The sequence below is a fragment of the Emys orbicularis genome, chromosome 2 (assembly GCF_028017835.1).
Source record: "Emys orbicularis isolate rEmyOrb1 chromosome 2, rEmyOrb1.hap1, whole genome shotgun sequence".
NCBI classification, from domain to species: Eukaryota; Metazoa; Chordata; order Testudines; family Emydidae; genus Emys; species Emys orbicularis.
In genome coordinates, this window is record NC_088684.1 from 37,085,511 (window position 1) to 37,205,861 (window position 120,351).

General features: G+C 43.3%; 1 protein-coding gene across 3 annotated transcripts; it reads left to right on the forward strand.

Moving 5' to 3' along the window:
- The first annotated feature begins 34,109 nt into the window (after nucleotides 1-34,109).
- AZIN1 (antizyme inhibitor 1) lies at nucleotides 34,110-89,818 on the forward strand. 3 transcript variants are annotated; one of them, XM_065399854.1, is made up of 12 exons: nucleotides 34,110-34,237; nucleotides 41,123-41,260; nucleotides 64,521-64,718; nucleotides 67,911-68,084; nucleotides 68,605-68,777; nucleotides 73,251-73,385; nucleotides 77,139-77,220; nucleotides 78,780-78,854; nucleotides 80,439-80,604; nucleotides 81,602-81,720; nucleotides 86,586-86,800; nucleotides 87,442-89,818. In XM_065399854.1, exons 3-12 carry the CDS (start codon nucleotides 64,617-64,619, stop codon nucleotides 87,551-87,553), a joined length of 1,353 nt encoding a protein of 450 aa, XP_065255926.1. In that variant the 5' UTR covers nucleotides 34,110-34,237; nucleotides 41,123-41,260; nucleotides 64,521-64,616; the 3' UTR covers nucleotides 87,554-89,818. The 3 variants fall into 3 exon arrangements, with proteins under 3 accessions (XP_065255926.1, XP_065255928.1, XP_065255929.1); XM_065399856.1 differs by lacking the exons at nucleotides 34,110-34,237; nucleotides 41,123-41,260; nucleotides 64,521-64,718; nucleotides 67,911-68,084 and adding an exon at nucleotides 72,302-72,447 and having other exon boundaries at nucleotides 68,692-68,777; XM_065399857.1 differs by lacking the exons at nucleotides 34,110-34,237; nucleotides 41,123-41,260; nucleotides 64,521-64,718; nucleotides 67,911-68,084; nucleotides 68,605-68,777 and adding an exon at nucleotides 72,366-72,447 and having other exon boundaries at nucleotides 73,101-73,385.
- Nucleotides 89,819-120,351: the final 30,533 nt, after the last annotated feature.

The following is a 120,351-nucleotide window of genomic DNA, read 5'->3' on the forward strand; positions in this document are numbered from 1 at the left end:
CTCAGGGTCTGGGAGCACGCCTTGGGTGAGTTCGGGGGTTACTGGTTCCAGGTCCAGGGTGATAAACATATCCTGGCTGTTGGGGAAACCGGTTTCTCCGCTTCCTTGCTGCTGTGAACTATCTACATTATCTCCATCCTCATCTTCCTCGTACCCCGAACCCGCTTCCCTGTGTGTTTCTCCAGTGAGGGAGTCATAGCACACGGTTGGGGTAGTGGTGGCTGCACCCCCTAGAATGGCATGCAGCTCCGCGTAGAAGCGGCATGTTTGCGGCTCTGCCCCAGACCTTCCGTTTGCTTCTCTGGCTTTGTGGTAGGCTTGCCGTAGCTCCTTAATTTTCACGCGGCACTGCTGTGCGTCCCTATTATGGCCTCTGTCCTTCATGGCCTTGGAGACCTTTTCTAATATTTTGCCATTTCGTTTACTGCTACGGAGTTCAGCTAGCACTGATTCATCTCCCCATATGGCGAGCAGATCCCGTACCTCCCGTTCGATCCATGCTGGAGCTCTTTTGCGATCCTGGGACTCCATCATGGTTACCTGTGCAGATGAGCTCTGCGTGGTCACCTGTGCTCTCCACGCTGAGCAAACAGGAAATGAAATTCAAACGTTCGTGGGGCTTTTTCTGTCTACCTGGTCAGTGCATCTGAGTTGAGACTGCTGTCCAGAGCGGTCACAATGAAGCACTGTGGGATAGCTCCCGGAGGCCAATAACGTCGAATTCCGTCCACACTACCCCAATTCCGACCCCCTAAGGCCGATTTTATCGCTAATCCCCTCGTCGGAGGTGGAGTAAAGAAACCGGTTTAAAGGGCCCTTTAAGTCGAAAGAAAGGGCTTCGTCGTGTGAACGTGTCCAGGCTTAATTCGATTTAACGCTGCTAAAGTCGACCTAAACTCGTAGTGTAGACCAGGCCATAGTGCCACTCCTCCCCCCCACCTGCATGACCTGTGCTGTCCTTCCGATATATTTTGTATCCCAGAATGATTGTGTCCCATTGATTGTCCCCACTCCACCAGGTTTCTGTGATGCCTATTATATCAATATCCTCCTTTATCATGAGGCACTCTAGTTCACCCATCTTATTATTTAGACTTCTAGCATTTATGTACAGGCACTTTAAAAACTTGTCACTGTTTATTTGTCTGCCCTTTTCTGATGTGTCCAATTCTTTTTTATGTGAATGTTTCTCGTCTGATCTGGCCCCTACTTTATCCTCCTCCATCCTCTGCTCCTGACTATAACCTAGAGAATCTCTATCAATAGACTCTCCTCTAAGAGAAGTCTCTGTCCGATCCACATGCTCCTCTGCAGCAGTCAGCTTTCCCCCATCTCCTAGTTTAAAAACCGCTCTGCAACCTTTTTAATGTTTAGGGCCAGCAGTCTGGTTCCACTTTGGTTTAGGTGGAGCCCATCCTTCCTGTATAGGCTCCCCCATCCCAAAAGTTTCCCCAGTTCCTAATGAATCAAAACCCCTCCTCTCTACACCATCGTCTCATCCACGCATTGAGACTCTGAAGCTCTGCTTGCCTACCTGGCCCTGCGCGTGGAACTGGGAGCATTTCTGAGAATGCCACCATAGAGGTCCTGGATTTCAGTCTCTTCCCTAGCAGCCTAAATTTGGCCTCCAGGATGTCTCTCCTACCCTTCCCTATGTCATTGGTACCTACATGTACCACGACCACCAGCTCCTCCCCAGCACTACACATAAATCTATCTAGATGCCTCGAGAGATCCGCAACCTTCGCACCAGGCAGGCAAGTCACCATACTGTTCTCCCAATCATCACAAACCCAGCTATCTATGTTTCTAATGATCGAATCTCCCATTACTAACACCTGTCTTTTCCTAGTGACTGGAGTTCCCTCCCCCGGAGAGGTAACCTCAGTGCGAGAGGATACCCTAACACCATCTGGAAAGAGGGTCCCAACTATGGGAAGGTTTCCCTCTGCTCCCGTTGACTGCTCTACTTCCCTGGGCCTTTCATCCTCCTCAACAGCGCAGGTGCTGTCTGACCGGAGGTGGGACAATTCTACAGTGTCCCGGAAAGCCTTATCAACATACCTCTCTGCCTCCCTTAGCTCCTCCAGTTCCGCCACCCTGGCCTCCAAAGCCCATACGCGGTCTCTGAGGGCCATGAGCTCCTTGCACCAAATGCACACATATGCCACCCGCCCACAGGGCAGGTAATCATACATGCTGCACTCAGCGCAATAAACTGGATAGCCCCCACTCTGCTGCTGGGCTTCTGCCTGCATTCTCTCCTACAGCTACCTAAGTTAATTAAAGGGTTTTGTTTAAATCAAGAAGTTTTGAATATAGTTTAGTTTACAGGTTTTAAAGAACAGCAAGTGAACCTTGCCCCCTTCCCACTCCCCTTCCAAACTCCCTTTCGAAACTCCGTTAGCAGCCCTGTTCGCAAAGTGTTAATTTGAATAGTGTCCTGGCATGTCAAATTCAAGGCAAGCCCATAGCAACGAGTATATATAGCTCATGGTTCCTCCTGTTGCAGTCTGGTTGCTACTCCAATACTATGCCTGCCTTATTAATTAGTGGCAACATCATGGTGATATGCTAGGTTTTCAGTACTCTCAGAAGAAAGATGAAAGCAGGAAGAGCCTACTGAAAATACTAAGTAACATATGTTATCTTGCTAGAAAAGGACTTGCATTGCAAGGCCACTATACTGAAAATATGCTTGTCACAGGGTGTTCTACTCACCACTGGAGTGCCTCTTTTGGCTGCATCGGGGCATTAGCTCTGTCATATGATTCCCCTTTCTGTAGTTGTTAATTCCACCTGTCTCTCAGTCTCGTTCTCCCAGGATTTGACTGCTCCTGCATCATGGCTTGGCCCTCTGGCCAGGTCACAGTATTTTTCCCCTTCCGGGGTGTGTGTATCAAAGTCTCAGAAACGCCGTCCTAGGCATTCTTCCCATTCACTGTCCCTTAACAATACCACTTCCTCAGTGGCTGGTGGGGGAACCCAGGCCCACCCTCTACACTAGGTTCCAGCCATGGAACCCAAGAACAAGAAGTCAGAGTCTGCACAGTCCTAAACCTAAACCTTACTATTACTGCTGTATCCCTGGGTACTTCCTACTTTGTCTTCTCTCATCCTGCGTGACTTCAGCCTCACTCTCTGGAGCCCCTTATACTCTCAGCTAGCAGGCTTTCTACAGGCCCCTCCTGTTCCTCTCCAGCTGAGCTTCATCTCTACTTAGTCCTCCTTGCTCCATGGCTTCTCCTCCAGGTGCCGCCTGGGTGGTTCATTGGCCCACCTAGTCACCTGAAGCCCTTCAGGTATGGTGTGGGGTGGACACGATCACAAAGCCCTTAAGTAGAGAGGTTGACTGCAACTTTATTCAACTGCTTTTTTTTTTGCAGGCAGAAGAGGATCCTTATGTATCAGCTGAAAAAGTCAAGACAAATTTGCTGAAGAAGACTGCTGTTTCATCTACCATACCTGAATGCCACTTTCCAGAATTTTTCTCAGAAATATTTTTCACTATTTTAAGAGCCATGATTTCCTTTATCTCATTTTGAACCCCCAGGTTGAGAACCAGTGCTTAAGCAGAAAGTGTTCATGATATACAAGAGCTACAAGTTCATCCTGGCCTTCATTTTGAGTTAATAACTAGGAAATGGTGCCAGTACTTGGTGATTCATGTTCATGTTGAGGATATGGGGGGTTTGACCTCTTCTCTCACAATTCCCCTAGACTCCCAGAAGACCTCAAAATCTCCTAACAGCTTCTGCTTTAGAGAGATGTACTAGGAACTGTGGGACAGCTACCCACAGGGCATTGCAGCTACAATGGTATAGAAGAGCACTAATGTGAAAGTGGGTGTGACATTCTGGGGTTCTACCCAGACCCAGATAGTTGAGTGGTTACCTCCTCCCCTTCTTAGTTTGTCTTTTATGTAAATGCATTTCCAATGTCTCTTGATTTATCTTCAAGGAGATGGAACCACATTCCTTTGTCTAAGGTGGGGTACCTTATGTCCTGCCAGGCACACATTTTAAGAACATAATTTCAGCACATATTTATAACTCTGTACACATTCCATACATACATCATGCAAGAATATTAGTGATCAGTGATGTATTAATTTTCCAGTGATATATTATTATGTGCTACCTTTTGGGTATATATCATGACATCAGTGTGTTGGGTGTAGTGAGTGTGTCAGACTTGACAAAAGTGCTGACACAGAGTAGCGAACCACTAATGGGCCTCTGTATAAAACTAAACTGAAACCACAGGTTTCAGTGGTAGCCGTGTTAGTCTGTATCAGCAAAAAAAAAAAAAAAAGAGGAGTCCTTGTGGCACCTTAGAGACTAACAAATTTATTTGGGCATAAGCTTTCGTGGACTAGAACCCGCTTCATCAGATGTATGAAGTAAAAGATGTAGGAGCAGGTATAAATACATGAAAGGATGGGGGTTGCTTTACCAAGTGTTAGATCAGTCTAACGAGATAAAACAATTAACAGCAGGATACCAAGGGAGAAAAAATAACTTTTGAAGTGGTAAGAGAGTGGCCCATTACAGACAGTTGACAAGAAGGTGTGAGTAACAGTAGGGTGAAATTAGTATTGGGGAAATTAAGTTTAGGTTTTGTAATGACCCAACTACTCCCAGTCTTTATTCAGGCCTAATCTGATGGTATCTAGTTTGCAAATTAATTCCAGTTCTGCAGCTTCACGTTGGAGTCTGTTTTTGAAGATTTTTTGTTGAAGAATTGCCACTTTTAGGTCTGTTATTGAGTGAGCAGAGAGATTGAAGTGTTCCCCTACTGGTTTTTGAATGTTATGATTCCTGATATCAGATTTGTGTCCATTTATTCTTTTGCGTAGAGACTGTCCGGTTTGGCCAATGTACATGGCAGAGGGGCATTGCTGGCACATGATGGCATATATCACATTGGTAGATGTGCAGGTGAACGAGCCCCAGATGGTGTGGCTGATGTGGTTAGGTCCTGTGATGTGTCCCTTGAATAGATATGTGGACAGAGTTGGCACCAGGGTTTGTAGCAGGGTTTGGTTCCTGGGTTGGTTTTTTTGTTGTGTGGTATGTAGTTGCTGGTGAGTATTTGCTTCAGGTTGGGGGGCTGTCTGTAAGCAAGGACTGGCCTGTCTCCCAAGGTCTGTGAGAGTGAGGGATCGTCCTTCAGGATAGCTTGTAGATCCTTGATGATGCGCTGGAGAGGTTTTAGTTGGGGGCTGTAGGTGACAGCTAGTGGCGTAATGTTACTTTCTTTGTTGGGCCTGTCTTGTAGTAGGTGACTTCTCGGTACCCTTCTGGCTCTGTCAATCTGTTTCTTCACTTCACCAGGTGGGTATTGCAGTTTTAAGAATGCTTGATAGAGATTCTGTAGGTGTTTGTCTCTGTCTGAGGGATCGGAGCAAATGCGGTTGTATCTTAGAGCTTGGCTGTAGACAATGGATCATGTGATGTGGTCTGGATGAAAGCTGGAGGCATGTAGGTAAGTATAGCGGTCAGTAGGTTTCCGGTATAGGGTGGTGTTTATGTGACCATCGCTTATTAGCACTGAAGTGTCTAGGAAGTGGACCTCTTGTGTGGACTGGTCCAGGCTGAGGTTGATGGTAGGGTGGAAATTGTTGAAATCTTGGTGGAATTCCTCAAGGGCCTCCTTCCCATGGGTCCAGATGATGAAGATGTCATCAGTGTAGCGCAAGTAGAGTAGGGATGTTAGGGGACGAGAGCTGAGGAAGCGTTGTTCTAAGTCAGCCATAAAAATGTTGGCATATTGAGGGGCCATGCGAGTACCCATAGCAGTCCCATTGACTTGAAGGTATAAATTGTCCCCAAATCTCAAATAGTTGAGGGTGAGGACAAAGTCACAAAGTTCAGCCACCAGGTTTGCCGTGATGGTATTGGGGATGCTGTTTCTGATGGCTTGTAGTCCATCTTTGTGTGGAATGTTGGTGTAGAGAGCTTCTACATCCATTGTGGTAGGATGGTGTTTTCTGGAAGATCATCAAAGGGTTGTAGTTTCCTCAGGAAGTCAGTGGTGTCTAGAAGATAGCTGGGAGTGTTGATAGCGAAGGGTCTGAGGAGAGAGCCTACATAGCCAGATAATCCTGCTGTCAGGGTGCCAATGCCTGAGATGATGGGGCATCCAGGATTCCCAGGTTTATGGATTTTGGGTAGCAGGTAGAATACCCCTGGTTGGGGCTTGAGGGGTGTGTCAGTGTAGATCTGTTCCTGTGCTTCTTTAGGGAGTTTCTTGAGCAGATGGTGTAGTTTCTTTTGGTAATCCTCAGTGGGGTCAGAGGGTAATGGCCTGTAGAATGTGGTGTCAGAGAGTTGTCTAGCAGCCTCTTGTTCATATTCCGACCTATTAATGATGACTACAGCACCTCCTTTGTCAGCCTTTTTTATTATGATGTCAGAGTTGTTTCTGAGGCTGTGGATGGCGTTGTGTTCTGCACGGCTGAGGTTATGGGGCAAGTGATGCACTCTATGTAGAAGTCCAGTCTGTTGTTTCGACCTTCAGGAGGAGTCCACGCAGAATCCTTCTTTTTGTAGCATTGGTAGGAAGCTTCCTGTGTGTTAGTGTGCTGTTCAGTGGTGTGTTGGAAATATTCCTTGAGTCGGAGACATTGAAAGAATTGTAGTACAGGTCATGAGCATAATACTCTATATAGATAAATGCATAGTCATAACCACAGTCTGTATACATATCTCATAATGATCATCAAGTTCAGAAGATCACAAGCTTTCATAAAAGACCTTACTCTATATTTTTATACACAACATTGTATACAACCACTTGGTCCAATTGCTTACTCTTTGGAGTTCAGACCCCCTGTCGGGATGTGTGGATCCTGACTGTCACAGTCAGTTCCTCCATCCAAGTGTCTTAAATGGATCATTATTCACATCTATTCATATATTATGGAGTTCTATAGCTAAGTCCCACATGTTTAACTCTTATGGAGAGTTTCATATCAAGTATTCATTTCAATAGTGCACTTCTTCACCACCTTAGCCATAACATATCAGTCCCTTTTTCTGAGACTTCTGAGCATAAGTGCAGTTTCAAAGCATGCGCTGCTAGTATAAAGATGGAAAAATGTATGATCATTTTTAAAAAATTATATAACAAAAATAAGGGGAGAACAGGGGAAAAAAAACCAAAATGTAAAGAAATGGGAAGGGAGGGAAAGGAAAGGAGGGCAGGAAGGGAAAAGGAGAGCAATATCCCAGTTTCCATCCACTAGGAATTAATCAAAAGTTTTTAAAAAGTCCAACTAAAATCTCTTCAAATTTGTCTGAGGGCCCTCTTCTCCAAAACGTTACCCACTCTATAGCTGCCAGGTCAGCCAAGTTCCTGTGCCAAGTTTCTATCCCTGGAGGCAGTCTTCTTCTCTAAACAATATGACTCATTTGGCTACAAGCACTGCTCTAGAGAACTAGTTTTTCTGTGAATTGAAGAGTTTCCAAGTTGATGGGAAATGTCACAAAACACAGTTCCTTGTGAGGTAATTTTAAGGAGATAGCAATTATCATTTTAATCTCATCTACTTCTAGCCAAAAAGATTGTATCCTGGGACAGTTCCAGACATGTGAACCAGTGTGGCTCCACCAGCGCTCTGTTTTGGCAAGACCTATGAGGAGACCAATGTGAACAAAGTATAATTTTCTGGTGGATCAGCTTTAATTATAGATCAGTAGTAGATTTTTTAATGTTTTGCAAGGCACTTCCCCATTGGCTAGGGCTCAAGGATATACACAAATCCTTGTTCCAGACCTGGCCCAGGCAATCTAACTTAGGGAGGGTCTGCTGGGCCAGGAGTTTTTAACAGGCTAAAGCTGGTAGGGTGAACCTATGGAGCTCTCTCCACATCAACAACAATTCTGCTGTTTCTGGTGATCCCAGAACCAAATATGTCCTTCAAAAGATGCCTACACTGTAGCATGCAGTTGGATCAAGTAGGTTGTATTGTATTTGGAGTGCTTGGAATAGCAGAAGCTGATCCTCTGAGATCAATAGAGAGCAACTTGATCATTGTTGATCTTCCCAAGATGACATTTTCCAATATTCTACATCAGTGCCAGAAATATTCCATTGTGAGAGTGGTGGCAAGGTGACATTTAACTTGGGGGAGAATCAAAAACATAGCTCTTCTGATGCACTCTGAATCATCACATCACTGCTGGATGAGTTAGAACTCTTTGTCTCCTCATCCCAGTGGTATCTCTCCACCTTTTCCCTTATACCTGGAACATCATCCCTGATACAGGCCACAACACCTTCAAATCTCTCCTAAAGAACTCAGGATCTGATTTTTTGCTTTCATTAAGACACCTTTTCCACTATTCTCGCAGTATAAAGGGGCCATAAAGTGGGTATAAATGCCATCTCCATTTTAGAAGATCTGTGTTTTCCTTGGAATATTGAATGCAATTTACACCCACTTTCAGACCCCTTTACAATTCCAGAGTGGTGTAAAAGAATCTTAATTTGAATGAGAATCAGGCCCTCAGTTCCTTCAGCTCACCTCCCAACATTAGCCATCTCCACACACACTCATAGCCCAAAATTATCATCAAATCATTGTCATTATCTATATATCTATATCTATATATATATATACACACACACACAATACCTAGTCAACCTAACCAGTTAATAAAAATTACACAAATTTATGATACATCCCTTTCTCCTATTTCCTTCCTGATGTTCTTGTCTAATTTAGACTGTTTGTTCCTCAGCACAAAAATGTCTTCCATATTATGTCTGGTGAGAGCAATGTACATATCTGGTGCTATAAAAATTTAAAACATTAACTCTCTGTATGACAACCTTTGTATGTCAGGAACTGCTGTCAGAGCAAAAAATGTACATGTGGGATTTGATAATGCAGTTCTAGTGCCCTGAGTAGTTGGATAAACTCCTCATCCATTGCAATAGCACCAGGTTGCACATCTAGGGGAAGCATCTCACGCAGAAGGCTAGGTTTTTGAGTCTCCAGGGCCTGCACTCTCCAAGTAGTGCCACATTAATCTATAATTAACTGGACATTAAAGAATGATATTTTAAAAAACAGGGTGCCCCCATTAAACCTTTCAGTGATTTCTCTGTACTCCTTGCTGTGCTTGACTTCTACACATTTCATCATGGCTGCTGTAGTGTAACCTAAGTTAGTTTTTCATGAGATACTATGGCTTTGTTCAGTTTGTACTAAGCTTTTGCTGGATGGAATTGATTCATACAGTAGAGAACTCCCATATATGCCATGGGAAAGATCATCACTATGATGCTCAGTGCTCTGCAAAAAATGCCATGACCTCAGTGTTTCAATTCAAATACATTGTGTTTAAAAGTGTAAGTTCATAAATGAATTGAATGTAAATCAAGATCACCACTAAGAACCAGCTTAATAAAGGTTTTGAATACATTTGTCACAAAGAAATGTAAAGGTCTAACATTTTTAAACTTGCTTGTGCATGAGATCACTTGGACAGCTGATCAATTTCACAGAGATGTTTTAGGTTTTATTGAACAAAATCTACTACAAAATACAAACTTTGTAACCCAATTTGAAACAATTATAAATTTATCTTGACTTATAACACATTAGACTAACGACTAAAAATAACGAAAAAGACTAAAAATAACTGTTAGCTTTGTACAATGAATGGCCCTGATGTGGGAAATAAATTAGCATGTTATACAAGTAAATAGTAGAACTAATCATGTTTAATTTACCCTTGGCCATGTCTAACCCAATGTGGTATTTAAAAAAAAAATGAAAATTCAAAAGAAGTCACTGAAGCTGATGAATAAAAGATACTGTGCACACATGATGATATCTCAGCAACTGATGCAATCTAGGAATGATTACATGCCATTTTACGAGTATAGGGTTTTCCTAAGGATACTGAATGCTTTCCACAGAAAAATCTGTTACACTTTGAAGTCTTCACACAGAGTCCTGATGCTGCTCCCACTTGAGCAAATGATAAAACTCCTGCTGACTTGGTGGAGCTAGACTGGGCCCAAAGCAATGTGTCTAATCAGTGGTATGGGGTGGGAGATCCAGGGCAAAGGAGAGGAAGAGTGCAGGGGGGAAAATGCATGACCCCAGATTCACCCCACCTGGTACTTCCCATTCCAGTGATGGATGGCTCCTTGACAGTAACTCACCTTCCCTATCTGTTCCAGTGGTATTACAGATGAAGCTAGACATGGTATCAGCTTCTGTACAGAGGAACAGATTCAGACAACAGCTCATCCAATCTTCTCTTCCCCTCTGGCACTCAGTTCAGCTACAAGAAAATGTACCCAGTCCTATAGACCCAGCAATGGGTCACCCCCATGAGTAGCATGTAACCTTCTGGGGAGTGGGGTAATGAAGAGGAGTGAGAAATAATTTAAAAATATAAAGAAAAAATACATAGTGAGGAAGAAAAAAGCATGCAGAGAGAAAGTGGATACATAAAAGGAGAGATGCTGGCAACTTGGCCCAAGGCAACATGAGGGAGATATAGAGAAACAGCAGGGGTTATCTACTAAACAAGATGGAGGGTGAAATTTTCCAAAACACCTAGGTGGCCTAGGGCTTGTTTACACTTAACTTAGGCAGTCGTGCATGGCTGATAGTAGCTGAATGATCCTGGCTATGTGTCTTGCATCAGCACAGGCCATCTTGCAATTGCAGGGCAGTCTGTATAGGGGGGAACTTTTGCAACACTCTTATTGGCACTGTTTACTGTTCCTTGAGCAAGAATACACTGCACCTCAGCTAGTGCTTGCTGCTAACAGATACACTTTGGCTGGTTGGGAGAGTGGATGTATCCCCACAGATCATATTTCCTTGTGGATGTGGTGTGTATGCTGGTGTGTTAGTTGGGTGTATTTCTCAGTACATTCCGGAGCTCTGTGAAGGCACACTATCTTGCTGCTTGCAATAGGTGGAAAAAGAAGATCAGCTCCCAAACAAGCATTATTACCTCAGCCTTGTCTGGTTAAGACTCAACCCCTTGGCTCTTATCTGTACCCCCAAACTCACTCAGAAGTTGAGGTCATTGATCGTTTTGGCTGGGTCTGATGAAAAGGAGCATACTGAAAACACCACAGCCCATGTCCATCTACTAACCATCCTAATACAAAATACAAATTGAACAGGAGCCTTTGACGTCAGTGACTGCTGGTAGTGAGACATAGTGGTAACAGTTGAACTTGCAGTATTTCATTTAAATTGATTTTCTTTTTTAGTATGGAACACCCTTACAACAATGTTTTCTTTTCTTTAAGCAAAATTAGCTATCTAGTTCTATTTTACTTGTTTATATCTTAACATAGTATCTTTAGTTTGTGACATTTATATTTAATGTTTCATTGTCCTCTTATTTTTCTTATTTGATCAACAATGTTGCTTCACGCAATCTTGGATAAACTGGAACTTAAGTAACTAATCAAGATCTGTTTGGGTGGCTCTCTGGACTCAGAGAATTAAGTAATAGGAATTTCCTTTGACACTCATCTCCGAGGACCACTAACACAATTAATCTATGAAAAGAAAATATGAACTATACACTATAGAACTAAGCGCCTGATCCTGGAAAGTGCTTAGTGCAGTGTTTCTCAAACTGGGGTCACCACTTGTGTAGGGAAAGCCCCGGCGGCCGGTTCGCCGCTGCAGGCCAATCGGAGCTGCTGGAAGTGGCAGCCAGTACATCCCTCGGCCCGCGCCGCTTCCAGCAGCTCCCATTGGCCCGAAGCAGCGAACCGCGGCCAGTGGGAGCCGCGATCGGCCGGATCTGCGGACGGAGCAGGTAAACAAACCGGCCCGGCCCGCCAGGGGCTTTCCGTACACAGGCGGCGACCCCAGTTTGAGAAACACTGGCTTAGTGCATGGGAGAGGAGGGTGCTCATTCCCTTGAAGAGGCACTCTGGCCAAAATTTTCAAATGGTGACTAAAGTTAGGCACCAAAGCCTATTTTTAGGCACCTAAAAATAAGTGGCCTGTGGTTTGGTATTCAAAGGTGCTGAGAATAAGAAGCTTCCATTGGGAGCTGCAGGCACTCAGCACATTTGAAAATAAGGCCACTTACATGCATAAATACGGGCTTAGGTGCCTGTTTTTAGGCACTCAGGTTTGAAAATGTTGGCATCATCACCTTGCAAGGTCAGGTTCTGACTTGCCATGCAATTCAGCTGGCTCTAATATCCTAAACAGTAATTGTACAGTTATCTCAGCAAAATGCAGACCTACAGAATCTCCACAATTATGTATGATGTTGTATATGTGACATAGGTGCCAGTTCTGTAAACCCTTATATGTATGCTTAATTTTACTCAAGCAAATATTACTTACTATCAGGCCCAAGTGCTGGCCTATCATCATTTTAATATTTTATTTGTGAAAATGTGTTAGAAAACCCACAAAGGTTATATAATGTTTCTTGATCTTTTTCAGATGTTCTGTCATCAGTGGTTTCAGGGAAAAAATGCATGCAATGAAGGAATTTCAAATATAGAGAAAATATTTTCAAGTATATTACATTAATGTGAGTCTAATTATTATGCATGTCCATATGGTTTTTACTACTGTTGTGCCAAATCCTGCTCACCTAACATTAGTGAGTCTACTCATGCAAGTAGAGAAAATAGGTCTTGTTGTCTTAGGGTACGTCTATACCCAGCCGCTAGTTCGGCGGCTGGCAATCGAAGTTCTGGGTTCGACTTATCGCGTCTTGTCTGGACGCGATAAGTCGAACCAGGAAGTGCTCGCCGTCGACTGCGGTACTCCAGCTAGACGAGAGGAGTACCGCGGAGTCGACGGGGGAGCCTGCCTGCCGCGTGTGGACCGAGGTAAGATCGAACTAAGGTACTTCGAACTTCAGCTACGTTATTCACATAGCTGAAGTTGCATACCTTAGTTCGATTTGGGGGTTAGTGTAGACCAAGCCTGAAACAGGTTCAACTATTTCTGCAAATGTTGTGCAATTTATTTTTAAAAACTGAAACAGTTTGGTGTTTTTTGTCTGTCTGTAGAGTCCTGCCCTTTTCATCCTTATGGGAAGAGACCTCAGCCTTGATTTGTGGTTCTGCATGAGGCAATGCTGTTGATCAAACAAAATGCAGATGCATGTCCATTGACATCTAAGGATGTACTGAAGTGGAATCACAAGAGAGAGCACTTTCTTTATCCTCTTTTATCTCTCACCTTCCAGTCACAAGAGGGAAATCACTGCTACCTATCAGAGGTGGAAAAACAAGAAGAGAGAAATTGACAGGTGTAAAGCACTCCTGCAAGATTCAGCTGGAAAACTTCCTCTTTTAAGATGGTGAACTAATTAGTTTGATGCCATATTAATGCCCTCTCAGCTGGAGGAAGCTCAACTGAAACCATCATGGACTCTGGAAGATTCTGTAAGTGTAGTCTTAGAAAGCACAAGTAGTACGTGTCTCTGTGTGGGTGGGAGGCAGGAGGAAAGGTAACTGATGAAGATTATTAGGCAGCAAAGCAGCTTGAAAACACTTTTAATCAATGCCTGGAACTAGTCCCAAGTAGTCATAGGACCAAATTCCAGGTGGACTTTCTACAGAAAAACCACAGAACTATTAATGAAAATCTGGGCTATGTAACAAAAATAAAATAATCATAACTGATTATTTATGAAAAGAGTGTTGATATTACCAAGATACTCTGTAATAAAATACTATTGCATTATTCTTCAGTAAGCACTAACAACAGTCAATAATTTGCATGTGCTGTCTTTTTAATTTTTAAAACCATTTGTCATGAGTCCCGATTTAGCTCTTAAAGATGAACCAATTTATCTAATTTTAGTATTTTTTTAAAATAGTGAATTTAGTGGTTATTAGTGGTGCTCAGCTGACTGCTCTGGAAACTGATTTCTTCAAGTTAGCCATCAAAGGTGCTCCGCACATCACCAGAATATTATGTCTCTTCTCTGATCTGGGTGTAGTATTTGTCGTGGGAAAGGATAAACTCTACTACAGCAATTCCTAGCCTCTTGGCTGATGCTCCTGATTTTGGTGATTTGTGTTACTTGCCTACTAGGAACTGGAATGAGACCATCAACTATTTCCCCATAGGCTGCTGGGCAACAATCAGATGGTAATAGCTTTAGGTCATTTCTGACCTGGGCTGAATTTGTGCCGTGGTAGATTACAGAAACCCTAAGCCATTCAGTCCTCCAGTTCTTACTAGTTAATATCAGTGTTGTTGAGTGTGTAACTTGACTCTGACCAAACAAAATACTGTATATTTGAATACACTCATCAATTGTCCTTACTCTGCAGGCCAAATCCTCAGGATGATTAAGGTGAATCACTCAAGTTGTAAACATCTCCAGAGAGATACCTCCCCTGGGGAAGCTCACATATACTAGTTCAAACTGGGTTTTCCAGAGGCCAACAGACAAAGGCCTGGTCTACACTACGAGTTTAGGTCGACTTTAGCAGCGTTAAATCAAATTAAGCCTGGACACGTCCACACGACGAAGCCCTTTCTTTCGACTTAGGCTTTGTCTTCACTACCCGCCGATCCGGCGGGTAGCAATCGGTTTTTCGGGGATCGACTTACCGCGTCTAGTGAAGACGCGGTAAAATCGATCCCTGATCACTCTGCCGTCGACTCCGGAAATCCACCTCGGCAGGAGGCGGCAGCGGAGTCGGCGGCAGCAGTCGACTTTCCCGCGTCCTCACCGCTAGGTAAGCCGACCTAAAATACGCAACTTCAGCTACGGTATTCACGTAGCTGAAGTTGCGTATCTTAGGTCGGACCCCCGCTGCAGTGTAGACCTAGCCTTAAAGGGCCCTTTAAACCGGTTTCTTTACTCCACCTCCGACGAGGGGATTAGCACTAAAATCGGCCTTTGCGGCTCGGATTTGGGGTAGTGTGGATGGAATTCGACATTATTGGCCTCCGGGAGCTATCCCACAGTGCTTCATTGTGACCGCTCTGGACAGCACTCTCAACTCAGATGCACTGACCAGGTAGACAGGAAAAGCCCCGCGAACTTTTGAATTTCATTTCCTGTTTGCCCAGCGTGGAGAGCACAGGTGACGACTCAGAGCTCATCAGCACAGGTAACCATGATGGAGTCCCAGGATCGCAAAAGAGCTCCAGCATGGACCGAACGGGAGGTACGGGATCTGCTCGCCATATGGGGAGATGAATCAGTGCTAGCTGAACTCCATAGCAGTAAACGAAATGGCAAAATATTAGAAAATGTCTCAAAGGCCATGAAGGACAGAGGCCATAATAGGGACGCACAGCAGTGCTGCGTGAAAATTAAGGAGCTAAGGCAAGCCTACCACAAAGACAGAGAAGCAAACGGAAGGTCTGGGGCAGAGCCGCAAACATGCCGCTTCTACGCGGAGCTGCATGCCATTCTAGGGGGTGCAGCCACCACTACCCCAACCGTGTGCTATGACTCCCTCACTGGAGAAACACACAGGGAAGCGGGTTCGGGGTACGAGGAAGATGAGGATGGAGATAATGTAGATAGTTCACAGCAGCAAGGAAGTGGAGAAACCGGTTTCCCCAACAGCCAGGATATGTTTATCACCCTGGACCTGGAACCAGTAACCCCCGAACTCACCCAAGGCGTGCTCCCAGACCCTGAGGGCACACAGGGGACCTCTGGTGAGTGTACCTTTGTAAATATTACACATAGTTTAAAAGCAAGCGTGTTTAATGATTAATGATTAATTTGCCCTGGCAATCGCGGCCAGTACAGCTACTGGAAAAGTCTGTTAACGTGTATGGGATGGAGCGGAAATCCTCCAGGGACATCTCCAGAAAGCTCTCCTTCATGTACTCCCAAAGCCTTTGCAAAAGGTTTCTGGGGAGGGCTGCCTTATCCCGTCCGCCATGGTAGGACACTTTACCACGCCAGGCCAGTAGCACGTAGTCTGGAATCATTGCATAACAAAGCATGGCAGCGTATGGTCCCGGTGTTTGCTGGCATGCAGACAACATCCATTCCTTATCTCTCTTTGTTATCCTCAGGAGAGTGATATCATTCACGGTCACCTGGTTGAAATGGGGTGATTTTATTAAAGGGACATTCAGAGGTGCCCGTTCCTGCTCGGCTGAACAGAAATGTTCCCCGCTGTTAGCCCCGCGGTGGGGGGGGGAGGGGTGAAGTTATCATCCCAGAGAATTGGGTGTGTGTGTGGGGGGGGGTAGTTGGGTTTGTGCTGCATGTTAACCCGGAAACCCCAGCCCCTCCTTTTACATTGCAAACCCATTTTAAATGGCCAACCCAATGGGTCCTTGGTATGGGAAATGAGGGCGCTGCTGTTTGAAACCATTCCCACATGTAATGAAGGTTAAAAAAGCCAAAAGACTGTGGCTTACCATGGCTGCCTGCAAGCCGAATTCTGTTGCCTGGCACTGTGTGAGTGATCTCTCACACCAAACCAGCAGGCCCTCAATATAAGAGGAAAAATGCGACCTTGTAACGAAAGCACATGTGCTGTGTAATGTGAACAGCAAAATTTAACGTGAAAGAGTGTACCCATTGTTCTCTAAAATGTGTCTTTTTTAACCACCTCTCCCTTCTCCTCCACCAGCTGCAAATGTTTCTCCTTCACAGAGGCTAGCAAAGATTAGAAGGAGAAAACGGCGGACTCGGGATGATATGTTCACGGAGCTCCAGATGTCCTCCCACGCTGAAAGAGCACAGCAGAATGCGTGGAGGCAGTCAATGTCAGAGTGCAGAAAAGCACAATATGAATGAGAGGAGAGGTGGCGGGATGAATCGCGGGCTGAACAGAGCAAGTGGCGGGCTGAAGATGATGGGTGGCGTCAGCTTGCAGACAGAAGGCAAGAGTCGATGCTCCGGCTGCTGGAGCATCAAACTGATATGCTCCAGCGTATGGTTGAGCTGCAGGAAAGGCAGCAGGAGCAGAGACCGCCGCTACAGCCCCTGTGTAACCAACAGCCCTCCTCCCCAAGTCCCATTGCCTCCTCACCCAGACGGTGAGGTGGGGGGGGCCTCCGGCCACCCAGTCACTCCACCCCAGATGATTGCCCGAGCATCGGAAGGTTGGCCTTCAATAAGTGTTAAAGTTTTAAAGTTTTAAACTGCAGTGTGTCCTTTTCCTTCCCTCCTCCCCCACCCATCCCGGGCTACCTTGGCAATTATCCCCCTAGTTGTGTGATGAATTAATAAAGAATGCATGAATGAGAAGTAACAATGACTTTATTGCCTCTGCAAGCAGTGCTCGAAGGGGCGAGGGGAGGGTGGGGTGGTTGGTTTACAGGGAAGTAGAGTGAACCGGGGGCAGGGCGGGGGGGCGGAGGGTTCATCAATGAGAAACAAACAGAAGTTTCACACCGTAGCCTGGCCAGTCACAAAACTCGTTTTCAAAGCTTCTCTGATGCACCGCGCCCTGCTGTACTCTTCTAACCGCCCTGGTGTCTGGCTGCGCGTAATCAGCGGCCAGGCGATTTGCCTCAACCTCCCACCCCGCCATAAATGTCTCCCCCTTACTCTCACAGATATTGTGGAGCGCACAGCAAGCAGCAATAACAATCGGGATATTGGTTTCGCTGAGGTCTATCTGAGTCAGTAAGCTGCGCCAGCGTGCTTTTAAACATCCAAATGCACATTCCGCCACCATTCGGCACTTGCTCAGCCTATAGTTGAACAGGTCCTGACTACTGTCCAGGCTGCCTGTGTACGGCTTCATGAGCCATGGCATTAAGGGGTAGGCTGGGTCCCGAAGGATAACGATAGGCATTTCAACATCCCCAATGGTTATTTTCTGGTCCGGGAAGAAAATCCCTCCCTCCAGCTTTCGAAACAGACCAGAGTGCCTGAAGACGCGAGCATCATGTACCTTTCCCAGCCATCCCACGTTGATGTTGGTGAAACGTCCCTTGTGATCCACCAGGGCTTGCAGCAGCATTGAAAAGTACCCCTTGCGGTTTATGTACTCGGTGGCTTGGTGCTCCGGTGCCAAGATAGGGATATGGGTTCCGTCTATGGCCCCACCACAGTTTGGGAATCCCATTGCAGCAAAGCCATCCACTATGACCTGCACGTTTCCCAGAGTCACTACCCTTGATATCACCAGGTCTTTGATTGCCCTGGCAACTTTGATCACAGCAACCCCCACAGTAGATTTGCCCACTCCAAATTGATTCCCGACTGACTGGTAGCTGTCTGGCGTTGCAAGCTTCCACAGGGCTATCGCCACTCGCTTCTCAACTTTGAGGGCTGCTCTCATCCTGGTATTCTGGCGCTTCAGGGCAGGGGAAAGCAAGTCACAAAGTTCCATGAAAGTGCCCTTACGCATGCGAAAGTTTCGCAGCCACTGGGAATTGTCCCACACCTGCAACACGATGCGGTCCCACCAGTCTGTGCTTGTTTCCCGGGCCCAGAATCGGTGTTCCACGCCATGAACCTGCCCCAGTAACACCATGATTTCCACATTGCTGGGGCCCGTACTTTGTGAGAGGTCTAGGTCCATGTCAATTTCCTCATCACTCTCGTCGCCGCGCTGCAATCGTCTCCTCGGCTGGCCCTGGTTTTGCTTTGGCATGTCCTGGCTCTGCATATACTCCAGGACAATGCGCGTGGTGTTCATAGTGCTCATAATTGCCACGGTGATCTGAGCGGGCTCCATGATCCCAGTGCTATGGCGTCTGGTCTGAAAAAAGGCGCGAAACTGACGGAGGGAGGGGCGAGTGACGACATGGCGTACAGGTACAGGGAATTAAAATCAACAAAGGTGGCTGTGCATCAGGGAGAAACACAAACAACTGTCACACAGAATGGCCCCCCCAAAGATTGAACTCAAAACCCTGGGTTTAGCAGGCCGTTGATTTCACAGAGGGAGGGGGAAGCAAATAAATACAGAACAAATCTGGTCCATCTTTTTTTACATCTTAAGCTGGCAGCAGATGGTGCAGCATCACTGATAGCCATCGGCATCTTCTGGGTGCTTGGCAGAAAATGATGTACTATGACTGCTAGCCATCATCGTCAAGACGGTTCAATAGGCCAGGAGACAAAACATGTCTGCCCAGGTGCCTCTGATTGAACTCACTGAGGAATACGACGATGACGGATACCAGTCGTAATACACCATCCACTGCCAAAAGGCAAGGGGCTGCTGCTCTGTAGCAATGCAGTACCACGTCTGCCGGCACCCAGATAGCCGATGACGGCTACCAGTCATACTGCACCGTCTACTGCCAAAAGGCAATTAGCTGCTGCTGTGTAGCAATGCAGTACCATGTCTGCCGGCACCCAGATGACATATGGTGACGGTGAGCTGAGCTGAGTGGGCTCCATGCTTGCCGTGGTATGTTGTCTGCACAGGTAACCCAGGTAAGAAGGCGTGAATCGATTGTCTGCCATTGCTCTGACGGAGGGGGAGGGGCCTGATGACATGTACCCAGAACCCCCCGCGACACTGTTTTGCATCATCAGGCATTGGGATCTCAACCCAGAATTCCAATGGGCGGCGGAGACTGCGGGAACTGTGGGATAGCTATCCACAGTGCAACGCTCCGGAAGTCGACGCTAGCCTCGGTACTGTGGACACGGTCCGCTGACTTAATGCACTTAGAGCATTTTATGTGGGGACACACACAATCGACTGTATAAAACCGATATTTATAAAACCAGCTTCTATAAATTCGACCTAATTTCGTAGTGTAGACATACCCAAGGAAAAGGCTTCTGGCATAAAAATGCTGCTTTTAAAGTGACTTGGAGTTGGGGCCTTCTTTCTGATACAGCAAATGGATAGGACCTCTGTTCAAAGAGGGGTGTGTGTGTGTGTGTGTGTGTGTGTGTGCGCGCAACCCTTGCCGTAGGGTTGAAAATACTTTGACCTACTGTTGTCAGATGCTACCGTCACGTCACGTCGGGGTCACCAGTGTTGTCAGATGCTACCGGTGTGGTGCTCTGCTTTCTCCTATGTTGGTATCACTCGGCTGCGTGCGTGTGTTCCCTCTGTGTGCTGCCCCAGCTCTGCACAGATAGCTGACCCAGCAGACCCGAAGAGAACCCCCAATAACCACAGAGTCTAGTAAGATGCAAAGTCACGTCGACTAGGTTTATTGCGACCTTGGACACAATTGCAGTTCCCCGTAGATTACTTCGTCTACCGGGCATACTACTAATAGATGCCTCTTGGCAATGGACCCGGCTCAGTGGTGGGACTTTCCACTGCCCCCGTGGCTGGACAAAGACACCACCCCAGGGATACATTCTTATACACAGGTACAAACAAGTTACACATCACTCCTGACGTATTGAGGTGCAACCCCTCTACGTAGCAAGGTGCCACCTCTCACCTTGTACAGATTGGTTCGATCAAAACAACTCTATCCATCATTTTACCCTTTTGCCCCTGTCATTGGGATGGGTCGGCCTGTTCCATGTTATCTGTGGAATGTTCCAGTATAGTGTATGTTCTGATATCTGGTGTCCAGTACCTTTTAGGTATGTCTCTTTTTGCAGCATCAGCCCTTTCCTTGCCCGCTTCTGTGAGCAGGGCCTGCCTCTGGCTCACAGCTTAACTTTGCTTTATGTTAGCAAAGTCTTGACCATTTCTTTAGTTCAGGCCTCAGGCATCATACTGGGCCTTTATTAGGGCCTTCACTTACTACACCTACTAGGGCCCCATAAGACTGATGGTTGACTTCTGGTGTGTTTGCTTATGTCACAGCCACCTATGAAATATACATATACAGAGCCTTACAATGTAAATGTTGGGAGATGTTTAGTTTTGATATCAGGAGAGATTAAAATGAGGAAGGAGAGAAGTCTCATTGTTTCAGCTGTCTTGTATCACAGCTTGCTATGGAGAAAGTAACATCATTGTTATGCACGATAACATTAAAAATAATAATATTTGAGTTGTGACATCAGTTTTATATCACTGCTGAAGGGAATACTAGTAATATCATTAATGATGGAAAAATTGTATAAATTGCTGGAAATGATAGAAATTTTGCTATTTTCTTTCTCAAATACATATACAATACCTGAAAATGTCATAGTCATAGAAATGTAGGGCTGGAAGGGGCCTCAAGAAGCCAGCAAGTCCAGTCTCCTGCACTGAGGCAGAACTGAGTAAACCTAGACCATCACCAACAGGTGTTTGTTCAACCTGTTCTTAAAAACCTCCAATTATGGGGTTTCCACAACCTCCCTTGGAAGCCTAATCCAGACCTTAACTACCTGATAGTTAGAAAGTTCTTCGTGTTGTAAGCAGGGTCTGAATGAATTCTCCCCTGACAGCTAGCTGGGAGGGAGCAAGACTTCAGGAGCAAACTGTATTTACATGAACACACCTAATCTACTTAGATATCCAGCAGATAAAGTGGTGTTCCTCAAAATGATCAACTTTGGCACATGTTGGGTTACAAATAATTTCAGTACTGAATGCAGGGGTACTGAAATGCTGTTATCCATGTTGTCTTTATTGTATGAATAAAGGGGAGCAGAACTGTGCTTAACCTGTCCCCAATGAGGAGGTCACCCTCAGCTGAAAGGACCTCGTTAAGTCAGGGGCTCAAATACCAGACCCCAGTGAAAGTGAGAGGGGTGGGGGTAGATGTTCTAGCCAGGAGATAGGGAACAACCCTTAGGGAGAATCCACAGGTCTGGTTTAACCTGTTCCTCCCCACTGTTGAAAGACAGAGCTAAATAGGCTTAATTATAAGCCTTTTGTTACATTAAGTACTCAGTGATGTACTTAGTACTTGTGAGGTAGTGTTTCTGCCCAGCCTACTGAGAGCTAAAAATCACTAAGGGTACGTCTTCACTACCCGCCGGATTGGCGGGTAGCAATCGATCTATCGGGGATCGATTTATCGCATCTCATCCTAGGGATGGGGGTTCCACGACCACCACTCCCAAGAGGAGGAGGAGGGTGGTGGTGGTCGGGGACTCCCTCCTCAGGGGGACTGAGTCATCTATCTGCCGCCCCGACCGGGAAAACCGAGAGGTCTGCTGCTTGCCAGGAGCTAGGATACACGATGTGACAGAGAGACTGCCGAGACTCATCAAGCCCTCGGATCGCTACCCCTTCCTGCTTCTCCATGTGGGCACCAATGATACTGCCAAGAATGACCTTGAGCGGATCACTGCAGACTACGTGGCTCTGGGAAGAAGGATAAAGGAGTTTGAGGCGCAAGTGGTGTTCTCGTCCATCCTCCCTGTGCAAGGAAAAGGCCTGGGTAGAGACCGTCGAATCGTGGAAGTCAATGAATGGCTACGCAGGTGGTGTCGGAGAGAAGGCTTTGGATTCTTCGACCATGGGATGGTGTTCCAAGAAGGAGGAGTGCTGGGCAGAGACGGGCTCCACCTAACGAAGAGAGGGAAGAGCATCTTCGCCAGCAGGCTGGCTAACCTAGTGAGGAGGGCTTTAAACTAGGTTCACCGGGGGAAGGAGACCAAAGCCCTGAGGTAAGTGGGGAAATGGGATCCTGGGAGGAAGCACAAGCAGGAGAGCGCAAGAGGGGAGGACTCCTGTCTCATGCTGAGAAAGAGGGACGATCGATGAGTTATCTTAAGTGCCTATACACAAATGCAAGAAGCCTGGGAAACAAGCAGGGAGAACTGGAAGTCCTGGCACAATCAGGGAACTATGATGCGATTGGAATAACAGAGACTTGGTGGGATAACTCACATGACTGGAGTACTGTCATGGATGGATATAAACTGTTCAGGAAGGACAGGCAGGGCAGAAAAGGTGGGGGAGTTGCGTTGTATGTAAGAGAGGAGTATGACTGCTCAGAGCTCCGATATGAAACTGCAGAAAAACCTGAGAGTCTCTGGATAAAGTTGAGAAGTGTGAGCAACAAGGGTGATGTCGTGGTTGGAGTCTGCTATAGACCACCAGACCAGGGGGATGAGGTGGATGAGGCTTTCTTCTGGCAACTAGCAGAAGTTGCTAGATCGCAGGCCCTGGTTCTCATGGGAGACTTTAATCACCCTGATATCTGCTGGGAGAGCAATACAGCGGTGCACAGACAATCCAGGAAGTTTTTGGAAAGTGTAGGGGACAATTTCCTGGTGCAAGTCCTGGAGGAACCAACTAGGGGCAGAGCTTTTCTTGACCTGCTGCTCACAAACAGGGAAGAATTAGTAGGGGAAGCAAAAGTGGATGGGAACCTGGGAGGCAGTGACCATGAGATGGTCGAGTTCAGGATCCTGACACAAGGAAGAAAGGAGAGCAGCAGAATACGGACCCTGGACTTCAGAAAAGCAGACTTTGACTCCCTCAGGGAACAGATGGGCAGGATCCCCTGGGAGAATAACATGAAGGGCAAAGGGGTCCAGGAGAGCTGGCTGTATTTTAAAGAATCCTTATTGCGGTTGCAGGAAAAAAACATCCCGATGTGTAGAAAGAATAGTAAATATGGCAGGCGACCAGCTTGGCTAAACAGTGAAATCCTTGCTGAACTTAAACGCAAAAAAGAAGCTTACAAGAAGTGGAAGATTGGACAAATGACCAGGGAGGAGTATAAAACTATTGCTCAGGCATGCAGGAATGAAATCAGGAAGGCCAAATCACACTTGGAGTTGCAGCTAGCAAGAGATGTTAAGAGTAACAAGAAAGGTTTCTTCAGGTATGTTAGCAACAAGAAGAAAGTCAAGGAAAGTGTGGGCCCCTTACTGAATGTGGGAGGCAACCTAGTGACCGAGGATGTGGAAAAAGCTAATGTACTCAATGATTTTTTTGCCTCTGTCTTCACAAACAAGGTCAGCTCCCAGACTGCTGCACTGGGCAGCACAATATGGGGAGAAGGTGACCAGCCCTATGTGGAGAAAGAAGTGGTTCGGGACTATTTAGAAAAACTGGATGTGCACAAGTCCATGGGGCCGGATGCGCTGCATCCGAGGGTGCTAAAGGAGTTGGCGGATGAGATTGCAGAGCCATTAGCCATTATTTTTGAAAACTCATGGCGATCGGGGGAGGTCCCGGATGACTGGAAAAAGGCTAATGTAGTGCCCATCTTTAAAAAAGGGAAGAAGGAGGATCCGGGGAACTACAGGCCAGTCAGCCTCACCTCAGTCCCTGGAAAAATCATGGAACAGGTCCTCAAGGAATCAATTATGAAACACTTAGAGGAGAGGAAAGTGATCAGGAACAGTCAGCATGGATTCACCAAAGGGAAGTCGTGCCTGACTAACCTAATTGCCTTCTATGATGAGATAACTGGCTCTGTGGATGAGGGGAAAGCAGTGGATGTGTTATTCCTTGACTTTAGCAAAGCTTTTGACACAGTCTCCCACAGTATTCTTGCCGCCAAGTTAAAGAAATATGGGCTGGATGAATGGACTGTAAGGTGGATAGAAAGCTGGCTAGATCGTCGGGCTCAACGGGTAGTGATCAATGGCTCCATGTCTAGTTGGCAGCCGGTTTCAAGCGGAGTGCCCCAAGGGTCGATCCTGGGGCCGGTTTTGTTTAATATCTTTATTAATGATCTGGAGGATGGTGTGGACTGCACTCTCAGCAAGTTTGCAGATGACACTAAACTAGGAGGCGTGGTAGATACACTAGAGGGTAGGGATCGGATACAGAGGGACCTAGACAAATTAGAGGATTGGGCCAAAAAAAACCTGATGAGGTTCAACAAGGATAAGTGCAGAGTCCTGCACTTAGGACGGAAGAATCCCATGCACTGCTACAGACTAGGGACCGAATGGCTAGGTAGCAGTTCTGCAGAAAAGGACCTAGGGGTCACAGTGGACGAGAAGCTGGATATGAGTCAACAGTGTGCTCTTGTTGCCAAGAAGGCTAACGGCATTTTGGGCTGTATAAGTAGGGGCATTGCCAGCAGATCGAGGAACGTGATCGTTCCCCTTTATTCGACATTGGTGAGGCCTCATCTGGAATACTGTGTCCAATTTTGGGCCCCACACTACAAGAAGGATGTGGAAAAATTGGAAAGAGTCCAGCGGAGGGCAACAAAAATGATTAGGGGTCTGGAGCACATGACTTATGAGGAGAGGCTGAGGGAACTGGGATTGTTTAGTCTCCAGAAGAGAAGAATGAGGGGGGATTTGATAGCAGCCTTCAACTACCTGAAGGGAGGTTCCAAAGAGGATGGAGTTCGGCTGTTCTCAGTGGTGGCAGATGACAGAACAAGGAGCAATGGTCTCAAGTTGCAGTGGGGGAGGTCCAGGTTGGATATTAGGAAACACTATTTCACTAGGAGGGTGGTGAAGCACTGGAATGCGTTACCTAGGGAGGTGGTGGAGTCTCCTTCCTTGGAGGTTTTTAAGGCCCGGCTTGACAAAGCCCTGGCTGGGATGATTTAGTTGGGAATTGGTCCTGCTTTGAGCAGGGGGTTGGACTAGATGACCTCTTGAGGTCCCTTCCAACCCTGATATTCTATGATTCTATGATTCTATGATTCTAATCCCCGAACGCGCTCCCCATCGACTCCAGAACTCCACCAGGGCGAGAGGCGGAAGCGGAGTTGACGGGGGAGCCACGGCCATCGATCCTGCGCCATGAGGACAGGAGGTAAGTCGATCTAAGATACCTCAACTTTAGCTACGCTATTCTCGTAGCTGAAGTTGGGTATCTTTGATTGATTCCCCCTCCCCCCCAGTGTAGACCAGCCCTAAGAGACTGACCTACAGAGGTCACAGCAGAGAGGTAGGTGACACAAAAAGTGGCAAGGAGGCAGCAAGGAACAGAGGATGGCAGGGCAGCCAGGCAGTAAGGAACAGCAGCTGGCAGGGTGGCCAGCCAGAACAGGTGCTCACATGGCAGTACAAGTCAGGTGTCTTCTTCCCTGGGTGGGAGGTGAACTCACACAGATGCACTTCTGAACCCTGGGTCCTCACTGACCAAGGACAACCACTCTGAGTGGGGGAACAGAGAGGGGCACAGTAAAGGAACTTTTGGTTGTAGAACTCAAGAACAAGAGGCAGAAAACTCTGCCCCATGCACTCAGGGGTGGGTGTCCTGCTCGCAGTTTTATGTTTATGTTATTCTGATGCTCTCACTCCTTCTTTTCCTTAGACTAATGAAATCTCTCATTCTATGATCACTTTCACACAAATTGCCCTCCACCTTCAAATCCACAACCAATTCCTCCCTGTTGGTCAGAATCAAATCTAAAATGGCCGTCCTTGACTTTTTGAAACAAACAGTTGTCCCCAATACCTTCCAATATTGGAAATTTTGCATTTTGCTATATTACTTTTCCAACAGATGGCTGGGTAGTTAAAGTCTCCCATTACTACCAGGTCTTGTTTTGGATATTTTTGTTATTTCATAGAATCATAGAATATCAGGGTTGGAAGGGACCTCAGGAGGTCATCTAGTCCAACCCCCTGCTCAAAGCAGGACCAATTCCCAACTAAATCATCCCAGCCAGGGCTTTGTCAAGCCGGGCCTTAAAAACCTCCAAGGAAGGAGACTCCACCACCTCCCTAGATAACGCATTCCAGTGCTTCACCACCCTCCTAGTGAAATAGTGTTTCCTAATATCCAACCTAGACCTCCCCCACTGCAACTTGAGACCATTGCTCCTTGTTCTGCCATCTGCCACCATTGAGAACAGCCGAGTTCCATCCTCTTTGGAACCCCCCATCAGGTAGTTGAAGGCTGCTATCAAATCCCCCCTCATTCTTCTCTTCTGGAGACTAAACAATCCCAGTTCCCTCAGCCTCTCCTCATAAGTCATGCGCTCCAGACCCCTAATCATTTTTGTTGCCCTCCGCTGGACTCTTTCCAATTTTTCCACATCCTTCTTGTAGTGTGGGGCCCAAAACTGGACACAGTACTCCAGATGAGGCCTCACCAATGTCGAATAAAGGGGAACGATCACGTCCCTCGATCTGCTGGCAATGCCCCTACTTATACAGCCCAAAATGCCGTTAGCCTTCTTGGCAACAAGAGCACACAGTTGACTCATATCCAGCTTCTTGTCCACTGTGACCCCTAGGTCCTTTTCTGCAGAACTGCTACCTAGCCATTCGGTCACTAGTCTGTAGCTGTGCATGGGATTCTTCCGTCCTAAGTGCAGGACTCTGCACTTGTCCTTGTTGAACCTCATCAGGTTTCTTTTGGCCCAATCCTCTAATTTGTCTAGGTCCCTCTGTATCCGATCCCTACCCTCTAGTGTATCTACCACGCCTCCTAGTTTAGTGTCATCGGCAAACTTGCTGAGAGTGCAGTCCACACCATCCTCCAGATCATTTGTTCTAGAAATGCCTCTTTCACCTCCTCTTCCTGATTTGGTGGTCTGTGGTAGACCCCCTACCATGATGTCACCCCTATTTTTCCTTTTATTTTTACTCAGAGACTTTCAACTGGCCTGCCGCTCATCACTTTTCACCAGTTGGTTTCACAGTTAATAATAAATGTGTATTTTATTTGCTTTTCATACAATCTCAAAAATTGAATTCTGACTGTGGTTTCCCCCATGGCTTTCAAAATGTAGTATCTACTTGGTTGCTTCCCCCATCTCTCCGCAGGGTTTTTTCTTTCCATCTTCCCTGCTGCTTGTACACCCTGGGGACGGAGCTCCCAATAGCAGGTTGTAAGCCTGCCTCGGTGGAAAATGAGAAGCATGTGCATAGGGGTGTAGCACTACAGGGATTTTAAATTTTTGTGCCCAGATGCAGAATACCTTGCAAAATACCTGCTTTCTGCCTGCTGATCCTGGTCCTGTTGACTTATCCACATGGAACCACCTATGCCTACAGGAGACGAAGAGACGCTGTAATGAACCCAGAATTACTTGCCAGTTTACCTTGTCCTCACTGAAGTGATTGACAAAAGGGAAAGCTGAACTGGTGGAAGAGTCAGAAGCAAAGACGAAGACACCCAGACCTACCATGCTTGGATGCTGTATACTTTAAAAAAAAAAAAAAATTCTGAAAAGTTGACAGGTCTGTACTTTTTGCTTAAGACTATCAACTCGCTCTGTATATTATTATAAAAATACCGCTATACATAGTCTTGCATTGAAGGAAAACAAGTAGTTTCCCTCCACAGTGGTAATTTAATATTTTTCTAGTGTTGGGTGCATTTTCAGCTCAGCCATAGGTTTGAAAGCCAGAAGCACCCATCCTCATGTGGCTTTTTGGTGGGTGTAAGTGAGCTGGACAATTCATTCTATACTTGTGTGTGTATAATAGAATTGTGATAGTTTGAACCAGGTGAGTTTTTAAAATATCCTAAACATGTGTCATTGTGGTTGAACTACTGGATCAGGACTGTGGATCTGGGTTCAATTCTCAGATCTACCACTTCTTTTGTAACCTTAGGCAGGTTAGTTAATCGCTCTATGCCTCAGTTGTAAAACTAGGATAATACTTCCTTTCCTCAGGGGGTTTTGTGAGGACAAATTGTTTGTGATGTGCAAAGATACTAGTGTTGGAGACCATAAGTGCCCAGATAAACTCTATGGAATATACAGGGCTACCTAAGTTTTTTAGTCCACATATTTGCTTATGCAATAGTCTTGAGGGCCTGAGAAATCCATAAAAAGCCTGAGTTTGCCAGGTACATGAACATGATTAAAGCCTTCTTCAGTGAGAGTTAATAACAGCCTATTAATGCTTAGTGAAGTCAGTCAGTTAATAGGCTGTCATTAGCTCACTGAATGAGGCTGCTGATGGACTTTAAAGACCTAGTTTCTGCCATGACATCTGCTTCCAAATGGATAGAGCGACATTATTTTTGTGGGGGCCTCCAATCAAAAGCAGGGCTCCAAGCTGCCATAAGGAAGTGATGCATGGCTGCCCACCTGTTCTGTATTTTGAGAGATGCCTTTTATTTGATGCCTAATGGTCCATGACCCATTTCCAATAAGGAACTACCACAAAACATTGAATCAGATAAAATGTGTTTTCAAGCAATAATTATGCCAACAATCAGACCCTTTGACATAAATTAATTATTTTGTACTGTGTAAACTTTTGTTCCATGAATAAAAATATTGTGGCCTGGTGTCCTTTAACAATTACTTTTGCCTGATATTTTTCATGGAGCAGTCCTTTATTTTCTTAACACACAGGTACCACCCCACTCCTTGTGAGTGACAATCAGACTTCATGCTTCCTTTCCCCCCTGCTCCTGTTGCAAAGTAGAGGTGAATAGGATGCTCTAGTAATATGTTGCTTCTTCCATTTTCAGTGCCTTTGCTGAAGTGGGTTGGAGGTTGGGAAGATACGATGGTAAGTTGTTTCCTTATCCTTGGTCCCTTTACGGGGCTGCCATGGGCAGATGCAGTGCTCAGTTGTTTCCTTCTCCTTGGCCCCATGGCTGGCTGGGGGTTGGAGTGGGCAAACACCTAGAAGATAATAAGGTGATAAATAACAGTCAGCATGGATTTGTCAAGAACAAATCGTGTCAAACCAACCTGATAGCTTTCTTTGACAGGGTAACAAGTCTTGTGGATAGGGGGGAAGCAGTAGATGTGGTATATCTTGACTTTAGTAAGGCTTTTGATACTGTCTCACATGACCTTCTCATAAACAAACTAGGGAAATACAACCTAGATGGAGCTACTATAAGGTGGGTGCATAACTGGTTGGAAAATCGTTCCCAGAGAGTAGTTATCAATGGTTCACATTCGTGCTGGAAGGGCATAATGAGTGGGGTCCCGCAGGGATTGGTTCTGGGTCCAGTTCTGTTCAATACCTTCATCAGTGATTTAGATAATGGCATAGAGAGTACACTTCTAAAGTTTGTGGATGATACTAAGCTGGGAGGGGTTGCAAGTGCTTTGGAGGATAGGATTAAAATTCAAAATGATCTGGACAAACTGGAGAAATGGTCTGAAGTAAATAGGATGAAATTCAATAAGGACAAATACAAAGTACTCATTATGGAGATATCCTATCTCCTAGAACTGGAAGGGACCTTGAAAGGTCATCGAGTCCAGCCCCCTGCCTTCATTAGCATTTATTATTCTAAATACAAAGTACTGCACTTAAGAAGGAACAATCAGTTGCACACATACAAAATGGGAAATGACTACCTAGGAAGGAGTACTGCGGAAAGGGATCTGGGTGTCATAGTGGATCACAAGCTAAATATGAGTCAATAGTTTTCAAGTATATAGAAGACTGTTACAAGGAGGAGGGAGAAAAATTGTTCTTAACCTCTGAGGATAGGACAAGACGCAATGGGCTTAAACTGCAGCAAGGGCGGTTTAGGTTGGACATTAGGAAAAATTTCCTAACTGTTAGGGTGGTTAAGCACTGGAATAAATTGCCTAGGGGGGTTGTGGAATCTCCATCATTGGGGATTTTTAAGAGCAGGTTGGACAAACACCTGTCAGGGGTGGTCTAGAGAATACTTAGTCCTGCCTTGAGTGCAAGGGACTGGACTAGATGACTTCTCGAGGTCCCTTCCAGTTCTATGATATCCTAGTGAGTTGTTTCCTCCTTTGCCCCCTCACAGGGTGGGTGTGTCAGTAGCCAGCCTGTCCTCCCCCACACCCCGGGATACCCTGCTGGTCCAGAGGGTGAGCCCGGGAGTTGCTGAGGCGCTTTGAGGCCCCAAGTAGATACTGGCTATGGCCCTATTTTCCTCTACCCCGCCCCCATCACACTGCGGTCCTCAGCCTCCTCCATGCCTCTGAAGTCTGAGCCGCAACAGGGCTGGGGCCTCCCCATGCTGCCTGAGGCCCCGGGTCACGTTACTGCAGCCCCTCAGGGAACGGAGCAAATCCCTCTCGGCCGCTGCTGGGGGGAGGCTGCCCGGCAAGGATTTCCTTAGACACCCCCCCGAATTTCCCCAACACCCCCCAGTTACATGCAGTGTTGCCAATTTAGTCATTGGTTGGAAATTTGAATTGAAATTGAAACATTAATACACACTTTAAAAGCATATGCAGTATATGAGAAAATACTTGTACCTGAGAAAGCATAATGGGTTTGAAAAGTATGAACAAAGACTAGCTTCCTCATACAGCTGTTATTTATGACAATGTCGGCACATTTGTTTTGGCTATATTGGCCTACCTAATAATTTCAAATTATTATTTATAAGCAAGGTCTGAATGAGCTCTCCCCTGACAGCTAATGATGAGCCAGTGGTGGGTGGAAAGGCTTCAGGACCAGACTGTGTTTACATGAACACACCTACTCTGCCTAGGTATCCAGCAGACAGAGCTATGCTGCCCAAGTGATCAATTTTGGCTGGGGTTGGGTTACAAATCACTTAAGTATTAAATGTGTGAATCATGAAATGTTGTTATCCTTATTGTATGAGTAAAGGGCAGCAAACTGTACTTAGCCTGACTGAATGAGGGGGTCTCCCTCAGTGCTTAATTTGTGCTAGGGCTTGCCAGGGCAGAGCCTCAGCACCTCTAGGCTTGGCAGTTCATAGTTCTGGGACCTCTGGGCTTGTCACATCAGTTATGAATGTAACAAACTTGCTTGAGCCCCAGCACCTCTTTCATTACAAATTAAGCACTGGTCATCCTCAACTGAACTGCACTTGCTAAGCAGGAGAGTTGGATGCCATATCCTAGTGAAGAGAGAGAGGGTAGGGCACAGGTGTTTTGCTTGGTGGTGTGGGCTCTGCCAAAGAGTCACAGGCACTATTTGACCTGCCCCTCTCTCCTGTTTAGAGAGAGAGATGATTAGGCTCCATAGAGTCTTTTGGTTTGTTAAGTGACCACCAGAGCTGAAATTACTGATAATCAGGTCTAAGTGCTTAGACCTGCTGTGGGACAGTGTTTCTGTGGAAGAGACAGCCCAGCCTGAACTAGCAGTGAGGTTCCCCCAATGAGAGCTGAAATCACTGAGAGCTGGATGGAACCGCGAGAGACCGACTCACAGAGGTCACAGTGGCAGGTGGCAGCAGAAGGTGACAGTGCAGGGACATTGGGGACAGAGCGGTAGAGTGAACAGTGGCACGACAAATAACAGCGGTCAGAGCATTGGACTATGTTTTAGTGACTTCGCTCCAGAATGCTAGATTTGTGACTGGTAAACTTATATAAATATACATTTCCTAGTAGGCCAAGATTTTTAAAATGCATTATTTGCCAAGGTCATTATCTCACATCATTGCTATCTCAAGAGGTCATTATCTTGGGGAGTTTCTGTACTAAACTTTATTAATTATTATTATTATTATTTTTATGTAAGAATGGCCATATTGGGTCAGACCAATGGTCCATCTATCCCAGTATCCTGTCTTCCAACAGTGACTATTCCAGGTGCTTCAGAGGGAATGAACAGAATAGGGAATCATCGAGTGATACATCCCCTAAAAGACTGAAGTCTTGGAAACAAATAGAAGATACACTGGGACTGAAGTTCAAACCTTGGAAAACCTGCCGGCTTTCTCGTGAGCAATTCTTGGCTGTTGTCTTAAAATTACTGCAATCATTATTACTGGCTTTGGAAAGTATCCACCAAGATAGGACAGATCTAAGTAATGAGAATGATGGACTACTTTTTTTTACTAAGTTCAGAGAAGACTATCACCATTCTCTCTCTTGTAAGTCTATTGTTGAAACCACTTGGGTCATTAAACAAGGTCATCCAGGCATCTGCTACAACAGTAGTAGATCTTTGTCAAGCAATAGAAACTACCCTTGGATCAATCAGAGATATCCATTGAAAATGTACTAGAAGAAGCAAAGATTTCAGTCCAGAAGTAAACTAATGAAGGTCCTTAAGCGAAGAGGACAAGAAGTGTTTGTTAAGCCAGCTGAAAAAGTACACAGACTTGATTCTTACAAATCTACAATAGCTATTTCTGGATTCTACTCAACCTCTACATAGCTTTTACAGATGCCTGTCTTATAAAACACCTACAGTTGAGTGGAGTGAGGCACTACCAGCCATGAGGCTATGATGTGATCTGGACAGAATAGAAAATTTTGAACACAGAGTGGAATATCATATGACAAACAAATGAAGATTTAACTTCAACTTCTTTATCATCACTAGTGGTTCAACCTAATTTTTGTGCTATTTTTCCTGGGATGAAAGAAGTAGAAATTCATCTCTTGCTGCTCCCAGTCACAACAGCTACAGTTGAGCGTTCTTTTTCCTCATTGAATAGAATTTTGTGTTCTGAAAGAAGTTGCCTTCTGCCTGATCATGAACATATCAGGCAGGACTGGAAGTGACGGGCACACAAGAAGACACCAAAGAGTTGTGCAAAATTCCAACAAGAAACCAAGATGGATGTAGATGTCGTGCTTCATAGTAGGCTTGAGTAGCCAACTTTAATTTTTGTGATGATTTTAAAACATGAGTTAAATCTAATAAAATGGTCGTGAAACATTTTTCAAGTATCAGAGGGGTAGCCGTGTTAGTCTGAATCTGTAAAAAGCAACAGAGGGTCCTGTGGCACCTTTAAGACTAACAGAAGTATTGGGAGCATAAGCTTTCGTGGGTAAGAACCTCACTTCTTCAGATGCAGACTTGCATCTGAAGAAGTGAGGTTCTTACCCACGAAAGCTTATGCTCCCAATACTTCTGTCAAACATTTTTCAGTTTTTACAATAGTGCCATACAGCCCACCTTCACCCTCACGGTCTCAACCCTCCTCGGCCCTGACCCTCCCCCCCCAATATTCCATCCCCCCTTCCCATTACAATTCCTGGGGGAAACACTGCTGCCCGGGCTGTAGGGGCCAGGCCCGGCTGCAGCTCCGGGGCTGGGTTACCTCAAGTTTCCCACCTGTTGGCTGGGCGCTCTCGTGGCCTCGCCGGGCAAAGGGAAGCCCAGCCGGCAGCTGAGGGGCAAAGGGCAGAGGCAGGGGCCGGCTCTCCTCCGCGCTCTCGCTCTCTACCGGCGCATGCGCCCCAGGCCCGCCCAGAGCGCTGTGCCTTGGGTAGTGGAGGCGGGAGGATGCGGGTTACCGGCTTGGCCCGCGGCAGACACCGCCCTCTCCGCCATGCGTGGCGCCGCCTCCCGCTCCTCCTATAAGTGCCGGGCTGCGGCGCCCCCTCCTCTTCTTTCCTGCCTGCTCGGCGTTGTTGCGCGTGTCTCTGCCCGGCTGGCCGCCACCACCCCGCTCTGCCCGGCTCGCTCCCTTCGCGCTCCCGGCCTGCCCGTCTCTCCGCGTCCGTGCCCCGCCGTCCCAGCGCTGCCCTGCGCTCCCCCCGCCGGCCGCCCCCGCAGCCTATGGCCCTGGAGGGCGCCGCTGCCGCCGCCTGTATTTCTGCTGTAGGTTCCCACATCCCTCTTTAAAAATTCCGCCTAAAAAGCGAAGACGATTTACCAAATCCTTCGGGCCGTTGTCGCACGTGAGTACCCGGGCTGGGGGCAGGGCGGAGGGAGACCCCCCACCCCCGGGGACACGGCGTGGGGTGTGTGCAGGCCGACCTCCGGCACTGCGCATTGCCGCGCAGGGGCCGGTGGGGGAGACACCCCCAAATGCTGGTACATCCCTTTTTAGTATGGCCACGGGGTGGGGGTGGAAAGCGAGAGCCCCAAGCCCCCGGGGACTGTGCGAGCAGAGACCCCCACGCCTCCAACACTGGCAGCTGCGAAGCAGACGCCCTCCCAAGCCTGGGACTTGTGGGGGGTAGGACGGGCCCAGCCGGGCTCTGCGGGCTTTTGGTTCCAGACCTCCCGGCTGGTGGAGGGCAAGTTCCTAGGGCTTCGCAGGCTCCAGCCCCCCAGAAACAGCGGAGGCTGTTTGTCCCCTTCCCCGCATGAGGAGCAGCGGCTGTGGGAGGCGTGAGCTGCAGGTTCTCGGCAGCAGTGGCGGGCGCTGGGGGAGCCGTGGGCAGCACCCCTTCCCAGCAGCGGTAGTCGGGAAGAAGGGGATGAGTCAGATTTGTCCCCCTCCCCCGGTACGCATTGCTGCGGCTCTCTGCCGCTGAATGCGGGGCTGGCGTGTCCTCACAGAGCGGGACAGGAGTGAGGTGCTGTTGCACATTTAGCAAGGGAATGTGTGTTTGTGTGTGTGTGTGGAGGGTGCTCAGCAGCTGCTCCTCGAACATGGCGGACACCCGTGTGTGTGTGGGAGAGAGCGGGGATCTAGGGGCTGCTGTACGGTGGCTGATGTATCTGTTCGGGGGCGGGGGGAGGAAGAGGAGACTAGCCACAGACCCAAATGTGACTATGTAAGGGGGCTCAGCAGCTGCTCTAACATGGCGGATTCCTGTGGATGGGGTTGGGTGGCTGTGTGTGATGTGTCTGTCTGAAGTGGGTCAGTTAGCAGTAATAGCGGACTCCTCCTCCTCCAGCTGCTTCTGCGTTGCTCGATGCCCTTTTTTTGGGGATGGGGGAGGAGAGGGGAGTCTCTTGACCTGGCTACTTAAGAACAGTGAAGAGACCCCTCCCCATCTCCCCCCAGGAATAGTCCTTGTAGCAGGAGCTGTTTCATCATCACTTCCCCTTGTCAGAGCTGCCCTGGCTCAGTAGTGTTGTTTCCCTCCCATGTGGGTTTTCACTGATTCTCTTTAGCGTTAGTAAACTGACACTCAGAATGCCATTTTGGGGGGCATAGGGAAATAGGTTTGTAACTAGATGCTTTGATCAGTAAAGAAGGCCTGACTAGACAGGAGAGGAGGGCAAGGGAGCAGAAGAGGGTGTTTGTAGCATGGCAAAGACTCTCCTCTCGTTTCTCAGAGGCCATGTTGTATGTCTGTGTAACTGTGACTATCCATCCGGGTTCTGTTGTGGTGTCACATCTCTTTTCCTATCCCCACCACTTGAGCCATGTTGTGGGTGCTGGCAGTTGGTAACCCCCAATGAGATCTTTATGCTCTGCCTTTGTTAATGGGGTTCGTGACAGGGGCATGTGTGAAGCTCGTGTGGCAGCAGTGGGAGGAGTAGGGGTTGAGGATATTGCACAAGTGGCCTACTCTAGTCCTCACCTGGGGGTCTTAATGTCTTGGGCACATTGACTTAATGCTGATATGCCAGTGGGTAAAGAATGCTCTTCCGTACCCCCTCTATCCTGCTTAGCAATCATGCTCAACCTCAGACACAATCTCTCCTTCCCTTGTTGCCTCAAGGACGCACACACACACACATTCTCCTCTCCCCTCCCCTCCACCAGTCTGTCAGGCTAACAGTAACTGGGTTGCTGCTGCCCACCAGTTCTTTTGGAAGTGTCTCGGTTAAGCCCATTTTTCGCTGTTTTGGCTGCCTTGGGAGTCCTTTTGGTCTGATTGGTTATGTCCTTCTAGGTCACAGTGGTGGCCTGTGGAAAGTGTATGAAGGAGGACTGAGTCACTACTCAGCGGCTGTTAGAATGTGTACAAAGGGGGTCTGGCTGTCAGTGTATTCTCAGAGTGGTGTCAGCTGGGTGTGTTTGTGTCATGATCCCAACACCTGCTTCATTGGAAGGGGGTGCTAGCAGAGAGAAGAGCCAGATTGTGAAGTGGGGGGTGAGCATGCAAAGGGGAAATGGTGAGGGAACTGTAGGGCTTTTTATACACACATGTAGAGGCAACATGGTGGGGACTGTATTATGCTTGCAAGTGTGCGCACACGTGTATGAGGTGATTGGGTTTGGAAAACTCATGTTCTCACTGTGAGCACACTGCCATCCATACAAAATATAAGCTTGGCTGACTCAGTAGTCAGAACAAATGTGTAACTGCAATAAGGGTGGATCCAAATTGTGGGTATCAGAGGAAAGCAAGTCTAAACCTCTTTCAATCCTTTTTGATGTGTATCTTCTGCTGTGCAACATCCTGTGCAACCAAGAAGTGACAGTACACAGGAGCAAAAGTACTGTTACAGCGATTTCCCACTTGCTGCAATTCAGACCCTGTCTGCAGCAGTCTCTGGTGGCTCAGCATAGCTTGTGTGGGTAGCCCCAGTGGAATACAGCTGCATTGTGTCAGTAGCTGTGGGAAGTGGCTGTATAACAATTATGAAATGGATTAGCTCTGGCTTTCCTTTCTCTGGGCCCCTACTCAGAGCTCTGACTTGTTCTTTCACTGCATGCTTATATGTGAGTGGGCTGAAGTGTTGCCCCAATTCTTCTCCCCTCCCCCGAGTTTGAGGGTTGCCAGCTCTAGAGATAATGCACTTGCTTGCTGTTCTTCCCTTTGTGAATGTGAGACACAACAGCATTTCAGCCGGTTTTTGTCGTGAATAATGGTGGTGGAAGGGGAGGAGGGGTTTGTTCCAGTCTGGACTGGTCCAGTCTGGTTCTTTCCTTCCTGTCACCATGCGAACAATGCTGCTGCCGTCGCGGCTGCTTGCGACATTGCATCCCCCCCCATGTGTCTCAGACTGCAGTGAGTGCAAGAGTGAATGCCCCCTCCCTGCTCTGCCTCATATACACAGAACAGCAATTCTCCCCAAAGCAGCTCCAGCAGGCGCGCTCTTCTGCCCGCCATCTCTCTCTTTCCCAGCGGGGTGTCAGACAGGCAGCACTGAACTCCAAGTCTGTGGGGAGGAGGAGGGAATTGTGGCTGCTTCTGAGTCTAGGACAGGATTTGGTAGTAACATAGTAATGTAAATGTTTCTCCTCCGGGGGAATCCTTCTGTATTGGAGAAACTGAGCTACAATAAGCTGTACCTCTGGCTGCCCCAGCCTACACTGTAAAATTAAAAGGGGACTGCATACCTTGGCTAGTTTTGAGTCTCAAATATTTTCCTTAGTGGGCTTGATGCTGATGTGAATATTCTGTGTAATAAATTGCACCATTCTTACCATAGAGGGGGATTAGGAGTGTCACCTTGGGGGGGGGGGGGAAATTAGGGACATTACATTATTTTCATTAAGTATTTATGTAAATAAATGAGCTAATTTACATAAGCCATAAGCTTCAGTTTAAAAGTAATTGTAGATTTAGTGTTGGTGAAAGGGGTCAGATGGATAGCTCTGGCAACAGAAGCCACCCTGATCTGCAGGGCAGCAAGGAAGGCAAGCTTCCCACACGCTGTCCTACCAGCATGCCTCAACACTGATCTTGAAAGGATCTAGGGACAACAGGGATAGTTCTATTTCCATGACCCATGCACTTCATGCTGCCTCTGCTAAGTGTGCCAACTAGTGCTGTGAGTCATATGATTCTGGATTGTAGGGGTTTGGGCCCTGGATATTTTAGTTCAGTGCCTTTAGTTTTTCCTGTTCGTAAGATGATGTGGACAATGGATGATTTTATAAGTGTTATAAGGCAAAGTACAGCTACTAGGCATTTAGTTGCAAAAAAATTCCTCGACTGAAAACTTGTTCTTTTGGTAAAGAACAATTTTTTTTATTGCCACTTTTGAGACTTTCAGTAAAAATAGGGAAGAATCAAGCATTTCAGTCTGGACACGAGGCAATTCCTTTAATTCATCTATGCTGCCCAGAACAATTAGGGACATGGCAACCCTGCTTGAAATGTTAGCATGTAGTACTTGACATTTTAGCACTGTCCTATTTTGATCTGGAAAACTGAACATTTTCATTAAATTCTTTACCTCTTAGAATAAAATTCTTTCAAAAGTCAGACTTCATTAATGCTGTTTTATCCTTTATGGATATTTGATACAGTTAAATACTCGTGCATGAGAAGTGAAATTGTACTTTCTATACATTAGTTGAGATCACTGACAAGGTGTGTGTGGGGGAAATCCTGAGTTTAGGACTTAAAATGCTAAAGTAAAATTCCAGTTCATTCCTCTAAAACACAACACAAAGTTATCGCTAGGGAATATTGTCAATTTTTATTCTAGCTCCAAGGAAACTGGCTCTCCTGCTCTCCCCCCGCTCCTTGTGGCATGTGGCAAAATTCATTTTGACTGTACTGCAGATCATATTTGCTTGTATTGTGGCCTTTTATGTACTGCAGTAAAGGTCATCTTTTCTGCTTGCAACACCTGTTTTTAAGAGACTTGTTGTGCTGTAAGTGTTCTCAGTTTGAAAGCAGCATACAGATGTTCACATTTTTGAACAGCATCCAAAAATAGTGTAGATATTTAAACATTTTGCTTTTGTGAAATTAACACTTGATTTTAAAACAAATATTTCTTATGCCAATAGTTTGAGAGCTAATTTTATTGGCTTAACTTTAATTTTTCCATTGCAATTCTTTAAATTAAAGCTAACTGAACATGAAAAGTAACTTTCAGTCAGTCAGCTAGAAGTAAGGAATCCCAATTCATTTTTAACAAGTGTAGTTCAGTTTTAATATTCATAACTGTATTAGTAAATGTTCTATAGTTTGTATTGTAAAAGTAATGACATTTTATTAATGAGATTCCACTACAGCACTGCTGTTATGCCTTTGCTGGGATGTAAAGAAAGATGATATGTTTGGAGTGCAAATTATGTAATGTGAACTAGCATAATTCTCCTGTGTTTGCTCATTTATCCTGGCCAATACATATATAAGCAACTGCTATGGTTGAAAAGACCATTATGTGATAAAGGATAGCCATTTTTGGTAGCCCATATGTATTCAAATTTTTCAGTTTAATATAGATTTACTTTTATTAAATATCAGTAGTACTCTGTATTTTATACCATGGATTACCACACACTTTTTAATCTCTGCATGTCCCAGGTTTCCAGATGACCTGTTTGCTTACATTGGTTATTTCAATTATTTTAAAATGTGACAGCCACTTTTAGTTTGTACCTGTGAAGAATTCAGTTTGTGTAAGCAGGGCTGGTTTAAACTCCACTGTTACCCATTACAGCACTTTTTGAAATGACTATTGTAATTGAACTCAGGTATATAAACCCCATATTTTAACACCTAAGGGGATGTCTACATAGGGACAGCTAAGAAAATTAAAGGTGTGAATTTGAAGTGTATTAGTAAAACTGCATTAAATACCTGTGTGGATGCTGTTCCTCAGAATGGAAGAGGCCTTAGTTTGGTTTATTTCAATTCACTTTGGAAGTGAATTAAACTAAACAGGATTAAATTCACTTTCAAGGTGAATTGAAATAAACCAAACTAAGGCCACTTTAATTAAGAATGAATGTGTTCATGCAGTGGTTTAATGCAGTTTAACTATGCCACTTTCACACCTTTAATTTGAATTTTCTTTGCTGTCCCTCTGTAGACAAGACTTTAGTTTGACTTTTGGATCTGTATTTAATAGTTTTGCCCTCTAAGGGCCAATTAAATTGCCAGTTTCTTGATGCACAGACTTTGGCCTCCCCATAGCTCAAGGCCCCCAACTTTGCCCCCAGAATACATCCCCAACCACTCTGTTATGCGGGTGGGTGGGGAGGAAGTGAGAGCACTGTATGAGGGCCTAGAAGATATGTACCCACTTGGGGGTGGGGACTGATTAGAGCTAGGTAGGAATTGGGGAAATATGTTTTTGACTCTATGGGGACTTGTGGTGCATTCAGCATCTCTACTTAGATTAATTAAATGTGGTTTTTGAGAGAGGGACTGCAGGCCCATGAACTATGGGAAGTTCTTCAAAGAGTATCTGTTCTAACAAACCTGTAGTTCATCATAGGTGGGCCATCAGAACAGTGGTGCTCTTTGCACCACTTCTGACTCTGCTAATCCCCTCAAAAATGACTATTAAATTCCATGTGTACCACCTTATGACCATTACAGTCCCATACCCCCTTATGTCACTCCATACTAAAGCTTAATTCTCCTGTGTACTTCCCACCATCTCCCTCACCCATGGATTGTTATGTTTTGTCCTTGTATCCACTGCCTGTAGTCCCAATTTCAGTCATCACACATCGCTTTGACCTCCTGTGCTTCTCAGAGCCCCTTTGGGAGGGGATTGAGGCTCTCCTGAGGAATATGGGAGATGACCACTACTGTAGTGAGACTAGGGTGACCAGATGTCCCGATTTTATAGGGATAATCCTGATATTTGGGGCTTTTTCTTTTATAGGCAACTATTAACCCCACCCACTGTCCCAATTTTTCATCCTTGCTATCTTGTCACCCTAAGTGAAACAGTAAGGGGAGGAGGCTCTAGGGAGGCATAAATGTGAAGAGGCCATAAGGTGGATAACATCTATTGATAGTTAAACATGTCACTGATGACAATTTGACTTCCTTATGCTCATTTGTGTGTGTACTCAGCTTTGAAAAACAGGCTCTGTAAATTATTGTTGTAGATTACTATAACAGGAGACAGCAGTCCATATTAAAAGTGCAGTTAAGAACAGAAGTTCCATGTTTGACGGTAAAGTGTTGTTTACTCCTAAGTTATCAATTTTATTTATCTATGTATTTTTCCTACAGGGCAAACTCTCTGATCAGGTTTACAACTATCCAGAAGGCCTAGGAGAAGTGCTTTATAGAGAACAGTTCGACTTCAACGCCGAGCCACCTTGGGAACCTAGCTGATGATAGTAGGGTTCCATCTCCTAACTTGTCCATGTAAGTCTTTTTTTACAGTTATGTAAGCAAGGAAACAACTTAGAGAAATGTGTAGGACACATCTATTCTCTTTTATAGATCCAGATACCTTGATAAATATTTAATTTACTTTGTTACAAGAGTTTTTAATGGGTGGAGAAATGTATGGAATCTTGGGCTTTGAATCAGGAAAGCACTTAAATTTGTGCTGAAGTCTCTCCCTATTCAGGAAGAATGCTTAAGCATGTGTTTAAGTCCCACTGAAGTCAGATGCTTAAATGCTTTCCTGAATCACAGCTACATGCTACGGAAATTTTTAAAATAAAATGCTATGTTCATTTCCAATCTGTTTGACAATTGTAGTTCCATTGTGCTAAGTTGGAGATCATAGCTATTTAGAATGTTAAATTATAATGTTTAGCACAGCACTATGTTTTTAATGTTTTGTATCTAAATAGTTAAATCTGCTATTGTAAACAGTCAGTATGAATACTGCTCTAGAAGGGTGTGCCTCCCCAAAAAGTCTGTCTGCATTATTTGCTAATTACCTTGCTACTTCCACAAATAGTTATAGTTCAATTAGAGTAGAATCTTGAATTCTGTGCTGGACAGACATTATGTACAAATTATAAACAGACTTAAAATTACAGTGGCAGGCTATGAAAGAAAGCAAAGACTTTGCTCTCCAATAATGAATGTCCATACCAGATCTTCCAATTCCATTACACTTTAATCTTAAGTCATCAGAAGTGCATTAGTGACGAAATGTTCAGGTTTTAGTTATTGTAATTTTCTTAAAGTTGAAAAACCTAATTTCTTGGAAATTTAGAACTTATGCCAGTCATTTTTGAATCAACTTGTTGTTTTTTCCCCCCCAATGGCGGCCTTTAACTTGCAAGATCTTGCTCTGTATTTTGCACTTGTGTAGTCCCCTTTTGTATAATATTGTAAAACAATTGCTTAAGACGGCTTTCATAAGTCTTACTGTTTGTATAAGTGTAACCCTAAAAGTTAAGATGGTTTGATATTCTATACATGGTACCTTTATTTTTTTTTTTCTCAATTTGGCTCAAAGCAATATGCTGTATTGGTTTATTTGCTAATTGCTGTATAACTCTTAAGGGTGAGATTTCCAAAAGCACCCAAGCGAGTTAGGAACACTCAAGTGCTTTTGAAATCACCCCTTAGAGTTAAATGAGATACCAAAGTGACTGGTATTTATAATACAAATGGAATCCTATATTAAAAAACACTTTGGTGGGAGAGGTTGGGGGAATGACTTGGCTGATCTTGACTCATAGCTTCATTTTGTTGGGGTTATTTTTCTTCAAGCTTATAAGAAAATTGTTTTTGAATGAATCTAAATATGCTTACTTTTATGCTCCCCTTCTGAGAGAATGCTTCTCAAATTGAAAACTGCCTGGAAATCTCTTGCTTGCTGTTTTGCAGATAACACCTATGATTACTGTAATGAAAGAGAGGTTTCTTTTCAGGGTTTTTTCCCCACTTTGAGTTTGACTGCACTTTGTACACGGTCAGTTCTCCTTGACAGATGGGCCTTTCACAGAAATAGGGGATAAAGGAAGTACATTTAAAATGATAGGAAAATGTCACTGCAGAATCAGAAGATTTGTCAGAGAGACTTGGGGGCGGGTGTAGTATACAATTTTAAATTCATTTTGAAAACTGGATAGATACATATCCCTTTAAGTTGATCAGTTACAAAAGCTACTAGCCAAAATGTTTTAATGTTTAAGCCTCCTAATTCTTTTTTTACTGGTGAATTAGCAGACATGGCATAGGGAATAGTGAAAATTGGTTTATCATAGAGCTTAAGAGGAACAAACTAGGTGTGTCCCTGGATGTATTGTTTATAGCGATGTCTGTTTTGTGGTAGGAGCTGTTACTCTTCAAGTAGTATGATTATACGAGTTTAAGGAGATAAAAGCTTAATTTACTAGTGATGCAAGCAACAGCACACAAGTGTTAATCAGCCAATATACGCACATCTTGGGTGTGCTGAAGCACAGCAGTCCCTCAAACACAGCCAAGATGTGCTTAAATTAGCTGATTAATGTGCACCTTGGGAGTTTGTTCCACTTATAAAATGGTTTATTGAGGAAAAAGTCAATTAAGCATTTAAGCATAATTATTAATCTGTGTCATACAGACACTCATAAAAATCTGCTTATGTCTGAGGGTGTGTTTATGTTCCCATTAAACCTGCTTCGCTCCCGTTTTTCTTCCTTCTCTCCCAGCTGATGGTGGCAAAGGAGGACCTGCTTGAGCTGTTTTCCTTTGAAACTACTATGATCCCATTCTCTTGCTTAGCTTTGCCTTGGTCTTTCAAGCCATGCTCCTGCTGAACAGCATATCTGGGCTAGCAAATGTGGTTTGATCTACTTTAGAAAATCTGCGTTGTTTGCTGCCAGATCCAGCTGAATGGAGAGATGAAGGGAATTAGTAGGCAGTGGGGAAGCCATTTAACTTTTAGCCAGACCCACCTCTGTCAGGTGAAAGAAGCAGTGGTTCAAAGCTGTCTGAATTTTACAGCTCTTGCCTTCTCCGATCCCATCAACCACTTTTAATAAGATAATTTAAAATTAAAGATTATTCAATTTAAATCTTACATTTTCATATGAATAATTTTTAAAAGTGCTTGGCTATTACAGCGATCTTGTTGAAGAAACTTTGTAGTCCTGATGTGAATTGAAACATGTAATTTTCTCCCAATGAAGTCTCTTCTCCCACTCAGACTGCAGCTTTCATCCAAGCCATTTTTATAATCTTTTAAAAATGCAACCTTAGAATTGATTTTAAACCCTAGACTAAAGGCTTTCAATGGATACTACTTAAGTTAAATAACACATGTAATAATGCATAATGACTGAGTGCACTTGGTTAAATTTATAAGGTCTATCTCATGTACTTATATGGTTCCCATTACTGTAGTATCTGAGCACCTCTCAATCTTTAGTAAATTTTAGTGGCCAAAGAATTATGGGAGAAACTTGGGCAAAACGTAAACAATTGATTTAACCTAAGCTTTGGATATTTGAAAGTCTTGGGTTCTTCAGTTACTGTTCAGAAATCCCTATGCAGGTATTGACTTTAAATCCTGATTGTAGTTTTGCCCAGTGAGCAGAGCTGAAACCACTTAACGAGTTTATTCCTTTAAGTTCTTGCAGTCAGATTTTTTTCTTATAATGATGCATAATGGATGTAGTCACTTACGATTTATTAGATAGTCGAGTGTAAGTTTTACTATATGTATGGTCCATAAGAACTGATCTGTAGTAAGGTTATTTTTGGCTTCACTCCTCACATGCCCAGTTGTAGAGCTACAGTTCTACTGCAAAACCAGAAAACGAACTGAGCTAAACATAAACACATCAGCTCAGCGTTTCCACTGATTAGACTACTGAAGAAAGGGTAATCCGGGAGTAACTTTGCCAGCAGATGTTGTGAGAAGGGGGCCGGGGGGGGGGGGGGGGGGGCGAAGAGGAGGAATCAGACTTTTATAACTTTCCAGAAACCTGTGGGACCAGTGGTTTCTATTAACCTCAGATTTTTTGATATTGGTGACATCCCAGAGTGAAGTATTCCTATAGACTTTAAGGCCAGAAGTGACCTTGTCTAACCTGACCTCCTGCTCATCGCAGGCCACAGAACCTCACCCACCCACTCCAGTAACTCATCCAGAGGTTATGGGGCTTTATAGAAATTGTCACATCTTGATTTAAAGATTTCAAGTTAGAGAATCAACCATTTAATCTAGTTCAAACCAAGAAGTGACCTGTGCCCCATGCTGCAGAGGAAGTTGAACCCCCCCAATCACACATACCCAATCCCCAGGTCTCTGCTAGTCTGACTAGGGATGGGGGGGGATTCCTTCCTGTCCCTGAATATGGTGATCATAAGACCCTGAGCATATGTGAGACCCACTAGCCAGATACCTGGGAAAGAATATTCTCTCGTAATTCAGAGCCGTTGCCATCTAATGTCCCATCTCCGGCCAATGGAGATATTTACTACTAGCAGTCTTGGATGGGCCAAGTGCCATTGCAGGCAACTTCATCTTGCCATTCCCTTCATAAACTTAGCAAGCTTAGTATTGAAATAAGTTAGGTTTTTTTGCTCCTGCTGCTCCCCTTGGAAAGCTGTTCTAGAGCTGCACTCCTCTGCTCATTAGAAACCTTTGTCTAATTTCAGTCCTAAACTTGTTGATGGCCAGTTTATATCTATTTGTTCTTATGCCAACATTGGCCCTTAACTTAAATAACTCTTCTCCCTTGCTGATGTTTATCCCTCTGATGTATTTATAGAAAGCAATCATATCTCCTCTCAGTCTTCATTTTGTTAAGGACCATAACTTGTTTAGCCTAAGTCTCCTCTTGTGAAGTAGGTTCTTCATTCCCATGGTCATCCTAGTAGCCCTTTTCTGCACCTGTTCCAATTTGAATTAATCTTTCTTAAACATGGGAGACCAGAATTGCACACAGTATTCCGGATTAGGTCTCATCAGTGCCTTGTATAATGATAACACTTTCCTGTCTCCTCTGGAAATACCGCTCCTGATGCATCCTAGGAGCATATTAGTTTTTTTCACAACTGCATCACATTGGTGGCTCGTAGTCATTCTGTGATTGACGAATACACCCAGGTCTTTCTCCTTCTCTTCCTCCTCCTCCTGTCTCTTCGGACTAATATGTCCCCAGCTTATAGAAAAATTCTTGTTAGCCATAAGTGCATGACCTTTCACTTTGCACTATTAAATATCACCCCATTTCTATTACTCCAGTTTTCAAGATTATCCAAACCATCCTGTATGATATTCCAGTTTTCCTCTATATTGGCAATACCTCCCAACTGTCTCATCCGCAAATTTTATTAGCACACTCCCAATTTTTGTTGCAAGGACATGAATTAAAATGTTTATAGGATTTGGTCCCAAGATAGTTCCTTGAGGAATTCCACTAGTAACCTCCCTCCAGCTTGACATTTCACCTTTCTGCATGATCCATTGTAGTCTCCCCTTTAACCATTCCTTAGCCACCTTTTGATTCTCGTATTAATCTCCATCTTCTTCAATATAACTAATTTCCCAGGTCGAACTGGATCAAATCCTTTACTGAAATCTAGGTAGATAAGATCTACTGCATTTCCTTTGTCTAGGAAATCTTATTTTAAAGAGAGAGCAAGTTTGTCTGGCATGATTTACCTTTTTAAACACGTATTTCATCCCAATTACTGTTTGTTTCTGTCTTTAATTACTCTTTCAAAATTTGTTCTAAGACCTTACAGGCTTATTACTTTGACCCCAACTGTATGCAGTTTCCCAGATCACTTTTTTCCCTTTCTTAAATGCAGGCATTGTATTTGCAGTTCCTCCAGTCATAGGTACAAGTTTATGGATTCATTAAAAATCCTTGCTATTAGGCTTGCAATTTCATGTGCTGCCACTTCTAATAGCATTGGATGGAGATTATCTGGCCTGCCCAGTTTGGTCCCATTAAACTGTTTGTGTTTGGCTTCCGTCTGTGGTAATTTCTACTTCTATATCCTCATTCCCATTAGCCACCCTGCCACTGTCCCCAAGTGCCACATTATTCTTATTAAAAACTGAGGCAAAATATTTAAGTGGTAGACCATACCTACATTACCTTTAATCTCCACCCCATCCTTCAGTGTTTAGTGGTCCTACTTTTTTCATTGTTTTCTTTATATGGCTAAAATAACCTTTTACTATTGGTTTTAATTCCTTTTGCAAAGTCCAACTTTGCTTGGCTTTTGGCAGTTCTCACTTTTTCTCTACACTTTCTGACCTCCAAGAAGTAGCTTTCCTTGCTGATCCATCCCTCCTTCCATTCCTTGTAGGTTTCTTGCTTTCTCTCAATAATCTGGTGCTTGTTCATCCAGTTTGTTCTGCAACCCTACCTTATGAATTTTTCCCCTTGCTTGGGATGCAGGCTCCAGATACTATCTTCAACTTTGACTAAGTAATTCGAAGCCTCTTTCACATTCAGATCCTTGATTTCTTCAGTCCAGTCCACTTCCCTAACTAATTGCCTTCATTTTTTTTTTTTTAAGTTTTGAAATCAAGGGCCCTAGTTGCAGACCTGTTGTTGTTTATCCTTCCTTTTAGTTTAAACTGAATTAACTCAGGAATCACTCAAACCAAGGTTGTCCTCTACAACCGGCTCTTCTATGAGGTCCTTGCTGCTTACTAAATCTAAAATAGCATCACCTTTTCTTAGTTCAGTGACTATTTAGTGGGAAAAAATCTGTCCGCTATCACATCCAGGAATATCAGTTAAAAATATTAGAGGTCTCTAGCCATATCCAAATCAGATCATGGGGTCTGTAGCAAACCTCAAGTTTATCCCAGTGGAACCTCTTATCTTTCTTCCCCAAAGTGACTTTGACCTGAACAGATTTTTCTGTTCCATCACTTCTAATTTCTTTATAATCTACCTTGTCATTAATATGCCATGCTACTCCACCACCTTTACTTTTCTTTCCTGAACAGTGCCTATGCTTGATACCTGTAATCGAGTCTTGACTATTATTCCACCATGTTTCTATTATCCCTATAATAGCTACATAATAACTTCCTCATCAGTAGTTCTAGCTCCTCCATTTTGTTACCCAGGCTCCTTGCATTGGTGTACAGACATCGTAATTGTTTCTGTTTGGCTTAACCCATATTTCTAACCTGATTTAGTACTCATTTTACTTCCAGTATCTCCTACCTCACTGTTACTGTCATTGGTACTGGCACTATCTTTTTATTTTGTTGTCCATTCTCCTACCCTCTGCTCCTTTCTCAATTGTTGTATTTTTACCTGATTTTCCTCACTCAGTGTTTTAATCAGATGTAGTGATTACATCACCATCTCCAATTGTCTCCTCTGAGTTCCTAGTTTAAAGCTCTTTTAATCAGTTGTCAACCTCCATCCCAGAAGTCTATTTCCTGCCCTACTCCGGTGGAGTGCATCCCATGCGAACAGTCTTCTGTCCATGAATGCCTCTCAGTGGTCTAACATCCACAATCCCTCCTTATAGCACCATTTCCTGAGCCACTGTTGATCTTCATAATCTTCTCTCCCTTTCTGTCCTCCTCTAGCAACATGTAGAATCCCAATGAAGATCACCTGAGACTCTGTTTCTTTAAGCATCTTCCCCAGCCTGGCATAGTCTCCCTTGATGTGTACCAACAAGAATCTTGCTCTCACATTCCTTCCCATGGGAAGGACAATCAGTGGATTCTTTCCTGCTCCCACTAGGACCCTCTTCAGCCTCAGTCCACATCCCATATCTTAACCCCTGAGGATGGAGTGGAGGTTAAGGATAATCTAGGCATGGCCCAATATCTAAACACATACTTTGCCTCAGTCTTTAATGAGGAGCTTAGGGATAATGGCAGGATGACAAATGAGAATGAGGATATGGAGGTAGATATTACCACATCCGCGGTAGAAGCCAAACTCTAACAGCTTAATGGGACTAAATCGGGAGCCCGAGATAATCTTCATCCGAGAACATTAAAGGAACTGGTACATGAAATTGCAAGCCCATTAGCAAGAATTTTTAATCAATCTGTAAACTCGGGGGTTGTACTGTATGACTGGAGAATTGTTAACATAGTTCCTATTTTTAAGAAAGGGAAAAGAAAAGTGATCCGGGTAACTACAGGCCTGTTAATTTGACATCTGTAGTATGCAAGGTCTTGGGAAAATTTTTGAAGGAGAAAGTAGTTAAGGACATTGAGGTCAACGGTAATTGGGACAAAATACAACATGGTTTTACAAAAGGTAGATCATGCCAAACCAACCTGATCTCCTTCTTTGAGAAGGTAACAGATTTTTTTTTTTTTTTTTTGACAAAAGAAATGCAGTGGATCTAATTTACCTTGATTTCAGTAAGGCATTTGATACGGTTCCACATGGGGAATTATTAGTTAAATTGGAAAAGATGGGGCTCAATATGAAAATTTGAAAGGTGGATAAGGAACTGGATAAAGGGGAGACTACAACGGGTCATACTGAAAGGTGAACTGTCAGGCTGGAGGGAGGTTACTAGTGGAGTTCTTCGGGGATCGGTTTTGGGACCAATCTTATTTAAACTTTTTATTACTGACCTTGGCACAAAAAGTGGGAGTGCGCTAATAAAGTTTGCGGATGACACAAAGCTGGGAGGTATTGCCAATACAGAGAAGGACCGGGATATCATACAGGAAGAGCTGGATGACCTTGTAAACTGGACTAATAGTAATAGGATGAAATTTAATAGTGAAAAGTGCAAGGTCACCCATTTAGGGATTAATAACAAGAATTTTTTGTTACAAGCTAGGGACTCATCAGTTCGAAGTAACAGACGAGGAGAAGGACCTTGGAGTACTGGTCGATCACAGGATGACTATGAGCCGCCAGTGTGATATGGCCCTGAAAAAAGCTAATGCGGTCTTGGGATGCATCAGGCGAGGTATTTCCAGTAGAGATAAGAAGGTGTTAGTACCATTATACAAGGCACTGGTGAGGCCTCATCTGGAATATTGTGTGCAGTTCTGGTCTCCCATATTTAAGAAGGATGAATTCAAACGGGAACAGGTACAGAGAAGGGCTACTAGGATGATCCGAGGAATGGAAAACCTGTCTTGTGAAAGGAGACCCAAAGAGCTCGGCTTGTTTAGCCTAACCAAAAGAAGGCTGACGGGAGATAAGATTGCCCTCTATAAATATATCAGGGATAAATACCAGGGAGGGAGAGGAATTATTTAAGCTCAATACCAATGTGGACATAAGAACAAATGAATGTAAACTGGCCATTAGGAAGTTTAGACTTGAAATTAGACAAAGGTGTCTGACAATCAGAGGAGTGAAGTTCTGGAACAGCCTTCCAAGGGGAACAGTGGGGGCAAAAGACATATCTGGCTTCAAGACTAAGCTCGATAACTTTATGGAGGGGATGGTATGATGGGATAGCCTAATTTTGGCAATTAATTGATCTTTGACTATTAGCGGTAAATATGCCCAATGGCCTGTGATGGGATGTGATCTTCTCTTCCATCAGATCATTCAGGTGCTACTTCATACATACAAACAAAGCATCTTTCAGGTATTCTCTCTGCAGCTTCCACATCCACTCATCTTTGAGTCACTACCTCTGCTGCTTCTGTAGCTGTCATAGCCTTCCCTCCTAAGCTACTATTAAGAGGGAGAAGGAAAAAATAACTCACACGCCCTTCCTCAAACTCATGTTTTCAGGTCTGTTTGCTGCCTCCTGTGATAGACTCCTGTAGCAAGATGAACTGGCAAACTTGAGGGAAGTGGAAAGGATTTTTTTAAAGTTATTTAAAACTGAAATACCTTAGGTAAAAATTTCGGCACTTCTCTGTAAGAGGAAATCTTCCCTAGCACCACCAGTCTTCATGTGGGAAAGGGTTTAGTTCTGAGTTTGTCTTCTCTTCTCCCTTTCCCTACTTCCTTCATCCTCAAAAATTACTCCACTGCTGTTGTACCATAGAAACCCAGGAGTGAAAACTCATCCAAGCATGGCTAGTTTAGCACTGTTTATGGATTGCTTTTGTGAGAATAGTAGCGTGAAACTGATATAAGCCAGATATTCTGGGGCTGCTGGGGAATTGGGTGTGTTCTGGCGCATAAGCACACTCACTATCTCCTCTGTGGCATTGTATACCACAAGGCAACTAGGAAAATGCAAGAATTCCACTTAGTCTAAGTTTTATCTACATGGGGATGTTAAATCAGAATAACTACTTTGCCTTAAAGTGCATTGCATCCACACGACTGATTTCTAAACCAAATTTGGTGATTAAGTTGCAGTAAGTAATTCTCCTTAAAACAAGTGTAACTTCACCATGAGTTAGTTTGCTTGAAGTTTCTTGTGGACTCAGTCCTAACTATTCCAACTACTATCCCAGAGTGGATTGCTTCACTTATAGATTGAGCTGTCTTTTATTTGTACCTGTGTGCTTTCCATTGCTTTGTCATCTTGACTGGATGTCACTTCTTTGTTTAAATGCTACTGGACAGCTAGGAGTGTGTACCCCTTTTTGATACAAGATAGTAGTGAGTTTACATACCTATTATAGTAGACATACTGCCACCATACTTCCATGTGGACCCCTTCAGAGATCTTGGATTTGACTGCCATAGGAGAGCTTCATGTTCAGTTCCTGCTGGAGAAGAGTCACCAGAATGCAGACATGTACAAGATAATGTCAGAGCAAGTGAAGGCAAGGGAGTGCTCCTTGAACTGGTACCAGTAACAGGTCAAAGCAAAGATCAAAGTACTTGAAGACAAGGAATAAGACCATGGATCATGCTCCCAGAGCCTGGCTATACTATGAAGAACTGGACTGCATGTTTTTCAAGCGAGATTACCACCAAACCAGAGAATATGGTATGCAGTTCCACAAATAGCCCCCCCGACAATAGAGCAAACAGCCATTGAAACATGGCAAAATAAAGCAGATTTCTTGGGACTGCATATCTAGCTAATGTCTTCTCCCTCCCCCCCCCCCCCACCTCTTCTTTTGTACCAGTGGAGTGGAAGGGTGGTATTGTCCTGGCAATTAGCAGTGCTACATCCATTCAGAGTTTTCCCTATTGCCTTTTTGAATAAGATCCTTCTATGTCTCTTTTGACTTGCCTCTGAGTAACCTCCTCCAACAGAGGACGGCCTGCATGTGCAATTACTAATCTGTCCCCTACTCACCAGAAAGCGTACAGCCTCTCATACCCATCTTACAGCCCAGCAGCCATCCCAATACCAGCTTTTGCACTGAATGCCCTTTCTATGCGGCAATAACTTGGAAAACTCAAAAGGCACTTCCAAGGGGGAAGAGAAGGGAATGCCATTTCCAAAGTGTGGGGAAAAAACATTTTTAGGGGTGGAGATTAGGTGTGGAATAATAAGTACTTGTGTGTGTTTGTCTGTCTGATCGAGATCATCCCATCATCCTACCAGAGAGCCCTGAAGGCAGAGTGGAAAATGCTCCGAAAGCAACCCCTCCACCAAAGATCAAAATGGAACATATAGCCCTGGAAAGGGACATGATGTAGAGACAAACAGCTGCTCAAGTCCCTTTTCTTACAGAGGTCAAATACTGCACCCTACCCTTCCAATAGTCCTGCAAAATAGAGAACTCCTTACTGGACCTACCCTTTCACTTACAGGACATTTGCACACTGTTCTTCCCTAGCGAGTGAATCCCCTACAGGAGTGTTTGAGCACACCTTAGGTTGGCCTTTCCCCGAGGCCATTTGTCTTAAGTTTGTATTACAGTCTTGATTAATTGTTTTTGGTTTCATTAAAGAAGCAATGTAGGAGTGATGGCTTTAATTTAGTACATTCATTTTGGTACAGCTTGGCTGAAAAATTTCAGTGAGGCACAGCACAATCCATAAATGGCATAATATTCCTCCCCATCACCTCTTAATAAAATGAAACACACCTTGGTTTGTTTCTTGGTTACAGTATACTCCTTACCCCTAACAACTTCTGGCCTCAAAGTAAGAGCACAGTGCGTGCCTCACCTTGTTTCCTTGACCACTTGGGGCATGTTCAGCAGCACCCTTTCTGCCTGGTTTGAAAGTCTCGCCACATCCTGCTCCCACCCATCCTCCAGGCTCTCCTTTGTTCTTACAGATGTACAAAATATAGCAGGTGCTTATGATGAGGCACTTAATGATAAACATCCAGCCTTTTCATAAGGCACCACCCTCCTATCCTTCCTTCCAGACACACTCCACTGGCATTCTATACCTACTCCTGCTAAAATCAAACTACTCCTTTTTCATGTCCAAGTGTACAGTAAAAGACTTTCTGCCACAGAAGCAGAGGACAAGCTTGGTCTCTCAGAATGACAGGAGGAACCATAACTCCGTGAATGTCTGTAGTAGTTGTGGAGCAAACATTGCATCGCCTATTCCTGCAAGGAGGCCTGAATTTCTAAATATCCTGGCATTATGGACCTCCAGCCCCTGCACATGAATACAGATGGTTCTTCCATGGTTATCAACCAGGTCCTGCAGCAGCATGGAGAAATGCCCCTTCCTGTTGATAATCTTTGTTTTGGTGTGGGAGGGGCAAAAAATAAGCAGGTGGATCCCACTGATAGCCCATATGCAATGCAGGAGCCCCATCTATGCAAAGTCATCAAACTCCTGTGCCTTGCCAAGATTCATTACATGGCACAGCAGCACCCTCATGGCATTGGAAACTTCATCAGAACAGCCCCAACAGTTGAACTGCCAACATCAAACTGGTTAACTACTGACCTGTTCGCAATCAGGGAGGGTTAGCTTCCAGAAGGTGATGGCCGCATGCTTCTCCACAGTGAGGGGAGCTCTTAATATTGGTGTTCTGCTGCTCCAGCAGCTCTGGGGCAAGCTCTGTACAGATCTTTAGGAAAGTGGCCTTTCTCACTGTGAAGTTCTGCAGCCACTGCTGGTCATCTCAGTTCTGCATCAATATCCCATCCCACCAGTAGTCACTGGGAGTTGGCTGAAATGAGAAGCAGCACTCCACCAAGTAAAGCTACTCTATATAAATGCTGTGCAGAACTAACTGCTTAATTTTAATCCTCCTTCTCTCTTCGCTGTATTGCTGCATCATCAAAAGCCCTATGAAACTGCCGACCCGAATCCATCTGTCGGCACAGCTCCAAGTGCATGTGTATCATCCTGTTTGTATTGATGACTGTCATGGCACAGGGATTCATCTGTGCTGCCTGACAAATTGGAAAATGGCACTGGCAAAATTAATGGATGGTGGGATGGCGCCCTGGTCTAATGGCACTTACTGACTCAACAGAATAGCTCCTCGGATATATTTGGTCATATGTGCTGCCTTTAGTGACAATATTTTAACTGTTTTTTACTTGTTAGCCCTGCAGAACGAACACAGCTAGTGATGTAAGATGAATTCTCTTCCTCTTAGTGCATCAGAAGACTTGTTTGCTAAATTTGCAAACTTTTACCCTTGTAATTCCCCTGAAGACAATGGAGTTGAAAGTTTTTACTGAGAACCTAGCTCAGCCTGCAAAGCCCCTGATACTGATTACAGTGCATCAGAAAACTTACATCAGAATGATTTTCTGACCAAAAAAAGTCCTGTTGGCCAAACTGAAACTTTCTGTGGGAAGTTTTAGCTTTGCTGAAAACTTTTGGTTTTTCTGTTAGGAAAATCAAAATGACAGTTCCCTGGCTTTAGGCCTCAAAGGCTTTTGCCAATTTAAATTTGTGAGTGAAATTGATAAAAGCTTTCCAGGACAGGTGCCAAGGCTGAGCACCCTGACTTGGTCTCTCAAACTCCCCCCTCTCTCCCAGCTATGGCAGAGACTATCATTTTGCCTCTCTGCCCCTGGAGCTAGAGGGGAGGCTCTGTGCCCTGGCTTTCTGCCTCTCTGGCAGCCCAGCTGTAAGGCTTGTCAATTTCATTTGTAAGGAAGCTGAAGACAGGAAACTGAAAAATTCCAGTTTGGGTCTCCCAAACTGGATTTTTTTTTTCCCCTTGAAACTTCTTCCTGTGAATTTTTTTTGCGTTTTTGACCATTTTGTTATGGTTCAGGATGATTTCTCGTCCCCCCCCTTCCAGAAAAAACATTGGGGGGAGGGGATTTCTATTTTCCAGCTAGCTTTTATGGTGATGTATATCAAAGAAGGAAACTACCTTAGCTTTTTTTAGAGCATAGGCTGCATATCCAGTGCTGTCAGTTTAAAAAATACACTGTAAATGAAGGCATTCGTTATGGACACTCAGATACACTAAACCAATAGTTGGTTTGAATTGCTTTTCAAAGCAAAACTGAATTTTAACTTTTTTGGCTTTCAGATATTTGTATTTTAACAGCAGTATTTAAGTATTTTAAATTAAGATATATTTTTAATTGAAAGTTTTTAATCTAGGGATCCACTGTTACATCCCCAGGCTCTTCATGGTTTAACACGTACATCAAAGGTAGCAATTACATGGCTATGTGGCTGTCTTTCATAGTGCTCAGTTGATGGTAGTTGGGTCTGCCTTAAAAGATATTGCCTGGAGCTTGATGAAGAGTGACACTTGTGGGGCAAGGAGGGTATTGTTACTACCAGCACATTACATTTGTGTGACTTATGGTAATTTAACATTCCAAGCAAAACTTTCACTTCATAGTTTGGAATGGTGGTTTCTGCCCAAGTTGTTCAGTGAGGTGCAGAAAAAGATTAAAATTAAGTACTAAACCCATTTCCTCCCTCTTTGTCATTTTGCCCCCCCTCCAGCTATCTTGTCATCTTTGATTCCATTGAATTGAGTTGTGGGGCAGAAGGAGAAGGGATCTGAAGAAATCTCTCCACTGAGCTTAGTCTGTAATAAAAGGGGAAAGATTTAGGTTTATACTAAACATCATCACCAACACCTTGATTAAATTTGAAAATCCCAGCCTGTATTGTCGAAGTATGAAACAGTTGGCCGAACTCTGCTCTCACTGAAGTCAATGGTTGACTTTAATGGGAGCAGAGTTAGACCAAGGCTGAGACCTTTAGAAAATGCATATGTACAGTAACTCTTGACAAAATCAGATTTTTTTTTTTTCTAAATCCTAAAATGAAGAGCCAGCTTGAGTGTTGGACAGATGTGTACCTCCAAGGCTACTGAAACCCAACAGCTGACGCTGTGTTCTCTCTAATCGTCCTCCATAGAAGGATCAGTGCAGCAGAGAATCCACTTGCCTGCCCGCTGTGTAGGGCTGCTGCAAAGCTATGTGCCACATGAGGAGTGAGCAGCTCCTGGAACCTTGCCCCTTTTCCAAACAAATCGACATCCGTTCTACTGCCTGAGGAGCCTCTGCACCTGTGAAAAAGGGATGGATTTGCTGTATTTAATTTTTTCTTTAAATACACTTTAAAGGTTTAATATCTAATTGTATATAAAATGTTAATTAACTGCTCATTCCTAAAAGTCCCTTTATTTTTGCCTTCTGCCTTTACAGTAATTAGTGAGTTTTCATTTTCAGAATTCAGTGGTTTTTACTCAAGCTTAACTCAAAGCAGAGATGATACACTATAACCTTCAGCAGACCAGATGTTCTTAATTGATAAAAAAAAAAATACATAGTGTATCTTCTAAAACCTGGCCTGATTTTAAAAAACTAGCCCATTTTGTAGTACTAGACAGATAATTTAGAAAAACTTTGGGAAATTTGAGCAATTTAAAAATTTATGTACTAAACTGAGAATGAATAAAAGCCTTCTTGCTCCTATTTGTGCTGAATTTCATCAGTTGTCTAAACATGCAGCTTCTTTTTCAAGTAGTGTCCTTGTGGGTGCTCCGCTATAGGTGTATGTGCACCTCTAATCGGAAATTTTAGGTTGCAGTGTCAGTTCAGCCCCCACATGCGCTCTCCCTCCCTCATGGTCTGCCTCGAGTCTCCCTAGCACTGCTCAGATGAACACCCCCTCCCCCCCAGTTCCTTCTTGCCTGCCTTTGGCCTCAGCGAACAGTTGTCCCTTTCTTATCTGTTAGCATAAGTAGTAGTTGTTTTTGTTTTCCTTAACAGTTAATGTTTCCTTTTTACCCGTTGGGATTTAAAAAAAAAGAAGGAAAAAAAACTTCAGTTTCCCTGCCCTGTCTGGGGGTATTTCTCTCTTCTCTTCGCCCCCCCCTCCCCCCGGGGCATTTAGAAGACACTCTAAGTTTTTTCAGTTTAAAAAAAAGAGAGAGAGAGATAAAAGAAAGGAAAAGAACTTTCTTCTGCATTTCTTACTGCTAGAGTATGATCGCTCCCCTCCCCTGCCATCCCCAGCTTCAAGAGGCAGGGGCTGAAGTTAAAACTCCTCCTTATGGAGAAGGCACTTCACCCTCCAGAGGGCTCTGGTGCTGACCCCGGATCACCTCCAGAGCCTTCAACTTCAAAGGGGGTAGAATTGTGGAAAAACAGATTTCCCCCCCATAAAAGCTTGTGGAAAAAGGGGCTCCAAACCCCCAAACTGAGTTGGCCAGCCAGAGGGGTTCCGTAGTGTGATCGACCATCTTGGTACCAGCGGCTCCGAAGCACAGTACCCAAAAACATCAGGGTGCCTGTGCTATGAGCTCTGCCGCACCATCTAGAGACGCCAGTCCTTTAAACTCTTCCTTTCACTTGCGGAAAGATCCAAAGGCTCCACAATACCATAAGAACATAAGAGCGGCCATACTGGGTCAGACCAAAGGTCCATCTAGCCCAGGATCCTGTCTTTGACAGTGGCCAATGCCAGGTGCCCCAGAGGGAATGAACAGAACAGGTAATCAAGTGATCCATCCCCTGTTGCTCATTCCTAGCTTCTGGCAAACAGAGGCTAGGGGAACCATCCCTGCCCATCCTAATAGCCATTGATGGATCTATCCTCCATGAACGTATCTAGTTCTTTTTTTGAACACTGTTCTAGTCTTGGACTTCACAACATCCTCTGGCAAGGAGTTCCACAGGTTGACTGCATTGTATGAAAAAATACTTCCTTTTGTTTGTTTTAAACCTGATGCCTATTAATTTCATTTGGTGACCCCAGTTCTTCTGTTATGAGTAAATAAAACTTCCTTATGTACTTCTCTACACCAATCCTAATTTTATAGACTTCAATCATATCTCTTCTCTCCCCCCCCCCTCCCCGGTCGTCTCTTTTCCAAGCTGAAAAGTCCCAGTTCCATACCCCTAGTTGTTGTTGTTTGCCATTTTTGGAACCTTTCCCAATTCCAATACATCTCTTTGAGATGAGGCGACCACATCTGCATGCAGTATTTCAAGATGTGAGCATATCATAGAAATCATAGAAGTGGAAGGGACCTTGAGAGGTCATCTAGTCCAGTCCCCTGCACTCAAGGCAGGACTAAGTATTGTCTAGACCATCCCTGACAGGTGTTTGTCCAACCTGCTCTTAAAAATCCCCAATGATTGAGATTCCACCACCTTCATAGGCAATTTATTCCAGTGCTTAACCATTCTGATAGGAAGTTTTTCCTAATGTCCAACCTAAACCACCCTTGCTGCAATTTAAGCCCATTGCTTCTTGTCCTATCCTCAGAGATTAAGAACAACAATTTTTCTCCCTCTTCTTTGTAACAACCTATTTATGTACTTGAAAACTATCATGTCCCCCCTCAGTCTTCTCTTCTCCAGACTATCTTCCCTCATAGGTCATGTATTCTAGACCTTTAATCATTTTTGTTGCGCTTCTCTGGACTTTCTCCAATTTGTCCACATCTTTCCTGAAATGTGTGCCCAGAACTGGACAAAATACTGAGGCCTAATGAGTGCGGATTAGAGCAGAAGAATTACTTCTCGTGCCTTGCTTACAATACTCCTGTTAATACATCCCAGAATTATTTTTTCTCCCTCCTCCTTGTAACAGTCTTCTATATACTTGAAAACTATTGACTCATATTTAGCTTGTGATCCACTATGACACCCAGATCACTTTCTGCAGTACTCCTTCCTAGGCAGTCATTTCCCATTTTGTATGTGTGCAACTGATTGTTCCTTCCTAAATGGAGTACTTTGCATTTGTCCTTATTGAATTTCATCCTGTTTACTTCAGACCATTTCTCCAGTTTGTCCAGATCATTTTGAATTTTAATCCTATCCTCCAAAGCACTTGCAACCCCTCCCAGCTTGGTATTGTCCACAAACTTTAGAAGTGTACTCTCTATGCCATTATCTAAATCATTGATGAAGATATTGAACAGAACCGATCTCTACGGGACCCCACTCATTATGCCCTTCCAGCATGACTGTAAACCACTGATAACTACTCTCTGGGAATGATTTTCCAACCAGTTATGCACCCACCTTTACAAAGGCTCCATCTAGGTTGTATTTCCCAATTTTGTTTATGAGAAGGTCATGCGAGACATATCTTGACTTTAGTAAGGCTTTTGATACTACCACATCTACCGATTTCCCCCTCTATCCACAAGGCTTGTTACACTGGCAAAGAAAGCTATCAGGTTGGTTTGACACGGTTCTTGACAAATCCATGCTGTTACTTATCACCTTATTGTCTTCTAGGTGTTTGCAAATTGATTTAATTATTTGCTCCATTGTTTTTCTGAGTACAGAAGTTAAGATGACTGGTCTGTAATTCCCTAGGTTGTCCTTATTTCCCTTTTTGTAGATGGGCAAATATAGGGCCCTTTTCCAGTCTTCTGGAATGTTTCCCATCTTCCGTGACTCTTGAAAGATGATTGCTAATGGCTCAGATATCTCCTCCATCAGCTCCTTGAGTATTCTAGGATGCATATCATCAGGCCCTGGTGATTTTGAAGACCTCTAACTTGTCGAAGTAATTTTTAATTTGTTCTTTCCCTATTTTAGACTCTGATCACATTCACTATTTTAATGTCCAATCGCCACCAACCTTCTTGGATTTGTATAGAGGCAATATGATATTTTCTGTCTTATTATCTATCCCTTTCTTAATGATTCCCAACACTGTTCACTTTTTTGACAGCTGCTGTACATTGAGTGGATGTTTTCAGAGAACTATCCACAATGACTCCAAGATCTTTCCTGAGTGGTAACAGCTAATTTAGACCCCATCCTTTTATGTGTATAGTTGGGATTGTCTTCCAATGTGCATATTAGCTCAGACTATCCAAATGGGTTTCGGGTTGCATTAATCACTGTTATCAGTGGCACAAACTGTTGCCTGTGTCCGGAATCCCTATGCACTCCACAATTTCTATTGTGGTGGCATTCCTTAAAAATGTCCCTATTTTGGAAATCTGCAGAAGTGCGACTTGGGCCTCTGTCCACACTTTCACAGAACAGTATGTAATCACTGGAGATTTGGCCTTTGATGCCATCTTGGACTCCACAGTACTCTGTAGTAACAGACTCCACTCCAAAGTCCCAGCCCTCCATCGGGGATACTGCTGTGAAGTCACCTACAGTGGAACACACATAGAGGGACACCTCTTGAACAGTCAAACACTAGTTTTGCCTTAAATTGTAGTACACCTCTACCTCGATATAACGCTACCCGATATAACACGAATTCAGATATAATGCAGTAAAGCAGCGCTCCGGGGGGGGGTGATGCTACGCATTCTGGCGGATCAAAGAAAGTTCGATATAACGTGGTTTCACCTACAACACAGTAAGATTTTTTTTTTTTCTTTTGGTTTGGCACAGGGTTATATCGAGGTAGAGGTATATTAAGAAATGACAGCAACGGAAGTGAGCCTATTTTCCATCTTTTTAACTCCTGTTATAACTTGTCCTCTCTTTTGTCCATCAGTCCCTGACTAGATTCCAGAACTACACCAAATTTAATAAAATGAAGATTTGAGCTAGAGTCTTCCTAGTGTTGTTTTGTTGTAACTGCTGCCTGCGGTCTGAAAATTGGGTTCATGGGCTCCTCCCTAGGACGCCGGCTAGCTGTCAAGTCCAGGATATTGCTGGAGTGTTTAAAATGTTATTGCATAGTAGCTATGTAAACAGTACTCTTGTGTTCCATATTGGTGTCACTGATTCCAAACCAAATGTGCTGAGGTTAAAAGTAAATTTTTAATTGCCAAACATACAAACTCAACCTGATTTGATAGACATCTCCACTGTCTTTCTGGTTCACATCACTTGTAGTGAGGTTTCTACAGCTAAGAACTTTGTAAATAATTCTGTTGATGCTAATCAGGGGATCCATCTCCCTCTGCTGTAGTTGTTTTGGCCCTGCAGGCCTCTCGAAAGTACAATTCTCAGATAAGCTAGATGTACAAGGGCAGGTATGCCAGATAAGAAGGTACAGTTTTTTTTAAGGCACTTTTCTGACCATATAGTTTTAAAATGAGTCAGGGCCCCAGGATTTGTTTCCATACACCAGATTAAAGTGCTAAGAAGTAGAATTGTATATTAGTTGTCCATCTCAAAGATGGCCTGAGATACCAGCAGTATTGTTTTTCATAACCTTACTAAACAGGATTAACTAAATTAGTTTTACATTTCATTTCAGAGTATCCTTTTTGGGGAAAGGGTGAAGGGGTTAGTACAGTGTACTCCTGAGAGAATTCTGTGCCAAAAAAATAAAAATTCTGCACACAGTATTTTAAAATTCTGTAAATTTTATTTGTCAATAAATAAATGTGATGGCTCCAATATGGCATTGGGGAGCACAGGCTACTGACAGCACGGAGATGGGAGATCACCTTGCAGCCCTGTCCCCTCCTCACTAGGACATGGACTTGGTGGTGAGGCTGCACCACCCCGACACAGCACAAGGGCCAGGCCTGCCCCAGAAACACCCCGGGTCCCTGCCCCTCCATGCCAGGTGCGCTTAGGGGTAGGCAGGAAGACTCAGCCCAGCTGGATGCAAGTGTGAGGGGATCCAGGTGTGGGGAACTCTGGGTGCAGGTGTCTTGGTGGGGGTTCTAGGTGTCGGGGGATCTGGATGCAGATCTGGGGTGGAGTTTGTCAGAGTGGGGCTTTGAGTGTAGGAGCAGTTTGGATGCAGGGGTGAGGGTCCAGATGCTGAGTGAGCATAGGCTTGGGTGCAGGGGGGCTCTAGCTGCAGAATGTGAGGCTCATTAGGGTGGGGGTTTGGGTGCAGGGGGCTCTGTGGGGGGATATGGATTGGGGGGGGTGTCCTGGATGCATGGGGGTTGGGCGGATGGGGGAGCAGCTCCCTATACAGTGACGCTTCCCCTCTTGGACTGGGGAGCGGGGAGGTGTGGGGGTGGGTCTGACCCAGCCCTGGCTGCTCCTTGCAGGGGAAGAGGAAGTCCCATCCTCCCAAGCCAAGCCAGGATTAACAGCTGAGCCTGGCATAGGGTAGAAGCCACTGGCTGGAGCATCCCCATCCCGCCCCCAGATTTACCTCTCAGCTGGCTGCTCTGGGCACCCAGAACAACACCCCCACGCTGCTGGGAAGTGGAACATGACGACTTTTGCGGATTCCTGTTGCTTCCACATCAGAGAGTCATTTTTCATCAGGGAAGCAAAGAAATCTGCGGGGATGTGAATTCTGCGCATGTGCGGTGGTGCAGAATTCCCCCAGGAATAGTACAGTGGTCTTCAAGCCATCTGAAGTCCTAGTTACCTTACTAACTTTTGGAAACTCAGCCATGTTTTGTGGTGGTTTGGGTTATTTTTAACCCCTTGATAGAAATACAGCTTTTTGTGCTTTACTTAGGACCCCAAATATAGGAAAATGCTGATCTTTGAAACAATGGGTTCTTTTCATTTGGTTATTGCAGCTTCTGTACAATTGTTCCCAGAACTGTTGTTAAAATCTACAAAGCTTTTATTTCAAAGCAAAGTAGCACATCTTTCTAGTAAGCTCACAGCTTTTTCCTAATCAGTGTGACATCTTCAACCAGAGATTTTGGGGAATATCCACCATGTTTATGTAAAAATGGTAGCTAGACAATTTTTATAAGCTCCAGTCTGGGATCTGGACAGTTAATCTTTAAAATCTCAAAGGGTTCCAACAGAACTTGTTTTAAGCAGGATTAAACGAGTTCAGCCTATTAAGCAAGTAAAACTGATGGAATAATCCAGTCAGCAATTGGTAGTTCTCAGCCATGTGCACATTTTTATGTGGAATTACTTGGCCTTATGTCACATACCCCCATATTAATACATTGCGTATATTTAATAAAAAATGTTTTAGTTATTCAGGGCCCTTCTTGAGCCAAATTGTCACTCTGTTAAATTGAATTGATGCACCTTGTTCAGAAAAAAACTTTTAACTGTCAATACAGACTTTATTATTAAACAAGACAAATGAATTGAAACTTGGCTATGAATATATTTAGAAATACATATATTTGCATGTTTCTTACATCAGCGATTTATTTTGAAGTCTATCACTATTAATCTCACCATAGCAAACACAACAAATGAGTTTTAAAACATGCAGTTATAGCTCTTATACAATTTCAAAGCTGCTTAAATAACTGCTTTTCACTGATCTTCTCTCCATTCTATTGATGTCTTTAGCTCTTCTGAAATAGAGATGTGAAAGACAGTATATAAAGTTAGACTGGCACAAAGTCAAGTACTTTTTCCATCCTGGATTTAATATATGCATAAAATGGGTATGCATTTGTATTTTATAAATTCAAAACAAAACTGAACGGAAAATATAAGAACAGCCTAACAAATCTCAATGCTAGCATGTTTCCAATAGACTCACGGCTTCCTTGCAGATAAGGCGTCTACAAATAAGGGCTTGTCTACACTTAAAACGCTGCAGTAGCACTTCGGTGAGGACGCTACCTATGCCGATGGGAGGGGTTCTTCTGTCAGTGTAGATACTCCACCTCCCCAAGAGGCAGTTGCCAGGATTCTCCCATTGACCTAGCGTTTTCTACACCAGTGGTTAGGTTGGTTTAACTGCATTGCTCAGGATTATGGATTTTTCATGCCCATGAGCAACATAGTTATACCAAGCTAATTTTCTCCTTTAGACCAGGCCTCAGCAAGAAGCATACTGTTGAAAGCCTTGGTATACACATCTGTCTCCAAACATAAAGAATAACACAGAAGTTGCAGCTATTAAGACAATAAAGAACATCCAGTGCTGATGGCACTCAGGATGTTGAACTATGCTTCCACACACAAGGTGGATGAGGTAATATATTTTATTGGACCAACTTCTGTTGATGAAAGGGACATACTTTCAAGGCACACACAGCTCTGCACAGATCAAAAGCTTGTCTTTTTCACCAACAGAAGTTGGCCCAATAAAAGAGATTACCTCACCCAACTTGTCTCTAATATCCTGGGACCAACATGGCTACAACAATACTGCAGACAAGCTTCCACCCACCCATGTTTTGGGTTTATGGTTTATCTATGAGTATTTTTAATCATTTGTATAATCCAGAGCAGTACATTTTGAATCCCTGTTGCAAAACACAAATAAATGTGTCCAGCCTGAGACCCTTACCAAGAACAGGACTTTCATATGAACTATTTCAGCCATTTGAATAGCAGTAAGGGTAGTGCCTTTCTAGTAGAAAATGACAGTTGACTCATCTCAAAGTTTAGCATCAGTTTAAGGCAGTTTTATTCTATTTTACTCCAAGAATTAGTAAAATTGTGTATCTTTGTGCAGGACTCACGATCTCTTGATCCAAGGTAAGTGAAGGGAGCAGAGCAGAAAGCTTCATTTAACAAGTGTCTTATCATTTGCAGCACACCAAAAATGGAAGGTCCTTTGTAAATTTAAATAGAAGCGTTGGGGAATGATGAGTGCTGTTTATCAACTGGTTTATTTTACCATTTTTTTCCTGTGTGCAGTTTGTTGCATAATTTAAGGACCCGGATCTAAGGCTTGGCGGCCTGTCCCTTGTGTTTCTTGGTTTATGACTGTCGGCTTTGCGGAATACGGCTGAGATGAAAGGATTTCTTGAGGATGCAAACTACTCCATTGGCCTGCTGGATGAAGGAGCAACTCTTGGAGATGTTATTGACAACTATGTTTATGAACATACACTTGTAAGTATTTGATATCCAAGCCCTTCTAGTCTAACTGAATTAATTTTCATTTATAATTTGCTAGTATTTAAATTCTTCAATTCCTAGTCTCAAATTAAGTCTGACTAGCAAGTGTATTGTAGGCAAGATGGCAATGACACATACAGTTACGGTTGCCTAACATTTTTAATTATAAACCCCTTTCCAATTGCTTATAACTTTGCCAAATTTTAACCATTTGGACTGAAATTTTCCATGTTTGCTCTCTGCCTCGCTGAATTTTGTTGGCAATGTTTGAGCAAAAACTGGTCAGCCACTTCCAAAAATGAGGTGGTGGGGGAAATATCTTCACCAATGTTAAATAAATAAAATTACCCAGCTGTTCCTATGAAGAGCTTTAGCATCTATGGGATTTGGAGCAGCGACCTGAAGTTTGGCCAGTAGATAGTGCTGGGGTTAGAGAAGTGTCTTTTACTGCCCCCATGAAAATTTGCCCAGAGTTGGCTGATTCATAAGCTTCTGAAAGGAATCATTTGCACATGCTCAGAGATTGTTTGGGTCTTCCTGTTAAAAATTTCTATATTCCATCTGCACTGAGTACCCCCACTAGTTCCACAGAGCTCTTCTCTGCATATGCTAAGTGCACTGTTTATGCTCCCAGTTCCCAACGAGCCTCCTACATGCTAGGAACAGAGGGGGTGGGGTGGGGGAACAACAGCAGCTACTCTTTCAGCCTAGAGGAAGGTATGCTGCACTGGGAGCCAGGAGGAGACCATGAGTTCTAGGCTTGGATCTTTTACTGACTGGTTTTATTAATTCTGTGATGTCAGACTTTTTTATTGAGCAAGGTCTCTCACCCCTATCTTAAGAAGCAGGCAAACAGCATAAAGGGGTAATGGAAGGGTTGCACAAGGCCATCTGTGGCAGAGCTCAGAATACAACCCCTGTTCTTTAATATGCCATACCTAAGAGTTAACCAGGTTGCACAGGTGACCTGGCATTTTCCTAACTTTTGAGTGCTTGACTTTAGAACCTTAATGTACTTTTAGTATAGACTCTTGTATAGAATTGTAATTATAATCTTGATGCCTCAGATAGATGGGGGAAAGAACCCTCAAATCATGTCAAACCAACCTAATATCCTTCTCTGACAGGGTAACAGGGTTTGTGGAGGGGGGAAGCAGTAAATGTCATATCTCAACGTTAGTAAGACTTGATACTCTCTCACATGAACTCTTCGTAAGCAAACTAGGGAAATATAGCCTAGTGACGAACCTACTATAAGATGGGTACACAACTGGTTGGAAAATCGTACTCTGAGAGTAGCTATCAATGGTTCATACTGAAGCTGGAAAGGCATATCAAGTGGGGTGCAGGAGGGATCTGTCCTGGGTTCAGTTCTAGTCCGTATCTTCATAAATTTGCCTAGTGGCATAGAGAGTACACTTATAAAGTTTGCAGACGATACCAAGCTGGGAGGGGTTGCAAGCACTTTGGAGGATAGGATTAGAATTCAAAATGACCTTGACAAATTGGAGAATGGTCTGAAAAAATAGGATGAAATTCAATAAGGACAAGTGCAAAGTACTACACTTAGGAAGGAATAATCAATTGCACAAATACAAAATGGGAAATGACTGCCTAGGAAGGAGTACTGCAGAATAAGATCTGGGGGTTATAGTGGATCACAAACTAAATATGAGTCAACATTGTAATATTGTTACAAAAAAAAGTGAGCATCACTCTCGGACATAGTAGCAGGAGTGTTGTAAGCAAGACGTGAGAAGTAATTCTTCCACTCTGCTCAGCACTATGGTCTCAGTTGGAGTACACTGCTCAGCACTAAATTGCTCAGCAAAGGCCTCCACAGGAAAAATGTGGATAAATTGGAGAAAGTCCAGAGGAGAGCAACAAAAATGATTAAAGGTCTAAAAAACTTGAGCTACAAGGAAAGGTTGAAAAAATAGGATTTGTTTAGTCAAGAGAAGACTGAGGGGGGACATAAAAGTTTTCAAGTATGTAAAATGTTGTTACAAAGAAGAGGGTGATAAATTGTTCTCCTTATCCACAGAAGGCAGGTCAAGAAGTAATGGGCTTAAATTGCAGAAAGGCAGACGTATATTAGACATTAGGAAAAATTTTCTAATTGTAAGGGTAGTTAAGCACTGGAACAAATTACCTAGGAAAGTTGTGGAATCTCCATCACTAGATGTTTTTACGATCATGATAGACAAAGACCTGCCAGGGATGGTCACGATTAAGGCTACGATTTAGTCACAGGTATTTTTAGTAAAAGTTATGGACAGGTCACAGGCAATAAACAAAAATTCACGGCCCATGACCTGTCCATGACTTTTATTAAAAATACCTGTGATTAAACCTTGGAGGGTGTGGGGGGCAATCTGGGTGGGTGGCTGAGGCTGGGGGGGGGATGCTGCTGGAAGGGAAACATCCAGGTGGTGGCTGAGGCGGGGCACCCGGGACCAGCGGACCACAGCGGCTCTGGCCGGCCGGGGACCGCTGCCCGGGGCCAGCGGACCGCAGTGGCTGGTGTGGCTGTCCTGGAGGCCACCTGAGTAGCTGTCCCCGGAGCCAGCTGCTTCGGTGGCTCTGGGGTCAGCCACACTGGCCCCTGCAGAAGTCACGAAAGTCACGGAATCCGTGACTTCCACGACCTCCATGACAGACACGGAGCCCTAGTCATGACAAATACTTAATCCTGCCTCAGTGCAGGGGAACTGGACTAGATGATCTATCGATGTGCCTTCCAGTCCTACATTTCTGTGATGCTATGGCCCTGCCTCCGCTCAGGAAAGTTAAGGACTTCTTTAAAATAAGAAGTGCTTGTAATGGAAATATTTTGTTACCTTAAATATAGATCTTGCAAAAGCCATAATACTAGGCATTTAAGGTAGGGCCTTTCATCCAAAGACTTTTAAAGTATTCTGTAAATAATTTTAACAACTTCTTTGAAGGAGTAGGTATTGCCTTCATTTTAAAATTGGGTAAATTCTTGCACAGAAGTCAAATGAATTGTCCAAGGTCATACATTAAGCCAATGGCAGAATAAAAAATATATAATCTATTCTTCCCAGTCATTCTTTGACCTAATAAACATGAGATATTTGTGCTTCATAGGATATGTTTGCTTTGACTTCAGGTCCACCATTATAGATACGTGATTTTTATTTTTCTACTGTCCTTTGTTTATAGACTGGAAAAAATGCATTTTTTGTTGGTGATCTTGGAAAGCTTCTGAAGAAACACAATCAATGGCAGAATGTGATGGCACCAGTAAAACCATTTTACGCTGTAAAATGCAATTCCACTCCAGGTGTACTTGAGATTCTGGCAGCTCTTGGAATTGGGTTTGCATGTTCTAGTAAAGTGAGTGTTTGTTCTGTATATCCTGTTTGCCTGTCAAATTACCCTCTCTCTATCCTGGAGTCTGTTAAATCTGTCCTATATAAAACTTCTGCTCTTGGTGTTAGTTACCATGCGGACACATTCTTTGCCTTAAACTGTAAACCCTTTATTATGACTCAGTATAGCAATTCCATTTTGTACTATTGAAGCAGTTTATAATACACAGTTTAGCTAGAAGAAAACCTTATTTGAGCTATACAGACGCTCCCCGACTTGCGCAAGCGTTCCGTTCTGGAACGCCTTGCGTAACTCGAATTTTGCATAAGTTGGAAATGTATACCCAACCATTACGCAAAAAAACAAAAACAAAAAAACCCCCCTCCTATTTCTAGCTTATGGAACTTTTTCCATAAGTGCGGATTTGCGTTAGGTTTGCATGACCCGGGGGATGTCTGTATATCCCTACATAAATTGAAGATAAATTCACTATTGAAACTCATTTGACATGTGTCTAACACTTTAATACTGTCTTGTTTTTCAGTCTGAAATGGCATTGGTACAAGACTTGGGCATTGCTCCTGAAAACATTATATATACAAATCCTTGCAAGCAAGCTTCTCAGATAAAATATGCAGCGAAAACGGGGGTAAACATCCTGACTTGTGACAATGAAAGTGAATTAAAGAAAATTGCACGTAACCATCCAAGTGCTAAGTAAGTGTTGCATTGAAAAGAGAGAGAAATCTTAGTTTCTCTTATTGCTGTGGGAATTTAACTTTGACTGTGGTATGGGTTGTCTGTTTACCTGGAAGGAAGAGAAGCGTGTGTTTTTTAATGCAGTTTACTTGCATGTATTCTGTCCAACCTTGGCTCTGGTGTAGCAGTGTTTCTCTAAAGATATTTTGTTGCAGGATTTTCTCTTCTGGGTCTCAGCTTCCTAGCATAACAGGTGGAACTCCCCATGCTCAGAAAAACCTGAGGGGAACTTTGGCTTTGGGGGCCGAACTTTCACGTCAGTATTCTGGAAGTTTAATTTCAGTACATTGGCGCCTGCCTTGGGGCCTCAGCTCCTCTTCATGTACCAGTAGTCTTACTTTGCATGGCTTCAGTGTTTTATTTCAGGATGTCATCCATTTACTTGACTCCCAATGGCTTCAATTGTCAACAAATGAGCACATACATTGAATCTTCTGCCTGGGATTTGGGTGTGTTGTGTAGTGGTGTCAGATACAACTGCAGATGTCACTAGCGAATTAAGAGTAATGGGTATTGCCTTCAGTCCCTTCTTGAGATACCCCAGCCATGGCTTAGAGTACTTCCAAAGAGAAATCACTCAATCATAAACCTGAGTCTGCTTCCGCTGCTGAGTGCTGGAGTTCTGTTAGTGCCACCCACATTGGTACAGATTCCACTTCCCTCTAGACCCAATGCGAGAGAGCTTCCTCAGAGCATCTTGTATCATCCCCATTCATAGCTGGGGGCTTGACTATGGTCTGAGCCTCCTGTGGAAGAAGAGAGTTTTTCTCCGACACTCCCAAGTCACTGGGAGTCTGTACTTGAAGTGAATAGTACTGTGCTTCATGTTGGTTAACAAGGCGTTGCTTCCACGTAAATTTCAACAGGAAACACCAAGAAACAAGGTGCCCTGACACATCACTACCAAAGCGCCTGACTCTGTTCAGGTTTACATCTTGGAGATGGATCTGGGGAGATTCTGTGATGGTACTGTTTGGGATCTTGCCAAGTCCCTCCTGGTTATCTCTTAGGCTGTCTCAAAGGCTACAGTACTACCTTCAGTGCTTCTCTCCCACCCTGCATTGAGACCTGGTGGCGCTTCACACAATCAGAGCACCATCTGCACAGAGACTACACCCACACTAAGTTGGTTTGGTTGGTGCATGAAGCATTGGCTTTGACATAGGTACCTCATGCAATTGAAGGGTCTTAACAAAAGTAGTGTAGATGACTTCTGTGCTACTGTTTATGCTCCATTAGCTTGTTAGATAGATCACTGTAGTGGGAGCAGGGTGGTGATCAGGATGACATGGCTTCTATTTGGAACCAGATAAGCTGACCACCAACTAATTGCAAAAACATCCCCATTGCAGAGCAGCAGCACATTAGCAAGACTGTGGGAGGATCTGGCTTCCTCCAGTTTCTTGAAAAACTGGCTAAGTTGGCTAGTTTGAGTTAGTGCCAGTTCAGGAATCTTCAAAGGCTATAATCAAGACTTTCACCTCCATCCAGTAGGGTTGTGGTGCCATTGCACCCTCTTTGGGTCCAGCTGGTGAAGAAGCAACAGGCTGCCCAGACTGCCCTGTCAGACAGTCAAGAAGTGTATTTCAGCTAAGTTTCCCCTCTCTCTGCCCTGCCCCATCCCCTCATGAGCTTGTGGTTGAGGTGGCCATGGCTGGAGCAAAGACTGTTCATTGTGATCCTGAGCTTCAGTGCTAAGATACTCTTGGACAAAGGTTTACTAGTCCACAGTTGGATCCTTTTGCATTATGAAATATCAGTTCTTCACAATCAAAGATCAGACTGACTTTTGAAAAAGGCCTCTGCCCTAGTTCAGTCAATTTCTTATGAGAAAATCCTAGGAGTCTTTAAGGTAAATAAATAATCTTAGTGCAGGAGGTCATGGACCTGGGCTGGCATCTGGTGCGGACAGCCTTTGATGTGGGTGATAGTAGCTAGCATATGTATGTGAAAGCCTTTGTAAACTAGAAGGCCATGTTAAAGAATCATTCAATCAGAGTCAAAGTGGCTTGTGCTGTCTTCCTCATGGATGTTTCTAGCAGTCTACAAGACTGCTACATGATACTTGCTCCATGCATTTACAAAGCAGTTGCTTAGATTCAGCTTATAGGAAGAAATCCCATTTTGGAGTATAAATCCTGTAGAACTTGTGAGTCCAAATTCTCTTACCACATAGTTTTATTTCTTTCTGGATTTCACCTGAGTTGGCTAAACTTTTAAAGTCCTTGTGTTTGTCCTACAGACTGTCCTACAGTCTGAAGTGATAAGCCTGGTTTTCCTTTTGGGAGGTATCTTATACCTTCTTTATGTACTTCAAAAATAATTCCATATTTTTTGCATTGACTTGCTGCCTGTTCCAGTCATGTGACTAATTACTTGCATTCCTGGAGAGAATCCTGCACAGAAAATTGTAATTCTTCTCTGAAGATTTTCATCCATCTCCATCGATGTTTGGAGAGGAACCTTTTTGAAGTGTTGGTTTCTCAGATTTTGTTGCTTTTACTATTCAGCCTTCTGAGGCATTCTTTTTTTCTAATCGTTTTTGTTTTGTGATTGGCTAATTTTTCTTTGCGGAGCCTTCACATTTTGCTAAAATCTGGAATTGACTGAAAGAATCCAAGGGCAGTAATTATGCTCAGGGTGTCATGTGACCTCCAGTAGGGAAAGAATGGATCATGCTCCTACCCACTACCATTGCCTTTAAGGGCCAAAAAGCACCAAGATCTTAGACTTCCTCCAGCCTCACTTTAGCCAGCTGAGACCCAGGCGTGAGAATCCTGCAGGATATTTTGAGAAGAGCAAAATTACAAGGTAAAGTAGTTTTCTCTTTTATCTTGTACAGTTTTTGCTAGAAAATCTTTACTGATGCTTTATAATGCTGTCATGAAAACTTGTCAGTTCAGTATGGCATATGTAGTCTTGGTTAACAAATGTTTTCAGACTAACCTTGGTGCTACATAACCTGTAGTGTGCAGAAATAGATATATTTTTGGTGTTTTCATATGGTGAATTCAAAGGATTTGATTTTGTCAAATAACTAGGCCCAATATATAGGTTTGTCCAAATGTTATTACAGAACATTGTATAACTAAAATTGTTTAATTTTGATCACAGAAATTTTTTTTAAAATCATTTACGTGTTTGTGCTGGTGAAAGAGAACCAGGAAATGAAACTGGCCAGTCTACTTTATCCAAAATGAGTGAAATGCCAGCAGTAACAAATGGCATAAATGATGAGCAAGGATGCTGAAGGGCACACGTGGAAGAAATGGAAGTTAGATTTCCCCCCTCAGGCATACCCCTTTAAACTGTCTTTCGTAAATGTTTGCAATTTGAGGATTCTATTAAATTTTTGGCAGTTGCTAGATTATCACATCACTGGTAGTAGCCAACAGTGTGCTTATCTTTGCTTGGCAAGGAGACTGTGATCTTTCCTTTCAGATGCAGAACTTGCCAGTTATCCATGCCTTTTTCATCTCCAGATTGGATTACTGCAGTTCACTCTGCATGGGGTGCTTGGACTTCACCAGTCAACCTTCAGCTAGTGCAAAATGCGGCTTTTTATGTTTGATGGTGTTTCTCACTTGGGATTGAAAATGGAGTCATTGACCCTTTTAGCTGACGTTGAGTGAGTTTGTATTAATATAATCTTGTGTTTGTACACTCTGGTTTTGATAGGCATGTCTTATCAAATTACCACTCCATAGTAATTAAAGCATAACAAGACTGATTAAATATCAATTAATGAGACTCAGCTCATGAAGCCACAAGAAATTAGCCATCCCCTGCTCTAGCCAAAGACTGAGTTAATAGGTCTTCTAGCTATGATATGTGAGACCCATTGGAGGAGGAGAAATGGCACTCCGACAGCAGCCTCCTTCTCGCAGGCAACGAGGAAGTAATGGGGGGAGGGAATGGAACACCCCTTGCACCCAGTCCAACTGCCAGTGGAGTAGGGGGGTTGGGAGGGGTCTCTACATGTATCAGACTTCTACCAGACAAGGCTGATGTAAAAAGATAAACACAGCAGGCTCCAAAGGGAATCCCAGGGCACTCTTCCTCCTGCCAGCCAGGAGGAAAGGGCTGGAGAGAAGCAATCCCATTGTCACTAAAGAGCAGTTTATGAGCAAGCACTCCTTATGAGAAGGTAACCCTTTCTTTATTACAGCACCCAACAGACTCTTGCTGCTACAACAGAGTCTTAGTTGCTGCATTTCCAAATCCCTTTTCCTTGTTGGCTCCATGTTTTAGCCCCTAATTGCTAGTTTTTTCTCTGTACAGGATTGTTTTTATTAGGCTCACTTGACTCATCCATCGATGGAGCTGGAGTATTGACAACATAATCAACATACTTCTGACAGTCTTCAGGCTTCACATGTGCTGATGATGATGTAAACCAACTGTGCCCCAATCATCTTCCCCTTCTCTTAGGCTCTTACTACATATTGCCACAGAAGACATTAGTGGAGCTGAGGAGATGAACATGAAATTTGGCACCATGCTGAAGAGCTGTAGGCACCTCATGGAATGTGCTAAGGAGCTTGAAGTCCAAATAGTTGGTGTTAAGTGAGTAGCTTTTTCATTTTTTTCCCTTTTATGTGTAATATTAAATACTTAAACTTAGATTTAACTCAAATTTTTTTATTGTGCCAGTTTATTCTCCTTCCCTTATAGGGAACAATATAAAATCCAGTTGCATCATTTGAGAATTTTTGGTGATACTTATGCATTCAAATCAGTATGAAACAGAAAAGTAATTGCATTTGAGCTACAAAAAGTGTCACTGATGTTAAGGCAACCCAAAGTGGATATGTGAAATCCATTTTGCTGTAGTCAGAAAAACTGCTAGAGCGTTTCAGCCACTGACTTCCCGACTCTTGCTCTTGTGCTTTCCAGTGATTGGCTTTTATCTGTCTAACTCTGCATAGAAAAATGAACAGTTGAACTGATAAAAGGCAGTAGGTCAGTGTGGGAAAATCAGTACAGATACTGGGTGAGATAATGCTGTAAGATTTAACTATGAAAAGTTTTTAATAATGTCCATAGTAATCACTTCAAGTTCAGAGTTCTAGTAATTTTAGTTTTTGACCTGTAGATGGCAGAGGATCTTCTTGAAGTGTTTTTAGTCTTCCTAAACTGAGTGACCTGTGGTACTTAAATCTAGAGTAAGCTAGATACACAAAGATGAAAAATTCTCATATCACACTGATCAAAAATTGATGCACAAATTGTCTGTATGCTTTCAACTGCTGCAAAAACTTGTGGAACACTAATGAACATGTTTGATAGATTAAGGAAACAGTCAAAATAAGAGGAATATTCTTTTATCAGTCACTGGAGTGGGTTAAAAAAATCTATTTTTTTTTTAACCTAAACAAATTGGATTTTTTAAATTAAATACATTTTTCTTTTTAAATAAATGAACCTATTTAAAATTGAAGTTGGCAACATATGTTAATGCCTAAACTTACTATAATCTCTTAAAAGTATTAAAATTTAAATAAAAAAGTATTCAAACAGTATATGTTTGCTGCCATAGCTTTAAAGAAAGTCAAAGCACTGAACTGATGGAAGTCATTGGCTAAGCACCTGGAACCAGAGTGTGTTGAAATGCGGAACCAGCTTTTGACAGCATTAGCTGCTTCTGCAAGTACAGAGATAATATTTTCTTCATTTCAATTTATTCAGTTAGTTCAGTTTAATGACTCATTCATTCAAATTTGAGAAACCAATTGGGAGCTGAAAAAGCAGAGAAGCTGCTTCTGCTCTTCCAATATACAAAAATGAGGAGGTGTCTGAGGATGAGATGAACTACTTCTAAATCCTGAAGGACATGACCAGAAACAATTCAGTTCGCTAACTGCAGATACTTCCTTTGTTTATAAATCTGTTTTAAATGCAAAATATGTTTTGATAAACTTTATGTATTCAGCACACTTAAGGTATTTTTAACTAATTTTAAAAAGTTTTGTGCATTTTTAATTGAATTCCAATTTCCATTGAAATGTAGTTTGACAAACATCAGAAGTAAAAATATTAATCTAGTAAATCATCTAGAACTGCATCATTCACCATTTTCTAACATAATAAAATGCAAAAATCTGAATAAATGTATGTAAGCTATATAATTGCTTTGAAATAATGTTTATAGATAATGTATCATCCTGGTTAGCAAAAAGAAGTACCAAATTTAACCAACCAATGAGAATCTCCCTTTCTTTAGAAAAGTAACTAAAATGTACAAATGCAAAACAGGATGAAAATTGATTTAAATTGATCCGTCGTGTCTGTCACAATGAAGACTTAGACTCTGGATGAGGTATCAGTAGCTTAATCAGTCTAATTTTTGTCACTTCAGTAACCGTCATATTGTGGCTGAGCTTACTTAGCACTAAGGATGAGAAGAGAATACAAATTGTCAGCACACAGGGTTAAATCAGTTTGTCTAAAACTGTTCTAACTTAATTTTAGAAATGAAAATCAGTGGGGCCACATGGCTCACAAGGGTCCAAAAAGAGGCAGAAAATATAGCTGACTCTGAGTTTGTGCCTTCATTGTCTCCTTCCCTCTTTCAGATGTTTGTCCAAATAATCTGGAAAAGAACGCTTAGTCCATCCTTGTGGCAGTGCAGGATTGGGCTCTAAAATATGTTAAAATACTCTATCCATTTTAGTTCAAACTTACATTCTACTCTTTCTCCTTCCCATCATTTGGTTGTGGTGAGCTTTTTCTTCTAGCTACGGGTCATCTGTTTTATAAATAAAAAACGGTACAAAATGCAAAACAGCTTATAGAATACTGAGTGAATACATGTTGCATATCAAAGAAGTATGCACATGTTAGAGGTTGAATGACTCAAGTGGATTGATAATGGGATACAGAGCCTTTCACCTCTAGATTGCTGCTTTAGTTCTTACCCAAGTTAGTAGTGATCAGAAGCGACCAATGGCTTTTCTGACCTTTATCTGATGCAGAGTTAGTGTTTTTCACAAGCACCGAAGCTTTATATTATAGGGGCGTGAAACATACAAGATGTAAAATGAATTGGTCTTCATCTAGTTCCCTTGGACAAGAGTCACCCTCTTAATTGGCACTTTGTTGGCAGCCTGAGCAGAGTGCTCTAGACTGTATAACCATGGAAACTGAATTACCTTCTCATCTCTTGTGTCCATATGGATATATTTTTATAAAGGAAATGTATACCTTCACAGTTGTATTTATATTTTTGTGTTCTGTACATAAATAAGACATCATCATTCTTCTGGGTTGTCAGAACAACAAAGTTCATAAGCACTAGGTCACTTTTAAAAGGCCCTGTGCTAGTGAGTGGGCACAAGGAACAATTTTTCTGAATAAACATGGTGTCACAATATTTTAAATTTCCAGGATAAAAATGTTTATTTTCTTGTCTTCTCGTGTCATCGCAAGATAGTGATCTTAGATTTCGAGACCAGACTTCTGTCTTAAACTGTGCTCTATTCCTTTTATGTCTGTAGTTTTAGATATGAGAAAATGACTGGTTTGACTGATCTATTCTTAGACTCTCGTTTCCTAGCTAATGTTTTCTGTTCACCTGTTTTGAATTACCCCATCTCATCTGTGCCATCAGTCTGTCTAGTGTCTAGTCCACAATCTGGTCTACAATGAAAATAATCATAAAGAGGATAATTGGGAATAACTGTTCCCAATTGTTATATCTATTGTTTTACTGTGTCCCTCTGGTCATTTGTACAGTTCTATAAACATGCATTACAAAAGTTTTAATTCTCCAAAGCCTAAAATTCTGTTTTTAAAAAAATCAAAACTGATATGGACACTGTGAGTAGGGAGGTGCTAGGACTGTTTTTGGAGTATTTCCTGTAACTGGTTCTCAGATGCTATCTCACTACTGAGCCTAGTTCAATAAACTATTTCTATGGACTTGCCCGTAGGCAACTTTAACTGTCATATCTTGAAAACACTGACACTCAAATTTCCTTTTTTTAAAAGATTAGAATGAAGCCATTGTTAGACATTCTTAAATTGTGCTATACAAATTTGTCTTGTGTGTGCAAATGGGCTAGAAGGAAAGCAAAGATGTTTTGAGGTCTCTTCCTATTGCATAAATTTCTCGTAAACAAATAAAACCTTAATCACCTATGCATGGAATATACATGCATTTCTATTACTATAAATACGTGTGTACTGTCAAAACATTACTTGGTTTGTCAAATTCCCTTGAGTGATCTGCTATACGTCCCTATTGGTCTAGATATATCAATGTTCTGTTGTTAATGCAGGTTGTAGGTTTGTGTATTTATTATATTTCATTTCTTTTAGATTTCACATTTCAAGCTCTTGCAAGGAACCTCAAGTGTACATTCATGCTATATCTGATGCTCGGTGTGTGTTTGACATGGCTGTAAGTAAATATGCTAACATACGATTTAATAGAGGAGTCATCCTACTATATTCTCGCTAATGGAGATAAGAAAAATTCTTTCCTAAAATGTGTATTGCTAGTCTGATAAGGACCCTTCAAATAACAGAATGATTACACACAACTGAATAGTAAATTATAGACCTTACTGAATATTTAATGTGAGACAAATAAAATCTTCCACTAAAACATCCTTTGATTGTATTTTACAATTTTAATTAAGGGCCAATGGGTGTGTGGTTTTTTTTTTTTTTTTTTTTTGTGGTGGTGGTGGTGTTTTGTTTTTTTTAAAGTCCAAGATCTCAACTCGAGCAGAATATATTTGTAGCTTTCTAAGGCCTGGTCTACACTAACCCCCAAATTCGAACTAAGGTACGCAACTTCAGCTACGTGAATAACGTAGCTGAAGTCGACATACCTTAGTTCGAACTTACTGCGGTTCAGACGCGGTCCACACGCGGCAGGCAGGCTCCCCGTCGACTCCGCGGTACTCCTCTCGCCGAGCTGGAGTACCGCAGTCGACGGCGAGCGCTTCCGGGATCGATATATCGCGTCCAGACCAGACGCGATAAATCGAACCCGGAAGTTCGATTGCCAGCTGTCGAACTACCGCGGTAGTGTAGACCTGGCCTTAGTTAACAATACATCGTAAAAGTAAACTAAAATGTTTATCTACCAAGACCAGTGAACAGGTTTTGTTTTCTCTGCATGAGATGAAATCACTACCAACTGAACAATGCATGTGGCTGCCTTCCTTATGTTGCCTTATATAATTATGTCATTGGGTTTTGCGGTGGGGAGGAACAGAACTCTGAATGATCCTCTTGGCAAAAAGGAACTGACTTGTTGACACTGGTAAATTAATTTGTTGTTTTAGGCTATAAATGTATACTACTTGTGTTAAGGAAACAGATTTTTGTATTGAAAATATTTCTCTTCACTTTAAGTGAGAGAGAAAAGTTTAAGCTCGACTTCAGAAAAATCCAAGATCATGACCTTACTGTGATTATTGCAAAATTATTGATGTGATTAATTACACAAGGAAGACAGTTGAAGTTCCCACAGCAGTTTTAACTCTGCCCCCTTGTGCATATGCATTACAAGAGCGGCTTTCATTACATTATCACACCATGCAGCCATTTATATTATACATACTATTATGTGCATCTAACGTTAAAAACATGTAATTCTTTTCCACTAGATTGTAGTAAAGTATTTGCTGAACAGTGTATTGCACTGTCAAGTTTTGTGAGAAAAGACTCTTCTACTGCATACTCAGGCCAAATTAAGGTTGCTTTACTTTAGAATTGCTTGATTTATTTAGTCTCTTTACTAATATTGCAGTAATGTTTAATGTAGAATAATACTAGGTATAACCAGAGTGAATTGTTCTCTGGAATACTCTTTACTGTATTTAAGATGTCACAATTTCACGTTTAAAGCATGAGCATACAATATTGAATGAGATTGGAGAGCTCGGCAATAAAAACTTTAATTTCTATTGTCTGCATACTTAAAGGCCTGTCTATACTTCCTTTTAGGAAGAATTTGGCTTTAAGATGAACATGTTGGACATTGGTGGGGGCTTCACAGGTTCAGAACTTCAGCTGGAAGAGGTATGCAACTCAGTGGAAGTTAGAACTAGCTTGCCTTTCATTTGTCGGTTTGGAGTTTTTGACATGTCAGTTTCCAGCTAATATTGATAGTTAAAACCTGGATTGACAGTAGATTTAAAACCATGGGGATGGACTGGATTATATGCCACAATTGCACTGTGGAGTCATTAGCAGAGAATCAGTACAGATCCATGAAGTCCTGCTAGTCTCTCAATTCTGATTCAACTAATGTTACATAAATTAGTCACAAAATTGTCCCTCAGGTGCTAAGGATTTACAGATGAGAGAAACAGTAACCATTCTAAATTGACAGCAAACCAAAGCCTCAGTTATCCTTGTAATTTTTAAAATTTGCATGCTTCTTACCATGAAGATTTTAGCCCTTTCTTCTGGAGGCAGTGCTGCAGCTGGAATTTTCAGTATTTTGGTTTAGAACTGAAGACATAATGCATCAGCTGGACATTTGCTTTAATGAGCCTTAAGATTTTTACTCTTAGAGCAGATCTACACTGAAAAGTGACAGTGGCATAGCTACATTTTTTTAGGGATGTTAAAAATCCACGCCCCTGAGAGACGCAGTTAAGCCAACCTAAAGCCTAGTGAGGACAGTGCTAGGTCAACAGAGAAATTCTTCCATTGACCTAGCTCCACCTCTCAGGGAGGTGGGTTACCTACAGCTATGGCAGAACCCCTCCTGTTGCTGTAGTAAGTGTCTACATTGAAGCATTTTAAGTGTAGACAGACCCTCATTTGATCTCTGGTTTGGTGTCATGACCTGGTCACTAGTGAATAATGGCGATTTAGACTGATCACTGTATTTTGTGTACTCTTAAAGATAAACTCCCAAAGCCTAGGTTGCTGAAATGAATAGGTTCAAACAGCTAAAATCATTAATAGAACTTTGAAAATTGCCTACTTAGTCCGTGTTTGCCTTATCAAGCAGTTGTGGACAAGTCATGCAAGACTATGGCATTAATATTGAAGTTAAAAATCAGATTAATGTTGGGTAAATTCAGTGAATACCATCTGTTTCTTTATTTGTCAAGATGCAAAACTGTAGTTGACCAAATTGCTCTGTTTTGTTTTTGTTTTTTAAATGCAACCCTGATGCACTTCATGGATTCATAAATAATTTTACATCTGTTGTACTACAACCACTTTGAAATTACTTAAATGGGTGATTCGGTCATTTGGATGACTTGGACTTAACTGGAGACTGAAGATAATGATACTTAACTCCTTTGTAAAGTGCTTTGAGATCTACTGATGAAAAGCACTATATAAGAGCTAGCAATTATTATTAGGTGCCTAGGTATGGCATCAGTATCCCAAAAGTAACACCCATTTTATTTTTGTAAATCTTAACTGTGGTGTCTGAGACTTGATTCAGCAAAGGCCCAATATGGGTAGTAAAAATCAGCTTGTGGCCAACTCACCAGCACTGTAAATTGTTGGTTGGGAATTTGTGACAGAGGACTTCTGTGTCTGATTTATCAATCGAGCACCTTTCACAAGAACTGTAAATAAACTTCAAAATAAATCAGATGAGCAATCTAAACATTAGCTGTGACTTCAATTTCCTAGGTTAATCATGTCATCAGTCCATTGTTGGATGTCTACTTTCCTGAAGAATCCGGTGTTAATGTGATTGCAGAGCCTGGATGTTACTATGTTTCATCTGCATTTACTCTAGCAGTTAACATCATTGCAAAGAAAGCTGTTGAATATGATAAATTTCTTCCCTCTGAAAGTAAGCAACATATTTGTTTTGTACATGTGTGAATCAGTACAAATAAGTCTCCATTTTTGTCAGCATAGCTCAATTTTATGTGTCGATCATGAATTATGCTTTTTTTTTTATATTTTTTCTATTCAGTAACTGGCTCATACTTGAGTCTGTCTATTTTTTAAGGTTCTGTCCCTATGTTAATCTTAGGCTTGGCAGAATTAAGTGTTGATTTTTTAAAAATAATTTTGACTTATAATACTGATGTTTGTTTTGAAGCATATTTTTTTCATTTATATATAATTTAAATTTTCACATTTGTGGGATATTATGTGGCGTGGTCAGACAATACTTACTTTGTTATAGTAGATGTTGAGTTTCAAAAAGTCCAAATTTTTTATAACTGTGAAAACAGATTATCAACATCACATGTCAAAATATATGAAATGAATATCGTTAATCAAACTCTAACAAATTCTCAAGCAGCGCTTTTCTTTCTTTGCCTATCTGTACACTTTGTTATCATTGGTGGAAATATTTTTTCATCAGTTGGTGTGTGTACAGTAAAAGACATTTACTGATAAAAATCTAATCCTTCCAAGCCTGGTTAATCTGCACCTCTGTTCATTTTCTGTTTTCTGGGTTTGTTTGGCATGGCTGGTTGTTTCCTCACTAGTAAATAGATGTGACTCATTTATGATCTTCAGGCATCCTATCAGCATATAATTAAAGCTGAATTAGGGGAAGATGGAAGAACATGCATTGGAGCTACTATTGTCCCTCTTCTACTAAAATGGAATTTTTGGATGTTTTCAGTAATGACTAGAATATTAAGTATGCAAAATGTGTCCTTAAGCATAGCCTTTAGGGGTAGGCTTGAATTGATATTGTAGTCTCATAATTACACTTCTTATCCCAATGCATGTTTTACGTACTCTTGGGGGCCGGGGGGGAATTAACTGTTACGGAGGATTGCAAATTGAATGTTTATTATAAAAATATGTAACCATTTTTCTTCCAGTGGAGCAAACCAGGAGTGATGATGAGCCAATCTTTATGTACTACATGAACGATGGTGTTTATGGTTCTTTTGCAAGTAAATTGTCTGAGAAATTTAATACCATCCCAGAGGTTCACAAGGTGAGTCTATATCATATTCTTACAGAATTTACAAAGCATTATTCTTTTGCAGGGAAATTCTGCAGATCCATTACAATGGATCTTACTCCTGTTTGCAGCTTCTTTGGAGCAGTACTGCCCCAATCAGACAGGCGCAAGTGGCCACAACCCTGAAGACCCAGCCACTTCTAGCCAGTTTGAACTGCCTCGAGCAGCTGCAGGAGGGCTTTACCAGATGACCTGCTCAGAGCAACAACCAACCAAACAAAAAGGATTCTAAGTATTACTGGGCTTTTATTTGGCCTTGGAAAGGGTGTAGGTGGGGGGAGGAGTTGTGCTCTGCAGCAGGCTTGCTGAAACACCTTTTCCCCCCTGCCCCGTTTTTATACCAGGGTTGCTGGCTGCAGAAGTTTCCATTGTAACCTTTCTGGACATGCCGCTCTGGTGGAACAGCTTCAAGGCAATTAGAGGAATAGAGAAGTTGGAGGAAAAGGGCACAAAAATGTCTGAGCTAACTGGACCCCACGTAGCATAGTCGGCTATGCCAGAACTGCCTGGCCAGCTGAACTCAGCTTGTTTTGCCACTCAGCCATGCACTACTTGCCTGACTAATGGGACCCTGCTCGTTGCAGGTCAGCTATGCCCCATACTGCCAGTCCTGGAGGGCTGAGGTAGAGAACAGCCCAGACGTGGAGGAACAAGCAGCAGTAAAGGGCCTCTTACTTGTTTCTAATTTACTTCACCCTCTTTAACAAGGTGGGAGTCATCCCTTATGGAAGCCTGCCTTGCCCATCCTAGGATTCAGTGAGACAACATCGGTGTTAACTGTTGTGTAGCACTACAGGGCCCACTAGGGGATTTAGTGAGACAAAAGGGCTGTGCCATGTGATTATTTTCCCTGCTCCTTCCACAGGCAGGGATTTAAGGAGCTTCTATAACATTCAAGGGCTCATCTCAAAATAATATTTCTGTAGCACAGCAGGTGCAGTTCTTTCCCCTGATCCCCTCTTTGTTGATATTCTATTACCATAGGTAAGGCTAAGATTACGTCACAGAGGTCATGGAATCTGTGACTTCCAGAGACCTCTGTGACATTTTCTGCTTCAGCCAGGGGCTGGAGCTGGCAAGGGCCCCCACAGCTCCCAACCGCTGCGGGGTGGGGCTGCAGCTCCCAACCGCTGCGGGGTGGGGACAGACCCCCACATCTCTGAGCACCTTGGGGGCCACGGACCTGCGCTGGGTGCTAGACCCACCCCTCCCTATTTTGTCAGTTATTTTTCGTAAAAGTCAGGGACAGGTCATGAGCTTCTGTGAATTTCTGTTGATTGCCTGTGAGCAAAAAGTCTATGACTTCTACTAAATCTTAACCATAGGCTGCTGAGGCCACTCTTCTTTTGTCCTATAGAGCAGGGGATAGGCAATACTCAGCAGCTGCCCCCCCCCCCCCCCCTTAGAGTTAATTTCTCTTGCTTTTTCTTCCCTATAAATCTGAGAAGAACATAAAAGGCACACTATGGACTCTGGCCACAGGTGTCACTCCTCCACAGAGGAAATTTCTAAGGCTTGATTTTTCCTAGTAAAAAGGAGGAGAAAAAGGTGCAGGGACTTCCTTCTACTTGTAGGTCACCACAATACAAGAAGAACTCAGTTTTTTTTTTTCTTTTGAGGAGTAATCAGAAACCATTCTCAGGAGTATTTGGTGGGGACTCTGTATGCCTCCAAATAAGCCCCTACAAAAGGAAACATGGGGAGTGTGAGGGAAGGGGAATTAGTTCATCCACAAGCAAATTTGTGATAATTTGTACTCCCAACGTTGATGCAGTCCTCATGTTAAAGAAATTGATAGTGTTTATATAAACACTATAATTTAAAAAACAACCCCCAACCCTTTTGTGCCTCCACATCTTGGACTAGAACCAGGCATACGTGGCCAGACTACCTATTGCCCATTGTGTCATTAAGAACAGAAGATCCTTCAGACCAGCAGCCTGGTTGAGAGATTTCCTTAACCCTCTCACATCAAAACAGCCTGAGATTTACAGTAAGAGCAATGAGCTAAAACTTAGTCACACCACCAGCTCTGCCTGAGGCTATGGAAATCCAATCAGGTACTGGTTACTGCTGAGTAGCACAGGGACCACACGCTTTTTGTGACTATAAACAAAGCTGTCATGGAAACCTGCTTACATAAAATCATTTTAAAAACGTACTAATCATGTAAGGAGCCCTGATAACTCAACAGGAGAAACAGACTCTTCTTTGGGTCTTGGCACTCTTTGATCCAGCTAAGACTTATAGGAGGGATGCCCAGCTAGCTGATTGATACACAAAGTGGCACAAGAGACAGAGGTGATACAGCAAGAAAACACTCTGCCTTTTTCAAGCAAACATGACTACAAGGTGATAATATATGATGTAGTTTCCCAAATAGAGGGCATATAGAAAGAAATTTGTAGTGGTGGATCAATGCTACATCAGAAGAATGAATCTTAGGCAGATAAATCCAGTCTAGCTTACCAACCTCCTGCCCCCCCCCTTTTTTTTTAGCTGACAAACACCAGAATATAAAGACTGCAGTATATTGTCTGCTTCAGAATGGGGTAATTGGGCTCCCAGAGAACAAGAAGGCTTAGACTTCTACTCCATCTGCTTCCAGGACCAAGTTCCAAAGAGAGTGGAAGTTCTTGAATGGATTTTCTCCAAAGTCACAGGTCAGGATGGAGACCCTAAGTTCTACCACTGCACCAGCTTTTCATCATTAATTGATCTGAAGAACACCTATCTACACATTATTATGCAACCCTCCCGGAGGAGATATTAGCATCATGTGCAACAGACTACATTACCCATATACCCCTTTATTCTTTGGCCTACCTGCCTTTCTGAGGCTGTCCTCCAAAGTGCTTTAACATGGTTTCTGCTCAAGCAGAAAAAGGTTCTTGTATACACGTGCTCAGATGACCTGTTCATCAGAGCACTGTTCCTGGAAAATGCCCACACAAGAGAGTCACCATACAGTCCAGATTCTTTCCTGTCAATATCACAAACATCTAAATGATGGCGCTATTACTTCTGGGAATAGTTATAGCTATCAACCTCCACTCCAAGCCAGTGGTCAGAAAGCACAGTGTCCTTCGTTCTCCAGTCACATCTATCAGGGCTCTGATGTCTTGGATAAGAACAGAGGTCTCTCTAGGAACAACATACTGTTGAGAGACTTCACATGGTTTTTCTCCATAAATTTCTTGAGCATGTAGGACTGTCCTTTTTGTGCCATTGCCGGGGTACTTGGAAGAAAGGGTATGTTGCAATGAGGGGATTGGTGGAGAAAACCTATACCAGCTTCAAGAGCAGGAAACCTCATTCAGGGAACAAATTTCATCCAAAGTTAATGCAAGAACAGACTTCCAACACAGTATCGAGTGGATCAAAATAATTAGGCCTTAAGAGCTGTCCTGATCAGCCAAGGTGTAGCGGTGATCACTTACAACACTTCAGCAATAGCTTTAAACAAGGACAAAGGTACCAGATCCTCAGCCTGGATGAGCATCTAATCTTTGCTGTTCCTGGCTGCATATTTTGAAAAGAAAAAAAAAAAAATCTTCTGTATATTCAAGCACTACATATAGAATGAATAAATAAATATAGCACCTGGTTAAAGTAAAGGAAAAATCCAGGAGAGTGGAGGCTACAGCCTAAGGTCTTTGAGTGGAGTCAGCCCTGAGTCACCAGTGTGTTAATGGACATATCTGCAGCCAGAACCCAGCAAAGACGAGTCTCCTTTCTGATGAATAAATTAATAGGCTGCAGCCATGATTATGCACCTTTCTTCCAAGGCCAAAAGCCTGACTTTCTGTTTCTGATCACAACATTCTCCAGGACAAACAAACAAGGCAGAAGTGAGCCATGGTGATCCCCACGCTGTCATGGGAAATCCTGGGTCTCATGTATAATTCAGGTGGCAACCACCACTCAGCTATGTCTCCTCTACAAAAAGAATCTGCTCCCAAGGACAAAATTCTGTACCCAAGCCCAGAAAATCAAATCTTAACTACATTATGTGAGAGGTATCAATTAAAATAGGATATGCAGATGTGTTAACACTACCTCTTTAGCCCTGAAAAAGTATTTTTCAAACAGGGCATCTTCAAGGGCCTGGTCTGTGTGTCGTGTTACGTTATTGGCCTGCATGGAACAGGCAAAGCATGCCTCCCACCAACAATAACTGGTGCTCATTCATTCAGAGTCACTCATCTCCCTGTCTTCTCATTGTTCCTGTTTTCCCTTCATGGAAATGCACTGCTTTTAGACACCCTGTTGTAATGGCTCTGTGGACTTTCCCTGTGAAAAATACGAAAACTTACCTTATCTTTTCTCAAAAGTTTCCTTTCTTCCAGTAGTAAAAGTCCACAGATCCAACCCAGCACAAGGATTGTGGTCTGAGGAAGGCTTAAACCATCACATTCACCTCCATTTTTGGGGGGGACACCATATATTTCCTTGGGGTGGAATTTGAAGTTGGGGGCATAATATATTTGGGGTGGAATTTCAAGTTGCTCTGCAGCAGAAAATGTTTATGAATTCTTATCTGTTAACCTGTGAATTAACCTTTAGAGGACTTTGCACTACAAAACATCTTTGGAAGTATCTTGAACTGGCTAGGTCTTTAGGGGTATGGCCACTCCCAGACTGCCTGATTGACAAGGCTTTTCTGCCCCAAGAAACTGCAAGCAGGCGTGAGACCTATTGTAATGGATCTGTGGACTTTTCCCCTAGAAGAGAGGAATTTTTCAGATATAAGAACATTTATATTACTTTTTTAATGTGTCTGTAAAACTTTCTTTTGCCTTAAACTAAAGCCTGACTTGACTGGATTGTTTTTGTAGAAATACAAGGAAGATGAGCCTCTGTTTGCCAGCAGCCTTTGGGGTCCATCCTGTGATGAGCTTGATCAAATCGTGGAAAACTGTCTTCTTCCTGAGTTGAGTGTCGGAGACTGGCTGATCTTTGATAATATGGGTTCTGGTACCTTGGGTCAACAGTCTGCCTTTAATGATTTTCAGAGGCCACCAGTTTACTACATGATGTCTTTCAATGACTGGTAAGATGATGTTCTCAATATTTGCAGTGGTAGTTGCACTCAGCTTCCCCCTCCCCCCCCCCCCCGGAAAACATTTAAACATAATCCTACAGTTGGATGCATGGTATTGATATAGGAAGATTTATTTCAAAAATCAATTTACTTCATTTTTCTTTTTTAAAATGCTACCACACTGTTTCACCTTTCAAACTGGACTACATTAACATGGACTAGGTATTCTCACCAGCAGTGTCCATGCAGGGCAGTTAGAGCACAATGGTTTGGAGTGCTCTATAGTCCACAGCCCCATAGTCTACCCTGTGGTGCGATGGAGACGAGTCTTTCATTTAAGACAATAGTAGAATGCATACAGTTGTAGGTATTGCTTTGCTGGCTGATGAGTCTCTGTGCAACTGTCCAATGTGTTAAAAGGAAGTGTTGTGATAAGCACAGCCTATATAACATATATTCACCAGTAAATACCTCAATGCGAGTATTACTAAAGTGGAAAAGGTGAACTTAATCTTAAGTCTGCCAAATAATTTTTTTGTTAGACTGAATACTGAATTTAATGCTGGTTTCCAATGTTAAGCCGCCATGAGAACTTTAAACTCTCAGGTCTATGCTTCCTGAACATACCTCTGTTATACTTTCTGCTGTAGGTATGAGATGCAAGATGCTGGAATTACTTCAGACACATTGATGAAGAACTTCTTCTTTGTGCCTTCTTGCATTCAGCTGAGCCCAGAAGACAGCTTTTCCACTGCAGCTTAAACAGGCAGTAACGCTTCATGTAGACTTGCAGTTGCAAGCCTGTAGTTTGTCTGGTCAACATTCCACTGTGGAATTAAAATGGAACAATCTTGAATTCAACTCGTTCTCTTCAAAACTTGAAAATTAGTAATAGCCAATTGGGACCAGGCAAAACCAGCTACAACTACAATTCACTGGGGGTGGGAGGGTTAGATAATAATGTCCAGATTTAAACTTGCCAGTTCGTTCAACCCCTGAGCGTTTAAATAAAATATGCAACAAAATGGATGACTTAGTCGAGATGGAAACCCATCACTTGGGTTCTCAGTTAAACAGTTTACATACAAGTACACAGTTTTTATACTAAGGATTCCTGTTAGAAAGTCTTGTAAAGTTATTGTCTTTCACCCAGATATATCAAATGTCAGTGGGAGACTAGTGTGACTTCATTAGAGATGTTCAGTGTATTTAGTGTGTAAATTTGTGATTTGAACTGTAGTTCAATAAATGTAAAATTGCATCATAGTATTTGTTGTATTTGACCCTTGACGTAACCCGTGTATGATTGCAATAAAACTTTGTGTAGATTTTTTTTTTTTCAGGCTCTCTTTGTGAGAGGGACTAGATAGCAGTGAAATGGATATGTAGATTGTTTTGAAAGGATTTTTTTTTTTCTTCCAGCCTATTTCAGGTTTAGGTTGGCAGAACATTAATGAATAATTAATTTAAGTTTGGTGAACTAGTGTGAAGGGAAGTTCAGATAAGTTCCTGGAAAGCTGAAATGCAGTTTGTGATGTTGCTTCAACATAAACTAAATTATATTAACATTTCTAACACCAAAAATATCAAACCTTCAAGACAACAGTAGTGAATAGCAGTACCTAGGAGAGGTAGCTGTAGCTAGAATGCATGTAGAACCCATGTAGATTACAGCTGTACTGAATGTTAAATAGAACTGTCAGGTCCCTTTTTTTGAACCAGCTTTATAGAAAACCTTCAACTAGTCCTGTACAGCATTAAGTCTTTGTAATAGAAGGGCTACATGTCTTCAGAAACCTTGATGCTCTTTTGCACTGTACTTTGTGTATTTAAGTAACAGCAAAGCACACCAACTATATATGCTAACTAATCTTAACTGAAGCTGTTCAGTGGAATTACTTGTTCTGTTATTAAAGCATCTTGATTCTTTTCTCCAGTCCTCCCCTTTTTCATTTTAACTTATTTTTCTTGCTAATCTGAAACTGTTAGGAGTCAGGATTGTGAAATACTCATGGCTATTAAATCCTGGATCCCTGAATCAAAAGGATTAAATTAGAAAATGGAGATTATTTTTTCAGCTCCTTACCCGGAGTTGTGAAATTTCCACCTGACATGTACAAATGCATTTAACATTAGTGCTAACTGGCAGGAAATCCAAGTTTGCAGTTCAGAAAGGCTAAGAATACATAATATTTTATACCTTTAAAGGTAAAAAGAAAGTGAGTTTATCATGGAATGATCCTTTCACCTTGGACTTCCAGCACCAAGGGCTTGCCTACACACAGTTCTAGATCTGTAATTACATTCACAGTAGGGAATTGTACCATGCTGTTTCTCAATTGATAGAATAGTGTAGGCCAGCCCTAAGGGAAGCACTAAGATACCTAAATACTTCTGAGGATTTGGGCCGAAGTACCATTGAAATCAGTGGCTGTTAGGTGCTTAAATACCTTTGCACCTCTGGGCTTAACTGTCTTGTGCTTTTTGAGTTAATGAATTGTTCCTGTCTTTTGAAGGGATAGACTGAAGATGGTCATGTTATAAGAATTATTTATGGGGGTTAATACATTGGGAGTTAGTTTCTTATGGAAAATCTAGCCATCAGACCAAATTTCTCTAGGTTTGAAAGAGTCCATGTACTCTAGTCCTCCAATGGCAGGTTTGGCTGAAACCCTAAACAAATATAAAACATCAGCTAGGGTTATCTGAGATCATGTTGCAAAATTCTGCTGTGGAGCCTTAAGGAGAATTGTTTTATGTTGAACTTACAGCTCAGTTGCAAATTCCTTTGTAAATGTTATGGTGGTCAGTTCAGACATATCTATTGTATATGAAGACAGTTTGCCATAAAAAAAAATTAAGTTTGAACCCAGTATGTATTTCAATTTGATCGTAACAATTTTTAGCATCATTTGTTTACAATATTGTAATCTCAATTCAAACGTTAAAATATAAACCTGAATGATTTCTATATAGTAATTGAACTGTAATGTAGCTTTGTCATGCTGAATACACATCTACAACTTCTTGCTCAGTGGCTCAGAAAACTACTCTTGTGGACCTTGGTATGAATACAGTGGGGATTTTAAACCATTAATTTCCATGATAATATTCAAGCACTGTTTCAAGTACACTGGAATAATCATGTATGTCCCAAACAGGCTCAGTGTTACACCATACTTATGTTCACAAAACTATTAAACTATAAAGCCCAAGATCCACTGCTGCTTAACAGGCCCTACCACCAGCACCCTCACACGGCCCTCACTGTGTGGCAGGAGGTGAGTGAAAGAGGCTCCCCTGCATCAGTTCTTAAGATAAATAGGAGTAAGGCCCTAGTACTTACCCGAGAAGATACTGTCATCCCTGCAAGGGAGATGGGACCCAGAAGTGGTAGACCCTGACTTTTGTTGCTCATGGAGTAGATCAGGGTACCTGCTGCCACCTCTCTGGGAAGGAAGGTACGCCCACAGTCACTTCAGGTGCTGGACAGGGTGGGGGGCAAGCTGTGGCATGCCAATGGCACTTGATAGTCTTAATCCATTCCTGCCTGTGGTGAACAACCAAGCCTTTTAAGTATTCAGCCCGTCAGTTCACACAAATAATAGCCTAAACTTATTACTTTAGATCAGTAGTTTTCAAACTTTTCTACTTGTGACCCCTTTCACATAGCAAGCCTCTGAGTGCTTATAAATTAAAAACACTTTTTAATATATTTAACACCATTAGAAACGCTGGATGCAAAGCAGTGTTTGGAGTGGAGGCAGACAGCTCGCGACCTCCCATGTAATAACCTTGCAACCCCCAGTTTGAGAACCCCTGCTTTAGATCATCTCCTTTCCTACCTGAAGCCAACTAGAATCTGCATCCTGAGAGTTTCCATGGTAAAATGCAATTAGCTATAAACCCATTTTTTATTAAAACTCTTCTTAAAAAGATGGTGGTCATGCAGGCATACCATTTACTACTGCAGTATTATAGAGTCATAGATTTTAAGGTCAGACGGGAGCATTATGATAGTCTGGTCTGACCTGCACAATGCAGGGCACAGTATATCACCCACCCACTCCTGTAATAAACCCCTAACCTATGTCTGAGCTATTGAAGTCCTCAAATCATGGTTTAAAGACTTCAAGGTGCAGAGAATCCTCCAGCAAGTGACCCGTGCCCCACGCTGCAGAGGAAGGCGAAAAATTCCTTCCCGATCCCAAATATGGTGATTAGCTAAACCCTGAGCATGTGGGCAAGACTCACCAACCAGACACCCAGGAAAGAATTCTCTGTAGTAACTCAGATCCCGCCCCATCTAACATCCATCACAGGCCATTGGGCATATTCAAAGATCAATTAATTGCCAAAATTAGGCTATCCCATCATACCATCCCCTCCATAAACTTATCAAGCTTAGACTTGAAGCCAGATATGTCTTTTGCCCCCATTGTTCCCATTGGAAGGCTGTTCCAGAACTTCACTCCTCTGATGGTTAGAAACCATCTAATTTCAAGTCTAAACTTCCTGATGGCCAGTTTATATCCATTTGTTCTTGTGTCCACATTGGTACAGAGCTTAAATAATTCCTCTCCCTCCCTGGTATTTATTCCTCTGATATATTTAGAGAGAGCAATCATATCGCCCCTCAGCCTTCTTTTGGTTAGGCTAAAGAAGCCAAGCTCTTGGAGTCTCCTTTCATGAGACAGGTTTTCCATTCCTCAGTTCATCCTAGTAGCCCTTCTCTGTACCTGTTCCAGTTTGAATTCATCCTTCTTAAATATGGGAGACCAGAACTGCACACAGTATTCCAGATGTGGTCTCACCAGTGCCTTGTATAACGGTACTAACACCTTATCTCTACTGGAAATACCTCTCCTGATGCACCCCAAGACCGCATTAGCTTTTTCCACGGCCATATCACATTGGCAGCTCATAGTCATCCTGTGATCAACCAATACTCCGAGGTCCTTCTCCTCCTCTGTTACTTCCAACTGATGAGTCCCCAGCTTATAACAAAAATTCTTATTAATCCTTAAATGCATGACCTTGCACTTTTCACTATTAAATTTCATCCTATTACTATTACTCCAGTTTACAAGATCATCCAGCTCTTCCTGTATGATATCCTGGTCCTTCTCTGTATTGACAATACCTCCCAGCTTTGTTTCATCCGCAAACTATTAGCACACTCCCACTTTTTGTGCCAAGGTCAGTAATAAAAAGATTAAATAAGATTGGTCCCAAAACCGATCCCCGAGGAACTCCACTAGTAACCTCATTCCAGCCTGACAGTTCACTTTTCAGTATGACCCATTGTAGTCTCCCCTTTAACCAGTTCCTTATCCACCTTTCCATTTTCATATTGAGCCCCATCTTTTCCAATTTAACTAATAATTCCCCATGTGGAACCGTATCAAATGCCTTACTGAAATCGAGGTAAATTAGATCCACTGCATTTCCTTTGTCTAAAAAGAATTTACCACCTTCTCAAAGAAGGAGATCAGGTTGGTTTTGCATGATCTACCTTTTGTAATACCATGTTGTATTTTGTCCCAATTGCCATTGACCTCAATGTCCTTAACTACTTTCTCCTTCAAATTTTTTTCCAAGACCTTGCATACTACAGATGTCAAACTAACAGGCCTGGATCACCCAGATCACTTTTTTCCCCCCTTTCTTAAAAATAGGAATTATGTTAACAATGCTCCAGTCATACGGTACAACCCCCGAGTTTACAGATTCATTAAAAATTCTTGCTAATGGGCTTGCAATTTCATGTGCCAGTTCCTTTAATATTCTTGGATGAAAATTATCTGGGCCCACCGATTTAGTCCCATTAAGCTGTTCGAGTTTGGCTTCTACCGTGGCTGTGGTAATATCTACCTCCATATCCTCATTCCCATTTGTCATTCTGCCATTATCCCTAAGCTCTTCATTAGCCTCATTAAAGACTAAGGCAAAGTATTTGTTTAGATATTGGGCCATGCCTAGGTTATCCTTAACCTCCCTCCATCCTCAGTGTTTAGCGGTCCCACTTCTTCTTTCTTTGTTTTCTTCTTATTTATATGGCTATAGAACCTTTTACTATTGGTTTTAATTCCCTTTGCAAGGTCCAACTCTACATGGCTTTTGGCCTTTCTCACTTTATCCCTACATGTTCTGACCTCAATAAGGTAGCTTTCTTTGCTGATTCCTCCCATCTTCCACTTCTTGTAGGCTTTCTGTTTTTTCTTAATCACCTCGCTGAGGTGCTTACTCATCCAGTTTGGTCTACAACTCCTGCCTATGAATTTTTTCCCCCTTTCTTGGGATGCAAGCTTCTAACAGTTTCTGCAACTTTGACTAATTTCCTTATTTTTTTTAAGTTAGCCTTTTTGAAATCAAAAACCCTAGTCACAGATGTATTTTTGTTTATCCTTCCATTTAGTTTGAACTGAATTAGCTCATGATCGCTCGAACCAAGGTTGTCCCCTACAACCATTTCTTCTATGAGGTCTTCACTACTCACCAAAACCAAATCTAAAATGGCATCCCCTCTTGTTGGTTCAGCAACTGCTTGGTGAAGGAATCCATCAGCTACTGCATCCAGGAAAATCTGAGTCCTATTAGTATTACTAGCACTCGTCCTCCAGTCTATATCTGGGAAGTTAAAGTCTGCCATGATCACACAATTCCCATTAGTATTTACTTCATTAAAAACATTAAAGAGGTCTCTATCCATATCTAAATCAGATCCCGGTGGTCTATAGCACACCCCAAGCACTATCCCAGGGGAGGCTCTAGTAGCTTTCTTCCCCAATGTGATTTTTGCCCAGACTCTGTCTTATCCATTCCATCACTTTTTATTTCTTTACAGTCTACCTCATCGTTGATATACACTGCTACTCCACCACCTTTACCTTTATTTCTGTCTTTCCTAAACAACACAAACCCTTCAATACCTGTATTCCAGTCATGACTACTATTCCACCATGTTTCTGTTATCCCTATAATATCTGGTTTCACTTCCTGCACCAGTAACTCTAGTTCCTCCATTTTGTTACCTAGGCTCCTCGCATTGGTGTACAAACATCTTAATTTTTGCTGTTTGGCTTTGCTCACATTCTTTACCCAATTAGGCCCAGACATTCTACCGCCAGTATCACCTATTAGACTGGTATCTACACTACCCTTCCTCCTTATGTGTTGCCGCCCCCAATCTCCTGGAGAGAAGTGATATGGATCAGCTTTTTATTTTTAAGTAAGTTTTTAGATCTCATGGTTGCAGAGAAAAGTATGAGAACGTGAACTGGAATGTATGCTGAAGGCTCAGAACCAGAAGGCAAGTAAACCCCCCTATTTTTAAAATTATGATTTTTTTTTTTTAAATTACATCTGACTCATGATCTTTGAATGGTTGAGAGTGGCAATACTACTACCTCATAAGCAAATTGGTGTTTGAATCGTAATACAGCTACCCCGTAGCCTCTTTGTATAATACAATAGTATTGGGTCCTCCAGTGGAAGAATGGCTGGCATGAGAAAATTACCTGTGGGCAAAAGGACCTATCTATTCTGAAGAGGAGGAGGGCTTGACTTTGTTGCAAAACTAGCTCCTGTGGACGTGGTCACAGGCTGAGTAGAATATAGAACCCAATATTAAACAATACCGTAACCTTCAAGCTAAACAAAGCCACATTTTTCACATTACATTTTAATCTCCTTGCCCTCTGTATAGTCTAATCTGAGTTAGGTGTTTTAATAGGATTATCCAAGCCAATTGCTGTAGAACAAAACCAATTATGCTTGACAGTAAGAGCTAGCTGACAGAAGGGAAACTTGCTGTAAGACAGTAACAGCACTAACAGATGAATTTCTGTTACTACAGCCATTCCAAAGTCTGGAAATTGACACTTTTTTTTTGTTTTTTAAATTAAAGTCCACATTGTTGAATGGTTGAGTAGGTCCTATTTTCTTAACCTTGAGATTTAGAATGAGAAGACATTTCCTATCATATAAAAGTTGTACAGAAGTCATATTTGGAAGATTAATTCACATTTGTATTATTAAAAATACACTAGCCAAAGATTTAGACCTCAATTCTTTGCTAGCTTTCACTGTCTCTGAAAAATGTGACATTTTAAAGGTCTGCTAGGATATTCATATTACAAGTTTACTGTACATCCTCTGCCTACTGAGGGCACCTGCCCTCAAGCTGTTTGTAGCCAATCTCCTCCCAACAAGGCCCTCAATTCTACCGGGGACACAAATAGCTATGATGCAGAAAACACCCATCGAGGTCTGAAAATGTAATTGTAAACAGGGAATCACCATCAAGCCAGTGTGGTTCTAGCAGGATCCCATATAGATCAGTTCTTGGCCCGATGCTGTTTAACATTTCATTCAGTGGCTTGGAAGAAAACAAAATCATCACGAAGCAAGTTTGCAGATTACACAAAAATTGGGGGAAGTGGTAAATAATGAAGAGGACTGGTCACTAATACAGAGTGATCTGGATCACTTGGTTACATTAAAATACATACTGTTTGCTTGCACTCAGTTTAGTAAGTGTAAATGTATACCTCTAGGAACAAAGAATGTAAGCCATACTTGCAGGATGGGGGACTCTATCCTAGGAAACAGTGACTTTGAAAAAGATTTAGGCATTGGGGTTGATCATCAGATGAACATGAGCTCACAATGCAACCCAGACGCCCAAAGGGCTAATGCGATCCTTGGATGCATAAACTGAAATCTTGAGTAGGAGTAGAGAGGATAGTTTACCTCTGAATTTGCAACCACTGCTAAAATACTGCGTCCAGTCCTGGTGACCACAATTCAAGAAGGATGAGGGGGGGGGGGGGGGGATTGACAGAGTTCAGAGAAGAGCCATGAGAATGATTAAAGGATTAGAAAGCATGCTTTATAGTGACAGACTCAAGGAGCTCAAACTATTTAACATTAAAAAAGGATGAAGGGGTGACTTGATCACCGCTATAGGTACATATGAGAGAAACAAATTTAATAAGATATTCAATCTAGCAAGAAGCTAGACAAATTCAGACTGGAAATAAGGCATATATTTTTAACAGGGAGGGTAATTAATAACACTGCTCTACAGCCAAAATGCTTCTGAAATAAATGTAGTCAAACTTTACTAATTCTGGGTCACTGAGAACGAAAATGATGCTTAAAATTGTTGATTGGCTCTAGTTTTCAAGATATGCTATTGGGTCAGTATATACGACCCTTGACTTGGGAATGGCGGAGGATAAGTGAGTTATAAAGGGAAGGGATCTCAATTTAAACCAGAAATGACTAAAATATATCTTTGACTGGATCTATGAATAAATCTATGACTGGGTTTGGACAGTACTTGCTTTTTAGGCAAAACAATGAATGATGCAATCTGAAGCTGGTATTGCGTCATACATGATATGAATTGCATCATGTTATTCCTAGAAGTCATGGATGATGCAATCATAACGAAGCTTACATCACTCTGCTGAACAAATTGCCCTATATCAGCTCTAGAAATCATACAGTGTCGTGCTCTCTTATTTGTCAGTGTTTGATTTTGCAAAGGGACACATTTCTGTTTAGCCAAAGTGAGCAGAGATGCCTCGTACTTGTGTGAACAGTGCAGATAACTTCTGCTATGTTTGTGGTGAAGTGACTTTTGCATCACAAAAGCGCAGTATAACCACTATGGTTAAGAAAGCCTATCACCTTTATTTTGGCTGCAAAATTGGAGATCAGGACAAGAGGTGGGCCCCACACATATGCTGCAACACTTGTGCAACAAATCTTCGCCAGTGGTTGAACAGGAAAAGGAAATCTATGCCTTTTGCAGTGCCAATGATTTGGAGAGAGGCAACAGATCATACCAGCAATTGTTACTTCTGCATGGTGCCTCCAGTTGGGAAAGGTGTGTCAAAGAAGAAAAAGTGGACTGTGCATTATCCAAACATTCCATCAGCTATACGCCCAGTACCCCACGGAGAAGGACTGCCGGTTCCTGATGCACCAGAATCACTCACTTGAGTCAGACGAGGAAGAGGATGAAACTTCTGGTCCTGAACCATCAATGGCACAGGACCCACATTTTCTCCCATCCTCCTCCTCTGAACCACACCTCATAACACAAGGTGAACTGAATGACCTTGTCAGGGATTTGGAACTACCCAAGAGTAAGGCAGAGCTGTTGGGCTCCAGCCTACAGCAGTGGAATCTCCTGGCAGGTGATGTTAGGGTTTCCATGTTCCGTGACCGTCAAAAGGATCTCGTCCCATTCTTCTTCATGGAAGGTGATCTTGTAGCCTGCAACAACATCCATGGTGTGATGGCAGCCCTCAACATCATTCACGATCCAGATGAGTGGAGACTGTTCATTGATTCATCAAAGACGAGTCTTAAAGCTGTTTTACTGCATAATGGCAATGTTTTGCCATCAATTCCAGTTGGTCATGCAGTCCATATGAAGGAAACCTATGACAACATGAAACAACTTTTGAGGTGCATAAATTATGACCAACATCAGTGGCAGCTTTGTGGCGATTTGAAGATTGTTGCTCTCTTGCTTGGTCTGCAGACTGGATACACAAAGTACTGCTGTTTTCTCTGCGAATGGGATAGTCGTGCAAGAGATTCCCACTACATCAAGAAAGATTGGCCACTCCAACAGTCATTGGAGTCTGGGAGGAAAAGTGTTCAGCATCCACCACTTGTTGAGTCAAGGAAGATTTTGTTACCACCCTTACACATCAAGCTGGGTCTGATGAAGAACTTTGTCAAGGCCATTGACAAAACACAAGCAGCTTTCAAGTACCTCCATGGAAAATTTTCAAGGTTAAGTGATGCTAAGATAAAGGAAGGTGTCTTTGTCAGATTCGTGAACTTCTTTAAGATGATGCATTTGAGCATGCACTGCGTGGCAAGGAAAAGACGGCATGGAAAGCCTTCCAGTTAGTGGCAATAAATTTTCTCGGAAACAACAAGGCAGACAACTACAGGTTGTTGGTGGAAAACCTCCTCAAGGCATACAAAAGCCTTGGTTGCAACATGTCACTAAAGATTTTTTTGCACTCTCATCTAGATTTTTTTCCACCGAGCTGCGGAGCAGTGAGCGACAAGCACGGCGAGCGATTTCACCAGGACATTGCAACAATGGAGAAACGCTATCAGGGCAAATGGAGCCCATCAATGCTTGCAGGCTATTGCTGGACAGTGACAAGAGATGCTCCATTTAATGAATACAAGAGACAAGCCAAGAAGCGCCGAGTAGACACTGAATAGGACTAAACTATGTACATAATAGTTTTTTGCCTTTTGTTTCATAATAAATTTTATTTGTATAACCCTTTTGCTGATTTTTAAAGTGTTACATAAACAGGACAGGTGAAATATTATCATGTAAAGCAACCATAAACACATGAAAAGACCTAAGTTTACAATTTATGATTAAAACTCTACTATCTACACAATATACATAGACATAAAATGTAAAAACTTAAATATCTTAGAAACAGTAGCCAATCAGTTGTTTTAATTGTCATATTTGAATTCAGCATATCAAAATACATAATAAATAGCACATTTTATCTCTGAAGCAGACAACTTCTCAAAAATTGTAGACCAGTGTAATTGGAACAATTTACCACATGTTATGGTGGATTCTCAGTCACAGGCCATTTTTCAATCCAGATTATGTGTTTTTCTAAAAGATATGATCTACACATTATTTTGGGGAACTTCTATGGCCTATGTTATACAGGAGGTCAGATCACAATGGTGCCTTCTTCCTTGGAACCTATGAATCTGTGTCTGGCCAGAAAATAAAGCCCCATCCTACTGGACTCATACATAGATAACTGTGGCCACATGTATGTGACCTCCAGGCTTTGTTATTGCAACTCATGCCTAGGAAAGAAGCCATAAACCCTGAAAAGGGTCTAAATGGTACTACACATAGCAGCCTGTCTGCTTGTCACATGTCTCCTAGAACTCCTCCCCAGTGTTCTGCCTCCCCTAATAAGAGAGTCCAGTTCAGCATCTCTATCCTGATATTTAAAGCTCTTCGTGTGAATTGATCTAGTTACCTGAGCCACTACCTTTCTCTCCAGCACAGTGATCTCCCTTGACACCTTGGTTTCACTGGATCAAATTTATGACCAATAACTGAGAGGTTTGTCAACGTGGGAGACAAAACCTCCACAAGAGGTAGACAGAAACTATGGAACTCGCTCCTGCAACAGGTAAGAATGACCACAGTTATCAGCCTTCTCAGAACTAAATGCAAAGCTCATCCCTTAGACTTGGCTTTCCTTCACTAAAGTCTTTGCACCCACACAAGACCTAACCAAGCGGTTTCTCCTACATGTTGAAAAAGGAGAAGGAGAGATTGTTACATTTTCTTTTAAGTAGCTGGCAGGCACTCAATACTATAGTGATGGGGACAAGATACTTAAACCAGTCTCTGATTATTTGTAATATAATCCTGCATTGGCAGGGGATAGACTAAGTTATCTAATAGGTCTTCTCTCTGCATTCAGTTCTGCACATACCTGTTTTGAGATGGCAGTACATGTAAAATACCTGTTTTGCCCTTTCAGGAAAGGATGACAGAAATCAGTCACCATCATCCCAAACCCAGATATGAGAAAACCAGAGGCTCCATCAGAATAACGTTCTACATTAACACTTCTGAGATTTGAAAATGTATGTGTAATGGGTGAAAATGGGATGTATCATTTCCTACACAGCTCAAACAGTTATGTCTATGGACTTGTTCAATCCCATCTTACAGGCTTGATAGGACAGCATATGGGCTAATCAAATACTTCTTTAATGAAACAGACAAACCAGGAAGGGTTGTCTGTTGGTGCTACCTCATCACTTTTTACCAGCTTACTCCCCTCTTCCAGCATTAGCCTCCTCTTAGTGTCCCACTATCACTCTCCACTAGGGGTCACAGCTTTACTGGTATATTCCATCTGACCGACTTAGTGCCTATTCCCTCAAGAGCCAGCCAGTAGATCGCTTTAAATCTTGCATTAGAATATATCTTCTGTCTCTAGCTTATGAGCGTAAAGCATTGTGTAATACTCGATGTGATGAACATTCTGTAAAATAACAATACTGTATTTATCACAATGACTATAATGTGAACAACTCCAATCCCTGACTTCCAAAGCAAGAGTTAACTTCTCAATTCCCCCACCCAGATACATTCATTACAGAAGTGGGTCTTGCCTTCTAAAGTGACTATTATGCCTTTCACTTCTCTGGGCAGGACTTTCCTTGAAAAGCTCAGACCTGAGGATGTTTCTGGGATTTGGCAGTGACACAATAAGTAGTGAAAGTGACAGTCAAGTCAGATATACGAAAGTGCGACGTGTTTTATTCTTAACCACACATTGCATGAGCCCTGTCACTAGTCTGGCACCAGCACTCCCTTCTCCCCCCACGTGGATGAGATCTACTGCTTTCTTGACAGTAGCTATTCCTTTTCCTAGAGTATTATCAGTGCACTAACACGTGGTGATACCAGCAGTACTGACAGCTGCAGCATGAAATACTTGGTTTGTTGCAGTACAAAGAACCAGCACAGAATTCAGGGACCAGCCCATCTGCATGTCACAAACAGACTGTCTCCTTCTGCCAAAGAGACCTTTTTCCCCAGCCTAGTTGGTTTATTCAAACGCAAATGTCCATGTAGCACTGAAGGCACTGCCTGAATCACTGGCTCTTTAACTTTACATAGGCAGACAGATTGGACGTTAAAACAAACAAGCAAACAAACAAAAATCTTTGGCTTAAGTAACATTATATTGACAAATACTTGTTCTGTTTTACTTGTAGTTAAAGTGTTATTAAAATGATTATTAATAAATAACACCTAGTACTTACATGATAAATTTCCATTTGTAGATCTTAAAGTTCTTTACAACATTGGGTACCCATTGTCATCCTCATGTGAGTTATGGGGAAACTGTAGCTCAGAGGTTAAGAAACTTGCCCCAGGTAACAGTGTGTCAATGGCAGAGCCAGGAACAGAAGCCAGTGCCTCAGGCCCAGTGCCCATGTCATTTGATCATACTACCCCTTTCTTCTTCCCAGCAGATTGAAATAAAAAGCTAACTCTTCCCTACACACAGTTACAAGAGATCAGAACATAATTTCTGTACATCTGGTCAAAGCTACAGTCAAACAAAATGGATGTAATCGTGTCAAGTTCGCTGCTAGAACCTTAGAGCAAGAATTCTCCCTTCCCCTCCCTGCTATTTATTTTAAACCCCTCCCTCCATCACAGTTGCTTTGTTAGGGCCTAAACCCAAGTATGCAGATTATCAGCACAAGTCCCCTTTAAGTCACTGGGAGATGCAGGTGCTCAGCACCTCTCACGATCAGGCCACTCCATTAGGGTAGAAATTCATTCTCCGAATCAGAGACACTTTCCTGAGACTTACTTTTGCAACAAAACCAAAATGCTAACCATTTATTTTTGGTCCTTTTCTTTTCCAATTGAGGACATGGTCTCTAGTGTGTTTGTCTCAGCCACAAGCCTCTTCAGGCCCATTATTCAGATGTATCTGAAATGGAGTCAATGCCAGTTGCAGCCTAGAGCATCTGTTTGGATGATACGTTGTGAGTCATGTCCTCCTAAGGATCTATACCAGAGGCAAAGCTTTACTGGCTTCCAAAGATGTTCAGAAACCATGCACTGGTCTCCGTTGTTGATTTTCTACAGTTTTCCAGTAAATTTGGACCAGTCTGGCTGACCATCAACATGCTGCATCAGTGCATGGTCTCCTCTCCTGCTAGTCCTGAAAGAAGAGCTTCATTTGGAAGGCATGGTCCAGGATGGATTGAAAGTGCAGCTGAAGCCAGAGAGGAATGAGTTTTTGTCTCATCCCATTCTCCCCATACTACGTTTCTGTCTAGACCTCACCTTTTTGTCCATTTTCCTATTTTCTCCTCCACCTTTGTCTTACCCCATTATCTGGGGTCTGGTCATTGTGCTTCTGCTATTTTCACCTGCCCTAGCTGGCACTAATGTCCACTTGCTTATCAACTTCTTTGATACAATCCATCCATTGCTTCCTCAGCTTTCCTCATGGTCTCTTTCTTACTACCCTCTCCTGCCATGCTATCTTCACTCAGTCCTCTTCATTCATCCTTTGTACATATCTAAACCAGCAAAGTTGCGCTTCCTAGATTTGTCAGCCACATCACAGACTTTGACTTCCATCGCAGAATCATAGAACTGGAAGGGACCTTGAAAGGTCATCTAGTCCAGTCCCCTGCACTTAAGGCAGGACTATATTATCTAGAGCATTCCTGACAGGTGTTTGTCTAACTTGCTCTTAAAAATCTCCAATGATGGAGATTCCACAACCTCCCTAAGCAATTTATTCCAATGCTTAACCACCCTGACAGTTAAGAAGTTTTTCCTAATGTCCAACCTAAACCTCCCTTGCCACAATTTAAGTCCATTGCATCTTGTCCTACCCTCAGAGGTGAAGAAAAACAATTTTTCTTCCTTTTCTTTGTAACCACCTTTTACATACTTGAAAAAAGTTATCATACATGTTATGTCCCCCCTCCGTCTTCCTTTTCCAGACTAAACAAACCAATTTTTTTTTTCAATCTTCCTTCATAGGTCATGTTTTCTAGACCTTTAATCATTTTTGTCACTCTTCTCTGGATTCTCTCCAATTTGTCCACATCCTTCCTGAAATGTGGTGCCCAGAACTGGACACAATACTCCAGTTGAGGCCTAATCAGCACAGAGTAGAGCGGAAGAATTACTTCTTGTGTCTTGCTTACAATACTCCTGCTAATACATCCCAGAAGGATGTTTTCTTTTTTTGCAACAGCGTTACACTGTTGACTCATATTTAGCTTGTGGTCCACTATGACCCCCAAATTCCTTTCCGCAGTACTCCTTCCTAGGCAGTCATTTCCCATTTTGTATGTGTGCAACTGATTGTTCCTTCCTAAATGGAGTACTTTGCATTTGTCCTTACTGAATTTCATCTTATTTACTTCAGATCATTTCTCCAGTTTGTCCAGATCATTTTGAATTTTAAATTCTATCCTCCAACGCACTTGCAACTGCTCCCAGCTTGGTATCGTCTGCAAACTTTATAAAATGTACTCTCTATGCCATTATCTAAATTATTGATGAAGATATTGAACAGAACCGGACCCAGAACTGATCCCTGCAGGACCCCACTCATTATGCCTTTCCAGCGTGACTGTGAACCACTGATAACTACTCTCTGGGAACAGTTTTCCAACCAGTTTTGCACCCACCTTATAGTACCTCCATCTAGGTTGCATTTCCCTAGTTTGTTTATGAGCAGGTCATGCGAGACAGTATCAAAAGCTTTACTGAAGTCAAGCTATACCACCTCTACCGCTTCCCCTCCCTCCCCTCCATATCTATAAGGCTTGTTACCCTGTCAAAGAAAGCTATCAGGTTGGTTTGACACGGCTTGTTCTTGCCAAATCCATGTTGACTGTTACTTATCACTTTATTGTCTTCTAGATGTTTTCAAATTGATTTCTTAATTATTTGCTCCATTATCTTTCCAGGTACTGAAATTAAGCTGACTGGTCTATAATTCCCTGGGTTATCCTTATTTCCCTTTTTATAGATGGGCAAATATAGGGCCATTTTGCAGTCTTCGGGAATCTCTCCCGTCTTCCATGACTTTTCAAAGATAATCGCTAATGGCTCAGATATCTCCTCAGTCGGCTCCTTGAGTATTCTAGGATGCATTTCATCAGGCCCTGGTGACTTGAAGACATCTAATTTGTCCAAGTAATTTTTAACTTGTTCTTTCCCTATTTTAGCCTTTTCTGATCCTACCTTGTTTTCACTGGCATTCGCTATGTTAGACATCCAATCACCACCAACCTTCTTGGTGAAAACTGAAACAAAGAAGTCATTAAGCACCTCTGCCATTTCCACATTTTCTGTTATTATTTTTCTCCCCTCATTGAGTAATGGGCCTACCTTGTCCTTGGTCTTCCTCTTGCTTCTAATATATTTGTAGAATGTTTACTTGTTACCCTTTATGTTTCTAGCTAGTTTGATCTCGTTTTGTGCCTTGGCCTTTCTAATTTTGTCCCTATATACTTGTGTTATTTGTTTATATTCATCCTTTGTAATTTGACCTAGTTTCCACTTTTTGCAGGACTCTTCTTTGATTTTTAGATCATTGAAGATCTCCTGGTTAAGCCAGGGTGGTCTCTTGCCATACTTCCTATCTTTCCTACGCAGTGGGATAGTTTGCTCTTGTGCCCTTAATAATGTCTCTTTGAAAAACTGCCACCTGTCTTCTATTGTTTTTCCCCTTAGACTTGTTTCCCCATGGGATCTTACCTACCAACTCCCCGAGTTTGCTAAAGTCTGCCTTCTTGAAATCCAATGTCTTTATTTTGCTGTTCTCCCTCCTACCATTCCTTAGAATCATGAACTCTATCATTTCATCATCACTTTCACCCGAGCTGCCTTCCTCTTTCAAATTTTCAACCAGTTCCTCCCTATTTGTCAAAATCAGCTTCTCCCCTAGTAGCTGTCACCACCTTCTGAAATAAAAAATTGTCTCTAATACATTCTAAGAACTTATTGGATAATCTGTGCCCTGCTGTGTTATTTTCCCAACAGATGTCTGGGTAGTTGAAGTCCCCCATCACCACCAAGTCCTGTGCTTTGGATGATTTTGTTAGTTGTTTAAAAAAAGCCTCATACACTTCTTCTTCCTGGTTAGGTGGTCTGTAGTAGACCCCTACCATAACATCACCCTTGTTTTTTACCCCCTTTATCCTTGCCCAGAAACTTTCAACAAGTCTGTCTCCTATTTCCATCTCAACCTCAGTCCAAGTGTACACATTTTTAATAGATAAGGCAACACCTCCTCCCTTTTTTCCCTGCCTGTCCTTCCTGAGCAAGCTGTACCCTTCTATACCAATATTCCAGTCATGCATATTATCCCACCAGGTCTCTGTGATAACAACTGTGTCATAGTTGTGTTTATTTACTAGCATTTCAAGTTCTTACTGGTGTCACCAACCACCACTACTACCCTATGTTTCCTCCTGGGAGTGGTGGCTGCGATCCTCCCAGCCTTGGGGGTACGTGGCTTCTCCTCCTCCACCTTTGGGGGGGGGTGGATTCCTCATCACTAATTGCCAGGGCAGCATATCGGTTTTCCATCACCATGGTGGGTGGGTTGGGAGTAGAGGTGGAGCACTGCTGCCAGAAGTAACCAGCTGCCAGTGCCCTCCCTGTGACAGAGCCATATCCTCCTCCCCCGGTGGTGTGACAGCAATCCTCTGTAGCTGGATAGCTTCCTCAGCCTTGGATGTCTCCATGTGAATACTCTTGAGGAATTCCTCGTGGGCACGGACGCTCCTCAGCCTAGTCATCTCCTCCTGTATCGCTCCCACCTGCTTCCTGAGAGATTCCACCAGCAGGCACCTTTCACACTGGATGGTCCCCCCAGCTTGGCTTTCTGAGAGTGGGAAATGCAGGCCACAGTCTCTGCAAATCCACACCAGGATCTGGGTAGAGGCATCTGTGGTTAGGTTGTCTGTCTGGATATAGGCGCATGTGGAGGAGACAGGAGCAGCGTTGGCATTGGCGATGCGGCCCTTCCTAACTATAGCAACTATATTACAACTCCCCTCCTACAAACTCCCTCTCAAACTCCCCTGTTTGCTAGCTCCTCATCCTAAGGCTTTCATTTCAAAATCTTGTCCTGTCACATAACTCTTTTTATTGTGTGAAGACTTTTAATCGCAAACCCCTGTAGGCACTCAACCTGCAGTCTCTTCACTGCCCCTGCTTCAGAACTATTGCTCTGTACAGTGGGCCTTCAGTCTCAGTGGCATATACAACTCCTGAGAAGTTATCCCACACTCTTCCAGCTCTCCCCAGTCTGAACTGTATTTCATGTTCAAACTTGCCATCTTCTGTAACTTGGCCACCCAGGTACTTGAATGGAATAAAAATAAACCAGTCGGATCAGTTCATGTTTTATTTCATAATTGTTTTTATCAGAGGCAGGGGTACAAGTATAGGGAATACATCCTTCCATAACTTGACAAACCATTACTTGAAGAGTGTCCTGGATGTAATTCTCCATGAGTCCACACACTGTTACTCAGCCCTGAAGAAACAGCCTTCTGTCAAGCACAGCACTGAGCTGAGTTGACTTAGCAAAGCAGGCATGCACTGAGCCAGTGGTAAGAGCAGCTACAGCAGAAAAGAGGCTGAGGTCAGTGAACCCTCAGGAGCAGGATTCAGGGGCTGGGGGAAAGCTTGTGGATAGCATTCATGGAGAACGTTGTAAGGATTTTGATACACTTTCCTTGTTTTCCCCCAACTGCTACTTCCAGGACCCTTCTGTTCTTGCTCCTCCCTCCCTGTATTGTTACCTCTCCAAACTGTTATTGGGCCTGATCCTCTTTTCCTTCTATACCAGGGCTCGGCAACCTTTCAGAAGTGCTGTGCCGAGTCTTCATTTATTCACTCTAATTTAAGGTTTCACGTGCCAGTAATACATTTTAACGTTTTTAGAAGGGCTCTTTCTATAAGTCTATAATATAGAACTAAAACTATTGTATGTAAAGTAAATAAGGTTTTTAAAATGTTTAAGAAGCTTAATTTAAAAGTAAATTAAAATGCAGAGCCCCCCGGACCGGTGGCCAGGACCCGGGCAGTGCGAGTGCCACTGAAAATCAGCTCGCGTACCACCTTTGGCACATGTGCCATAGGTTGCCTACCCCTGCTCTATATCCGGTTACTGGGTGACCTAATTTGCTTACTCTGTTGCAGCTGCCATCTATGTCAACGACTCGGAAATCTCTCTCTCCACCCTGACCTTCCCCTGCAGTCCAGCTGCCCTCCTCCAATTATCCTGCTATCTATGATGCTGGATGTTCAGCCTCCAGTCCAGCTTCAATATGGTGAAGACTGACCTTCTCACCTCTCTTCTCCCTCCCTCCACCACCATCTTTCTGTTCATCCAGATTGCAACCTTGAGGCTAGAGCCACAAAGGGATGTAGGTGCCTACATCCAAAATTTAGATCCTCAAAACCTCTGCTTGGCTGTCACCTACCCCTCTACGTGCCTAAATTTCTGCCAGTGGAAGAGAGAGAGACTGAGGCTGACTCTATAGCCCAGTAGTTAGGGCTCTCATGTACAATGAGGGCAAGTCAGGGTCAAGACATTGCTCCACATTCACTGGACTACGGGGGAAAGTCATCACTACCACCAGTTTTTGTGAGAAAGTTGCCCAAGTCAGGTAAGCCTAACTCAAAGAGGGGGTTCATGTCTCTGAATCCCAACTAGATATAGGCACCTTCCTCTGACCTGGTGTTAGGCACCTAAATCCCTTTCAAAAGCAGGGCTTAGGCCAGACCCCTCTCCTCAGCATGTCCTATTGTCTAGCTTAGGTAGCCCTCCACTCAGTGTGCTGGCTTTTGTGGATCCCATTCTCATACAACTCTTCTCCCCCCTCCCCCCCCATCCAGGGTGTATAGGGAGCCTGGGCACCTGACTCAAGGCTGTGAGTTATGCTAGGCGGCAGGGCATCTAAACATTAGGCCTTACTACACTGAACCTAAGTCCCCTTTGTAGATCTAGCCTTTGGTGTCATGTTTCACACATCCAGGATGTCACCAAATCCTGACATTTCTTCCTCCACAATATACAGTCATTCCAATCCTTCCTTTCTGCCCCCACAGCTAAGAAGCATCTCCATGCCTTGGTTATCTCCTGCCTTGATGCAGTCTTGAGGATTTCCCCACAATTTTCTTTCTGCTTTACAACTCATATCATGGCCACCATCACTCCAGCTGGAGCTAGCTAGCCCAGACAGGACCCCCCGCTTCCAAGCCCGACAATAGTAACCTTTAATTGGCTAGTGGACTGGCTGCCGACTGGCAGAGTTTCCCTTGTCCCTGAACAGGTCATCTCTGTAGCATTCCCATACCCTGCTGATGGACCTTGATTTGTTTGTTTAAAAGCTGACATCTGACGATAACACAGCCCCAGCTGGAAAAGAGGTGTGGAGACCGAGGAGATATAGGGGTGACGGTAAAAAGAGACAGGCATCAAAGAAAGTGAGGACAAGGATTAGGAGCTAATATGTCTCCTTTTCCAATTTGCCTTGAACCTGATGTTCATAAACCCTCTAAATCACTCTCATTTTCCATAGTAACTGTCATCAGCAGGAGAGGAGCCAAAATAAGCTGTCAGCTCAGGGTAAATTGTTCTGCAACAGATTCCAAGGTAATAGGCAAGGCCCTCTCTATTCACAGATGTTCTACTGTTTTAACGATATTGGTAGAAGCCCTAGGGTGGATACAGTTACTCTGTATAACTGCTTATACCAGCATAGCTATTCCTGTAGGGGAAGGGGAATGTGCGTTACTGGTATAAGGGTGCCTTTTACCAGTATAACTGTGCCCACACTTGAGGTTATACTAGTATAACTATGTCAGTTAAAAACAAAAAAACTAAAACCCCAAAATAAATCATACCCTCTCAGAAATAGTTATACCTGTACAAAAACTGGGTGTAGCTGTGACAAAGTGGGAGTTTTCTATAATATGATTCCTAGGCATGCCTCAGTTTCTTGATTTTCCTTTCCTCTCCCCTTCCCTGATCTGTCCCGCCCACCGCACCAGTCCGCCCACAACCCTGTTCCCCAGCTCCAGATGGCAGCCAGCAGCAGGGCACAGCTGCAGCCTCTATCTTAGCCCCCTCTCCTGCAGCTGACTCGAATCATGAAAATATTTTGTGCAAAATGCATAAGCTTATGGAGACAGTGATTACAGGGAAAGAAGTTTGGTTGGCATTCTCTGTTTGCATGAGGTAGACATGGACATTGCATGCCAGTAAAGTTACAAACACCTGCTCCCAGCTGAGATATAAAAGCTCCATAACATGTTACAGTACAAAAACTTTACTGTAGGGACAGCAAAGATCTTAGTGGCTTTTCACAGGCTCACACAGAGGAAAAACTGGGAACAGTGAATGCTTTAATCATTGCAGAACTCTATTTTTCTCTGAACTTTCACCATGGCTGCAGGGCAGATAAAGCAAAATCAAAGACTGAGAAATTGCTCAGGTTTTGGCTGGATATTTTGAGGAATAGCTGCATGGTATAGCTCACAACTCCTTTCCACGCCTGCAGCACTTCTGGGAGGGACCATCTTGGTGAATAACTTCAGTGTACCTCACTGGTCTATCCTTTGCCTTTTTGAATAAGGCCATTCTCTGCCTCCTGCCTCAGTGTAATGTCATCCAGAATCAGGACAGCCTAAAGGGGACGTAGAGGGGATTACTATCCAGCTCGCTCCTGGAAGTGCCCCTTCTGACAGCATACAGGCACCTCCAAGATACACCAAAACTGCAAAGCCAGACTGGGAACATACTTCCCGACCACCCCCAGACTCAGAACATAATTCCCAACCCAGCCTATGTCCCCACCTCCAATGCACAACAGCAAAAACAAAAATCCCAAAGCACACACCTCTCACCGGCTCCCCCAAGGATGGGAAGACTCTCAGGGAGATAAAGTCAGAAATGCCCGCTAAAAATGCTATCACAGCTTCCCTAGAATATGAACAATAGTCACTTGTGAATTTTTTCCTCTCTTCTAAATACTCCCTCAGCCACAGCACCTGCACTGGCCAGAACCTCAAGGACAGGGCCTTTATCAATGGCTGAGTGGCTGGCTAACCCGAGGGGGAGAAAACAAAACTCGTGATGAAAACTTCATGGACATCACTGCAAAGTCCAAAACACCCCCCCCACACACACACACACACACACACAAAAATGGTGGAGGTAGTTGTTGAGGATGGAAAGGGAAACAGACAGGGAACTCTTCAGAGATTGCGGGAGTGGCCAATGACATTGTGGGATTCAAAGCATTGCAGTTGCCAGAGACAGTATTGCCGTGGCCAAAGACTGCACCAAAGAAGACAGGGAGATGCAGAGGCAGCTCCTGAATACAACACAAAGCCAACATGCTGTGCTACAACGTAGGTTGCTGTTAAGGCAGCAGGCACTGCACTGTTGTAAGCCAGGACCCAGTCATGTTCTGCAGCCCCTGGACAACACAGGGTAGTGGGAGCGCCAGTAACTCCTCCCTGCTGTACCCCACAGCAGAGCTCCCAGAGGCCATTCCCCTCGTAGAGCCAAGCTCAGGGCACGGAGAACAGTTGTACCTGCCGGCCCAGCTCTTTAGCGACCTCTACTGCCCTGGTAACTTCAAGCCTTACCATTCAACACCATAAGACCCATGAATAAGAAGAGGCAGAGGCAAGACATAAAGTTTGCCTGTGACTTCAAGCCATGCACTGTGCTGTTGCACTTTAATGTTTTGACTATTGTTTTAATTAGAGGTTCCTTTGTAGTTGTTAGACAATAGATTGTTTTTTAATGCATTGTTTCATAATTGAAAAACTGTTTCATTATGGCTTCATGTATAGGTTATGTTTTGCTTATTACATAATAGATTGAATTTCTCAGTGTTTTTATTATAGAAGAAACATTCATTAGGGGTCAAGGCATGTAACACTGAAATTCATTACATTTTATATAACTCATACCATTTTACAAGAGTACTAGGCAAAGAAATGAGGCAAAATAAGGATTGCCACAACATTGCACCTCCAGTGCCCATAAACACCACGAAACTGCTCACAATCTATCCAGCCCTCCCTGCGGGTTAACAGCTGGATGTACAGCTGCACAGTTTCAGGCTTGAGACTCAAAGTAGGAGCAACAGGCATCCTTGACAAAATTGTCCTGTTTCCATTTTCTACTGGACACCTTGCTGGCTGCTCAAACTGCTGAGCAAGTGTCTGCGCCTCAGCCTCCCACTCATCGCTAAGACTCTCCCCCTTTTTCTCACAAACATTGTGCAAAGCACAACATGTTGCTATGATCTTGGGCACTTTTTTTCCTGCTGCTTCCAACCTATTCCACAAACAGCACCACGTTCCTTACAAACAGCCAAATGCATGCTCCACTGTCATTCTGCAACTACTGAGACAGTAGTTGAACAAGTGTCCTATGAATGGCTTCATTAGCCAGGGAAACAAGAGGACAAGCCGTGTCTCCCAGGATAATGAGCAGCGTCCACACCATGAAGGTCCATAGTGTTCCTGGTGGCAAGCAGTCCTTCCGCCACTAAGGTATGGAGTTCTGAAAGATCATAGCGTCATGGATCTTTCCAGACCAGCCAGCATGTGACCTTAGATCTGCCCATGGTGTTCTGCAAGCCCTTGAAGCACCATGGAGAAATGACCCTTCCTGTTTATAAATTCTGATCCCTGATGGGGGAGGGAGGTTTGTGGGCAAATAATAGGTGCATGGGTCCCATCAATTATCCCAGTACAATGTTGGAAGCCCATGTGTACAAAGCCATCAATAACTTCCTGAACATTATACCAAACTTTATAACCCAATTCAGCAGTACCTTTTCCATGGCAGAACACGCCTATATGACAATGGCCCCTCCCCATGCTGAATTGGTTAGCTATGAACCAGTATCATAGAATCATAGAATATCAGGGTTGGAAGGGACCTCAGGAGGTCATCTAGTCCTGCTCAAAGCAGGACCAATTCCCAACTAAATCATCCCAGCCAGGGCTTTGTCAAGCCGGGCCTTAAAAACCTCCAAGGAAGGAGATTCCACCACCTCCCTAGGTAACGCATTCCAGTGCTTCACCACCCTCCTACTGAAATAGTGTTTCCTAATATCCAACCTAGACCTCCCCCACTGCAACTTGAGGCCATTGCTCCTTGTTCTGTCATCTGCCACCACTGAGAACAGCCGAGCTCCATCCTCTTTGGAACCCCCCTTCACATAGTTGAAAGCAGCTATCAAATCCCCCCTCATTCTTCTCTTCTGGAGACTAAACAATCCCAGTTCCCTCAGCCTCTCCTCATAAGTCATGTGCTCCAGACCCCTAATCATTTTTGTTGCCCTCCGCTGGACTCTTTCCAATTTTTCCACATCCTTCTTGTAGTGTGGGGCCCAAAACTGGACACAGTACTCCAGATGAGGCCTCACCAGTGTCGAATAAAGGGGAACGATCACGTTCCTCGATCTGCTGGCAATGCCCCTACTTATACAGCCCAAAATGCCGTTAGCCTTCTTGGCAACAAAAGCACACTGTTGACTCATATCCAGCTTCTCGTCCACTGTGACCCCTAGGTCTTTTTCTGCAGAACTGCTACCTAGCCATTCGGTCCCTAGTCTGTAGCAGTGCATAGGATTCTTCCGTCCTAAGTGCAGGACTGTGCACTTGTCTTTGTTGAACCTCATCAGGTTTTTTTTGGCCCAATCCTCTAATTTGTTTAGGTCCCTCTGTATCCGATCCCTACCCTCCAGTGTATCTACCACGCCTCCCAGTTTAGTGTCATCTGCAAACTTGCTGAGAGTGCAGTCCACACCATCCTCCAGATCATTAATAAAGATATTAAGCAAAACTGGCCCCAGGACTGACCCTTGGGGCACTCCGCTTGAAACCGGCTGCCAACTAGACATGGAGCCATTGATCACTACCCGTTGAGCCCGACGATCTAGCCAGCTTTCTATCCACCTTACAGTCCATTAGAAATTAGGGGTGAAGTTCTGGAACAGCCTTCCGAGGGAAATAGTGGGGGCAAAAGACCTCTCTGGCTTTAAGATTAAGCTTGATAAGTTTATGGTTTGATGGGATAACGTGATTTTAGTCAATAGGTCAATAACGTGCCATCGCTGGTAATTAGTAACAATGATCAATGATGGGATATTAAAAGTTACTACAGAGAACTTTTTTCCGGAGGGTCTGGCTGGAGAATCTTGCTCGCATGCTCAGGGTTCAGCTGATCGCCATATTTGGGGTCGGGAAGGAATTTTCCTCCAGGGTAGATTGGCAGAGGCCCTGGAGTTTTTTCGCCTTCCTCTGCAACATGGGGCAGGGGTCGCTTGCTGGAGGATTCTCTGCGACTTGAAGTCTTTAAATTATGATTTGGGACTTCAACAGCTGAGTCAAGGGAGAGAATTATTCCAAGAGTGGGTGGGTCAGCTTTTGTGGCCTGCATCATGCAGGAGGTCAGACTAGATGATCATAATGGTCCCTTCTGACCTTAAAGTCTATGAGTCTATGAGTCATTCATCCAGCCCATACTTCTTTGACTTGGCGGCAAGAATACTGTGGGAGACCGTATCAAAAGCTTTGCTAAAGTTAAGGAATAACACATCCACTGCTTTCCCCTCATCCACAGAGCCAGTTATCTCATCATAGAAGGCAATTAGGTTAGTCAGGCACGACTTCCCCTTGGTGAATCCATGCTGACTGTTCCTGATCACTTTCCTCTCCTCTAAGTGTTTCATAATTGATTCCTTGAGGACTTGCTCCATGATTTTTCCAGGGACTGAGGTGAGACTGACTGGCCTGTAGTTCCTCGGATCCTCCTTCTTCCCTTTTTTAAAGATGGGCACTACATTAGCCTTTTTCCAGTCATCCGGGACCTCCCCCAATTTTTGGAAAAGTAACATTTGGGGAGGGGGACTGGGGCTGGTTTTCAGATGGCAAGGACAACCCAACTGATCATAGGTATGGGACAGCTTATATTGGTTCGCTGCTGCTGCAACTCAGGGGTTAGTTCAGCGCATAACTCCAAAAAGGCTGCCTTTCCCATCCTGAAATTCTCTCCCCACTGCTATTTGTTCCAGGTCTGCAGAATGTCCAATCCACACTGGTTTCCCCAAGCCCAGAAACGGCCCTGCACAGCATCAAGCTGCTCCAGGAACCAGTCCTCTGCTGTCAGTTGCTTAGCGTCCTCCTCTTCTTCGTCGTCCTTGTCCTGCTTCTTCTGGCCCTGAATCTCCTACTACTGAGATCACATCACTTGCTCAGTGGGTGGTGGGTGGAGTGCAAAGCCAAATGTATCCAGCATTGAGAGCTCGAATACAGCCCAAACTGCTTCTGCACATTCAAGGTTGCCAGCATAGCAGTGCAGAGCATTGTTGGGTCTGTGTGGGCTGACAGCAATTCAGAAATGGTGCTAGGCCGCCCAAAGCGGAAGGACAGAGTGGAGACAGAGGAAACATGGGTGTTTGGGGGGTTGTTTGTTTTTTCCAAAAATTAAACACATCTGGCTTCTGCTTTGCATCCCACAATGCACAGTGAGAAATCCCGGAATGCACACTGCTCAGCAGCAAAGGACAATGCAATACCTCCAAGAATGCCAGCAAGCCTCCCTCATGTGTATACAGTGAAACACACTGACAGAGAGCACACCATCCTGTGAGCACACTATTAGTGGCGCTTGCATATTGTGCATTACCTGACACACCCCACTTGTAGTCAAGCCCCACGTGTCTGCGATTCAACAGATACACTGAGCTATATGGGCACATGGCTGCAGCTTTGATCGATCCCCACACAACCAGTGAAAACAATTCAGAGCCCAATTATTGCATTTTGTCACTGGCCTCTGCAGGGGGCAGAGCATCAGGAAGCGTTCAAGGGGCACAATCCTTCCCTGAGCACCTCAACACACGGGGAGCAAGTGGAACCCACTGGTTGGTATGTGTTACATGTCCCCCTCTGTGCCTGATCCACAGAGGAGATGAGTCTCTTACAGTGCCAGCTATACACGCTGGCTCTTCAGCTCAGCTCAAGCTGTAGAAACTCATGTGAAGGTCTCAGTTTAGCCCCTACTATCAGCCAAAATGGTAGCTGTCTCTGGGCCCAACTATGCTCCACCTCTTCTGTGCACTCTCAGTTCCTCCTGCCCTCCTCCCGTGCAAGGCCAGGGCAAGTTCCCCTACAGCAGTGGGTCTCAAACTTTTTTTTTTACTGGCGACCCCTTTCACACAGCAAGCCTCTGAGTGCGACCCCCTAATAAATTTAAAACACACTTTTTAATATATTTAACACCATTATAAATGCTGGAGGCAAGCGGGGTTTGTGCTGGAGGTTGACAGCTCGTGACCCCCCACGTAATAACCTCACGACCCCCAGTTTGAGAATCCCTGCCCTACAGCATTGGGACTTCTCTAAAGGAAAGCCCTTTGGAGAAGTGAACAGTTTTGGGGTTAGCAATTTAAGATGTTAAAATTCACTTGAAATCCTTGCCAAATAATTCCAGCTTACTTGCCAAGTGTGTCAGAGTGCAATTACATCTTGCATAATGTCCTCAGCAGAACATCTGGTACTTACAAGCCAGTTGTGGAAGAAAGCAAACATATAGGATTGAAAAGCCCAAATCCTGATTCCTCAGCTACAGCCAAGCAGCACCCATGGCAGCTCAGAAATGGGGAGGAGAAGGTGGCCTTTCTGCTCTCTTGATTCCAAACTGCTATGTGCCAGGCCATTTCCCCCAGCATACCTCTGAGCCCACAGGGCCAACACAAAAGGCAGGGCTCAGGAGGACACAGGAAAGCTCCAGTCATGCCCTCTATGCCAACAGCAGGGAGCTAGGGGATGAGACAGCAGCTCCTATGTCACACTAAATGCCACCGGATGATCCCCCTGCACAGGGTGATCCTCCCATGGTCAGTTATACCAACTTTAGGAACAGAACCTGACCGCAATGTGATGCAAAGTGACCACGGAGCACCCAGGATCTGGCCCAAGTTGCCTCCAGCCCCAGGATTCAAACTCCTTGAAGCCCTTAGCAGAATTAATCTAGCCAGCATGCCAGGGCACAAACTGGTAGAGGGTGACTTCCCGTTGTTTGAGTCACTTTCATGCAGTGTTTTGTTCTTACATGTAAACTTCACTTTGCATCTCCTTGCTATCTCGTGACAGGTATTCAAGATCACCAATATTCTTTTAAGACATTTCCCCATAAAGTCACTGGTTCACCTGTAGAATCTCACATAGGATACTCATCCTTCCAATGTTAACGCAAGATGCAGAATTATCCATTTTATTTTTTTTTAACAAAATAATTGCAGACCCCAGGCTAGAGAGTATGTTTTGAGATTAAGCCCACGTGGGAAGGGCAAAGTTGAGGGTATGAGCCGCTCTATATTAAGGAGCCCATTTTATAATGAGCTAAGATCAAAATGGCTAAAGCCTCTGATAGAAAGCAGCAGAGCTTTGTCTCAAGATCTAGCACAGCAGTTCTCAAACTGTGGGTCGCGACCCCCTTTGAAAGGGGTCACCAGGGCTGGCTTAGACTTGCTGGGGCCCAGGGTTGAAGCCCAAGACCCACTGCCCAGGGACGAAGTCAAAGACCAAGGGCTACAGCCCTGGGCGGCAGGGCTCAGGTTGCAGGCCCCCTGACTAGGGTCTGAAGCCCTTGGGCTTCAGCTTGGCCCCCCTGCCCAGAGTGGTGGGGCTTAGACTTTGGCCCCCTTGGGCTTGGACAGGCTCAGGCTTCGGTCCACCCTCCTGGGGTCCTCCGCATAGGAGCCAGAGGTGGGCCATACCACTGCTCCTGGGAGCTGCTTGAGGTAAGCATTGCCTGGAGCCTCCACCCCTCACCTGCTCCCGTACCCCAACCCCTTGCCCCAGCCCTGATCCCCCTCACACCCTCCAAACCCCTTGGTCCTACCCTTCTGCACCCCAGAGCCCGCACCCCCAGCCAGAGCCCTCACCCCCCCCCACCCACACCCCAACCCCCAATTTCGTGAGCATTCATGGCCCACCATACAATTTCCATACCCAAATGTGGCCCTCGGGCCAAAAAGTTTGCCCACCCCTGGTCTAGTCTGACCTCCCGTATAACACAGGTCTTGGAACTTCCCCAAAATAATTCCCACAGCATCTCTCTTAGAAAAAAACATCCAATCTTGATTGAAAAATTGTCAGTGGTGGAGAATCCACCAGAACCCTTGGTAAATTGTTCCACTGGTTAATTACCCTCACTGTTAAACATTTACACTTTATTTCCAGTCTGAATTTGTCAAGCTTCAGCTTCCAGCCATTCAATTATGTTATGCCTTTCTCTGCTAGACTGAGGAACCCATTATCAAAATATTTGTTCCCCATGCAGGTACTTTTAGACATGTGATCAAGTTGCCCCTTAACCTTTTTATTAAGTTAAGTAGATTGAGCTCCCTGACTCTTCTATAAATGCATGCTTTCTAATCCTTTAATCAGTCTCATTGCTCCTCTCTGAACCCTCTCCAAATGTTCAACATCCCTCTTGAATTGTGGACACCAGAACTGGACACAGTATTCCAGGAGTGGTTTCAACATTTAGCTATATTAAAAACCACACATTTGCTTGCACCCAGCTTACCAAGAGCTCCAGATTACTCTGTATGAGTGACCTGTCCTCTTTATTATTTATAACCCCCCCAATTTTGGGGTTATCTGTAAACTTTAGGTTTTCTTCCAAGTCATTAATAAAGATGTTAAATAGCAAGGGGCCAAGAACCAATCCCGGCGGGACCCCACTGGAAACACACCCACTGGATGATGAGGATTCTCTGTTTACAGTTACATTTTTGAGACCTATCAATTAGCAAGTTTTTAGTCCATTTAACATGTGATGTGGCACGTTAATTTTATATCATTCTAGTTTTTCCCCCCAATCAAAATGTCATGTGGTACCAAGTCAAACACCTTACAGAAGTCTAAGTATATTATATCAACCAAGCATGAAATCTCATTAAAAAAAGATAGGTCCTGTCAAATTAACTTATTTTCCATAAACCCATGTTGATTAGCATTAATTATACTGCCCTCCTTTAACTATTGAGTCCCATAGCAGCTGCTCCACTATCTTGCCTGGGGTTCATATTAGATTGACAGGCCTATAATTATCTGGGTCATCCCAGTTACCCTTTTTAAATACTGGCACAACATTAGCTTTCTTCCAGTCATCTGGAATTTCCTCAGTTTCCTAGATTTGTTGAATAATAATATTAATGTCCAGCAAGCTCATCAGCCAGCTCTTTTAAGACTCTTGGATGCAAGTTATCCAGATCTGCTGATTTTAAGAGTCTAACTTCAGTAGCAACTGTTTAACCTTCTCCTCAGATGCTAGTGAAATGGACAGATTGTTATATGATATGGCTATAGCATCTGTTTTTTCCCCTCTAATACAAAACAGAAATATTTACTGAACATTTCTACCTTTATCAGAAGTAAGTCATTGTAATCAATGGTGTCATATCAGAGTAAGGGAGATCAGAATCAGGCCCCTTACTTTAAAATTGTTCACACTAGGTCTTGCCCTGGGTATGCTAAGGTCCAAGCTAATTTCTGCCTTGAAAAAAATGGAGTTTAAAATGGAAACACTGGCCAAACATAGTTACAGCATAGCAGTAATAGCACCAGCAGAGGGGCCATTCCTGCAAGGTGCTGAGCCCCTTCAATTCCCATTCAACTGGTTATATGCTCAGCAATCTACTTCACCATGGTGACTTCCACTTAGACCAGAATTAAGAAGTAAAGGGAAAAACCATTAGAAAAAAATCCATCTTTGCATCCAATTTTCCCAGAGCTGGATGGGTCCATCTCTGTGACTGTTCACTCACTCACACCAAGACTGGCTGAACCATTATCCTGGGTCCTCCTCTCAGCGTGTCTGGAGATAGACCTCATAGTTATAGATATTCCACCTTTCAAACAGTCCTTTATGAGACACAAGAGACTACTGAAAACAAACACACTCATCAAATAATACTGCAGTAAACAAGGTCTTCGCTATGCTGCAACAACAAAACTGGCAATGCAACATGATAGCGTCCCGGGATGGATAATAAGTGCTAGTGTAGTAAACAGGACTCCCAGGCCCTTTCACCTACATAACTCTGTCTACATAGTTCTGCCTTGTGTTGTATTTGGCAGTGCTATGTGGTGTTCTCATTTAGGCAAGAAGCCTGACATGTATTTGTACAGCAGAGGAATCAACAGGGGGGAAAAAGTTTTTTGGATGCTTAATCTGTATCAGTTTATAATGTGTGCAGTGTTGTTATAGTGGTGTTAGTCCCAGGAGATTAGAGAGAGAAGGTGGGTGAGGTAATATCTTTTATTGGACCAATTTCTGTTGGAGAGAGAGACAAGCTTTCGAGCTTACCAACAGAAATTGGTCCAACAACAGATATATTACCTCACCCACCTTGTCAGTTTAGAATGGTACATTATGATTTGCTTGCTGCTGACAATGGACTTGCTGCTGTATAATATGCGGAACTCAGACAAACTCTGTCTCAAAGACCTTACCCACTAACGCAGACACGAAAGAGCAGGGCTAGATGGATGAACAGTTGTGGGGGAAACGGGGGGCGTTAAAATCTGTTTTAAAGCATTTTCATTCACTTCTTGTGGCAGTGCAGAAGACGGGAGTGTTTAAAGCAGTGGTTTTCAAATTTTTTCAGGCAACCCAGTTGAAGAAAATTGTTAATGCCTGTGACCCAACAGAGCTGGGGATGAGGGATTTGAGGTGTGGGAGAGGCTCAGGGCTGGGGCAGAGGTTTGGGATGCAGGGGTGAGGGCTGCAGGGTTTGGGGGGCTCAGGGCAGGGGGTGCAGGCGCTGGGCTGGGGATGAGGGGGTTGGGATGCAGGAGGGGGTCAGGGCTCTGGGCTGGGGTTGGGAATTAGGGGTTTGGGTTGCAAGAGAGGGCTCAGGGCTGGGGCAGGGGATTGGGGCACAGGCTTACCTCCGGCGGCTCCCAGGTCAGCAGCGCAGCCGGGGTTTAGAGGCAGGCTTCCCGCCTGTCCTGGCGCCACGCATCGCCCTGTGCCCCAGAAGTGGCTAGCAGCAGGTATAGAATCACATACAAGACATAACCCATAATCATTCCAATCCATACTGCAGAAGCTGCATACCACAGCTGTTCAATTTAGTTAAACACAGTTCCCTCCAAGGCTGGCTGGCATGAGCAGAGTCAAACTCCGTTCAAACAGTTATTTTATATATATACACGTTATATATGAATGAGACTTGGTAGAACATAGCAGCACAGCTACAGAACCCACTACAATAGCAGAGATAACACATTATGTACGTTAAAAATGCTAAGATAAAGAATTATAGGCGCTCAAGAGGACTGTAGTCTCATGTTATAAGAAGCACGTTCAAGTACATGCTTTTGTGGTGAAATGGTAAAAAATTTCCCTCTTTAGCTGTTGTTCCATTGAAGTAATTACAAACCCCTCTGGAACCTTAAGAAAATCCCGCTTGTAACTTCAAGTTTTATATTCTTTTGTTTTTCTACCCCACCTCCCGCAAACTCTTTAACCTGGATGATGTATTACTATAGCTATGACAGCATGGCATCCATCCACTGCTGCTCTGAAAGGCAATATAAACATTATCACCTTTCATTCACTGCGCAGAAGGAAACAATACAAACTGTGACCTCAAACTGATGGCATACCCAGAGGTGGATTAAGGTTTCGTGAGGCCCTGGGCCAGAGCAAATGGGGGGTCCCCTCCCCACACCTTCTGCCTGCAGTCCTGCCCCCGTTCCACCCTTTCCCCCACTGCAGACCTTCCGTTTGTTCCTTTCTGCCCCCGCCCCCCACTGCGGCCCCAAGACTGGAGAAGCTTTGTCCCCCCTGCCATGGCCCCGGGGCCGCAGCGGGGAGTGAGAGCTC

Coding starts and splice junctions, on each gene's coding strand:
- AZIN1 (XM_065399854.1), top strand. CDS start 64,617: ATGAAAGGATTTCTTGAGGATGCAAACTACTCCATTGGCCTGCTGGAT. Junction 64,719..67,910: donor ATGTTTATGAACATACACTT/GTAAGTATTTGA, acceptor CTTTGTTTATAG/ACTGGAAAAAATGCATTTTT. Junction 78,855..80,438: donor CAGAACTTCAGCTGGAAGAG/GTATGCAACTCA, acceptor TCAATTTCCTAG/GTTAATCATGTCATCAGTCC.